This window comes from Adiantum capillus-veneris, chromosome 5 (assembly GCF_014529385.1).
Source record: "Adiantum capillus-veneris isolate H3 chromosome 5, ASM1452938v2, whole genome shotgun sequence".
NCBI lineage: Eukaryota > Viridiplantae > Streptophyta > Polypodiopsida > Polypodiales > Pteridaceae > Adiantum > Adiantum capillus-veneris.
In genome coordinates, this window is record NC_140935.1 from 115,074,033 (window position 1) to 115,218,211 (window position 144,179).

Below are 144,179 nucleotides of genomic sequence, written 5' to 3' on the forward strand. Positions count from 1 at the left end.
CGCATATATCTTGTTGGCATCCTGAACTCTGAAATCACCCTTTTAACTTGTCTCTCTTCGTTTTTTAGCAATACCCATGGAGCTCTTGGAAGTTTTTTTTGGCCAGCTGCATTAGTGAAAGGCCACAGCTCTGGCATCTTTCCAACTGACTGCAAATCATCTCGTGAAGCTCGATTGTCTTTCATTCCCATGATTGTCTTCCAGAGAAGCTCTCCCACATTCTTGAATATATGCATTGGATCCAGCAAATGGGTAATTAGTAGATCACCCCAATACGGCAACGAATGGAGAATGGACAAACGTTTCATTCCTAGAACAGGTTGCCCCTCATGTTGCTCCCATCGGCGACGCCACTCTTGTACATGCATAGGACGACATTCGATGCGACCAAGCTGACCTTCGCGCAAGTGATGGCCATCTGGAAGATAACGGTGGTGGCCTTGATAAATTGTCTTTCGAAGAGAGGCAGAATAGCGCACATCCAAAGATTGCCCGCAAATTGGACATGCATTGTATCCCGAAGTTGTTAGGCCTGCATATATTAAAGCATGAATCAGGCCAAGGCAAAGTGCTTGCGAATAGTGAGAATTTTGTAAATCAAGAACCATTACCAGAAGCTTCTCCGTATCCTGGCCAATCATGCATAGTCCACATAAGAAGTCCATGGATCCTTGCATGTTGTTGTCCTACTAGTTTAACCGCATCTGTTATGTCGATCCCATGCCATAACTCCTGGAGCTCGTCAACTAGTGGAGCTAGATAAACATCCATGTTTTTTGCCTTGAACTTACCAGGTACAATCAAGCTTAATATCAAATGACCCTTCTTTATAGCAAGCCACGACGGGAGGTTGTAATTGATGAGGCACATAGGCCAAGTGCTCCATGACGAGATTCTCAAGCCAAATGGATTGACTCCATCCATTGCCATGCCCAAACGCAAATTGCGTGGTTCACTCTTAAAATGTGGCCAGGTATCTTCAATGTGCCTCCAGGCCTTTGAATCAACAGGCACCGTAAATGTTGCGTTAGTGGATCTATTCGTAGAATGCCACCGCATCAACTTTGCAATGGAACCACAATGAAACATGCTTTTTATCCTAGGAATAATAGGGAAATGCCGCAACACTTTAGCTGGCACTGTCTCGCCAACTGCATCTTGTTTGTAGCGCATTGCTCCGTACTTAGGACACGACAGACAATCTGTGAATTCATTGCGAAAAAGAATGCAATCATTTGGACATGCATGAATCTTGTTGTAGTCCAAGCCAACTGAGGTCAATAGTTGCTTTGCGTCTCGCCTGGAGGGGGGCATTTCATTGCCAGCCAGGAGAAGTTGCTCCCGCAACAACCTGTTTAAGCCACATTAAATTAAAAAGCTCTCCAAGCACGTCACCGTTGCAATCGAAAAATCTCTTTTGTAAATTACGTACCTAAACAAAGCAGTGACGCTTGCATCTGACCACACGTACACTGACTGAAGATTCAAAAACACCAGACAAGTATGAAGCGTCGATATTTTGGTGCCTTCATAAATTGGTTGATGTGCCAACTTCCTCAACATGTCTTCAGGAGATAGGCGCACGGCTTCTGGTGCTGCTTCGTTAGCATTCTCCTCGCTTGTCTGGAAGAAGGCATCCAACATCTCCTCCATGCCGTCGTCTTTTTTCTGTAAGTCCTTTTCTGCTTCCATCCTTGCCTCTATATTGGTCGGACCTTCATGCATAATCCTTTTTCTCTCTCTCTCAGATGTATGTGTTATGTCGCGAAAATCAATGCCCGTTTCGTAAGAGTCGTATCGTAGATTCTGTACGGTTTCTTTAGCAAACTCTCCGTACTTTCGTACATGCTCATTACATATCCTACGCTTGCGCAGGATTTGATACTTGCAGAGCGTGCACGAGCATGCAATCTTTTCCTCCATGTTAGTTGATGATGTTGCCATCTACAATGATTATGAATGTTGTTTTAATATATATACTCCTCACAATGTAAACTACCTCGCATTCTCTAGTCTTGCCCAATCTCCGTACACCTCGGTCCAGAGGTGTACGGAGATCAGGACCACCTAGTCAAAATCTCATCTTTATTGGTCAAATCCTATATGGGTAGACACATATGTGCACTCCCAGGTGTACATGGCAATGCATGTACGTAGCAGGCAAAACCCCTTTGCCTCTTTTAGTTCCATAGTTTCTTCAACATCCAACGGCTATCCGTTTGACCTACGGCTTGCCATACGCGCTCTTGACATTGCTTAAAGACTACCTAATGGACTACGGATGGTTTCGGTACGCATAGAAGCCATTTCCGAAGTCCGTTTGCATTTTTTCGTAGAAAAACGCAACCGGATTTGACCTACGGCTTGTGTATTTGGCGTTTCTTCTATCTGTTTGACCTACGGCTTGCCATACGTACTTTTGACATTGCCTAAAGACTACCTAATCGTCTACGGATGGTTTCAGTAGGCATAGAAGCCAATTCCGAAGTCCGTTTGCGTTTTTTCGTAGAAAAACGCAACCGGATTTAACCTACTGCTTGTGTATTTGGTGTTTCTTCTATCCGTTTGACCTACGGCTTGCCATACGCGCTCTTGACATTGCTTTAAGACTACCTAATGGACTACGAATGGTTTCGATAGGCGTAGAATCAATTTCCGAAGTCCGTCTGCGTTTTTCCGTACAAAAACGCAATCGGATTTGACCTACGGCTTGTGTATTTGGCGTTTCTTCTATCCGTTTGACATACGGCTTGCCATATGCGCTCTTGACATTGCTTAAAGACTGCCTAATCGTCTACGAATGGTTTCAGTAGACATAGAAGCCCTTTCCAAAGTCCGTTTGCGTTTTTTCGTAGAAAAACGCAACCGGATTTGACCTACGGCTTGTGTATTTGGCGTTTCTTCTATCCGTTTGACCTATGGATTGCCATACGCACTCTTGACATCGCTTTAAAACTACCTAATGGATTACGGATGGTTTCGGTAGGCGTAGAATCAGTTTCCGAAGTCCGACTGCGTTTTTCCGTAGAAAAACGCAATAGGATTTGACCTACGTCTTGTGTATTTGGCGTTTCTTCCATCCGTTTGATCTACGGCTTGCCATACGCGCTCTTGACATTGCTTTAAGACTACCTAATGGACTACGGATGGTTTCAGTAGGCATAGAAGCCATTTTCGAAATCCCTTTGCGTTTTTCCGTAGAAAAACACAACCGGATTTGACCTACGACTTGTGTATTTGGTGTTAATTCAAACCCATTGACCTACGGCTTGCCATACACGCTCTTGAAATTGCTTTAAGACTACCTAATGGACTACGGATGGTTTCTGTAGGCGTAGAATCAGTTTTCGAAGTCCGTCTGCGTTTTTCCGTACAAAAACGCAATCGGACTTGACCTACGGCTTGTGTATTTGGCGTTTCTTCTATCCGTTTGACCTACGGCTTGTCATACACGCTCTTGACATTGCTTTAAGACTCCCTAATGGAGTACGGATGGTTTCAGTAAGCATAGAAGCCATTTCCGAAATCCCTTTGCGTTTTTTCGTAGAAAAACGCAACCGGATTTGACCTACGACTTGTGTATTTGGCGTTGTGAGCGGGAGGAAAACACACACAGCGCCTCTATAACGACCCGACACACACTCTTGGAATGATACACACACACGCTATGGGGCACCACTCGGCTTACACAACACACCTGGCCGAGACAGGGAACACACCTCTGGAGTGAGAGGAGAGAGACTATCCACTTGCCCACTCCACACAGAGACACACACACACACACAAAAACTTAGCTCAAAAGAGGAGAACTTATGATGTTTAGATACAAATGATCTTGGGCCAACACCAATGGGGCAAACAGCTCACACAATATGGGTAAAAGATACCAGATAAAAGATACCAGATACAATCACAAATTGGAGAAGAAGCTTCACTCACCGGAGAAGATTACACAGAAAAATAGCAGAAAAAGAGTGAGGAATTTGACAAAATGGACAGCGCCATCGCGTCCGGAACGGCCCAAAACCCCAGTCTACAATGTCAAAGTGCTCAAATCCGACATAAGATGAGCAGTTTACGGCCAAAACAGGCTCCAAAAACCCAAAAAACACACCTGCGGCTGTTCCTCCTGTCTTCTCCACGTTTTCTCTGGTCTTCTCTCAGTTTTTTCAGTTCCCACACTTAGCTTTATTACTTGGGAACCCTTGGCCTTTTAGATGACCTCAAACGGACCCCAAACAGGCCAAAAACTGACCTCGCAGTGCATAGTTGTCACCTTTTTGCATCATTCGCACACCTGGCACTCAACTTTTTTCCAATAATGCATCTCACCACCACGTGAAGTGGCCCCAAAAAGTGGTCCTAATGATGACCTTTCTGCATAATTATCACAAGGAAACACCCACGTTGTGTTCGTACTTCTCCACATGCAAGTATTGACCCCGTTCGGCCTCCTGACGCCACTAGATGCCATCTGACGCACCTGCTTACCTCATGTCGTTGGCCCGCGGATAGCTTCCTCGAGAAGTTTTACGCGCTAACAACTCCTCCTTATTGTAGAAAAAACACACTGGTACTGGTGATAGTGAAAATCGATGCACTATGTACATGTTGTCCTACCTGTACACATGTGGGCCGCACGTAACCACCTGGCTCTGGAAAATGGGCAATCCTTTATTTGATGCACCATGCATGTGTATGTACATATGCGCAATCCCTTGCTCCAAAAAACTCCTGACATAATTTGCCCATCCCCTAGCCTGCTAGAGCATTCATGCTCAGCAGCAGAAAAAAGAGATATTCATGCCACCTGGATCCCATACAAAAACACTTTGCATTCCTTTGGCATAGACCGGCATGTGCAAATATATCTTCTTTTCCATAGCTGAGAGGTCTCCACCGATCATTTGTGTCATCAATTCGTGCTTCTTTGACGATTCAACCTTGGTCTGCATCAGCCCTTCAATCGCTTCATAAGGCCCTTCACTTTCATCTTCAACCTCATTCGCAAATGCAACTAAACCAATCTCCTGGATTTCTTTGTCCATCAAAAGAAATGCAACATCAGCATCCTCATCACTGCTGGTAGTGCTATCACTGTCCTCATCTGTCACCGTGGAAGAGTCTTCATCACTAGACTCATCCTCATCTTCATAAAGCTCCTCTAATTGTTTCCTTGTGTCCATATTATAAAGCTTCTTGGTACCTGTCTTTCCATAGAGGCTAATCGTACCATGTCGCCAATCTTGAACAGCTCCTACTGCACGTAACCATGGTCTGCCCAGTATAATAGGATATGCTCCCAACCTTGCTAGCATCACATGAAAATCAACCACTGCCTTTGCATCATATGCCTCCACTTCTAAGCTCTTTACAACACCCAAGCATTTTACTTTTTGATGGTTTGCCAATCTGATCCGAAACCCTGACACCCCAGCCACTGTGAGACCCATCTTCTCAACGCATGAGTGTGTTATGACGCATATTTGGGCTCCGCCATCCACATAACCTTGTCCCAAATTTTTCCTTTTATGCCACACATCTACTATTGGACAAATGTTTGGTAGCTCCTCCATTGCCAACACCTTTACTGAACCTCTCTCTGGCTCTTTCTCCATTGGGTTAACCATCCTCTTCCACTGTCGCTTTAGCTTAGGCACCATCTCTATAAGCTGCCCAAAAGTAACATCTGCCTTCCTGCTCGTCAGATCCTCCTTCAAGTCATAGCTTAATTGCCCATCATCTAGTGGAAAATCTGAAACATGAAACTTTCGACGAGCTCTCCTTTTCCTCTTGGCCTTGACATCCTCGCCTTCATGGCTCTTTCCTTTCTTCTTACTAGGACCTGGGGCACTTCTTCCTTCCTTTTCCTCTGTGGTTCTCTTCCCAATAGGCATCACTAATGTATCCTCTAGCTTTGATGCCTTCTCCAAGGTGACTACACTTAGCACTTTTGTCTTCCCTTTTTCCTCCTGGGTCAGTCCACTGGTTCCTTCGTCTCCCTTAATTTCGATGCCATAATCATTTGACCTAGTTAGCACCTGTCTTGGCAATGGATACATGTCTCCCCCCATCCTTGGTGGCTTATCACATTGCGGGCTGATGTGACCCAACTCTCCACAATTAAAACATGTGGGCGTCTGCCTCCAAAACCTACCATTGCTTTGTCCAACACCATTCCTAGGCCTTTCTTCACCTCCTGGCTGATTTGCAAACCGCCCTCGACCTCGATTATTTCCCACTTGACCTAGCATGTTTAGGCTGAGATTCTTCATCAAATCAACCACTTGCCTCATGTCTTGCCTTAGGCCATCATCTTGCACTGCTGTAGTGACCACTGCTGGCATAACCTGAGTAGTAATAGGAACCACTGGTTCGTGATGAACCCCTGACATGCGACCTTGTAAAGACTCTATAGGCTGAAATTCAGACCTCATTAGCAAAGAATCCACCCCTAACTGGCTCATTTTCCTCAGCTTCCACTCTTTGTTCCTTGCTACCTCTAGTGCATCCTCATATGTCCTAACCTTCTTTAGCTCCACTCTCCAACGTATATTCTCCCAAAGACCAGCTAAGAACCTGTCCTTCTTCATCATGTCAGGCGGGGGTACCTGTGGTGCTAAAGCCTTGCACATTCGCTCCCATGCCAATGAAAACTTACGTATGTACGCATCTACTGGCTCACCTTCCTTTTGCACCAAAGCCTGTACTTCTTGCCACACCTTGTCAGGATCTTCTATCTTCACAAACTCCACTTCCAATCCATGCCTTAGATTGTCCCAACTCAATCTTATAGGTGGATCAGCCACACGCAACTCCTCTTCAAATGCTTTAGACCAAACTCATGCATCACTCTTCAAACAAATTTGGAGAAGGCGTAACATTTGCGTAGGGTCATGAATCTGGTTGCTAATGCAGGCAACCTCCATCTTTTCCAAAAATTCTTCCACATCTTCATCACTTCTTCCATGAAACTCGGGATAAGAGAAAGCCATGGCTACCCAAATTATGATGCTTTGAGAACCCCTTCGAACACACGTGCAAGAACCCAAAACTTTTCACTACCCGATCCCCAGAAACTTCAATGGAGCTCAACTTTAGATAAGGACAAACACATGCACATCAAATGAGTTTTCATAGTTGATCATCGGAATTTTAACAGGCAAAGGACATTCCAGTATCTCTCTCAATCTTCTTGGCCCAAACATAAAGACTATGCGCTGCTGGAAAAAGATCTTTCTGGACACATGAACATTAATCTGAATTCTTTGAGTTAAATGAAAAGGAGTGAACTGAGGGCCATTTTGATCATCCATTAAAGCCAACCATGAAGCTCCCAAGAAGGCACACCTGACTCAACCTCTGATTTTGCCAAAATTTCAGCAGCATAACAGCATAAATGGCTCACAATACCAAAAAACCAACCATCATAACTTGGGAAAATTTCGACAGAGTTTCCCCAGAAGTAGAGCAGTAGGAACCCAAAATATAGACTGTCTATGTATGCATAAACTGTCAACAATAGAACCCGAGCATCAAGTAGGACTCACTAGTACATAGCCTATGGCGAGGTCACAAAAAGGGTGCTCCAGCTACCTGTATCACCGAAAGGATCTCCACATTTGAGAATCCCCCAGCTCAATAAAAACCTCACGCTATCGACCCTCACACGAAGGCTAATGCAAATCGCATATAGTCAAGTCTCAGAAATGACTATCTTCCAGACCAAGTCTCAGAAATGGCTGGGACTGCCAAATACAACCAAGTATGGCTCCACAAATGCGTACAATGGCAGTTTCCACAAGTAACGTACAATCCAACAAAAAATGCGCTCAGACAGGCGCCAAGTGATGCATACCCACAACAACTGCAAGTGACACCCACTTGCCAATGTATCACTGAACTCCAGCTACATGTACCTGTGTGAATCACCTGTACCTCTACCTGTCCCTGTCCCTGTAACGTGTAACCTGTAACCTGTAATCTGCAACCTGCAACCTGTAATCCCGAAGCTCGAAGCAGAAGGTACTCGAAGAAGATCCTCCGTGGGGGCGCCAAAAGAATGTGAGCGGGAGGAAAACACACACAGCGCCTCTATAACGACCCGACACACACTCTTGGAATGATACACACACACGCTATGGGGCACCACTCGGCTTACACAACACACCTGGCCGAGACAGGGAACACACCTCTGGAGTGAGAGGAGAGAGACTATCCACTTGCCCACTCCACACAGAGACACACACACACACACACAAAAACTCAGCTCAAAAGAGGAGAACTTCTGATGTTTAGATACAAATGAGCTTGGGCCAACACCAATGGGGCAAACAGCTCACACAATATGGGTAAAAGATACCAGATACAATCACAAATTGGAGAAGAAGCTTCACTCACCGGAGAAGATTACACAGAAAAACAACAGAAAAAGAGTGAGGAATTTGGCAAAATGGACAGCGCCATCGCGTCCGGAACGGCCCAAAACCCCAGTCTACAATGTCAAAGTGCTCAAATCCGACATCGGATGAGCAGTTTACGGCCAAAACAGGCTCCAAAAACCCAAAAAACACACCTGCGGCTGTTCCTCCTCTCTTTTCCACGTTTTTTCTGGTCTTCTCTCAGTTTTTTTAGTTCCCACACTTAGCTTTATTACTTGGGAACCCTTGGCCTTTTAGATGACCTCAAACGGACCCCGAACAGGCCAAAAACTGACCTCGCAGTGCATAGTTGTCACCTTTTTGCATCATTCGCACACCTGGCACTCAGCTTTTTTCCAATAATGCATCTCGCCACCACGTGAAGTGGCCCCAAAAAGTGGTCCTAATGATGACCTTTCTGCATAATTATCACAAGGAAACACCCACGTTATGTTCGTACTTCTCCACATGCAAGTATAGACCCCGTTCGGCCTCCTGACGCCACTAGATGCCATCTGACGCACCTGCTTACCTCATGTCATTGGCCCGCGGATAGCTTCCTCGAGAAGTTTTACGCGCTAACAACTCCTCCTTATTGTAGAAAAAACACACTGGTACTGGTGATAGTGAAAATCGATGCACTATGTACATGCTGTCCTACCTGTACACATGTGGGCCTCACGTAACCACCTGGCCCTGGAAAATGGGCAATCCTTTATTTTATGCACCATGCATGTGTATGTACATATGCGCAATCCCTTGCTCCAAAAAACTCCTGACAGCGTTAATTCAAACCCATTGACCTACGGCTTGCCATACACGCTCTTGACATTGCTTTAAGACTACTAAATAAACTACGGATGGTTTCGATACGCATAGAAGCCATTTCCGAAGTCCGTTTGCGTTTTTTCGTAGAAAAACGCAACCGGATTTGACCTACGGCTTGTGTATTGGACGTTTCTTCTATCCGTTTGACCTACGGCTTGCCAGACGCGCTCTTGACATTGCTTTAAGACTACTAAATGAACTACGGATGGTTTTGGTAGGCATAGAAGCCATTTCCGAAGTCCGTTTGCGTTTTTTCGTAGAAAAACGCAACCGGATTTGACCTACGGCTTGTGTATTTGGCGTTTCTTCTACCCGTTTGACCTACGGCTTGCCATAAGCGCTCTTGACATTGCTTTAAGACTACTTAATGAACTACGGATGGTTTCGGTAGGCATAGAAGCCATTTCCGAAGTCCGTTTGTGTTTTTTCGTAGAAAAACGCAACCGGATTTGACATACGGCTTGTGTATTTGACGTTTCTTCTGTCCGTTTAACCTACGAGGCTTGCCATACACAGTCTTGAGATTGCCTTAAGACTACTTAATGGACTACGGATGGTTTCAGTAGGCGTAGAATCAGTTTCCGAAGTCCGTCCGCGTTTTTCTGTAGAAAAACGCAATCGGATTTGACTTACGGCTTGTGTATTTGGCGTTTCTTCTATCCGTTTGACCTACGGCTTGCCATACGCGCTCTTGACATTGTCTAAAGACTACCTAATGGACTACGGATGGTTTCGATAGGCATAGAATCAGTTTCCGAAGACCGTTTGCGTTTTTCCGTAGAAAAACGCAACCGGATTTGACCTACGGCTTGTGTATTTGACGTTTCTTCTGTCCGTTTGACCTACGGCTTGCCATACACGCTCTTGACATTGCCTTAAGACTACCTAATGGACTACGGATGGTTTCGGTAGGCATAGAAGCCATTTCCGAAGTCTGTTTGCGTTTTTCCATAGAAAAACGCAACCGGATTTGACCTACGACGTAGAAACCGTTTATGAAGTCCATTTGCGTTTTTCCGTAGAAAAACCCAACCGGACTTCAAAAATAGCTTTTATTTTGGGCGTTTCTTCTATCTGTTTGACCTACGGCTTGTTATATGCCCCCGCCCAACCTTTTTTGAGGAGGAAGCTTGTCTCTAAGAGCAACGAGGGTGCTGTTGTTGCTCCCTAGAGGACTTTCATGTGTAAAGGTGAGAGTTGAGCTTCGAATGTATTTTGAGCTGGTCAAATGAAGTCATAGGTTGCATCAGATGATCCAGGTCACTTTGCCTCGACATGCACAACGCCCGGTCAGACTACTGACCATGGAGGAGATTGATGAGATCCGCCAACGACAGCTGGATCTCCTATGATCTACCTATCCCAGCTAGTTGTTTTAGCCGTTTAGTCCACACCCAGCAGTTTAGGATTCCATAATATTTTATTTTGTCATCTTTTTACTCTGACGTTGTATCAGATCCACCACATTGTAACTTTCTTGTCTCATAGGTCACTTTGGCCTTTCGAAGACGTTAATATAACATTTCATTTCATTTCTCTCTTTAATTTTAATTTCCTACGCACATACATTAATTCTCTCTCTCTCTCTCTCTCTCTCTCTCTCTCTCTCTCCTACACATACACACACACCGCTCTCTCTCTCTCTCTCTCTCTCTCTCTCTCTCTCTCTCTTTACATCGTGTGTGTGTGTGTAGGAAAGAGAGAGAGAGAGAGAGAGAGAGGGGTTGGGTGGGGGGGAGAGTGACATAATACATGCGCAGCACGTTTCGGCCATGATTTGAGCAAGCGAAAATGGCCCCTGCGTGCGCGGGTTTCTCTTTTTTCCCCCAAATTTTTTAGCGTCGCAATGAGCGTCCAAATAAAGCCTTTCCACGCGTATAGCGACGCTCATTGCGACACATAAATCGATGCCTATATCGACGTGCTCTAATTCCATCGATATATGCGTGTAAAGGCATGGCCGTCGATATATGATGCGTCGATATCTTCATGTTATGTTGTAGTGACGGAGGGAGATTGCACCTAGTGCTGGTGTCTTTCTTCTCTCCTCTCCTCTCTTCTCTCTCGCCGTGCCAGGCATAGCACTCCGCTCTAGGAGGTGCACCTCTGCATGTTCTCTTTCTCTATCTCACTCGCTGTCTATCTCTATTCATGTACATCACTGATTATGTGCTATGCAAGGCGTCAGGTATGATGATTTGTTCATTTATGAGCAGTAGTATGTTGTTTTGAGTATTTTGCAGGGCAGCCATGCATCCATCTGTTGCAGATCAAGACATTGTAAAGATCGCATTTCGCACTATGTTTGGTCTTTATGAATACATTGTCATGCATTTTGGTTTGACCAATGCACCAGCCACATTCAACCGCTTGATGGAGAAGCTATTTAGGCCTCACCGAACCTTTATTGGAGTGTTCTTTGATGATATTATCATCTACTCTAATTCGCTAGACGAACACAAGCAACATCTCCAGGTAATATTTCAAGTCTTACGAGAGAATAAACTTTATGTTAATCGAAAGAAAAGTGAGTTTCTCTTACAAGAGATTCAGTATTTAGGTCAAATTATCCCTCAAGATGGCATCCAAATGGATCCATCAAAGGTAGAGGTAATAAAAGGATGGCCTAATCCAAGGAATCTTCATGAACTAAGAAGCTTTATAGGTATGTGTGCATACTAAAGATGCTTCATAGAAAATTTCTCACTAATAGCAGGACCATTACATGACCTAACAAAGAAAAACGTTAGGTATACATGGTCTACCAAGGAGAACAAAGCTTTCGAAAAGCTTAAAGAAAAGCTTATCTCTGGACCTGTGCTTACACTGCCGGATCTCTCAAAGCCATTTGAGGTCCAATGTAACGCTTGTTGTGATTGCCTTGGAGCTATTTTGCTCCAAGAAGGGCACGCCATAGCCTTATAAGTTGAAGGCTCGACCCTGTTGAGCAAGCTCTAGGCATATATGAAAAGGAACTCCTCGCAGTTCTACATGCCTTAGACTTGTGGAAGCACTATTTATTTGGGACTTCTTTCATTCTACGGATGGATCACCAAAGTCTTAAGTACTTCATGACGCAGACCAAGCTCTTCGACAAACAAATGAGGTGGGCAAATTTCCTTTTGCAATTTCATTTTCATATTGCTTCACATTGTTGGCAAGCATAATCAAGTAGTCGATGCACTCTCAAGACAGCGAGAGTGAATGCGGTTTCCATAGCAACTTACAATGATCTATTTTCTATGATAGATGAGTAGGCTATTGATCCCGATTTTAGAGATGTGATTTCAACCCTTGCACTAGGGAAGAAAGAGGAACCATTTACTTTACAAGATGGTTATCTTCTCTATGGCAATAGACTATGAGTCACTAACTCACTACGTGAGAAAGTAATGTATGAATCTCATGCTCCTCCTTATGCGGGGCATAGAGGGATTCAGTCTACCCTAAAAGGGATTGAAACATATTTCTATTGGCCTACCATGAAAGCAAGCATACAAGAGTATGTTTCTAAATGTGTAATATGCCAAAAGACGAACTTTGATAGAGGGAAGCAGCCTGGATTGCTTCAACCTTTGCCAATCCCTAATTCACCATGGGAGAGCATATCCATGGATTTTATCTTTGGATTGCCCAAGTCTATCCATGGGAATACGGGAATATGGACGATAGTAGACAGGTTCAGCAAACAAGCTCACTTTATACCTGTCAAAAAGACTATCAAAGCCCATCAAATGGCAACCCTCTTCATATCACAAATCTTCAAGTACCATGGCTTTCTAATGTCCATAGTGTCAAATACAGATCCTAGAATGACCAGTAATTTCTGGAAGGTCTCTTTGAGAATTTAGGGACAAAGCTAAATTTCTCTTTGGCCTATCACCCGCAAACGGATGGCCAAAGTGAAATATCTAACCTAACAATCCTTGATCTACTAAAAGCCTACGTAAAGGAAGTAGATCAAAGGTCCCAATGGGAGAAGTACTTACCCTTAGTGGAGTATGCCTACAATAACACTGTACATACTTCCATGGGAAAAGCACCTTTCAAGGTAATTGAGGAAAAATCCAAAAGTCCCTTGCTACTTAAAGTACACGAGAAGATCTTCGCTGCAGATGAGTATAGCCGAGACCTACAAGAATCTTTCCAAAAGATTAAGGATGCTATCTCTATCTCACAACAAAGGCAAAAGGCTGCTGCTGATAAGCACAGAAGAGCCCAAGCCTTTAAAGAGAATGATGGGGTCTTGCTTAAATTTCCCAAGGCTCGATTAACGCACACAACGGGCAAGAATCCTACAAGACACCAAAAGTATTATGCTAAGTTAGCAAAAAGGTACTATGGTCCCTTCCAGATTCTTTGAGCAATCAATGAGATGGCCTATCAACTCAAGTTGCCCAGCCATTGGCTCATACACAATGCTTTCCATGTTAGCCTACTAAAGCCTTACAAAGGAGAGCCACCTCAAGAACCAACTATTGAAGACCCATCGGAGATCAAGGACCAAGAAGAGGTGTTGTAGCCCGAGTCCATTCTCCGACATGAAGACAAGGTATTAAGAGGCGGAAAGACTATCCGACAGTATCTTATTAAGTTTAAGAATTATCCTTTTGAAGATGCTATATGGATGCAAGGCATAAAATTATAGGATAACCTAAATCTTGTCAATGCTTACAATGCTTCCCTAGAGTAAGCAAATGTACAAATGTTTAAAATGAACAAAGTTTTTGTCTTTTAAGACTCTCTTTTTCTTTATTGTGCACAAAGTTAAGTAGTATGCATGCTTAGAATCAAGTTTGTGGACAGACGTCTTCCAAACACCAAGTAGAGCTTGTCACTCTACTATGGAAGATTGATAGGACTAATGCGCACACATGCTTGCGGCAGCCTTAGGCTATCAAGTGCCAAATGGATTAGTCATCCATTCTGGAACAATGTCGTAGGGTAAGATAGGGATCCTCTAGCCACTAGAAAAAGGACTCGTGAATAGGATTTATCTTCTCTACCCCATAGTCGAGGATGACTATGATTTCAAGAGAGAGGTAATGTCATAATAACTAATATCTAATTCCCTAAATTATTTTCTCATGTTAAACTGATCATTTAATATGGGGTAGTACCAGGGGAGAAAAAGCTACATTATTGGTAAGGCTAGGAGATTGGTCACAATAGGGATCCAAAGGAGAGAAAATAGGGATTCAAAGGGGGGCCATCTGCAAAAGAGCAATGTGCAACGATGGGCTCCAAAGACCTTAGGGTTCAGCCCATTAAGACTTCAAAAATGCTAAGGTTCCAAAATTCAAAGGTAAGTCCAAATGGTCAAGCTTAGTGGAATTGGATACTTATGTGATGACCAAAAAGTCTTCAAGTGGTCCTAGATAGGAGGGGGCGAGTCCTAAAGGTAGGGGAAGAGAGAGAAAAGGTGAGAGAATACACACACACACTCCAAAGCTTCCCTTTACACAAAGGGCATAATGGACACATGTTAGCTCCCTAGCCCAATTGCCCACAAGGTGAACTCAAATCCTATTGGATGGCCATAGAGGTGGACCAATGAAAATTAGGCTATAGTAAATCCAGTTTAATTAATTAAAAAACACTTAATAAAAGAGCCAATAAGAATTATGCTCTCTAGAACACTATTGGCTAGTCCCCCAAGGGGTCCAATGAGCAATCAACAGCCCAATGGCTTGCCTGATTCCTATTGGCCAGAAGACAAAGTGATCCAATGAGAGTTTAATTGCATTATTTAATTACCTAAAGCTCTCACCAAAGGGGAAAGGTGGACACATGTTACAAGGCTATCACTTATGCTTCTCAATTATGATTGGCTAAGCTTTGCAGGGTCCAATGGGGTGCCAACATGAGTAATTTACAAGAGGGGTCGACCAAGAGAGAGAGGGGGCTGATTTTGGCAAGGCATTGTCACACACACACACACACACACACACGATCTCATGTGTGAAGCAAGAAGACTCTCTCTCTCTCTCTCTCTCTCTCTCTCTCTCTCTCTCTCTCTCTCTCTCTCTCTCTCTCTCTCTCTCTCCTTCTCAAGCAAGTTTAATAAAAAGCTCATCATCTACTCCAAGCTTGTGAGAAGGGAGGCCTAGACCAACAACTCTTGGATTTGTGATGCAAAGCCAATTAAGAGCCAAGTTGTAGTGCATGCTCGTCTCCTCTACCATGCTAATTACTAAGCTATGCTAAGTTTTGATGACTGATTATGTGAGGAGCTATACTTCTTTCTCGTAAGACTACTCAACTGTTGTCAATAGTTTAATTTATCAACTGTTGTCAATAGTGTAATTTCTCTCTCTTTTGAAGTATTGTTCATGCCTGTCGAACTAGGTGTTATGCTTTTGTTGCTCTCTCATCCAAGCACTCTTGCTATGCTCATTAGGAATCTATTCTAATGAAATGCTCACTATGTCTATGCTATTTTCCGCTACACACAAGTTACTAGGCCATTAGATTTTACATGCCTTATCCACTGATCAAGTACGAGGTGATCAAAGTGAAGGAAATATTGATCAAGGATCAGAGTGCAGATGCATCAAACCACATCCCTTGTGGAGAAAGACATTGTTAAAGAGGCATCCTAGATACACGATTATGTACACTCAAGCTCCAAAGGAGATTCACAAGGATCCTATTTTTGCATGATGCCTAGAGTCAGGAGCTGGGGTAGCCATCAAACAACTACTGAAGAAACACCCTACTTGTCTAAATTACCCAAGGCTTGCCCTACCCAAAGGTCAAACAAACAAAGATTACATGATAAAGACGCTCACACAAGCCATGGAGATCTTCAAGCATATCCTTGATCTTGCATGTATCATGATGATCAAGATAGCCAAAACGATCCTCACATGCGATGCACCTAGATGGATTTTTTGGAAGGGAATCAAGGGCGATACTACAGTCTCTCTGATCAACAGAGTGATAAAGTACTTTATGAATTTTTTTCCAGAGTCATGTTTTTGCCCTCATCTATATGTAGACCTTTGAAGAGGTTTTCTACATCGGCTTCTTCACCTTCAGATGAAATATTTTTGGTCCCATGGTAGAGAACTTGCGAGCGCGCTTTATCGCATACATTGTTATGGAGCTCATCCACCTATAGATATGCAGTTTTTTAATGAAGCCAACAAGAAGTTGCGCAACACTTACTATGAAGCCCTTGAGGCTCTAAAGAAGCGACAAAAAGCTAGAATCCTGACCACTGTCCCATTCCTTATAGCTGTGTTGCAGACGACCCACAATAGGAGGGGGGGGATGTTAGCAGCTTAGCTAACACAAGAAGAGTTGGAGACCCAATGAGTATGGATTATTTTATTTTTTCATACACACTTATAGCCATGAGCTGTTGTAATTTATGTTACCATATACATGTGGTAGTGATGTGTGTGAACACACTAGGACCGTCGGGGCATTTTTTCCCTCTTTAGGAGGTTTTTTCCCTCGAGCATTGTATATACGCCCATCGCTCTAGGGCTATCTATCTTTCCATTGCACACTAAGTAACACACTCTCTATTTGTGCCTTGAGCTTCCTTCGTCTTCTCCAAGCTGTGTGCGTTTCTCTGCAACCCTAATTCCAACAATTTATTGATTCTTGAAGCAAGTAATTTATTGAAAATTGTAATTATGAGACTATTCCAGTGGGGCTATAAGCTTCCAAATTGTAACTCTTGATCCCTTAATTCCTTTATTTTTACCATAAACCTTATGGAAAGGTATAAAAGTCAAGCTCACTTTGGATAATGAAGCTACGTGCATTTACAGAGAACACTGTGTATTCTCTCTCTTCTGCCTGAAGGTCGTATCTCTCTCACGGATGGTCTATTTGAAGTGTTGATTCTTGCATTGCATTCTTAGGTGAAAGGTCTATGCGACATTGTAAGTTTCTCGCAACGAATCTTTGAGTTTGTTTTCACTAACCTCTCCCTAAATTTACTCATAAATCACGTTTTCTGTATCAAATTTGCATTTTATGCACAGAAGGGGTAATAGGGCATCATCGCTAAGCTAGTAGGTGCATTCATGATAAAAAAACAGTTAGGTCAAATCTGCCCTGCAGCTATTAATAGCAATTTTGTCAAGTGGTCAAAACGGGGATTTGATTGTATGGGAATGTGCTGTTAGGTGTTGCATTCCCGTCCTATAAGTTTCATCTCGTTTGGACTTCGTTTGCTTAGTGAAATGATAAGATTTCCTTGTGGTGTCGTGACTAGTTTTCGCTGCTTGACATGCAATTGAGTGTTGTTTTGGATAAGTAGGGATTGAATGTGTTTTCCAAGAGTCTGACAACCTCTTGTAGCCTCCATGCACTAGTCGAATTGACTCCATCCCATGGTATGCCATTTATGTCTATGGTTCTCACTATCATTACAATAAGATAGTAGGCTTGGTAAACAGAGGGCCCAACAAAGAGGCGACTTCCATGTAGGCTATCTCCAAGGATAGGTTCCCACTATCTACACACACACACAAAGAGAGAGAGAGAGAGAGAGAGAGAGAGAGAGAGAGAGAGAGAGAGAGAGAGAGAGAGAGAGGGAGGGAGACTGAATTAAAGATCGACTAAAGGGAGTCAATTTAATAAGAAACAACAATCACCCTTTATGTCTAGCTGCCATGTACATATAACCTTGCTACGTAGTTTCTCTTATCATGCCCCCATGTGTCATGGATAGATCCACGTTACTTAATAGTATGATGGTCATGCGAACGGGTACCATTGCAAGAGCATTCGTCCATTGCAAATATTGCCTTGCTACCCTATCATAGTTGCAATAGCCCTTGATGTTAAATAAACAGATACCTTGCTTAGCTATACGTCGATGCTCCTAAGGTTATCTACACCACACTACACACACATTCACTCTCATGTGAACGCTCAAAGTGTTGAACCTAGGGCAATGATGGACCATATCAAATTGCCACAACTAGAAAAAGGACTAGTGAATAGGATTTATCTTCTCTACCCCATAGTCGAGGATGACTATGATTTCAAGAGAGAGGTAATGTCATAATAACTAATATCTAATTCTCCTAAATTATTTTCTCATGTTTAACTGATCATTTAATATGGGGAAGTACCAGGGGAGAAAAAGCTAGATTATTGGTAAGGCTAGCAGATTTGTCACAGTAGGGATCCAAAAGAGAGAAAATAGGGATTCAAAGGGGGGCCATCTGCAAAAGAGCAATGTGCAACAATGGGCTCCAAAGACCTTAGGGTTCAGCCCATTAAGACTTCAAAAATGCTAAGGTTCCAAAATTCAAAGGTAAGTCCAAATGGTCAAGCTTAGTGGAATTGGATACTTATGTGATGACCAAAAAGTCTTCAAGTGGTCCTAGATAGGAGGCGGCGATCCATAAAGGTAGGGGAAGAGAGAGAAAAGGTGAGAGAACACACACACACACACTCCAAAGCTTCCCTTTACACAAAGGGCATAATGGACACATGTTAGCTCCCTAGCCCAATTGCCCACAAGGTGAACTCAAATCGTATTGGATGGCCATAGATGTGGACCAATGAGAATTAAGCTAGAGTAAATCCAGTTTAATTAATTTTAAAACACTTAATAAAAGAGCCAATAAGAATTATGCTCTCTAGAAGACTATTGGCCAGTCCCCCAAGGGGTCCAATGAGCATTCAGCAGCCCAATGGCTTGCCATATTCCTATTGGCCAGAAGACAAAGGGGTCCAATGAGCATTCAGCAGGCCAATGGCTTGCCATATTCCTATTGGCCAGAAGACAAAGGGGTCCAATGAGAGTTTAATTGCATTATTTAACTACCTAAATCTCTCACAAAAGGGGAAAGGTGGACACATGTTACAAGGCTATCACTTATGCTTCTCAATATGATTGGCTAAGCTTTGCAGGGTCCAATGGGGTGCCAACATGAGTAATTTACAAGAGGGGTCGACCAAGAGAGAGAGGGGGCTGATTTTGGCAAGGCATTGTCACACACACACACACACACTCACACAATCTCATGTGTGAAGCAAGAAGACTCTCTCTCTCTCTCTCTCTCTCTCTCTCTCTCTCTCTCTCTCTCTCTCTCTCTCTCTCTCTCTCTCTCTCTCTCCTTCTCAAGCAAGTTTAATAAAAAGCTCATCATCTACTCCAAGCTTGTGAGAAGGGAGGCCTACACCAACAACTCTTGTCTTTGTGATGCAAAGCCAATAAAGAGCCAAGCTTCAATAAATGCTCATCTCCTCTACCATGCTAATTACTAAGCTATGCTAAGTTTTTATGAGTGATTATGTGAGGAGCTATACTTCCTTCTCGTAAGACTACTCCTTCTTCCTCTCAATCTACTCTCATACCCCGCTAGCTCTCACCATCTTCAAAGGTGTGTGAGGTCTTGGGTCTGAGACCATGAGGGAATTCATGTTGTGTTCTATAAGTGTGTGCATGGTGCTTGAAGCTTCCATCTTCATTGCACCAACAAGTTATTGAAGGAACACAAAGTATTGTATTGTAAAATGTCTTCTTTGATGGTGGGGGAAACCTATAATATAAAGCCTTTTGGAGGGGGGTCCGGTTCCATGTAAATACTGTCCTCAACTGTTGTCAATATTTTAATCTCTCTCTCTCTTTTGAAGTATTGTTCATGCCTATCGAACTAGGTGTTATGCTTTTTGTTGCTCTCTCCATCCAAGCAGTCTTGCTATGCTCATTAGGAATCTATTCTAATGAAATGCTCACTATGTCTATGCTATTTTCCGCTACACACAAGTTACTAGGCCATTAAATGTTACATGCCTTATCCACTGATCAAGTACGAGGTGATCAAAGTGAAGGAAATATTGATCAAGGATCAGAGTGTAGATGCATCAAACCACATCCCTTGTGGAGAAAGACATTGTTAAAGAGGCATCCTAGATACACGATTATGTACACTCAAGCTCCACAGGAGATCCGCAAGGATCCTATTTTTTGCCAGATGCCTAGAGTCAGGAGCTGGGTTAGCAATCAAACAACTACTTAAGAAACACACTACTTGTCTAAATTACCCAAGGCTCGCCCTACCCAAAGGTCAAACAAACAAACATTACATGATAAAGACGCTCACACAAGCCATGGAGATCTTCAAGCATATCCTTGATCTTGCATGTATCATGATGATCAAGATAGCCAAAACGATCCTCACATGCGATGCACCTAGATGGATTTTTTGGAAGGGAGTCAAGGGCTATACTACAGTCTCTCTGATCAACCGAGTGACAAAGTACTTTATGAATTTTTTTCCAGAGTCATGTTTTTGCCCTCATACTATATGTAGACCTTTGAAGAGGTTTTCTACATCGGCTTCTTCACCTTCAGATCAAATATTTTTGGTCCCATGGTAGAGAACCTGCGAGAGCGCGCTTTATCGCATACATTGTTATGGAGCTCATCCACCTATAGATATGCAGTTTTTGATAGAAGCCGACAAGAAGTTGCGCAACACTTGCTATGAAGCCCTTGAAGATCTAAAGAAGCGACAAAAAGCTAGAAGCCCGACCACTTTCCGTTCCTTATAGATGTGTTGCGGACGACCCACAATAGGAGGGGGGGGAATGTTAGCAGCTTAGCTAACACAAGAAGAGTTGGAGACCCAATGAGTATGTATTATTTTATTTTTTCATACACACTTATAGCCATGAGCTGTTGTAATTTATGTTACCATATACATGTGGTAGTGATGTGTGTGAACACACTAGGACCGCAGGGGCATTTTTTCCCTCTTTAGGAGGTTTTTTCCCCCGAGCATTGTATATACGCCCATCGCTCTAGGGCTATCTATCTTTCCATTGCACACTAAGTAACACACTCTCTATTGTGTGCCTTGAGCTTCCTTCGTCTTCTCCAAGCTGTGTGCGTTTCTCTGCAACCCTAATTCCAACAATTTATTGATTCTTGAAGCAAGTACTTGATTGAAAATGTAATTATGAGACTATTCCAGTGGGGCTATAAGCTTCCAAATTGTAACTCTTGATCCCTTAATTCTTTATTTTTGACCATAAACCTTATGAAAAGGTATAAAAGCCAATTTCAAGTTCACTTCGGATAATGAAGCTACGTGCATTTACACAGAACACTGTGTATTCTTTCTCTTCTGCCTGAAGCTCGTATCTCCCTCACGGATGGTCTGTTTGAAGTGTTGATTCTTGCGTTGCATTCTTAGGTGAAAGGTCTATGGGACATTGTAAGTTTCTCACAACCAATCTCTGAGTTTGTTTTCACTAACCTCTCCCTAAATTTACTCATAAATCACATTTTCTGTATCAAATTTGCATTTTATGCACAGGAGGGGTAATAGGGCATCATCGCTAAGCTAGTAGATGCATTCATGATAAAAAACAGTTAGTTCAAATCTGCCCTACAGTTATTAATCACAATTTTGGCAAGTGGTCAAAAGGGGGAATGTGCTGTAAGGTGTTGCATAAGTTTCATCTTGTTTGGACTTCGTTTGCTTAGTGATATGATAAGATTTCCTTGTGGTGTCGTAACTAGTCTTCGCTGCTTGACATGCAATTGAGTGTTGTTTTGGATAAGTAGGGATTGAATGTGTTTTCCAAGAGTCTGACAACCTCTTGTAGCCTCCATGAACTAGTCGAATTGACTCCGTCCCATGGTATGCCATTTATGTCTATGGTTCTCACTATCATTACAATAAGATAGTAGGCTTGGTAAACAGAGGGCCCAACAAAGAGGCGACTTCCATGTAGGCTATCTCCAAGGATAGGTTCCCACTATCTACACACACACACACAAAGAGAGAGAGAGAGTGAGAGAGAGAGAGAGAGAGAGAGGGAGACTGAATTAAAGATCGACTAAAGGGAGTCAATTTTATAAGCAACAACAATCACCCTTTATGTCTAGCTGCCATGTACATATAACCTTGCTACGTAGTTTCTCTTATCATGCCCCCATGTGTCATGGATAGATCCACGTTACTTAATAGTATGATGGTCATGCGAACGGGTACCATTGCAAGAGCATTCGTCGCAAATATTGCCTTGCTACCCTATCATAGTTGCAATAGCCCTTGATGTTAAATAAACAGATACCTTGCTTAGCTATACGTCGATGCTCCTAAGGTTATCTACACCACACTACACACACATTCACTCTCATGTGAAGGCTCAAAGTGTTGAAGCTAGGGCAATGATGGACCATATCAAATTGCCACAACTAGAAAAAGGACTAGTGAATAGTATTTATCTTCTCTACCCCATAGTCGAGGATGACTATGATTTCAAGAGAGAGGTAATGTCATAATAACTAATATCTAATTCTCCTAAATTATTTTCTCATGTTTAACTGATCATTTAATATGGGGAAGTACCAGGGGAGAAAAAGCTAGATTATTGGTAAGGCTAGCAGATTGGTCACAATAGGGATCCAAAGGAGAGAAAATAGGGATTCAAAGGGGGGCCATCTACAAAAGAGCAATGTGCACCGATGGGCTCCAAAGACCTTAGGGTTCAGCCCATTAAGACTTCAAAAATGCTAAGGTTCCAAAATTCAAAGGTAAGTCCAAATGGTCAAGCTTAGTGGAATTGGATACTTATGTGATGGCCAAAAAGTCTTCAAGTGGTCCTAGATAGGAGGGGGCGAGCCCTAAAGGTAGGGGAAGAGAGAGAAAAGGTGAGAGAACACACACACACACACACACACACTCCAAAGCTTCCCTTTACAAAAAGGGCATAATGGACACATGTTAGCTCCCTAGCCCAATTGCCCACAAGGTGCACTCAAATCTTATTGGATGGCCATAGGGGTGGACCAATGAGAATTAGGCTAGAGTAAATCTAGTTTAATTAATTTAAAAACACTTAATAAAAGAGCCAATAAGAATTATGCTCTCTAGAAGACTATTGGCCAGTCCCCCAAGGGGTCCAATGAGCATTCAACAGCCCAATGGCTTGCCATATTCCTATTGGCCAGAAGACAAAGGGGTCCAATGAGAGTTTAATTGGATTCTTTAACTACCTAAATCTCTCACAAAAGGGGAAAGGTGGACACATGTTACAAGTCTATCACTTATGCTTCTCAATATGATTGGCTAAGCTTTGCAGGGTCCAATGGGGTGCCAACATGAGTAATTTACAAGAGGGGTCGACCAAGAGAGAGAGGGGGCTGATTTTGGCAAGGCATTGTCACACACACACACACACACACACACACACACACACTCACACAATCTCATGTGTGAAGCAAGAAGACTCTCTCTCTCTCTCTCTCTCTCTCTCTCTCTCTCTCTCTCTCTCTCTCTCTCTCTCTCTCTCTCTCTCACGCAAGTTTAATAAAAAGCTCATCATCTACTCCAAGCTTGTGAGAAGGGAGGCCTACACCAACAACTCTTGTCTTTGTGATGCAAAGCCAATAAAGAGCCAAGCTTCAATGCATGCTCATCTCCTCTACCATGCTAATTACTAAGCTATGCTAAGTTTTTATGAGTGATTATGTGATGAGCTATACTTCTTTCTCATAAGACTACTCCTTCTTCCTCTCAATCTACTCTCATACCCCGCTAGCTCTCACCATCTTCAAAGGTGTGTGAGGTCTTAGGTCTGAGACCATGAGGGAATTGATGTTGTGTTTTATAAGTGTGTGCATGGTGCTTGAAGCTTCCATCTTCATTGCACCAACAAGTTATTGAAGGAACACAAAGTATTGTATTGTAAAATGTCTCCTTTGATGGTGGGGGAAACCTATAATATAAAGCCTTTTGGAATGGGGTCCGATTCCATGTAAATCCTGTCCTCAACTGTTGTCAATATTTTAATCTCTCTCTCTTTTGAAGTATTGTTCATGCCTATCGAACTAGGTGTTATGCTTTTTGTTGCTCTCTCCATCCAAGCAGTCTTGCTATGCTCATTAGGAATCTATTCTAATGAAATGCTCACTATGTCTATGCTATTTTCCGCTACACACAAGTTACTAGGCCATTAAATGTTACATGCCTTATCCACTGATCAAGTACGAGGTGATCAAAGTGAAGGAAATATTGATCAAGGATCAGAGTGTAGATGCGTCAAACCACATCCCTTGTGGAGAAAGACATTGTTAAAGAGGCATCCTAGATACACGATTATGTACACTCAAGCTCCACAGGAGATCCGCAAGGATCCTATTTTTTGCCCGATGCCTAGAGTCAGGAGCTGGGGTAGCCATCAAACGTCTAGATACCGAGGATACGTTGAGAGGGATTTTTTTAGCATAAATTATTTTTTTCAACAAATATATTTTGTGTAAATAACCATTACAATTCCAAAAATGTTTCTCTAGTAGTGACGATCCCAAAAGAGACTCGCTCGTTTATTTTGTTGCTCGAAAATACTCGCTCGCCGTCTCGTATAACCCATAGTCATCTATGATGTTGAAAGGCATAGTGGATTCAAAGCTCATGAAAGATAACCATAGAATAGTTCCCTTTTCATCAAATCTAACAAGAGAGGGAACACCCTTAAGCAGAGTGTGCAACCTATCATGTCTGCAAAATGCACTATTGTCAAAGGTACCTGTGGTAGCTCTTTGCCTGTCAAAGCCACCATATAGTGTAAATTTACTGACGTCCCTTTAGTGTCAAAATAGTACAAATTTGCTCTACCTCCTCATCTCCACATACAAAACACTCGAGATTCATTTGTTACATGATCAACTTGTTAAATGTATTCCTTGATCATGAGACCCTATTTAGCCTCTTTAAATAGCATAGTGCTAGCCCATATGGAGGTATCAACAATGTGTACATCATCACCAAAGGCATTGCATATTCACTAAACCAAGTTGGCCCTTAACAAGTTTATACTTTTGAATTGGCCAAGCTAGCAATATAGAGGCGATATGCCAACCCATTTAAAAGAGTACCATTTTCAATTTAGAGTTGATGTGTAGAAGAAAATGACTTGCAATGCAATCCATGATGACCAATGTAAATATTTATCATAGACTGAGCTTCCACTCTAACAAACCTGACACATAAACCTCTTTTTATTCCTTGTTCTTTGCCTTCACACTGTTCAGTCAAAAGCTCTCCTTTAGATCTCTTGAGCCCCCATGTAGTTGTTCCTCTCTTTTCTTGAAAATTTTAGCAACAATGAAAGGTAATAGATGGCACAAAGCTTAATGCTTGGAAAGTAGCAACACATATTGTTGGCTTCGTGAAATATTCCAACACTTTCAATACAACTTCGATTGATTAAATCAAAATAAATTCAATAAAAGGATTGATTGAATAAAAACACAAGACACCATACTTGGTACCAATCATCCCCCTCGACCTCTTTATTCATCTCATGGAGCATGAATTACAATAGTATAAATATATGAAAGATAAGAGAGCAAGAGATACACAATCAAGAGAGTGTATGCCATGATTAAGAGATAAAATTAGCATAAAAGAGGACAAAAGTGTATCTTTTGTAGCTTTGCTCTGATGGAGATTCTGATGACTTCGTTGAATTTGAAAGGGGGGTAAAACACCATGTCACTTACTCAAGATGCTCTTGGAGCGCTTGTCTCCCTCATGGAGAGTCAAGTAGCTGATTCCTGCTGAAAAAGTGCGGCGCATGCGAAGACACGATTTCGGGATTTTTTTCCTCTCTTCATGCATGCACTCACAAATAGACATGGTTGCTTTTCAATTAAACTCTAAGAATAGTAGGTAAAGGAGAGTTCTATTTACATTGCTTCCTTTGAATGGTTTTTAAGAATAACACATAAGCAAAATTGATAAAATGTACAAAAGTAGTAATAATAATAACACATACTCATGATGTCTCACACATTTTTGTAAGAGTCGAAAAGAAGAGATTTATGGGAGTGGTAGAGCCTCTAACAAGAGAGTGAATTGATATTAAACCTAATAAATAAAAACACAAAAATCAGTATCCTGAACTGTTAAATGCATCTCCGCCCTCTCTTTGGCTTGCTTCTTCTATCATCATCTACTACATTAGAATTCTTAATTACATTGAGAGAGACATGTCCTCCCAATATATCTCAATCAACAACAAATTGCTGATAATTCATTGATTGTGTCTCTTTATCTTTGAGAGAAATACCAATCAAATTATGAAGAAGAAAAATCATTATATAAAATTAATCAATTATAAGTATAAATATAACTAACTAAATAAATAAATAGATAAATATATATAGAGAGAGATATGATTTTAAAATTAAGAAAGAACACAATGCAATTCAAATTGTCAACGCTTTCTCTTCGTTATATAGCTCGTCCTGTTTTTCACTTAGTGCTAATGATGTGCAAACTTGAGGCACTAACAATAGATGTGTCAAACGAATGTAAAAAACTAGAATGGATGCCTCTCTCTCTCTCTCTCTCTCTCTCTTTCTCTCTCTCTCTCTCTCTCTCTCTCTCTCTCACACACACACACACACACATCTTGTGATGTGTAATGCATTCGTTGTAGACATCAACTTCTTCTTTTCCACATCGAAAACCATGCGAGTTGAAGAACACAATGCAATTCAGATTGTCTATGCTTTCTCTTCGTTCTATAGCTCGTCCTTTGTATTTTACTTCATATATTTTTTTTCACTTAGTGCTAATGATGTACAAGCTTGAGGCACTAACAATAGATGTGTCAATTGGATGTAAAAAAATAGAATGGATGCTCTCTCTCTCTCTCTCTCTCTCTCTCTCTCTCTCTCTCTCTCTCTCTCTCTCTCTCTCTCGTGATGTGTAATGCATTCATTGTAGACATCAAATTCTTCTTTTCCACATACGAAACCTTGCGAGTGTTGGCGATGGTACTCACTCTCGAAGGCGAATGCAAACATGCATGTCAATGATGCTGCAAGCAATGCAATCAAGTTTACCAAGTGCAAGAGGCATGAGCTTCTACTCGTTATGGAGTAGTTTATGGTAAGAAACGATGCTGTCCACATACTCATGCATCCATATTCTTCTGGATATTGAGTGCATAATTAAGCTCTACCTTAACTCTACTCTAACCATGTAATATCCATGAATGGCTCATGAATTTATTCACCATAATCCCTATCAAGTGGTATATGAGTGTGTATAGATTATCATTTTTAATCTAATTAGGTTCTAGGCATAATCATTGTTCCCCTATGCTAGATCACATTGACATTGACACTCTCTTTAGCCATCGTGATTGCAATTTCAATTTCCCATGCATTTCATTTAGGTGTTGACACTAATCACTTCTTCGATTTGTTCTTTGATTAGTCAATTATTGATAGAATATGTACCATTTCGGTGCCACTACCCATGCTATATGATTAAGAAGAGGGATTTACGATTGGTGTTCAATTTCACACATTTATGAAGAGTGATCAACGCCTCTTTAGGCCCATAAATATACTAATTTTAGTTCAAATTTTGTATACAATTTAGCTTGACTATTCATGCATCAAGTTGTGTCTACAAAGCATTCTGTTTTATAGACCTAGAGAGAGTAAATAGGTGTCACAAAATGCATAACACATAAGGTGACATGTTTTAAGCATTCCACCTCTTAGGTTGACTAGGTTTTCCACACATTACATATCACGTGAGTTATCTTCACATGGCTTACACATAGGCACATGTCATGGAGATGGAGTTCACATGAGATGCAACAAAGCCCGCATTCTCCCCTTGGGGGTTTTGTTGCATTTTGTGTGAATGCCTTCTCCATGTCATGTGCCTATGTGTAAGCCATGTGACTATAACCGTGTGATATGTGCTATGTGGAATATGATGTAGAAAGCTCAATCAATCTAAACGGTGGAATGCTTAGAATGTGCCCCCATGTATTATGCATTTTGTGACAACTCTCTCTAGCTCCATGTGCCTTCAACACTCTTGACAATACGTGAACTACAAAACAACGAGCTCACAATATCCCCATTGAGCCAGTTGTGTTAGATTCATGATCCCCCCATCAAAATATGAGAGATATGAGACCACCTCGTGTATTTGGATGAGCATGAGTAGACAAGACTCGAGAGGCATGACACCTTTAATATTCCCCATTCTATTCACTAGGTATGTAGTCTGTCCTCAAGACGGGAAGAGAAAATGAAGGAGAAAATATAAGCTCACTCTCTCTCCCTATCCACGGAGAGAGAGAGAGAGAGAGAGAGGGAGGGAGGGAGGGAGAGAGAATCAACATGTTTGGATTAGGAACAAATAAATTTTGCTACAAAGAGAGCCTCGTTTATAGAAGAGTAAAAATGAAGAAAAGAAGGAATACCAATCAAACAAGAGATCATGACACTCATCTTATGTTACCTACAATTCCATAAGCCTAGAAGTTATCATTAAGGTTTAAAGTGAAACTTGTGATAGACATGGGTTTGCACCCGTAGCACTCAAGGTCCAATGTATCACACACTCCGCTTAGGAGCATTACCCACCATATATTCTCACTCTCATCCTCTTTTAATGCTCAAAAGCCTACCCATGAAATTTTTAGAGGTATATTGATTGTATTTGAAGGCTTTTTCACACTAATTCTTTTCTAGATTTTGTAGGTTTCCTCACCTTCAAAGCTAAAATCTAGATGTAAATCTACAACGATTTAAATCCATAGTTTGAGCATGAGTGGACAAGACTCAAGAGGCACAACACCTTTAATATTCCCCATTCTATTAATCTCTCCCATCTATACTATATATTAAGCGGACTGTGATTCCGATGGACACGTGCCATCTTTTGAGCCTCTGGCCAGTCCAGTCCGAAGGTAGACGAATAGACAAGGAGTATAAGAGGTAGCGGAACAGGTAGACCAACTCACCCCGCCATTTCTGCACTGAGAGAGAGAGAGAGAGAGAGAGAGAGAGAGAGAGAGAGAGAGATGTTTCCATAGCTGTTGTCCCATGTGACGCAAAGAGAGAGAGAGCTCTGTGTGTGTATTCGCGTTGGACTCAGCCTGCTGTGTTTAATTGGTGGCTGCTTTATTAGTGATGGATTTTGTATGCAAAGCACATGCGCTGATCCTCCGAGAGAGAGACAGAGAGAGGCAAAACCATGTTACCCAATGAATACTAGAGCGCTAAAAGAGTCCGATGGGGGAGAGAGAGAGAGAGAGAGAGAGAGAGAGAGAGAGAGAGAGAGAGAGAGAGAGAGAGAGAGAGAGAGAGAGAGAGAGCATGTGAGACTCATAATAGAGAGCGCCTCTTTGGTGGGAAGATCCTCATCATCAATTCAATGGTAGAATTTCGGGCAAATTATACACTTGAGGTAATAAGTGAACCACATTGATAAATCATTTTTCCAAACATTCAAAATTCCCCCTTTTTGAGTGAGAGAGAGAGATACAGAGGGAGAGAGACCTGTCACCTTAGGTCCAATTAGTGTTCGGGAAAAATCATTTCTCCAAACATTCAAAATACCCTTTCTTGAGTTTTCCAAGAGGGTTTTTACACCAATTTCTTCTGGTTTGGGGCGGAATTTCTCCTTTTCCCCTTGCCTTTAACCGGCATTTTTGAAATTGAAAATGGCGCAATATTAATTTGAGACGCATTTTTCCTAAACATTGAGTCCAATCAAAGCATAAGCTCCAACTTTGCGGTCAAGATTTTAGTGCAGTTCCTCTCTCTCTCTCTCTCTCTCTCTCTCTCTCTCTCTCTCTCCACAACCGGCTACCACCACAGTATTTTCGAGACCCAAGTGCTCACACACAGACACAGATAGAGAGAGAGATGTGGCCATGTGTTATGCTGGCCCTATCCTTTTCACCTTCATCACCTTGGACTCTCTCTCTCTCTCTCTCTCTCTCTCTCTTCATTGATGTTGAGGTCCACATAAAGCCTCTTGGCTATGGCAGCACGAAGGGGTTTCTCCCCCTGCTCAACACCATATCCACTATATCCTTCATGAGTAGACAAGGCTTTGGCTTTGGCTTCCATGGATGAGGATATGGGCAAAGGGATGGGCTCTGTGGTATCGCCAATACCCAAGCTAATGACTTTTGGAGTTTCACACTTTTTTCTCTATTTTGGGCCGGAATTTCTCCTTTTCCCCTTGCCTTCAGCCAGCTATGTTCCCTACAACCCCGACGACCTAGGTGAATACTGCGTAGAGAGAGAGAGAGAGAGAGAGAGAGAGAGAGAGAGAGAGAGAGAGAGAGAGAGAGAGAGAGAGAGAGAGAGAGAGAGAGAGAGAGAGAGAGACGGTCATCTATACTATATATGAAAGAGGAATTCATGCGGCCACATGGTTGAAAATGGTTTCATCTGGCCATACTTGCCTGAGTGAGGTGATACCAATAGAACCGGCGAGTGTGCTCTGAGTCGGCCCGACCAAACAACGAGCGCGACACACACACGCGCACAAAGTTTACGCAACTGAACGCGACGTGACACGTCGTCTTGCTCTGCAATGTTAATTGAAGAGAATACATAGGTGCACGAGTGATTTAACACTGGCATCTGGATACTTCTGCAATATATGCGCATTATGTCGCCTTGCAATTTTAGGGAAGAGATAGCCAGCCTGCAACTTAGCCATATTAGAGTTTCTAGCTACCTTTGTAGTCATTGCAACTTTCTCCATCGGCTCAGCAAGACACGATATTTTGAGGATGGTGCCCTTGCTTCTGTCTTCGATGCGTCCTTACTTTCTTCTGCCTTAGATTAGGAACATAAATACAAGGGTATTTTGGTAACTTTTGAAATTTGGGAGATATTTTGGGAATTTCCACATATTAGAGGGGTATTTTGGTGTTTGGTAATTTTACCAAAACAAAATCAATCAGACGTTTGCTTTGGGGTAGTTTCAGAGAGAATTTTTTTCAAGATAGATGATTTTTTTGCAATTTAACTCTATTTTCTAGAATTTTCCAAGCAGACTTTCTCCTTCTCCCCGTCCCTTCAACCGGCTGTTTTGATTGTTCAATTCGATTGGTCAAAGCTTAGTTGACGCACTTTTCTTGAACACTGATGCACACACACAGAGAGAGAGAGAGAGAGAGAGAGAGAGAGAGAGAGAGAGAGAGAGAGAGAGAGAGAGAGAGAGAGAGAGAGAGAGAGAGAGAGAGAGAGAGAGAGAGAGAGTTTAAGCACCTACTCCCTGTGTTTGAGAAAAATCATTTTTCCACACATACAAAATTCATTTCCTTGATTTTGTCAAGAGGAAGTTTTAGAAAATTATGCTTTTTTTCTGGAGTTTCACACTTTTTTCTCTATTTTGGACCGAAATTTCTCCTTTTCCCCTTGCCTTCAGCCAGCTATGTTCCCTGCAGCCTCGACGACCTAGGTGAATAGAGAGAGAGAGAGAGAGAGAGAGAGAGAGAGAGAGAGAGAGAGAGAGAGAGAGATGGTCATCTATACTATATATGAAAGAGGAATTCAGGCGGCCACGTGGTTGAAAATGGTTTTGTCTGGCCATACTTGCCTGAGTGAGGTGATACCAATAGAATCGGCGAGTGTGCTCTGAGTCGGACCAAACAATGAGTGTGACACACACATGCGCACAAAGTTTGCGCAATTAAACGCGACGTGACACGTCTTCTTGCTCTACAATGTTAATTGAAGAGAGTACATAGGCGCACGAGTGATTTAACACTGGCATCTGGATACTTCTGCAATATATGCGCATTGTGTCGCCTTGCAATTTTAGGGAAGAGATAACCAGCCTGCAACTTAGCCATATTAGAGTTTCCAGATACCTTTGTAGTCACTGCAACTTTCTCCATCGGCTCAGCAAGACACGATATTTTGAATATGGTGCCCTTGCTTCTGCCTTCGATGCGTCCTTGCTTACTTCTACCTTAGATTAGGAAAATAAATACAAGGGTATTTTGGTAACTTTTGAAATTTGGGGGATATTTTGGGAATTTCCACAAATTAGAGGGGTATTTTGGTTTGGTAATTTTACCAAAAAAAAATCAATCAGACGTTTGCTTTGGGGGAGAATTTTTTTCAAGATAGATGATTTTTTTGCAATTTAACTCTATTTTCTTGAATTTTCCAAGCGGACTTTCTCCTTCTCCCCGTCCCTTCAATCGGCTGTTTTGATTGTTCAATTCGATTGGTCAAAGCTTAGTTGACGCACTTTTCTCGAACACTAATGCACACACACACACACACACACACACACACACACACACACACACACACAGAGAGAGAGAGAGAGAGAGAGAGAGAGAGAGAGAGAGAGAGTTTAAGCATCTACTCCCTGTGTTTGAGAAAAATCATTTTTCCACATATACAAAATTCATTTCCTTGATTTTGTCAAGAGGAAGTTTTAGAAAATTATGCTTTTTTTCTGGAGTTTCACACTTTTTTCTCTATTTTGGGCCGGAATTTCTCCTTTTCCCCTTGCCTTCAGCCAGCTGTGTTCCCTACAACCCCGACGACCTAGGTGAATAGTGCGCAGCGTCTTGCTCTGCAATGTTATTTGAAGAGAGTACATAGGCGCACGAGTGATTTAAAAAAGAGAGAGAGAGAGAGAGAGAGAGAGAGAGAGAGAGAGAGAGAGAACCACCTATGAGAACTGGATACAAGACTTTGTGTGTGTGTGTGTGTGTGTGACAACACCCATCCAAAGAGAGAGCCGCTCAAAGTTCTGGCATGTGTGTCATTAATTTAATTTGTGTCATAATAAGAGCGAGCGAGACCCGCCCAAGCTAGTAATCCTCTAAAGATCAATGCAGTTCTTCCTTAAGTCGGTCTCTTTGCAAATTTAAAATCGATTGGGTCCCTTTACACACTTTTACATGTAAATTACTGTGCATATAACTTGAACTTTTCTGTCCATTCTAGTTGTAACTTGTGGCTTGTGTGCACTCTGTTCATGTGTTCAAGATGGCAATGGCGATGGCGAAGTCGGTGGCAGCTGTGAAGTCTTCTGTGTATTCCGTGCAATTGTGCCTTCTTGATGGCATATCTGACGAGGATAAGCTACGCGCAGCGGGCAAGGTTCTCACACATAGCGAGTACACTGACGTTGTAACGGAGAGAAGCATCGTTGACATGTGTGGTTACCCTCTATGCGCAAACTCCCTCCCCTCAAACTTCCCTCACAAAGGCCGCTACCGTATTGCTCTGCGTGAGCACAAGGTCTATGACTTACAGGAAACTAGACTCTTTTGCTCTTCAGATTGCTTGGTTGCTAGCAAAACCTTTGCTGCTTCACTTCCGCTCGAGCGTGATCATTCCACTAAGACCCTGGAACTTGCGGCTGCCTTCCATAATCTTGGTGTTCGAGATGCCGATCAACAGAATCAGGCTAGTTCTTTGGCAGCAGAGAAGGTTCGTCCGCTGATACAAGAACTTGATGATCAGTGTCATCAAGATACACCTATCCCCGTTTCTCTGTCTGTGCCTGTTGAAACTGAAGCTTCACAGCAACCTCAACAGGCCAATGCAGGAACTTTCCTTTTTATTCATGAACAGAACGAGATGAAAGTTACTGATGTTAATGCTTCCGGACCTTCCAATGCGATAGAGGGGTATGTTCCACAGAAAGAGTTTCGGTCCCACCGCACGCCTGCCACTGATCAGGACAAGAAGAAATTGACCAACTTGTTTACTGCACAAAATTCAAAAGCCCGATTTGGGAGCAGTGTAAACAAGACAGAAAAGAATGAAAAGACAGCATCTGCCAGCAGAGTTAAGGATTCTGTTAGGAGAGCTTCTTTTAAGAAGGAACCTGAGTTTAGATCTTGCATACTGTTTGACTATGGTGAGCCAGCCACGATATATGATACAAATAAGAGCGAACCTGCAAGTAGTTGCGGTGAACCTTTAAAGGGGCCTACTCCATACAATGCCATTGATGAAGAAATATCAATACAGAATACAGTACGGCAGCGTTCAAAGAGGCATAACCGAGTGTCATGGGCCGACCATAAAAACCTGAGCTTGGTTGAGGAATTGTCTCCTTCTAATGCTGCCAATGGTAGAGGAATCTTGGTAGATTCTTGCAATTTGAAACTTGATGAAGCAAGCAATCAGGCTCTCATGGCAGATAATTCAACATCAGAAAAAGGACCTGTTGCTATCAAAGAAGGAAGCGGCTTGCTGCAAAGGCAGGGAGGTTTTTGTGTCCGAAAGGAACAATTAGACGAATCTAGTCAAGTTTCTATTGCTGGTAGAAGAGAAGTATCACTGCAAACACAGGAAAGTTCTTGTTTCAGTAAGGGCATTCAAGAATCGAAAATTTATGAAGAAAAAGGTGATCCTACTGTTGTGCCTGATATGGTGACATCAACGAGCATAGCTGGTCCTGTTGGTGAAAGCGCTGCGTCACCAGAAAGGCAGGAACATGGTGGTGGCAGTGAGGAAACTGTAAACATCCAAAGCACTGACTTTAAAAATGAAACTTTGGATTGTGCAAAGGCTTTAGTTGCTGCTTTAACCGAGGCTGCAGAGGCAGTTGAGCACGGTGAACTGGATTCTAGCGAAGCAGGTTAGGTTATGGAACTAGCAACTATTTTTTTACGAGTTTCCGTGGGCTTATTCAATTATTTCTTCAAAGTGTCTTTGCTTTTGATCACTTGCAGCGGCAAGGGCTGGAATCAGTATATTGCCAAACCATGAATTGCCATCAAATCATGGCTTAAAGGAAATGAACAATTCAAGCACGGAACTGGAGAATGATGTTGAAAATCTCAATCCAAGAGATTGCTGGTACTCTAGTCCTCCGAAGGACTTTAAGCCAGAGGTATGTGTATGGGCTGGATGGATCAAATGCATGCCATTTTTATACAAGTTGTCAAGTTTTACAGTCTCACATTTTTGTTCATTTACAGTTATCCATGTTTGGGATGCTGTGGATGGCATTGGACAGCTGGATTTCTGCTGCCTCTATTGCCCATGTGTATGGGAGGGATTCAAATGAAGAGGAAAATTTTGCTTCCATGAATGGAAAGGAGTACCTAAGACAGGTAAGAATTCCAAATGGAGTCTCTGCTGAGATTGAAAGAACCTTAGCTGGATGCATCTCAAGGACCCTGCCAGGACTTGTTGAGACTTTTCGATTTCCGGTTCCTGTTTCAACCTTGGAGGTGTCTATGGTACATATTTTGTCTCTTCTACATACTATCATTGACATGTATGCAGGAGTTTGCACTGTATTGTGGAAGGTTTTGTTATTGTGTTACTGAGTACAAGCTGGCGGTGGACAAAGTGCTTTTACCGGTGCTCCCCGTGGTGATAGTTTAGGCTTGGCTGATCCCTTATTTGTGCTGGTATTATTAACTCTTAGTTAGTTTGCTGGTTTTGTGGAGAATGCTAACAGTAAAGCTCTGATAGGTCCTTAAGAAAATTTCTGCGCATACATGCGCATACGCGTTTGTCACAAACGGAAGCTCACTCAAATAATCAATAGACTTAAATAAATAGAATCTGATAGAGAGAATAGGGAGAACAGAGAATAAGAGGATCGACATAGTATTGGGGACCGGTAGATGGGCTGGTGACCCCCCGTATAGAGTATCTTTATTTATGGGGAGAATCTTATACAAGCATAAGAACCGGAGAAATCCTCCGTTCTAGATCTCAGACTCGATGGTACTTCCTTTTTTTTTTCAGGAACTCGAGAGATGGAGCTCTCTACTCAGTGATCCTTTGGCTTGATCTCAAAGCACAACCGTCCTACGTCTCCGGAATCCCTCGAGCATAGACGGAAGCCTCTTTGCTCAGATCTCGAAGGTAGAATACTGCAAAACACAAACACAATAGCAAAGTGTGCAAAAGCCTTGTACAAAACATCACTTGTTGCTTCCGGCATGGAAAGCAACCTCCAAGTGCAAACTGGTCGCGAGAACTCTTTGAACTGTTGCGGCAGAATCTCTACGTGCTCTCATAGCAGGGGCACCTTGCAAACTAATGCAGATCTGGGGCACCAGCAGGTGCCTATTAGGTGGCCGGCAGGAACAGGGGGACTGATTTGGGCACCTAGCTTTCTGGTTGCGAGAATAGTGGTTGACCTGCTTTTTGCAGGTAAACAGAGAGGGGGGATGATTTCTTATGCAGAAATAGCAGGAGAGGGGGGCGCAAGCAACCTATGATGACAAGGAAGGTCGACACCCAATCAATCCATACACTTCGGAGTCTTTGCACAGTTTTCCGTCAGTTTTAAACACAGTGGCGGCCCACTTATTATTTGGGTGGCTGGACACTTTTAAAAATGCTATGAACTTGTTAAACTCATTAAATACTCATAAGCTGAAATTTATGCTTACGCATACACATCCTAGGCGTCTCTAGATGCAGTCTCATGCACAGAAGCAATGTCGACATTGTTAGGTGCAGCGGAATGAATGTTTGTGCTTTGCTCAAGATGAGTGCTCCGAACTGTGCTCAAGGTTCCTTTTTTTCTTATGGAAGGTAGAGCCTTCCGTTCTTAATGAGAGAATGCTATGATCACAAACAAGTGGATGGACACTGTGCGTGCAAGTGATTGAGACTGAGAGATAGAGAGAGAAGATAATACGACACCAGAAACGTTGTAAAACCCTCCTCCGAAGGCTCCCCTCTCGTCGGTGAGAGTGGTCTACGTATGATTGCACAATCTGGTACAAATGGTATGCATGGATTGATGCAAGTCTAGGCTATGTCAGCGATGACGATGGTGACAACGAGACCGACACTAGGGCTGAAATCTGCAATCTTTTTACTGCTGTCCAAAAACTCTATGGGCTGAAATCTGCGACTAGTCCAAAAACACTGATTTGGGGGACTGTTTTTTGTGGGTCTTTGAAGTTGAAAATCTGCAGGTTTAGGGCTGAAAACTGAGGTTGCTTAAGGCTGAAAAGTGAGGTCTTTACCGGCTGAATCTGCTACTTCTTTATGGCTGGATGTGCTGGTCTTTCTTTGCTTGGGATCGCCAAGGCTGGGATCTGCAAGCGCTGGTCATTCAAAAACGCTAGGGCTGATGTTCTCAAAAACGCTAGGCTAGGATTTATAAAAAACGCTAGCTGCTTGGGTTTGTTGGCGATGAAGTTGATACAAAAACGCTAGACACTAGCACTTGCTGGCGATGACAAGGCTGATGCAAAAATGCCAGGCTGGGATCAAAACGCTAGAGATGTTTGATGAAGAAAACGCTAGCATTGGGGGTCTTGCTTGGAGGGTAACCGCCAAGGTCTTTGTCTTGCTGAGAAGTTGCTTGTTGAGCTTGGCTCCTGTTGCCTCTTCTGCCAAATAGTGCTAGCTTTGGTTTGCTTATATATTTTCTTACCCAAATTGCCCTACCTACTTTTGTTGGAAAGTCACTTAAATTAATAAGTGAAAAATGCCAAAAATAGGTAAAATAGGCTAAATGCACTGGAAAATTCCCCTGATGGAATCTGATGGATTCTAATGGGAATACCGATGATCATGCTGTGTGCAACCAGAGGATATGCATCTACACTAAGTGACTGGGCATGCACGGTCTACGAATAGACTCACAAAAGTGCCAAATTTAGACTGACTGGATTGAACTGAACCCTGATCATGCTGTAGCTTGTCCACGGACACATAGGGTTGGATGTGTCACGTGACATCCCCTCCTTTTCAAAGTGAGGTACTGGTACCGAAGTGTATGGCGTCGAGGGAGATCGCCAACAACATCCGGAATCTTGGAAGGGATTCTTCGTCGGCCCGCTCTGATGTGTGGGTCGTGCGGTACTTGAACTTCATAAAGGTCTGCAACGCTTGCTTCTCTGGCTGCGCCAAAAGCAACAGTCTTCTGTGGCTCCTTCGATGCTTCAACTTCGTCAAGAGTCATGCTTCTTTCTTCTTCAAGAATCTCCATGGCTGAAAATTCCTGAAACCATTTTCAACACAAAAACATGAACATACCTATTCCATGTAAAGTGAGTGGAAAAAATCTTGTCTTCTTAAAAGACTCTGTATGCAATGTAGATGAACATAGAGACGGTGTGACAAACCGTTCACCAAACATATGCAAACAATGAGATCGAATCTTTCTCGTTTGATCTAAAGCAATCAACTGTGGCAATTCACAACGGAAATGCCCATGCTTGGTGCTCATACTTTCATGTGCTCTTTCGGGTATTGTGTCATGCCACGCAAGAGACATGGAATGTGACTTCCTTGAATGCATACTTTTCAGCTTTTCATGAGAAATCCGCATACATCCGTGCTCATTCATGAGTGAAACGTGCTCAACGTACAATATGTCATGCCTAGGAAAAGGGATCACATCATAGTTACCCGGAACGCGGAACGGGAACGGCAACAGGATCCCCGCGGAACGGGGGAACGGCTAGGGGTCCGGAACGGGAACGTCGCGGAACGGGAGGTATAAAAAACACCCAAATAGTGCAATTTTTAGCTCCTTGTGTTTAAATACAAGGAGTATTAGAGTGCTTTGACTCTAATACTCACAAAAAACTCGTTTTGAAGACCATTCAACCTTGCTATGACTAGATGATGAGAGAGAGAGAGAGAGAGAGAGAGAGAGAGAGAGAGAGAGAGATGGAGAGGGAGAGATTTGAGAGAGTGGGAGGGAGAGGAAGAGAGCTTGAAGGCTTGAAGCCTTGAGCCTTGAGAGAGTGAGTCTTGAGAGGGAGAGATCTTGAGAGTGAGAGGGAGAGAGCTTGAGCCTTGAGGATTAGCTTGTGAAGAGAAAGGGGGAGGGGGGTGCATTTTATGAGTCCTTGAGGCCTTGCACACTTTCAAAAGAAGCCCAAACATTTACTTCAATTTTTTCAATTTTTGCCAAATTTGTTTGTAGCCGTTGGCCGTTCCAGGGGCATTCCGGAACGGTCCGGGGGCGTTTCGGAACGTTCTGGAACGGCCGTTCCGGTTTGCATTGGCCACCCGGAACGTCAGACATTCCGGGACGTTCCGGAACGTTCGGGAAGGGAACTGCCAACTGGAACGCCGGAACGGGGGCGTTCCCCGGTAACTATGGATCACATAAAGACGCTGACTAAAATACAGGAAACGATCATGAATGAAACACTTGAACAATGCGTGCATATCAATCATGCGAACATATAATACTTCCTGTGAGGGTTCTTTGGACCTAGGCTTGAGAGCCAAGATCGGTTCTTCCTGAGGGGATTCTTTCTGAGGAGGTTCTTTGGACCTCGACTCGAGAGCCAAGATCGATCCTTCGTGATTGATCGAATCTGCAACGAGGTTAGCTTCGCTAGAAAGAGCATCAACTAACACATCATCCTTGTGAACAATCACATCTTCTTCATGCAACTCATCATGCTTGTGAGAAATCACATCTTGATCATGCAAATCATCATGCTCATCATTAATATCCAAATCATCATGCATATCATTGTCATTCAAATCATCATGCTCATCCTTTTCAATCAATTCATCATGCTTCTCATAATCATGCAAATCCTGTGTATCATGCTGTGGAGAAGAAGAGACTGAGAGAGTCTCCTTTTCCCGAATCTCTTGCATTTGTGCCTGAACCTGAGAAAAGAGTCACAACATCTCTTGCATTCTTGCTTTGGTCTCGCGATCAAATTTGGCTTGACTTTCTTTTTCTTCCAAGTCGTACTGACGCTCTATGGTTGCCACTTCTTCTTCGTAGTCACGATCTATGGCTGCCATTTCTTCTTCGTAGGCCTTTCTGTCTGCTTCTCTTTCTTCGCGTTCTAACTTTCTTTCCATAGGCAATTGCTTCAACTCCTCCATAGGAATTAGTGAATCTTTGTCGTAGATGTGGAAGGGTCAAAAAAACCTCGTGGTGGGGAAAATTCTTCTTCGTCTCTCTCATGCTCATCACCTCCAAGCGAAGTATCCATTCTGCTTTGAGTGATGGCCATTCTGAAGTCATGGGTTCTTGTGGGTTCTTGGGGTCTTGGGGTCTTGGGTTCTTAAGTTCACGAGGAATTTGGGTTCTTAGGGGTCTTGGGTTCTTGGATGCTTGAGGGTCTTGAGGTTTTCTTTCGCTTGCAAACTGTGTTTGAGAAGGATCTTCTCTTCACCCGAGTTCTACTCCTTTCCGCGGGCGCACCCCTTGGCAGCCTTTGTCACAAAGTGATGACGTGGCTACGGGCAGCTGAACCCTAATTTCAGGCTGAAACCCTAAAATCCCTGCAAACCCTAAAAACTGCCAGAAACCCTAAATTGCAGCAAATCCTAATTCCTGGTTGAAACCCTAATTTCAGCAAAACCCTAAAACTGCCGTCGGGTGTCACGTGGCAGCAGCAGTACGGTTGAAGAAAAGCAGCTTTTTGGGCTACGCATTTGAGAAAGAGAGAGGATGCTTTTGCTTTCAGTGAGACTCTCACAGAGACAGAGAGAGAGAGAGAGAGAGAGAGAGAGAGAGAGAGAGAGAGAGAGAGAGAGAGAGAGAGAGAGAGAGAGAGAGAGAAAGAGCAGATGCTTTTGCTTTCAGAGCTTTTGATTTTGAAGCTTTTGGGGGCTCTGCTTTTGGGGGCTCTGCTTTTGGGCATCCCTTGTAACCTTTAAATTAGTGGTGAGAGCCTCACTTCTCAGAGCATCCGGACGCAGAGTCTGAGAGTGAAACCCTAGCCACTCTCTTGTACTTTGATCTGATTAATATAAAAAGAGATACCGAAAGGGACGCCAGTCTTTGGGGCCAATATCTCTAGGCACGGAACTCCGCCGGGCCAGTGCAAATCTATTGTGATCTGTGAATTGTTTTGAAGTGGTTATTTGGTGCTGTTACGGTTGATTCTTGACTTGGAGTGTTCAAATCTGTTACAGTGGTATCAGAGCATGGCCGATTTCTCTTCTACGGGAAATCAGATCCCCAATTTTTTTCTGCGGCACCTATGGCTTCAGGTAAGGATCAGTCGACTCCCTCTACATCTAGAGATGCGGGCAAGGATCGCAACGAAGATTCCGGCACGGAGTATGGCCCGCCTAGGCCTACTCAGGCGGAGCAGCGAGAGATGGAGCGTCGTCAATTGATTGGCGATGCAACAAAGATGATTCTCAATGTTGCCAAGGACCCAAAGATGGGAAAATATATGAGCCAGACCTCTTTGGAAGAGGTGCAGACGGAGTGGCAGAGAACCACAACACCACTCCCGAAACCCGCTCTAAAGAAATCTTCTGCCTCCAAGAAATATACGGAGAAGTAACTGGAGAACGTGGTTGATGCACGGATAGCTCAGCTTTTCGACGTGCAAAAGAAAGACAAAAAGCATGGCAAAAAGTAGAAGAAAGGCGTTGACTTCCCAGGATATTTGGGTCGTCAGTCGACTTTTGACAAGGCAAAGAAACGGAAGAAGCGGTTTCGATTTGAAGGAGTACCCAATTCTTCTTCTTCTTCTTCTTCTTCTTCATCTGACAGTTCTCCTAGCTCTTCAGATTCGAGCGAAGACGATAGAAAAGGTAAAAAGCGAAGCAAGAAACAAAGCTTCGGAAAGGGCAAGAAAAAAGGCAAAGAAGGCTATTTCTTCTTGGTTGACGCAAGAATATGAACGAGATATACGAGCTGCTTGGAACCATCCTCGGATGACCAAGAAAGATACAATCAATGCTTACTGTGAAAGATTTTGGAGCTCTTTTCTACCCGCCTCTTTATTCAAGAAGATCTCGTTCAGAGAACAGATTGAGCGGTTTACCTTGGGTCTACTTACAGAGATCCGAGATCACTGCTTGGAACAGAAGTCAACTTCTATTCAGGAGTTGATGAGTCATGCGAAGCGGGGCTTTGCCATTCACTCTGGCAGTCTGACCTACCCCACAGATGAGGACATGACATAACGAGATGAATAGACTTCTGGGAATGAAAGTAGAAAGAAAAAGAGCAACCCAAAGAAAAAGGATGCACGACCCAAGCTTACTCCTGAGTAAGGCACAAAAAGGACATAATGATAAAGACGATGACAGGCTTGAGAGTTCGAGAGCAGTTGAGGAACGTGGCAGAAAAGCCAGATAGAAAAGTAGAATTGATACCACATGACGTGGGATCTGCACCGAATCTAATGAATGAAAGTACAAACTTTGCCGCTTTTGGGGCAAAGTGAAGGAACAAGAAGCTCTTTTGAAGGAGCCAAGGCCAACTTCTTTTCACTTGGAATTGGCGGCTCGATTTGGAATTACGCCCGACAGACTGACGCCACAAGCGGAGGTAGTTCGACTGGCACCCGGACGGGATGTTGCCATTACATCGAGCATTGGCAAACTTCGTTTGCAATGACAGGGGTATTCAGGGCATGCGAGTGACGTTCTACTCAGGATCCCTTGGTACCACAAGAACTACGCCGTGGTTGACTACCGGGCCGAGAAAGCGACTTTGATAAATGAAGGGCTTAGAGATTGTACTTGATGAACTTCAGTTTCTTACTCATTCTTTTGGGAGAGAACTGAACAATGGATAAAGGTTGAATATGTTTTGACCTGATCAAAAGAACGCGAAGATTTTTCTCCACACTCATGCCGATTGCTTTTCAGAGGGCCTTAAGATCAAACCATTGATCTGATACCTGGAAGCACGCCACCGAACTGGCCACCTTACCGTATGAGCCGAGTACAGAATGAAAAGATTATGAACCCAGTGAAAGACATCTTGGAAAAGAGTCTTTTCCAGCATAGTATTTCACCGTATTGCTCTCCAGTGTTGTTGGTTTTGAAGAAAGACGGATCTTGGAGAATGTGCATCGATTATAGAGCTCTCAACAAAATCACCATCAAGAACAGATTTTCGATGCCTAGGATCGATGATATACTCGACAGGATACACGGATCCTCGTGCTTTAGCAGGATTGACTTGAAGAGTGGATATCATCAGATCAGGATAGCGTCGGGAGACGTCTACAAGCCAGCTTTTTGGATGACTTTTGGGTTATTTGAGTTTTTGGTGATGCCTTTTGGCTTAACCAATGCTCCCGCGACATTTAACCGGATGATGGACAAGATTTTTCGAGAGTATAGGCTATTTGTTGGCACTTTCTTTGACGACATCATTGTTTTCTCCAAGAATGAGGCTGAACACTCATCTGCTTCAGGTCTTTCAAGCATTACGAGATCACAAGTTAGTGATTAATGCAAAGAAAAGTGAATTTTTCCTAACAGAGATACACTTTTTGGGACACATTATCTCAGCAGCGGGAGTGCAAATGGACCCGGCCAAGATAGAGACTATCCGTGATTGGCCCGACTTGAGGAATGTCCATGAAGTTAGAAGCTTCTTGGGACTGTGTTCGTACTACAGGCGGTTCATTCGAAAGTTTGCTGAGGTTGCTTCCCCTTTGCATATCTTGATACAGAAAGGAGTCCCTTTCTCGTGGGGATCCACAGAGGTGACTGCCTTTTAGACATTGAAAGAGAAATTGACTACAGGACCAGATTTGACTTTGCCGGACTTGCAGAAGTCATTTGAAGTATTTTGTGATGCCTATGGTCGTAGTCTGGGTGTGGTCTTGATGCAAGAAGGCCATGTCATTGCTTACGAGAGCCGATTGTTCTCTAGGCCGGAGATGACAACACAGATTTATGAGAAAGAGCTTTTGGTGGTTATCCATGCTCTTACTCAGTGGCGGCATTACCTACTCGGAGCGGATTTTACTGTCTTTACAGACCATCAGAGTTTGTGCTACTTCTTGCCACAGAAGCAGCTTTTGGAAAAGCAGATGCGGTGGGCGAACATCGTCACAGTTTCACTTCCAGATTGTCCATGTGCAGGGACAGAAGAATGCGGTGGCAGATGCTTTGTCTCGGAAGCCGTTGGTTCTGGCTATTTCCGCAATACATCATAGGAGCTTCGAGGATATGGTCGATCAGTATGCCACAGATACAGATTTTGCAGATATTTTCACACGGATACAGGATGGGGAGACAGTAGCTGGATACTCCCTTCGGGAAGGCTACTTGATGAGAAAGACTATGTTGTGTGTTACACAGCCGTTGCCGGAAAAGGTTATGACTGAATGCCACTGTCCACCTTTTACGTGTCACTGCGGCATTGCTACCACCATGAAGGGGTAGAGAGATACTTCTTTTGGTCGAGACTCAAAAAGGATGTGGAAGAGTTTGTGCGCAATATGCCAGAAGGTCAAGTTTGACAGGCATAAGGTACATGAACTGTTAAAGCCTTTACCCATACCCACCCGCCTCTGGGAAAATATTGAAATGGATTTCATTTTTGATCTCCCCAGAAAACAAAATGATCACAATGATTTTTCGATTACATGGCACGTCTGAGACGATTGTCTCCGACAGAGACCCCAGATTTATGAGTTTGTTTTGGAAGGCAATTTGGGAGAACATTGGCACGCGGTTGCAGTTCTCGTCATCGTTCCACTTGCAGACTGATGGGCAATCTGAGATTGCCAATTCAGTGATTTTAGATTTAGTGAAGTCTTGTATCTCGGATCAGAAGACTCAATGGGAAAGATATTTACCTTTGGTGGAATTTGCCTACAATAACACGATACACTCTTCGACGGGGAAGGCGCCATTTGAGATTGTTGAAGGTGCTGCGAAGGTTCCACCCTTCCTGAGCACGAAAGATAAGATCTTTGAAGCGGATGAATATACGCGAGATCTGGATACGGCTTTTGCCAAGGTTCGCAAGACTTTGCAGAAGTCTCAAGAACGACAGGAAAAGGCAGCGGATCGCCATCGTCGCGACATGAAATTGAAGGAGGATGATTGGGTGCTCTTACGCTTTGAGAAGGCACGCCTACGAAAGAAAAAGGGAAAGGAGAGGCTTTTTCCAAAGCTTAGTATGCGATACTATAGCCCTTTCCAGATTATTGAAAAGATAAATGATGTCTCCTTCCGATTGAAACTGCCAGATACTTGGAGGATTCACAATGCATTTCATGTGAGTCTCTTGAAACCTTTTAAGGTGATGTGCGTGATGATGGGGAGCCTGATTAGCAACCCGTAGTGGCAGAAAACGAGGAGACCCTTGTTCCTGAACAAATTTTGGCACATACGGATACGAAGAAAGGTAAAGTCCGAAGGCGGTTCTTGGTTAAGTTCAAGAACTTTCCTGCATTTGATGCGAAGTGGATGGAGGAGGAGGACCTAGCAGATACTCCTCGGATTGTGAAACTTCACCTCGATGTTTTGGTTTAGCATAGTCTACTCCAAATGGAACCCAGAAATTGAGCTTGGCCGAAGATCTGGTGCAGTGGGATGCACAAGAGGGGAGTTACTCCGCTCCTTTGTCAACAGATGCCTTGATTTTGATACTAAAGTCACTGATGTCTCTTTGAGCTTCAGGGATACTGAGAGCTGACAGTATTCTGCCGGATGACTTTATGAAATAGAATGATACTGATTTGTTCTTGACTTCTTTTGAGTGCAGGAACTGATAGACGAAATGACTGTAGCATTTTGGTCTACTTGATCTCGAATAGACATGGTTGCAATAGGGGTTAGTCAATCGGACATCGATGAGGTCCCCATTGGACCTAGATGTGATTGATAGCTACATTGCCGATAAATCATGGTCTAAGATCCGAATGAATGTCGAATGTCATGTGATGTGTGGTGATGTCCTGTGTTGTGACTGTCGATTTGGTACATGTGCTAGATGTGTGTTCCTAGTACGTAGGTACTAACAGTCAGTGTCTGCTAAGACGGTTTATGGCTTTTGTCGGTTTTGCAGGCGTAATTGCGGTCGTTTACAATGCTTTCAAGAGGGAGGTATGGCACAAAGTGATGACGTGGCTACGGGCAGCTGAACCCTAATTTCAAGCTGAAACCCTAAAATCCTTGCAAACCCTAAAAACTGCCAGAAACCCTAAATTGCAGCAAACCCTAATTCCTGGCTGAAACCCTAATTTCAGCAAAACCCTAAAACTTCCATCGGGTGCCACGTGGCAGCAGCAGTACGGAATTCCGTGATTTGCGGCAGAATTTGCGTTGAAGAAAAGCAGCTTTTTGGGCTACGCAATTGAGAAGAGAGAGGATGCTTTTGCTTTCAGTGAGACTCTCAGAGAGAGAGAGAGAGAGAGAGAGAGAGAGAGAGAGAGAGAGAGAGAGAGAGAGAGAGAGAGAGAGCAGATGCTTTTGCTTTCAGAGCTTTTGATTTGAAGCTTTTGGGGGCTCTGCTTTTGGGCATCCCTTGTAACCTTTAAATTAGTGGTGAGGGCCTCACTTCTCAGAGCATCTGGACGCAGAGTCTGAGAGTGAAACCCTAGCCACTCTCTTGTACTTTGATCTGATTAATATAAAAAGAAATACCGAAAGGGTGCCAGTCTTTGGGGCCAATATCTCTAAGCACGGAACTCTACCGGGCCAGTGCAAATCTATTGTGATATGTGAATTGTTTTGAAGTGGTTATTTGGTGTTGTCACGGTTGATTCTTGACTTGGAGTGTCCAAGTCTGTTACAGCCTTGCGCTCACACCAAGGTTGCTTTTTCCCACCTCACGTCGATTGGCCGGCCGCTAAGTGCACGGTCTGCTCTCAATGAATGAAAAGAGACACAAGGGGAGGCTGGACAAGCCCTTCTTTCCTGGGATTCCTGTCACTCTTCAAAAACACGATTAGGAATCGACACGCCCAAGCGAACTTGGGTTCGTCCGACCTCAATAAGCAAATTTTTTTTTTAATTGTGATTCTTGTGGTTCTTTCCTTGAGTGATACAGAACACTGCCAAAGCTCTGATACCAATGTTAGGTGCAGCGGAATGAATGCTTGCGCTTTGCTCAAGATGAGTGCTTCGAACTGTGCTCAAGGTTTCTTTTGTTCTTATGGAAGGTAGAGCCTTCTGTTCTTAATAAGAGAATGATATGATCACAAACAAGTGAATGGACACTGTGCGTGCAAGTGTATGAGACTGAGAGATAGAGAGAGAAGATAATACGACACCAGAGACGTTGTAAAACCCTCCTTCGAAGGCCCCACTCTCATCAGCGAGAGTGGTCTACTAATGATTGCACAATCTGGTATAAATGGTATGCATGGATTGATGCAAGTCTAGGCTATGTCGGCGATGACGACGGTGACGACAAGACCGACACTAGGGCTGAAATCTGCAATCTTTCTACTGCTGTCCAAAAACGCTAAAATATGCGACTAGTCCAAAAACGCTGATTTGGGGGACTGTTTTTTGTGGGTCTTTGACGTTGAAAATCTGCAGGTTTAGGGCTGAAAACTGAGGTTGCTTAAGGCTGAAAAGTGAGGTCTTTACCGGCTGAATCTGCTACTTCTTTATGGTTGGATCTGCTGGTCTTTCTTTGCTTGGGATCGCCCAAGGCTGGGATCTGGAAGGGTTGGGATCTGCAAGCGCTGGTCATTCAAAAACGCTAGGGTTGATGTTCTCAAAAACGCTAGGCTAGGGTTTATAAAAAACGCTAGCTGCTTGGGTTTGCTGGCGATGAAGTTGATGCAAAAACGCTAGACACTGGCACTTGCTGGCGATGACAAGGCTGATGCAAAAATGCCAGGCTGGGATCAAAACGCTAGAGATGTCTCATGAAGAAAATGCCAGCATTGGGGGTCTTGCTTGGAGGGTAACCGCCAAGGTCTTTGGCTTGCTGAGAAGTTGCCTGCTGAGCTTGGCTCCTGTTGCCTCTTCTACCAAATAGTGCTAGCTTTGGTTTGCTTATATATTTTCTTATCCAAATTGCCCTACCTACTTTTGTTGGAAAGTCACTTAAATTAATAAGTGAAAAATGCCAAAAATAGGTAAAATAGGCTAAATGCACTGGAAAATTCCCTTGATGGAATCTGATGGATTCTGATGGGAATACTGATGATCATGCTGTGTGCAACCAGAGGATATGCATCTACACTAAGTGACTGGGCATGCACGGTCTACGAATAGACTCACAAAAGTGCCAAATCTAGACTGACTGGACTGAACTGAACCTTGATCATGCTGTAGCTTGTCCACGGACACATAGGGTTGGATGTGTCACGTGACAGACATAGGCTCCCTTACAAGAAGCATGTGCTTTTCTGAAAAGTACTCAGAAAGCAACTCGCTTTTTTAGAAAGCAGTTGCATTTCTTCAAAGCAACCTAGAACCCATCTTCATTCAAGTGCTTGCATCTGCAAAGCAACTTAGAACCCATCTTCATTCAAGTGCTTGCATCTTATGTATAACTCATCTTCAGTCCAAATTTTCTACTCTGACCATGGAATATTTTGCTATTGATACTCTTATCACCGATCATGTGATGCATCGAGAATTTCCATTTGTTAGTCTCTTATCTATTGAACTTATGGAACAACTCCTTAGTGATGCTCTCTGTGTCACAAACTACTGACGTGTCAATGAAACTGGCCTGATTTCGGCAGCATAACTGTACTAGGACCCTTCACAGTCAGTATTCCCACGCATTGACTGACTTTCCCGACGCATACGGGCACTTTGCAAAACTTGGCGAGAATCTGCAACACGCTGAATTCTCTGTTTTCAGCCCTGAAAATGCGCCAGATCTTCTGTACAGCGGTCCCCTTGCGTCCCCGAACCTCCTAGGGGTATTAGGGTCCGTTTAGGGCCAAAACCCTAAACCTGTAAAAATACACAGCAGGCTGTAATTCCCTGTTTTGGGCTCCGTTTCGCGTGCCGGTAGCATCCGTAGCAAGTCCTCGAGCTCCCGCACCTGTAGGGCTACTTGCCCTTTGAATCGGACGAGATTTCTGGCGTGAAACCTCTCCGAATTCACGTGTACTTGCGGGGGGATTAGCCGCTAGCTAATCCAGTACCTGTGCAAGAGGCTCTTGCCTCGGCAATCGCGCATGAACCCACACAACGGTACATTGGTCAAATGAAGAGCCCACTAGAGGGGCATAACATACTGCCAAAGGGGAGAGAGAGGGCAGTGCGTAGCGTGCAGGGCATCACTCCTGGCACCGCACTGTGCATAAGAGGGAAAGCAAGAACTCCATAGCTCTTAACCTGTGACAAATCTGAAAATGAGGCTCTCCCCCTCCTAAATTCAGCGCCACTTCTTGTTGCATGAGGCAAGTGCACCAGAATGTGCCACTTGGCACATTTATAAGCATTTTCCCGTTTCGGGGTTGCCGTCTAAAAATATCCCAACCGGTTGCCCAGTTGACTTCACGGCAGAGTAAGAAAATGTTCCCCTTGTCATTCCGGAGGTAATGACGCCAACACATTTTCAGGTCCCAAAATAGCAGTTCCCTAAATTTCAGGAGATGCTGCCATTGTATCTTTCTAGGTCATCCGACCCTCTTTGTACACTGCGGCCACATCCAGAACTGAAATGTAGCCTCTGTAGCAAAGGATTCCACTTTGGCTAGTCAATGACCCCACTTGGCTAACCATAGTCCTTGTCCAACCTTAGTGCTCTCTTGCCCTCAGGCCTGGACTCCCTCTGGACAGTTCCACACTAGCTATGCAATGCAGGGCAGTTAGATTTCCCGAGGGGTGTTTCCAAGAAGTGAAAGTAAATAGATAATAAGAAAGAAATCAACAAAAAGGATAGATAGTAGTCACACGCTGGTGACATACCCCCCTCTTGAAATCTCAAACGTCCTCGTTTGCATCTATGTCGTACAAGCTCCTAGTCAACATTGATGTATTCAACACCTGTCGACACATGTACGACACATACATGCTCATTGTCAACCTTGGTGTATTCAACACTTCGTCGACTCATGTATTGCTTGCGTGTGAACCCTGTCCCAATGACATAGTGGTAGCTTCGCACTGTGCCATTGCTTTGAGTCACTAACTTTCCAATGACAAAATGGTAGGTGCACATTTTGCCACTGTCTTATAGTACACGTTGGATCCCGTAACACTTTCGAGCATACCCAAACCGACAGTTTAAGAATGCAGTTACACATGTACTCTTCAATAGAAGCAATTACTGTATCCTTGACAAACTGACAAGAAATACTCACTTCTATAGCACTAACCAAACTTTTGGACATTCCATAAGAGCAATTGCCAAACTGACAATCTGTACAGCTCTAACATTCATGTAACAGGTATTTGATTTGAGCTCACTTTAAATACCATGTACATCATATGTTTCAGAAGCCATTGTCACACTGACAATCCATGTAGCTTTGAAACTCAAGGGGTCAAGGTAGGTTGCAAATCGAAGGCTTCCAGGTAAAGTGATAACACAGTTGGTGACTCTGCAAGTTCACCTTCTTCCATCCACTTAGCATCCATTGGTGGATAGTTTCTGAACTTTACCAAGTAACGCCTAGCAACCTTGCCTTTCACTTTCCTTTCTTTGTGTGCCAAAATCTGTTCACGGACCAAGATCTCGTCAAGTTCCTCGATTTCCGGCTGATCTTCAGCTGGGATATCTTCTGGCACATCACCCACATAGGGTCTGAGAAGACTCACATGAAACGCATTGTGAATCTTCCAACTGTCAGGCAATTTCAGCCTATATGCAACATCATTGATTATGTCGCACACTTGAAAAGGCCCATAGTAACGCATGCTGAGCTTTGGAAACAGTCTTTCCTTGCCCTTCATCTTCTTTAACCTTGCCTTTTCAAAGCGTAAAAGCACCCAATCACCAAGTGAATATACCACTTCACGACGGTGACGATCAGCTACTTTCTTTTGTTTTGCCTGAGTCCTTTCTAAGGCCACTTTGACCTTCTTGTACATTTCATCCATGTCCTGAACATACTTATCTGCTTCAAATATCTTGTCCTTTGTATGCAGTATGGGAGGAACTTTCTTGCCACCTTCAACTATCTCAAAGGGTGCCTTGCCAGTTGATGAATGCACTGTATTATTGTATGCATACTCCACCAATGGCAAATACTGCTCCCACTTTCCTTTATGCTTTGACACATAGCACTTCAGCAGATCTAGGACAATAGAATTTGCCTCTTCTGACTGCCCATCTGTTTGAGGATGAAATGACGAAGAGAATTTGAGCGTGGTGCCCATATTCTCAAACAAGCCTCTCCAGAACAAACTTGTCATGCGTGGATCACGGTCGCTAACAATCGACTGTGGCATGCCATGATACTTGAAAATATTGCTCATAAACAAGCGTGCCATCTGATCTGGCTTTATCTTCTTCCTGACAGGAATAAAATGAGCCTGTTTGCTGAATCTGCAAATAATGGTCCAAATACCATCGTTTCCTGTCTGCGTTCTCGGAAGATCAAAGATAAAATCCATAGCAATACTTTCCCATGGTTTATCTGGAATAGGTAGTGGTTGCAATAACCCTGGTGCCTTTTGCCTGTCAAACTTGACCTTTTGGCATATTAGGCATTCTCGCACAAAGGCATCCACATCTCTTCTCAATGTAGGCCAGTAGAAGAATGTCTCAACCGCTTTAACTGTAGCATCAATACCACGATGCCCTGCATACGGTGGGACATGACTCTCTTCCATAACTTTGCGTCGCAATGGCTTTGTGACACACAATCTGCCATGCATCATCATGAATCCGTCTTTAAGAAGATAGTGTTCATGACGTTGTCCATCCATTAGTTGCTCGAAGACCCTTGCAAAATCTTCATCATTTGCATACTGTTCTCTCATATCATCAAGTTCATGATGATAAGGAATCGACACAGCTGAAATTTGTGGCTTCCATGACAAGGCATTAGCCACAACGTTCTTCTTGCCTTCCACATGCACAATCTGAAAATGGAATATGGACAAGATATTTGCCCATCGCATATGCTTCTCAGATAACTTTGTCTGTGTCAAGAAGTATCGCAAGGTCTGATGGTCCGTTTGGACAACAAAGTCTGCACCTAGCAGGTAGTGTTTCCAACTTAAGAGCGCATGAATCACAGCCAGTAACTCTTTCTCATAGACGTGCATGGTCATCTCTGGCCCTTGCAAAATTCTGCTCTCATAGGCTACTACCCTGCCATCTTGCATTAGCATTGCACCAATGCTACTACCGCAGGCGTCACACTGGACCACAAATGACTTCCTAAGATCTGGCAACACAATGACTGAATCTGAAGTCATCTTTTCCTTTAAGAGATTAAAAGCTGAAATCTCTTTCTGTGTCCATCTAAAGGTGACTGCCTTCTTTTGAAGAGCATGTAAAGGTGAAGCAATCTCAACGAAATTTTGGATAAACCTTGTGTAATAGGAGCATAGTCCCAAAAAGCTTCGGACATCATGCACCGTCTTCAAATTTGGCCATGACTTGATCGCTTCAACTTTTGCAGGATCCATTCTGACACCATCCTTTGAGACAATGTGTCCCAGAAAGTGAATCTCTTCCAGAAAAAACTCACTTTTCTTTGCATTGATGAGCAACCTATGACTGCGTAGCTCTTTGAACACAATGGCCAAGTGATGCCTATGCTCCTCTTCATTCTTTGAGTAGACTATCATGTCATCAAAGAATGTACCAACAAACTGTTGGTGTGGACGGAAAATTCTGTCCATCATCCTATTGAACGTAGCAGGAGCATTTGTGAGACCAAAGGGCATCACTAAAAATTCGTAAAGGCCAAACGTCGTTCTAAAAGCAGTCTTGTGCACATCCTCTGATCTAATGCGGATCTGATGGTACCCACTCTTTAGATCTATCCTGCTAAACATAGCTGCTCCTAATTTGTCCATAATATCATCAATTCTAGGTATAGGGAACCTATTCTTGATGGTATTCTTGTTCAGTGCACGGTAGTCGATGCACATACGCCATGAGCCATCCTTTTTCTGCACCAACAACACTGGAGAACAGAATGGAGATGAATTGGGCTGAATCAGCCCCTTTTCTAACAACTCCTGTACTTGGCCCATTATCTCTTTCTGCTGGGCCGCACTAACCCTGTACGGATGCTTATTTGGTGGGCTACTGCCTGGCACCAAATCTATCACATGGTCCTCGGGTCTCTCTGGCGGTAATTGAGACGGTAATGAATCGAAAAAACAGTCACTGTACTGTTGTAAAAACATTGACCTTTCTTTATCTAGCACAGATAAATTTGATTCATCACAATCTGACACTTCACGTGCAAAAACCAAGTACGCAGAAAGATGCTTTTTCATTACAGAAGTAATAGCAGAAGCTGATATAGTAGGAATAGACTCCCCTTTAAGCTTTACATCCAGAATGTGAGTCTTTCCCCTGCTCTGTACAGTGATCTTTTTGTTGTAGGCATCCATGATTCCCTGTACACGAAACAACCAAGAAATACCTAGCAACACATCACATCCGTCCAGTGGCATGATGTAAAATTCTTCAGCATCTACATAGGACTGGATATGTAGACGCAACTTTCCAATGATGGGTGTCACAGCCTCTTTATGGCCAGGACATGCCAAACCTGCCTCTGCTGTATACCCCATCTCTTCAGGTCTGATTCCCAACTTTGAAGCCAATTCTGGGGAAATAAAGTTTACTTTGGCACCTGGATCAAAGAAGATAAGCACTGTTTGATCCCTGACCTTTCCCCATGCTCTGCAAAGCTCACTTGCATCTGAATTTGGCTTGTCGCCCACCATATCTGGCACTAGACCGGCCATGGGCTTCTTTCCTTTTCTGTCCTCGTCTTCAGAATCAGCTGGCCTTTTCTTTGTAGGACAGTTGTAAGCAATGTGGCCATGCTGCTCACATATAAAGCATTTGTTTTCTGTCCTCAGGACCTTCTTTTGCTCTTCTGACTTGCGAGGAAAACGTCTTTTCCATTTCTTTGCTGGTCCCTTTTCTGATTCAGCCGTAGCTTTATCTTTCCCTGCGTTGGCTGACTCCTGAGTCCCTTTAGGAGCCTCATTGGGAACGTGCTTCTTGGCTGAATTTTTCTTGCTTGATCCTGCCTTGACGCCAGTGTTAAATTCACAATCTTCTCCCTTGAGCAAACCATTCCCAGTGTTTGCTACCTCTATGAGCTGCGTCAAAGTAGTGACTTTTGTCTTCGTGCAGTATTTTCTCAATCCTTTGGGTAGGCCACAACAGTATTTTTCAATCTGTTCTGTCAATGGCACAAACCTATAGGAAGTTACTAGAAGTAGAGCTTTCCAAAACTTCCGATTGTAATCATCCAGATTTCTACAAGTGGCAGCATTAAGCTGGTGCCATTCTGTCATGACATCTGCTTCAAAGTCATCAGATAACCATGCTGCTGCAAAAATCTGCTTGAAGTAAATCCATGTGGACGGAGCTTGCCCTTGAAGCAATAAAGTTGTCCACCATTGTCCCGCATTCCCTGTCAAGAAAGTGGCTGCCTTGCGGACCTTTGAAGCCTCTGTAAAGTTTCCCCCTGCATAGGCCTTGTCAAACTGCTGGAGGAATGAAAGAGCCTTCTTCCTGTCATCAAACCCTGTAAAGGTTGTGAAAGACACACCTTTGCCACCTTCTTTGTACGGAGTTGGCCTCTCCAGCGGCGTCAAATTGTCATATGGAAGCGACTGAAACATGGGAACACTGTTAGGGTTCATCTGTGTTCCTTGGCCGCTATTAACTTGACCTGGAAATGCCATATTTGGCTGCTGATTTGTAATTCCAGCCATACCAAAATTTGCTTGTGGCATCCCAAATTGGCCCTGAGTGCTCTGAAACCCTGGTAGCATGCCCGTGACACCATACATGGGGTTAGGCATCATCGTTTGAGCACCCCCAAACACTGTTCCTGGCGTGTAAAACTGATTTCCAGGTGCATGACCAGCCATGCTCTGGAATACCGATCCACCTCCAAAATAGCCAGGGTGTACTGAAGGTGGTGGGAAAACCTGTTGCATAGCCTGTAGGTTGCTTCCCTGCCCATTAGAACCAGCTATAGGCTGCTGAAAGGTGGCGGGCTGAACTGGTACAGCTTGAAAAACTGGCATCTCAGCCACCTGTTCTTGCACCTTAGGCACAGGTTGTGGAGACTGCATGTTCTCCGTCAAGTGTACAGGTGTTTCCATTGACTGTGCGGTATGAATCACCTGTGCTCGAGCCTTAACAGGCTTTTGAATATGATCCAGTGACCCAACTTGCTGAGACGGAACAGGAGGTTGCAGAAAGGCTAAAAACCTGGGGTTTTGCATTACTTGTGTGAACATAGCCACAGCAGTAGCCAACTGGGTCCTGAATATATCGTCATCTATCTGTGGTGGTCTTGAGGACTCACCCACTTCATGTGTCTGTTGACCCTGTGAAGAGGAAACCTCTTCAGTCACATCATCTGGTCTGTCAGCCATAATTGCAATTCCCTGTGTCTGGTCTATGATCCCCTGTGTCTTCAAGCCCAAAACTGACCAAGGCTCACTTCTATGGGAAAAAGTGATTTAATCCCGTCGATGGAACCATGAAACCAGCCTGATTTCGGCAGCATAACTGTACTAGGACCCTTCACAGTCAGTATTCCCACGCATTGACTCACTTTCCCGATGCATACGGGCACTTTGCAAAACCTGGCGAGAATCTGCAGCACGCTGAATTCTCTGTTTTCAGCCCTGAAAATGCGCCAGATCACCTGTACAACGGTCCCCTTGCGTCCCCGAACCTCCTGGGGGTATTAGGGTCCGTTTAGGGCCAAAACCCTAAACCTGCAAAAATACACAGCAGGCTGTAATTCCCTGTTTTGGGCTCCGTTTCGCGTGCCGGTCGCATCCGTAGCAAGTCCTCGAGCTCCCGCACCTGTAGGGCTACTTGCCCTTTGAATTGGACGAGATTTCTGGCGTGAAACCTCTCCGAATTCACCTGTACTTGCGGGGGGATTAGCCGCTAGCTAATCCAGTACCTGTGCAAGAGGCTCTTGCGTCGGCAATCGCGCATGAACCCACACAACTGTACATTGGTCAAATGAAGAGCCCACTAGAGGGGCATAACATACTGCCAAAGGGGAGAGAGAGGGCAGTGCGTAGCGTGCAGGGCATCACTCCTGGCACCACACTGTGCATAAGAGGGAAAGCAAGCACTCCATAGCTCTTAACCTGTGACAAATCTGAAAATGAGGCTCTCCCCCTCCTAAATTCATCGCCACTTGTTGTTGCATGAGGCAAGTGCACCAGAATGTGCCACTTGGCACATTTATAAGCATTTTCCCGTTTCGGGGTTGCCGTCTAAAAATATCCCAACCGGTTGCCCAGTTGACTTCACGGCAGAGTAAGAAAATGTTCCCCTTGTCATTCCGGAGGTAATGACGTCAACACATTTTCAGGTCCCAAAATAGCAGTTCCCTAAATTTTAGGAGATGCTGCCATTGTATCTTTCTAGGTCATCCGACCCTCTTTGTACACTGCGGTCACATCCAGAACTGAACTGTAGCCTCTGTAGCAAAGGATTCCACTTTGGCTAGTCAATGACCCCACTTGGCTAACCATAGTCCTTGTCCAACCTTAGTGCTCTCTTGCCCTCAGGCCTGGACTCCCTCTGGACAGTTCCACACTAGCTATGCAATGCAGGGCAGTTAGATTTCCCGAGGGGTGTTTCCAAGAAGTGAAAGTAAATAGATAATAAGAAAGAAATCAACAAAAAGGATAGATAGTAGTCACACGCTGGTGACAGTCAAGCCACTAAAGACCTGAGCCGACTTGCATATCTTGGTCGAGGGGCTTAAACCCTAAGAAGAAGAAGCAGAAGGAGTCTTACCAGCTTACAAAGTCCAACTTGCAAAGTCTTGTCGGGTGGCCTATTTTAAAAGACCAGTTTCCACCAACTTATAGGACCCCGTCAGATGGGGCCAAGGCACTAGGAGTAAAAGCAGACACTAGGAGTAAAATCAGGACCCACGCTCAAAAAGACCTTGCGTAAAAGATGATGACGTGGTAGCTGTACGGACGCCCGCGAATCGTACTGTAGGCTGTTGACGTTATAGGTGTACGGAATTTTACGGAATTTTGCGTTGAACATTGATGACGTGGTAGCTATACGGATTTCCGTGAAACGCACTGCCAACTCTTGGGGTTAGTTTTTTTTGGACGAGATGCTTTGAGAACTTGAAGCTTTTCATGCAACAGCTTTTAGAGGCCAAGGGCTTTTAAAAATGACCCATGGGCTCTCACTTTGGCAGTCTATCAGCGGGAGATGCAGAGCAGAGCCATGGGAGTTGTACCTTGTTGGTGCAGTATAAAGAAATACCGAAAGGGGCGCCAAGGTTTGGGGCCAGTGCTCTCTTGGGGTGGAATTCCGCCACTCCGCGTCTCGTGTGTCGTGTATCTCTTTCAGTTCAATGTTATTTGAAGTGCTTAACGTTGTTTAGTCTGCTCTTTTCTGTGGGCACCTGGTGGCTATTCCCTTTTAGTGGTATCGGAGCTTCAGGCGTGTGCTTTTACTGGTCCTACCAAAGAGCAGACAGAGCAAGATGGCGCTTCCAAGTTTTACAGAAATTCTTATAAAAGAATCTTTGTGTCCTTGCCCAGACTTATTAGCCACTTCCACCCTTAGTCCATCGCGCATCTGTCAAAGGTGGCAGCAGAAGATGCAATGAAGACAAGAACTGGCTCGTGATTCGGTGGGCACCTCTACTTTGCCAAACACATGAACAAGGCACACTTGTGGAGGAGAGATCATTGAGGTGGAATGAGACACGATATTCGAGAATGAGAGAGAGAGAGAGAGAGAGAGAGAGAGAGAGAGAGAGAGAGAGAGAGAGAGAGAGAGAGAGAGAGAGAGAGAGAGAGAGAGAGAGAGATCTTGGAAAGGCTCTCCATGTTGATAACAATCTGCTCATACAAGTGACCAAGGGTGGTTTGGCATAGAAATGACATGCCAACTGGATAGACTCGAGGTTTACAACTGCGACTGCTACTAACACTGCCAACTGCTCCTGCACATGAGACCACCGACACAGTCTCCACATGGTCATCATCTCCAGGCTCCAACATGCTCATTAGAGCATAGATTTGGTGTATCTCTCCTCCTGGCTAGATCTAGATGTGGATTTGGATCTCGGATAAGATCCTTGCCACTGCATGATCACAAGGCTTGTGAGAGGTGTCACAAAGTGATGACCTGGCATGACCTAAAGGACAGATTCGAGACAGAGTGGTCAGGGCCCTATGGAAAGATGCAGAGAAGTGCTACCAACTTGCAAAGCCTAGCCGAGAGACTTGAAAATATAGACCAAGGATTTTAAAGCTGTTCCAACTTATCCGCTCCTGTCTGACAAGGCCTAAAGGGACACTAGAAGATTAAAATGAAGTGGGAATCCCCAAATCGCGTGGAGATGCTGACGTGGCAGTGCTATACAGACGTTCCGCAAATCGCGCTAGTTGCTGAGGTGGCACTTGTACGAAGTTTCACGATTTTTTGGTGGCTATTGGAGCGCTAGCTTTTGGGACCCAGATGCTTTTAGATTTGAAGCTTTTCATGTACACCGCTTTTAGAAGGCCCAGGGCCTATAAATAAAGTGCCAGGGCCTCAGTCTCAGGCAGATATGCTTGGGAGCATTGCTGAGACGAGGACCCTGTACTTTGTGAAGCATTAATAATAAAGAAACACCGAAAGGGGCGTCAGTCTTTGGGGCCAATCGCTCTGGGCACGGAACTACGCCGTGCCGTGTCGTCTCTCTCTCAATTTTGTTCAGTTCATTCAGTTTGCTCATGTGTGTTGTGGTAGATTCTCGACTTGGAGTGTCCAAGTCTGTTACAGTGGTATCAGAGCTTAATCGATTCTTCTTCTACTAACAACACGCATGGATTGAGTCGACAAATCCTGCCATGAGGAAACTGTGGTACCCAACTTGAGTACGAAAGGATGGAGATGCAGCAACAACAACAGGTTGACGCTTGTGCCCAACAGATGCTTCGGTACTCCAAGGATTCATAATATGCGTAACTTTTGGCCAAGCACCTGCTTGACGAGATGCATTCCAGATGGCGTTCTGCCATTAGATCACCTCTGAAGTTAGCATTTAAGAAGCCGATCACACCTAGGACTCTTGCTCATAAGGTGTATTCAGAGGATGAGTCTGAAGCAACAGTGGATGACGAGTCAACAAACTCATTAAGTCCAAGAAGTTGCTTGGAAAGCAGAGTCGAACAGTAGACTATCCAAGCTACTTGGGTCGGAAATCCTCTTTTAAAAATGCCAAGAAGGCAAAGAAACGAGTTGGATTTGAGGATGTTTCCAATTCGTCCTTATCTTCTTTTGATAGCTCTGACAGTTCTTCAACCTCCGAGAGCAATGACGAGAGAAGAAAAGGCAAGAAGAGGAGAAAGATCCAGAGACTCATCAGAGGCAAGAAGAAGGCAAAGAAGAGTCAATCCCATAGAAGATCTCGAAAGCATTTTGACGGGTTCAGACGAGGATTCCTCTTCCTTGGACAATTCAGAGTCTATTGAGCCGATGTTCACAAAGAGGAAGCACTTCTACAGAGCCAACCAGTATGATTTACTCGATGTCACGTGCGCACTTCACTTGCGCCACGTGGACATGCTTCTGCCATGGTTTAGCATCAGTCATAACCTAGCTTACGACTGAGCCTGGCACTTTGTGAGCCTCTAGCAAGACGTGCATGCCCAGGCCGGTCACAATTGCATACCCTCTCTTGCACAATCAATTAGCATGAGCATTTTTCAGAGCATCGAACCCTTTTTACCAAAGTACACTTTTTCCAGTTATTTATTAATAAGTGACGCTTGTTGGAAAGGTAAATAGGGCAAATTGCCAAAGAATCTATAAAAGAAACCCATTGGGCACTCACTAGAAGCAAAAGACAGAAGGGAACTGAATTGCACAAGTTCGCCGTGCAGCATATCAGCTCCAACAGTGTTTTCTCAGCAGTTTGGCCAGCGTTTCTGGATCCCTCCTCAGCGTTTTCCAGCCAGCAGTCTAGCGTTTTGCAGATCAGCCCAAGCCCATGACGGTTTGCAGATCCAAGTCAAAGCATTAGTGTTTTGTAGGTTTCAGCCCAGATCTGCCAGTGTTAGTACTTTCATGAAGCCCATAGCCTCGTTAGATCCGACCTGATCCGGTAGCGGATTCTCGCCGCAAGTCTCCGCGTGTTGCAGATCTGCCGCATTCAGTTTTCAGCCCCAAATCAGCCTAGCGTTTTGCAGATTCAGCGAGATCTGCCAACGTTTTTGCATTCTCAGCCTTGCCCGCGTCGGTGGTTGGAGATCAACCCCGTAGTGGCGTAGTGGTTGCAGATCAACAACAGTAGTTAGATCTAGCGTTTTCAATTTTCAGCCTTGACGCCATCGTCGTCGTCGACATCATCCGCCATCGCAGATCCCTATCTCGACGACGATATCTTCATCATCGTCATCGCAGATCCCTATCTTGACGACGACACCTTCGTCGCCATCGTCGCAGATCCCGGACTTGACGACGACACCATCGTCGTCATCGTCATAGTCTCCATCGTTGTTGTTGACACAGTCGTCATCAAGTACCACAGCATCAGTACCCCTTAGCATCAACATCTCAGCATTTAGTCATTGTGGTAGCATTTGTGCAAGAATAAAGAAAGTACTTGCTTTGGCAACAGAGCAAGGGGGCCCTTGAGGGTTGGGACCCGACATCCCTGTGTCGTCTCTTTTCTCTATCTCGTCTCTCGTTTTCTTTTAGTTCAGTTCAGTTCTTTTAAGAGAAGTAAAGTGTCCCTTGTGTTTGTGTGCAAAGTACTAGATCCGAGCAAATCCTTATTCTCTTGCGTTGCACTTGACATTGGTATCAGAGCTCTGTGTGTGCTTCGGTTTCGCGAACTCAAGGGAAGAACCTAAAGAACAACCCCAGAAGAACCAAGAACCATCAAGAACCAGATGACTTTGTAAGGAAGAAACGCTAATGGGCGTTGGGACAACACTGCTGGTGGTAATAACTCGTAGGAGAGAAAGATTGGAAAGGAGTGCCGCCATGTACAAGGGATCTTTGGATCAGAACAATTGGCCTACCCAAAGCAACAACCAAGAACAAGAACCTTCTTTAAGGGGATCGCAAACTCTATTTGTGAAAGAAAGACATCGAGATTAATGCTCTACGACTAGGGCATTTCCTATGTGGGAGGACACAAGAGTTTTTGTCACAAGACGGGCACCACGTGTCAATAGATAAGAACAGACTGAACAGACTTTTAGCACTTCAATAACAACTGAACTGAGAGAGAAAGGCGACACGCGACACGCAGTGGCGGAATTCCACCCCAGAGAGTATTGGCCCCAAACCTTGGTGCCCCTTTCGGTATTTCTTTATATTGCATCAACTCAATACAAGCCGATACTCCAGACTGTGCACCTTCTCCAGGAAGCATGCCAGAGAATGAGCCCTTAGCACATATTTAAAGGCCCTTGCCCTATGAAAAGCAGCTTACATGAAAAGCCTTCAAACTCAAAAGCTTCTGGTTCAAAAGCAATGCCAAAAAGCTACCAGCGTAAATCAAGGAATTCCGTACAACTGCCACGTCAACAGTCAGCGCAAAACTCGGAAATCCGTTCAGCCTGCCACGTCAGCATTGTCAGCGTAATTTTCAAAAATCTACCACGTCATTAGTTTCACGCTGTGTGTGTGTGAGGTCCAGCTTTATTCTAATCCTTTGTCACTTGGGGCCCCATCGGACGGGGTCCCCATAAGTTGGTAGGACTTCTTATTCCGTTACTTGTTCTTCCTAGGGTTTAGGCCCCTCGGTCGGCATTTGCAAGTTGGCTCCATTCTTCCCTTTGACACGTCAGCAGTTTGTGACAGGTTTAATACTCTCTAGACTAACAGCGCAGGATTATGCGCAAGGAGAGGTACTATAGCAAACTTGACACTCCAAATCAAGATTCTACCGCGACACAGCAAAGATTCACTTCAAAACAGTTCACAGTTCACAGTTGATTCGACACGGCCCGCCGGAGTTCCGTGCCTAGAGATATTGGCCCCAAAGACTAGCGCCCCTTTGGTATTTCTTTTTATATTAATCTGTAACTCAAAAGTTTGCGCAAGGAGAGGTACTGTAGCAAACTTGACACTCCAAATCAAGATTCTACCGCGACACAGCAAAGATTCACTTCAAAACAGTTCATAGTTCACAGTTGATTCGACACGGCGCGGCGGAGTTCCGTGCCTAGAGATATTGGCCCCAAAGACTGGCGCCCCTTTGGTATTTCTTTTTATATTGATCTGTAACTCAAAGTACAAGGGAGTGGGAGGGTTCTCACTCTCAGACTTTGCGTCCAGATGCTTTGAGTTGTGAGAGCCCTGCCCATCTATTTATTGATTACAAGGGATGCCAAAAGCAAAGCCCCAAAAGCTACCTTTTAAAAGTTTCTTAAAAAATAAAGCAAGACTTCCAAAAGCTTCTCAGCCAAATTGCGTAGGACTTCATTTTTTTTGGTACAATACTCAACGCAAAAAGCGGAGTTCTGTACACTCAGCCATGTCAGCAGTGCTGCCGCAATTCACGTCGCAAATCCCGGGTTCTGTCGTACAGGTCCACGTCAGCATGCCTGCGGGTTTTCCGGGAGCTGGCCAGGGTATGTGTGTGTATCTGTTGCCACCCTTGTCCATGGCCAATGACACGTCACCAGTTTGTGACATACCCCCCTCTTAAAGTATTGTAATCGCCCTCGATTACACCTGCAAAACAGACAGAAGCCATAAATTGTCTTAGCAGACACGTACTGACACATTAGGAACACACATCTAGCACATGTACCAATCGATAGTCACACCACAGGACATCATATGACATCTGTCACAAACGGGAGTGCATAACAATATAAAATATACTGAGATAAATAGAATTTATCTCTTAGTATTGAAGCCAAAGGATATAGAGAGAAATAGATAGAGAGAGAGAGAGAGTGAGAAGATCGACACAGTACTGGGGACCAGAAGATGGGTTGGTCCCCCCCCTTAAAGAGAATTCTTTATTAGGGAGAATCTTTTTTACAAGCACAAGAACCGGAGAAAACCCCTCCGTTCTAAATCTCTGACTCGATGGTCGTTCCTTCCCGTAAGGGAAATCCGAGAGACGAGCTCTCAATCCTTTTTCCGTTTGTACTCGGAGTTGAGACTCCGCAGACAATTTCCGAATTCCGTTTATGAAATTCCCAAGCGTAGGCCGAAGCCTTCTCGCTTCTCCTTCGCGATGAAGTTCCTGCAAACACACACGCAAACACACGACAACAATTCGTATGGCGAATCCACAATAGATACCTGTTGCTCTTGCACGGGAAAAGCGACTTCCGTGCTTCGTAGTCTTGCAATCTCTCGCGTCTTCTAGCGGCAGAGTGTTCTCTTGCTGACGTTGGTAACCTCCTTTCAGTGAGGGCATGTGGTGCTTTTATAGCTCCTTGGCCACGGCACGAATAGCTGCTCGCGTAGAAATCGCGGCCGTTTTTTTTTTTTTTTTTTCTAATTCTACCCGAAATAGGGAGAGAGAATTCGTTGGCTGATTTTGTTGCTTTATTTTCTAAGTGGCTGCCCACTTATTAAGTGGACGGCCGTCATATTTTAAAATTGGTCTGAACCTGCCCAAAAACTCAATAAAACCTTATAAGTTTAAAACAATGCTTTTCACAACACTTCCCAGGCGTCCCTCGATGCAACCAGATGCACGAATGCAATGCAAACATAGATTCCTCGCGGGAAAGCATCTGTTCTTCCCGGAAAACTCGTTAAAATATTCCGCTTTTTAAGAAAAGCTTCTCAGAACCCATCTTTATTCTTGTGCTTGCGTCTTTACGCGTATTCCTCTTTCCAGTTCGGATTTGCTCTCGACTATGGATATCCCCTTTCCGATGCACTCGTCACCCACCTTGTGACGCATCAGGAATACCCATCACCTAGTCCTTTCCAACCGAACTTACGGTACAATCCCCTTCACGATGCTCTATGTCACCCATCCTATGACGCATCAAAGATGTCCGTTCCCGGATGGTCGGATACTTCTTACTGATGCTCCTTGTCACCCATCCGTTGTGACGCATCATAAGTACCCGTTCCTGGTGGCCTTACAGACATTCCCTTTCATAGTGCTCCTATCATTACTTTGAATGACGCACTAGTGATACTCTGTACTCGGATGTCTCCAGTGAGAAAACCCTCTCTTTTAAAATTCCAATAATTCATTTAGAATTATTTTCTTGGTGTTCCAAGCGAGAAAACCCTCTCACTTATAAATCCAATAATTCATTCAGAATTATTTTTCTGTCAAATAAAGCCAATTTAGCAACATCCCTCTCACTTATAAACAGTTGTCCTCAACTGTAGAGGTTGAACTGGACTGCCGGGGACAAACCGGAAAATTTCCAATCTTGCTCAATGGTGAGTTGAGCTGGTCCTTTCTCAAAAGAGAACTTAAAAATTAAATTAAATAGAAATTCAAAAAATTCAATAATTCAATACTTACCTTATCGGTTCATGTCTTTCCTCTAATACCTCGAGGATATCCTTTACCTTTCATTAAAGCTACGAGCCATGTAAGAACTCGTCATTCGCGTCTTTCCAACAGATCGGAAGTTTCCTCATCCGAGAATCTGTTAACTCAATTCCACCTTCTCAATTCCGAGAAGAATAATCCTCCTAGAAATCAATCTAGGTCTATGTCCTTGCGCTATTTGTCCTGAGGATATTAAACCTCTTCTGTCCTCCCGCATAGGGCATGTCAAGAACATTAAGCTTATGTGAATCTTCTTGTGGCAGACAAAGTGTGCCATCTTACCAAAGTAAGTTCTTATTCCGGAGCCTTTGCTTTGGGTAGGCCAATTGTTCTGATCCAAAGTTTCCTTATCCGAGACTCTGTTAACTTGATTCCATCTTCTCAAATTCGAGAAGAATAATCTTCCTAGAAATCAATCTAGGTATCTGTCCTTGCGCATAATCATGCGCTGTTAGTTCAGAGGGTATTAAACCTCTTGTGTCCTCCCACATAGGGAATGCCCAAGTCATAGAGCATTAAGTTCGATGTCTTTCTTTCACAAACAAAGTTTGCAATCACCTAAAAGAAGGTTCTTGTTCCGGGCCGTCGCTCAATGTAGGCGGACGGTTTCAATCCGAAGATTCCTTGTGCACGGCGGCACTTCCTTCCACCAGCAGTAGTGTTTTCCCGATGCCCATTAGAGTCTGTTCCTTTCAGAATCATCACAAATGATTCACCTTGCGAGCATCAATGACGTCTTGCAAAATCTCAGGCAGATAGGATTCTAGCCATAGCATTTTCTGAACGTACGTTCAAACCCGGTTCACAATAGAGTGAACCCTCTTTGATTCTCAGGGATGTTCTCCCACATGTAATTCTTACCATTTTGAAATGGTTGGCGAACTATATTCTTACGAACATAACAGTTCGAATTTATTCCAACAATGTGTAAATGCTACTTGACCTGCTCATGGAGAAACATATATTGCAACCAAGAGTTGCTACTGTAATGGTAAAAGCACATAGCTTACTCAATGATCAACGACCATAAGAAAACCTCTTCTCCGTAGAGAAACTCAAATTCCTTCGACCGAACACATCTCAAATAGAGATTCTCGTGTCAGAATATCCTTGCGTGCAAAAAGGCGCTCAAGAGAGTATAGCAAACTCCTGTCCAGTTCCTTAGCGTAGGTCTACATCTTCGTGTGTTATCCATGTACTCAAAAGTGTACATAATTCTTAAGCTGTGTTAAAGTTTCGGTGAACCTGGAAAATTACCTTCCCTTCGTAAGATCCTTAGAGCGAAGACGCTCAACTTGATGATCACTTGGCTCGATCTTAGAGCAAAACCCGCTCATCAAATAATCTAGGATTTTAATCCTTGGATTCCTCAAGCACAGGCCGTAGTCGTCGCTTGTTCCTTCCCTCGTAAAGGGAGTGTTCATTCATTTGTGCGAAAAGCACTACCATGTCTTCCCTGACCGGGTAGGGGGTGCTGGTTCATAAGCTTAGTGAAAGCTTTTCTTGGTTGAAAGCTCGGAATGGTTCCTTCCTTTCTGCCGTCCTACCCGCAATAGTAGGTAATTTGTTGGTGAACTACCGGATACGAGATCAATAGTTGACCGTCTGGATGGTTGAGCAAACCAATCCATCGCATAAAGCAATGTTTCTACTCAATTCTACTCTCATAAACACTTGAAGTGAATGTCCTGGTTAGACACGTGCATATCTCGTGCATAAAAGAAATACGTAGTTGATGAGTTCCTCAAAGAGTTAACTTTGATCAAAGACCTGCCCTCTCACTTAAAGTTTGAGGGTCTTCTATTCAAAAACTCAGGAGTTAGATTGAATTCCTTTACTCCAAACTTTTTCCGGATAGCAATGTATCCTTCGAGGAGAGGTAACAAAAATTCGTTGTTTTTGTGTGCAATGGTTCTTGTCGCACTGCGGGGATTGTATTCTATGTACAATAAGGTGTACACTTTCAGCTTTTATTACTGACTCCACCATCTGCTGCAAAGTATCTTGCAGATGGGTTTACAAAATTCGGGCAAAAGTCCTTTGTTGAATTTGTTCATCTTTCCTTCCCTCAGAGAGGGTCGAGAGTGGAGCTACCTTGGCAAGAGTGAACCACTACTTGCTTTGACTCACTCGTGTTCCTATTGGGCAAACCGATCCCAATCTTCTTGGATGCCTTTCTCAAAGCGTAGAGAAAAAAAATTTGTCGGAAAATTCAGCCTTGAATTGAATCCAAGTCTTGTTGTAAGTTTCTTACAGAGCCTTGGTATACCACCAAGTACTTGCAATCCCCTTGAGGTGTTTGGTCACATGCCTCACCTTCGACGCTTCTCAGAAATTGCCGTTTGCAAAGGCAACTTCATACTGTCGAATGATAGCGGTAGCTTTCGGAACATCCTCCCTTCCGTCAAAAGTATCAAACTTGACCGGAGGGATCTGAGGTCTAAAGACCTTCTTCATATCCTTCCCGAAATGACGGGATTTCTTGGCTATGGTTATGGTTTGATGTTCATGGATATTTTCTGGATTCTGAAGGATCTTGAGCATTCCACTCCTTGGATTCTCTAGGTTCTTGAGCATCATGCTCTTGTCGCCTTCTCAGAGAATCCCAAGTCTTGTGTCGACTTCTTGTAGAGAGAGCAAAAAAAAAAATCCCAACTCTGCGAGCTTTTCCTGCAGGACTTAGGTTTCCGCCTGCTTACTTCTCTCTTGACTTGTCATGGCTTCTTCCCGTATCTTCCCAGAGTCGTCCTCCTTTACAGAGAAAGAGAGGAGACCATGCTCTGATACCACTGTCACAAACGGGAGCGCATAACAATATAAAATATACTTAGATAAATAGAATTTATCTCTTAATATTGAAGCCAAAGGATAGAGAGAGAGAGAGAGAGAGAGAGAGAGAGAGAGAGAGAGAGAGAGAGAGAGAGAGAGAGTGAGAAGATCGACACAGTACTGGGGATCAGAAGATGGGCTAGTCCCCCTCCCTTAAAGAAAAAAAAAAAAAAAAAAAACGGCCGCGATCTCTACGCGAGCAGCTATTCATGCCGTGGTCAAGGAGCTATAAAAGCACCACATGCCCTCACTGAAAAGAGGTTACCAAAGCCAGCAAGAGAAGACTCTGCCGTCAGAAGACGCGAGACTAAGAAGCATGGAAGTCGCTTTTCCCGCGCAAGAGTGACAGGTATCTACTGTGGATTCGCCATACGAATTGCTGTCGCGTGTTTGCGTGTGTGTTTGCAGGTACTTCATCGCGAAGGAGAAGCGAGAAGGCTTCGGCCTACACTTGGGAATTCTGGAAACGGAATTCGGAAATTGTCTGCGGAGTCTCAACTCCGAGTACAGACGGAAAAAGGATTCAGAGCTTGTCTCTCGGATATCCCTTATGGGAAGGAACGACCATCGAGTCAGAGATTTAGAACGGAGGGGTTTTCTCCGGTTCTTGTCCTTGTAAAAAGATTCTCCCTAATAAAGGATTCTCTTTAGGGGGGGGGGGGGGGGGGGGGCAACCCATCTTCTGGTCCCCAGTACTGTGTCGATCTTCTCACTCTCTATCTCTCTCTCTATTTATGTCTCTCTATATCCTCTGGCTTCAGTATTAAGTGATACATTCTATTTATCCGAATGTATTTTATATTGCTATGCGCTCCCGTTTGTGACAGTGGTATCAGAGCATGGTCTCCTCTCTTTTTCTGTAAAGGAGGACGACTCTGGGAAGATACGGGAAGAAGCCACGACAAGCCAAGAGAGAAGTAAGCAGGCGGAACCCTAAGTGTTGCCAAATTGGCTTTATCTGACAGAAAAATAATTCTAAATGAATTATTGGATTTATAAGTGAGAGGGTTTTCTCGCTTGGAACACCAAGGAAAAATAATTCTAACTGAATTATTGGAATTTTAAGTGAGAGGGTTTTTCTCATTGGAGATATCCGAGTACAGAATATTCCTAGTGCGTCATTCAGAGTAATGACGGGAGCACTGTGAAAGGGAATATATGTAAGGCTACGAGGAACGGGTACTTCTGATGAGTCACATCGGATGGGTGACAGGGAGCATCGGGAAGAAGTATCCGACCATCCGGGAACAGGCATCTCTGATGCGTCATAGGATGGGTGACATAGAGCATCGTGAAGGAGATTGTACCGTAAGTTCGGTAGGAAAGGACTAGGTGATGGGTATTCCTGATGCGTCACAAGGTGGGTGACGGGTGCATCGGAAAGGGAATATCCATAGTCGGGAGGAAATTCCGAACTGTGTTAGAATTGTGCACAAGGAAAAAGCAAGCACTTGAATGAAGATGGGTTCAGAGGAAACTTTGAGGAAAAACAGATGCTTTGTGAGAAAGCGGGATTGCTTTTCGGGAAAGCAGATGCTTTCCCGCGAGGAAGTCTATGTCTGCATTGCAACTGTGCGTGTGATTGCATCCAGGGACGCCTGGGAAGTGCTGTGAAAGCATTGTTTTTAACTTATAAGGTTTTATTGAGTTTTTGGGCAGGTTCAGACTATTTTTAAAATACGCCGGCCGCCCACTTAATAAGTGGGCAGCGATCTGATAAATAAGGCAACAGATCAGCCAGTGTTTTCTCTCTCTCTCTCTCTCTTTTTCTGGCAGAACATTAAAAAAAAAATAAAAAGGAAAAAAAAAGAAAAAAAAGAAAAGAAAAGAAAAAAACGGCCGCGATCTTTACGCGAGCAGCTATTCGTGCCCGTGGCTAGGAGCTATAAAAGCATCACATGCCCTCACTCAGAGGGGAGGACCAATCTTTGCAAGGAGGAGATGCTCCTGCAGATTTCAGCCGTAAAGAAGACGTTGCCGGTGATGCCCATGGCTGCCTTAATTGTACCAGATGTCGCCAAGACCCAGTGCGCGAGTTCCCTCGCGAAGAAGTGCCTACGAAGCGTGTTTCCATCGCGACAAGTTGCTGTTTTTCTCTGTTTTCAGCCCATAAACGTCGTAGACGGGGCTGATTTACGAGAAGGAACCCGAGAACACACCTCTTTTGTGTGTAGGATTGGAAGAGAGGATTTTTCTATGGAGAGATCTCTTCCGGGAAATTGCTTTTCGAGAACGGAGTTGCGTTTCGAGCGTCGAGACTTTGAAGGTAACGATTTTCATGTTATGAACTCAGAGTATTTGTTTGCAGGTGTACTTCCTCTTAGTGAGAGAGTAGGAGCAGAGGAAGGTATGAGCCTTTGTAGGAGAAAAGCGCTCTGAGGAACTAGAGCCAGATCAGCCCAAGGGTTTCGTACCCGAGTTTGGGAAGTAGATCCACGGATCAGAGAGAGGGAGTCTCTCAAGTTGTGATCCGGAAGTTGGGATTCCCAAGTAAGGACTCGTGTCCGGGAAAGCAGAGTTGTTCTGCGGGAAGAGGTTCTGGAAAGAGAATTGGAAAAGAGTTGCAGGGATGCCACGCCCTGAGTCTGGAAGGTGAGATCCAGAGGGGAGAACCTTGATTCTCGAGGAATTGGAATAAGGAACGGAAGTTCCTTGGAATAGGGTTTAGCCCTAGGAATCGGAAGCTGAGGCTTCCAGGAACCATCAAGTCTTATTCTAGAACGAACGTGGTAATACGTTCTGTTCAAGTGCTTGTATAGACTTCTCCTCAGTAATAAAGATACTATTACGGGGGGGGGGGGACCAGCCCATCTTCTGGTTCCCAGTACTGTGTCAATCTTCTCACTCTCTATCTCTCTCTCTATTTATTTCTCTCTATATCCTCTGGCTTCAGTATTTTATGTTGTTATGCGCTCCCGTTTGTGACAGTGGTATCAGAGCATGGTCTCCTCTCTTTCTCTGTAAAGGAGGACGACTCTGGGAAGATACGGGAAGAAGCCATGACAAGCCAAGAGAGAAGTAAGCAGGCGGAACCTAAGTCCTGCAAGGAAAAGCTCGCAGAGTTGGAAATTTTTTTTCTCTCTGCAAGAAGTCGACACAAGGCTTGGGATTCTCTGAGAAGGCGACAAGAGCATGATGCTCAAGAAGCTAGAGAATCCAAGGAGCGGAATGCTCGAGATTCTTCAGAATCCAGAAAATATCCATGAACGTCAATCCAGAACTATAGCCATGAAATCCCGTCATTCTGGGAAGGATATGAAGAAGGTCTCTAGACCTAGGAACACTTCTAGTCAAGTTTGATACTTTTTGACGGAAGGGAAGATGCCCCAAAAGCTACCGCTTTGATTCGACAGGTTTGAAGTTGCCTTTGCAAACGGAAATTTCTGAAAAAAAGCGTCGAAGATGAGGCATGCGATTAAACAGCTCAAGGGGATTGCAAGTACTTGGTGGTATACCAAAGCTCTACAAGGAACTTACAACAAGACTTGGATTCAATTGAAGGCTGAATTTTCGGACAAAATTTTTTCCTCTACACTTTGAGGAAGGCATCTAAGAAGATTGGGATCGGTTTGCCCAATCGAAATACGAGCTAGTGCAAGCAAGTAGTGGTTCACTCCTGCCAAGGTAGCTCCACTCTTGACCCTCTCTAAGGAAGGAAAGATGAAGAAATTCAACGAAGGACTTTTGCCCGAATTTTGTAGACGCATCTGCAAGATGCTTTGCAGCAGATGGTGGAGTCAGCGATAAAAGCTGAAAGTGTACACCTTAGTGTACATAGACTTTAATCCCCACAGTGGGACGGGAACCATTGAACACAGAAACAATGAATTTTTGTTACCTCTCCTCGAAGGATACGTTGCTATCCGGAGAAAGTTTGGAGTAAGGGAATTCAATCTAACTCCTAAGTTTTTGAATAGAAGACCCTCAAACTTAAAGTGAGAGGGCAGGTCTTTAATCAAAGTTAAATCGTTGAGACACTCATCAACTGTGTATTGCTTTTATGCACGAGATATGCACGTGTCTAACCAGGACAATCACTCTCGAGTGTTTATGAGAGTAAGGTTGAGTCAGAACATTGTTTTATACGATGAACTGCTTTGCTTAACTATCCGGAAGGTCCATGATTGATCTGGTATCCGGTAGTTCTCCAACAAATTACCTGCTATTGCGGGTAGGAAATTATGAAGGAACCATTCTGAGCTTTCCAAGCAAAGAAAAGCTTTCATTAAGCTTGAATACTCTTTAAGCCCACACTCCCTACGCGGTAAGGGAAGACATGGTAGTGCTTTTCGCACAAGTGAAGGAGTACTCTCTTTACGAGGGAAGGAACAAGTGACGACTATGGCCTGTGCTCGAGGAATCCAAGGATTGAAATCCTAGTTTATTTGATGAGCGGGTTTTGCTCTAAGATTGAGCCAAGGGATCATCAGGTTAAGCGTCTTCGCTCTAAGGATCTTACGAAGGGAAGGTAAATTCCCAGGCTCACTGAAACTTATGTACACCTTTGGGTACATGGATAACACACGAAGATGTAGACTTATGCCAAGGAACTGGATGAGAGTTTGTTATACTCTCTGAGCACCTTTTTGTGCGCAAGGATACTCCGACACGAGAATCTCTATTTGAGATGTGTTCGGTAGAAGGAATTTGAGTTTCTCTACGGAGAAGAGGTTTTTTGATGGTCGTTGATCATTGAGTACGCTATGTGCTTTTACCATTACAGAGCAACTTTTGGTTGCGGTATATGTTTCTCCATGAGCGGGTCAAGTAGCATTTACACGCTGCTGGAATAAATTCGAACTATTCTGTTCGTAAGAATATAATTCGCCAACCGTTTCAAAATGGTAAGAATTACATATGGGAGAACATCCCTGAGAATCAAAGAGGGTTCGCTCTATTGTGAACTAGGTTTGAACGTACGTTCAGAAAATGCTATGGCTAGAATCCTATCTGCCTGAGATTTTGCAAGGCGTCATTGATGCTTGCAAGGAGGAAAAGATTGGAAGGAAGTGCGCCGTGCACAAGGAATCTTCGGATTGGAACCGTCCGCCTACGTTGAGCGACGACCCGAAACAAGAACCTTCTTTAAGGTGATCACACACTTTGTTTGTGAAGGAAGACATCAAGATTAATACTCTTATGATTTGGGCATTCCCTATGTGGGAGGACACAAGAGGTTTAATATCCTCAGGACTAATAGCGCAAGGTTATGCGCAAGGACATAGACCTAACTTTATTTTTAGGAGGATGATTCTTCTCGGGATTGAGAAGGTGGAATTGAGTTAACAGATTCTCGGAAAGACGCGAATGACGAGTTCTTACATGGCTCGTAAGTTTAATGAATGGTGAAGGATATCCTCGAGATACTAGAGGAAGGACATGAACCGGTAAGGTAAGTATTGAATTATTGAATTTTTAAGTTCTCTTTTGAGAAAGGACTAGCTCAACTCACCATTGAGCAAGATTTGGAATTTTTCCGATTTCTCCTTGGTAGTTTAGTTGGACCTCTACAGTTGAGGACAACTGTTTATAAGTGAGAGGGGTGTTGCCAAATTGGCTTTATCTGACAGAAAAATAATTCTAAATGAATTATTGGATTTATAAGTGAGAGGGTTTTCTCGCTTGGAACACCAAGGAAAAATAATTCTAAATGAATTATTGGAATTTTAAGTGAGAGGGCTTTTCTCACTGGAGACATCCGAGTACAGAGTATTCCTAGTGCGTCATTCAGAGTAATGACGGGAGCACTGTGAAAGGGAATATCTGTAAGGCCACCAGGAGCGGGTACTTCTGATGCGTCACATCGGATGGGTGACAGGGAACATCAGGAAGAAGTATCCGACCATCCGGGAACGGACATCTCTGATGCGTCATAGGATGGGTGACATAGAGCATCGTGAAGGAGATTGTACCGTAAGTTCGGTAGGAAAGGACTAGGTGATGGGTATTCCTGATGCGTCACAAGGTGGGTGACGGGTGCATCGGAAAGGGAATATCCATAGTCGGGAGTAAATTCCGAACTGTGTTAGAATTGTGCACAAGGAAAAAGCAAGCACTTGAATGAAGATGGGTTCAGAGGAAACTTTGAGGAAAAACAGATGCTTTCTGAGAAAGCGGGATTGCTTTTCGGGAAAGCAGATGCTTTTCCGCGAGGAAGTCTATGTCTGCATTGCAATTGTGCGTGTGATTGCATCCAGGGACGCCTGGGAAGTGCTGTGAAAGCATTGTTTTTAACTTATAAGGTTTTATTGAGTTTTTGGGCAGGTTCAGACTATTTTTAAAATACGCCGGCCGCCCACTTAATAAGTGGGCAGCCATCTGATAAATAAGGCAACAGATCAGCCAACGTTTTTTCTCTCTCTTTTTCTTGTAGAACATTTAAAAAAAAAGAAAAAGAAAAAAAAGAAAAGAAAAGAAAAGAAAAGAAAAGAAAAAAACGGCTGCGATCTTTACGCGAGCAGCTATTCGTGCCCGTGGCTAGGAGCTATAAAAGCATCACATGCCCTCACTCAGAGGGGAGGACCAATCTTTGCAAGGAGGAGATGCAGATTTCAGCCGTAAAGAAGACGTTGCCGGTGATGCCCATGGCTGCCCCAATTGTACCAGATGTCGCCAAGACCCAGTGCGCGAGTTCCCTCGCGAAGAAGTGCCTACGAAGCATGTTTCCATCGCGACAAGTTGCTGTTTTTCTCTGTTTTCAGCCCATAAACGTCGTAGACGGGGCTGGTTTACGAGAAGGAACCCGAGAACACACCTCTTTTGTGTGTAGGATTGGAAGAGAGGATTTTTCTATGGAGAGATCTCTTCCGGGGAATTGCTTTTCGAGAACAGAGTTGCGTTTCGAGCGTCGAGACTTTGAAGGTAACGATTTTCATGTTATGAACTCTGAGTATTTGTTTGCAAGTGTACTTCCTCTTAGTGAGAGAGTAGGAGCAGAGGAAGGTATGAGCCTCTGCAGGAGAAAAGCGCTCTGAGGAACTAGAGCCAGATCAGCCCAAGGGTTTCGTACCCGAGTTTGGGAAGTAGATCCACGGATCAGAGAGAGGTAGTCTCTCAAATTGTGATCCGGAAGTTGGGATTCCCAAGTAAGGACTCGTGTCCGGGAAAGTAGAGTTGCTCTGCGGGAAGAGGACTCTGGAAAGAGAATTGGAAAAGAGTTGCAGGGATGCCACGCCCTGAGTCTGGAAGGTGAGATCCAGAGGGGAGAACCTTGATTCTCGAGGAATTGGAATAAGGAACGGAAGTTCCTTGGAATAGGGTTTAGCCCTAGGAATCGGAAGCTGAGGCTTCCAGGAACCATCAAGTCTTATTCTAGAACGAACGTGGTAATACGTTCTGTTCAAGTGCTTGTATAGACTTCTCCTCAGTAATAAAGATACTATTACGGGGGGGGACCAGCCCATCTTCTGGTCCCCAATACTGTGTCGATCTTCTCACTCTCTCTCTCTCTCTCTCTCTCTCTCTATTTATTTCTCTCTATATCCTCTGGCTTCAGTAATAAGTGATAAATCCTATTTATACGAATGTATTTTATATTGTTATGCGCTCCCGTTTGTGACACTACACCCTGCAGGAAAAGCTTGCAGAGTTTGGAAAATTTGTATTTATTTTTTCTCTGCAAGAAGTCGACACAAGACTTGGGATTCTCTGAGAAGGCGACAAGAGCATGATGCTCAAGAACCTAGAGAATCCAAGGAGCGGAATTCTCGAGATCCTTCAGAATCCAGAAAATATCCATGAACATCAATCCATAACCATAGCCAAGAAATCCCGTCATTCCGAGAAGGATACGAAGAAGGTCTTTAGACCTCAGAACACTCCGGTCGAGTTTGATACGTTTAACGGATGGGAAGATGTCTTGAAAGCTACTGCTTTCATTTGACAGTTTGAAGTTGCCTTTGGAAACGGCAATTTCTGAAAAAGCGTCGCAGGTGACGCATGTGGCCAAACACATAAAGGGGATTGCAAGTACTTGGTGGTATACCAAAGCTCTGCAAGGAACTTACAACAAGACTTGGATTCAATTCAAGGCTGCATTTTTCAACAAATTTTTTTCCTCTATGCTTTGAGGAAGGCATCCAAGAAGATTGGGATCGGTTTGCCTAATAGGAACACGAGTGAGTCAAAGCAAGTAGTGGTTCACTCTTGCCAAGGTAACTCCACTCTCGACCCTCTCTGAGGGAGGAAAGATGAAGAAATTTAACGAAGGACTTTTGCCCGAATTTCGTAAACGCATCTGCAAGATACTTTGCAGCAGATGGTGGAGTCAGCAATAAAAGCTGAAAGTGTACACCTTAATGTACATAGAATCCAATCCCCGTAGTGGGACGGTAAAGTTTGGAGTAAGGGATCAATCTAACTCCTGAGTTCTGGAATAAAAGACCCTCGAACTTTAAGTGAGAGAGCAGGTTTTCGATCAAAGTTACATCTTTGCGGAAATCATAAAGTGCATCGTGCTTATTTGCTCTTTTGCACGAGGTATGGTTATGTCTAACTGGGACTACTCACTCTCGAGTGTTTATGAGAGCAAGATCAAATTGAAACATTGTTTTCTGAAATGAATTGGTTTGCTTAACTAGCCGGAAGGTCAACTATTGATCTGGTATCTGATAATTCTCGAACAGATTACCTGCTACTGCGGGTAGGAAATTATGAAGGAACCATTCTGAGTTTTCAAGGAAAGAAAAGCTTTTATGAAGCTTGAGTACTCTTTAAGCCCACACCCCCTACCCGGTAAGGGAAGATATGGTAGTGCTTTTCGCACAAGTGAATGAACACTCTCTTTACGAGGGAAGGAACAAGCGACGACTACGGCCTGTGCTTGAGGAATCCAAGGATTAAAATCCTAGATTATTTGATGAGCGGGTTTTGCTCTAAGATCGAGCCAAGTGATCATCAAGTTGAGTGTCTTCGCTCTAAGGATCTTACAAAGGGAAGGTAATTTCCCAGGTTCACCGAAACTTTAACACAGCTTAAGAATTATGTACACTTTTGAGTACATGGATAACACACGAAGATGCAGACCTATGCCAAGGAACTGGACGAGAGATTGTTATACTCTTTCGAGCGCCTTTTTTTGCGCAAGGATATTCCGACACAAGAATCTTTATTTGAGATGTGTTCGGTAGAAGGAATTTGAGTTTCTCTACGGAGAAGAGGTTTTCTTATGGTCGTTGATCATTGAGTACACTATGTGCTTTTACCATTACAGTTGCAACTTTTGGTTGCGGTATATGTTTCTCCATGCCAAGTAGCATTTACACGATGCTGGAATAAATTCGAACTACTATGTTCGTAAGAATATAGTTCGCCAACCGTTTCAAAATGGTAAGAATCAAAGAGGGTTCGCTCTATCGTGAACCGGGTTTGAACGTACGTTCAGAAAATGCTATGGATTTTGCAAGTCGTCATTGATGCTTGCAAGGATTGCCTCTGCAAGGAAGAGATGCTAAAGGGCGTTAGGAAAACACTGTTGGTGGTAATAACTCGCAGGAGGGAAAAAAAAAATGGAAGGAAGTGCTGCTGTGCACAAAGAATCTTCGGATTGGAACCCTCCGCCTACGTTGAGCGACGGCCCGGAACACAGAACCTTCTTTAAGGTGATCGCAAACTTTGTTCGTGAAAGAAAGACATCGAGCTTAATGCTCTATGATTTGGGCATTCCCTATGTGGGAGGACATAAGAGGTTTAATATCCTCAGGACTAATAGCGCAAGGTTATGTGCAAGGACAAAGACCTAGATTGATTTCTAGGAGAATTATTCTTCTCGGGATTGAGAAGGTGGAATTGAGTTAACAGATTCTGGGATAAGGAAAACTTCCGATCTGTTGGAAAGATGTGAATGATGAGTTCTTACATGGCTCGTAAGTTTAATGAAAGGTGAAGGATATCCTCGAGGTACTAAAGGACAGACATGAAACGGTAAGTATGGAATTATTGAATTATTGTTTAATTTAATTTTTAAGTTCTCTTTTGAGAAAGGACCAGCTCAACTCACCATTGAGCAAGATTTGAAATTTTCCGATTTCTCCCCAGCAGTTCAGTTCGACCTCTATAGTTGAGGACAACTTTAATTCTCGGATAAGGAAAACTTCTGATCTGTTGGAAAGACGTGAATGATGAGTTCTTACATGGCTCGTAAGTTTAATGAAAGGTGAAGGATATCCTCGAGGTACTAGAGGACAGACATGAAACGGTAAGGTAAGTATGGAATTATTGAATTATTTGTTTAATTTAATTTTTAAGTTCTCTTTTGAGAAAGGACCAGCTCAACTCACCATTGAGCAAGATTTGGAATTTTCCGGTTTCTCCCCGGCAGTTCAGTTCGACCTCTACAGTTGAGGACAACTGTTTATAAGTGAGAGGGATGTTGCTAAATTGGATTTATTTGAAAGAAAAATAATTTTGAATGAATTATTGGATTTATAAGTGAGAGGGTTTTCTCGCTTGGAACACTAAGGAAAAATAATTCTAAATGAATTATTGGCATTTTAAGTGAGAGGGCTTTTCTCACTGGAGACATCCGAGTACAGAGTATTCCTAGTGCATCATTTAAAATAATGATGGGAACACTGAGAATGGGAATATCTGTAAGGCCACCAGAACGGGTACTTCTGATGCGTCACATCGGATGGGTGACAGGGAGCATCGGAAAGAAGTATCCGACCATCCGGGAACGGACATCTCTGATGCGTCATAGGATGGGTGACATAGAGCATTGTGAAGGAGATTGTATCGTAAATTCGGTAGGAAAGGACTAGGTGATGGGTATTCCTGATGTGTCACAAGGTGGGTGACGGGTGCATCGGAAAGGGAATATCCATAGTCGGGAGGAAATTCCGAACTGTGTTAGAATTGTGCACAAGGAAAAAGCAAGCACTTGAATGAAGATGGGTTCAGAGGAAACTTTGAGGAAAAACAGATGCTTTTTGAGAAAGCGGGATTGCCTTTCGGGAAAGCAGATGCTTTCTCGCGAGGAAGTCTATGTCTGCATTGCAACTGTGCATGTGATTGCATCTAGGGACGCCTGGGAAGTGCTGTGAAAGCATTGTTTTTAACTTATAAGGTTTTATTGAGTTTTTGGACAGATTCAGACCATTTTTAAAGGTGACCGACCGTCCACTTGAGAAGTGGGCAGCCATATGATAAATAAGGCAACAGATCAGCCAACGTTCTCTCTCTCTTTTTCTGGCAGAGCAGCGAAAAAAAAAACGATTTTTTTTTTTGAAAAAAAAAAAAAAAAACGGCCGCGATCTTCACGCGAGAAGCTATTTATGCCGTGGTCAAGGAGCTATAAAAGCACCACATGCCCTCTCTGAAAAGAGGTTACCAAAGCCAGCAAGAGAAGACTCTGCCGTCAGAAGACGCGAGACTAAGAACCATGGAAGTCGCTTTTCCCACGCAAGAGCGACAGGTATCTACTGTGGATTCGCCATACGAATTGTTGTCGCATGTTTGCGTGTGTGTTTGCAGGTACTTCATCGCGAAGGAGAAGCGAGAAGGCTTCGGCCTACGCTTGGGAATTCCGGAAACGGAATTCGGAAATTGTCTGTGGAGTCTCAACTCCGAGTACAGACGGAAAAAGGATTGAGAGCTTGTCTCTCGGATTTCCCTTACGGGAAGGAATGACCATCGAGTCAGAGATTTAGAACGGAGGGGTTTTCTCCGGTTCTTGTGCTTGTAAAAAGATTCTCCCTAATAAAGGATTCTCTTTAAGGGGGGGGACCAGCCCATCTTCTGGTCCCAGTACTGTGTCGATCTTCTCACTCTCTATCTCTCTCTCTATATCCTCTGGCTTCAGTATTAAGTGATAAATTCTATTTATCCGAATGTATTTTATATTGCTATGCGCTCCCGTTTGTGACAGCATCACATTTAACAATCATTCCAATCTCAAACCATGATTAATCGGCAACGTATTTAGCAATCGCATCTAGATCCATTCGAGACCTCTCAGATGTCCGATTGACTAATCCTTATTGCAATCATGTCTATAGAGATTTATCAGACCGAAATGCTGTAGCCATTTCGTCTATCAGTTCCTGCACTTAAACAAGTCAAGTACAAATCAGTATCATATTATCGGGAATTCCAGTTCATAAAGTCATTACAGCAGAATACTGTCAGCCACAGTATCCCTGAAACTCAAAAGAGACATTAGTGACTTTAGTATCAAAAATCGGGGCAGTCTGTTGACAAAGGAGGGGAGCGACTCCCCTCTTGTGCATACCCGTTGCACCAAATTCCGCCCAAGTTGAGTTCGGGGCTCAATTTGGAATAGACTATGCTAAACCAAATGCTTCAAGGTAAAGGTTCACAATTTGAGGAGTATCTGCCAGGTCCTCCTCCTCCATCCACTTCGTATCCAATGCGGGATAGTTCTTGAATTTAACCAAGAACCACCTTATCATTTTACCTTTTACCTTTCTATCTTTATGTGCCAATATCTGTTCTGGAACGAGTATCTCCTTGTTTTCCTCCACTTTGGGTTGCTCATCTGGCTCCCCATCATCGGGCACATCGCCTTTAAAAGGCTTCAGGAGACTCACATGAAAAGCATTGTGAATCTTCCAAGTATCGGGCAGCTTTAGTCTAAAGGAGACATCATTTATCTTTTCAAAAATCTGGAAAGGTCCATAGTATCTCATGCTAAGCTTTCGCTCCTTTCCCTTTTTCTTTCTCAGGCGTGCCTTCTCAAAACGTATAGCACCCAATCGTTCTCCTTTTTTTTCAAATCGCGACGATGTCGATCTGCTGCCTTTTTGTGTCTTTCTTGAGATTTTTGCAAAGCCTCCCGGACCTTGGTAAAAGCCGTGTCCAAGTCTCGTGTGTACTCGTCGCCTTCAAAAATCTTATCTTTCGTGCTTAGGAAGGGTGGAACCTTCGTAGCACCTTCAATAATCTCAAATGGCGCCTTCCCCGTTGAAGAGTGAATCGTGTTATTGTAGGCAAATTCCACCAAAGGCAAATACTTTTCCCATTGAGTCTTCTGATCTGAAATGTAAGTCTTCAATATATCCAGTACGACTGAATTTGCAATCTTCGATTGCTACGGGTGGAAAGATGATGAGAACTAGCCTTCCAAAACAAACTCGTAAATCGGGGATCTCTGTTAGAGACAATTGTCTCAGGCATGCCATGTAATCTGAAAATCTGTGAAATGAACAGTCTCGCTAAATGATCCGGCTTGACTGTTTTCTTTACTGGAACGAAGTGAGCTTGCTTGCTAAATCTGTCGATGATAGTCCAAATGCCATCATGTCCACTCTGTGTCTTCGGGAAATCAAAAATGAAATCCATTGCAATACTTTCCCAGGGGTGAGTGGGTATGGGTAAAGGCTGTAACAATCTCTGTGCTTTATGCCTGTCAAACTTGACCTTCTGGCATACCAAGCAACTGCGTGCAAAATCGTCTACGTCCTTCTTGAGTCTCGGCCAAAAGAAGTATCTCTCCACACCTTTCAAGGTTACCTAGCAATGCCGCGGTGACCTGTAAATGGTGGATAGTGGCATTCGATTAAAACCTTTTTCCTCAACGGCTATGTAACGCACAACATTGTTTTCTTCATCAAGTAGCCATCCCGAATGGAATATCCCGCTACTACCTCCCCATTCTGTATTCGACCGAATATATCTGCAGAATCTGGATGTGTGGCATACTGATCGACCATATCCTCGAAGCTTCTATAGTGTATCGCGAAAATAGCCAGAACCAAGAGGAAGTACACTTGCAAACAAATACTTAGAGATCATAACATGAAAATCGTTACCTTCAAAGTCTCTACGCTCGAAACGCAACTCGGATCTTGAAAAGCAATCCCTCGGAAGAGATCTCTACATAAAAAATCCTTTGTTCCAATCCTACACACAAGAGAGGTGTGTTCTCGGGTTCCTTCTCGTAAATCAGCCCCATCTACGACGTTTATGGGCTGAAAACAGAGAAAACCAGCAGCTTGTCGCGATGGAAACACGCTCCGTAGGCACTTCCTCGCGAGGGAACTTGCGCACTGGGTCTTGGCGACATTTGGTACACTTGGGGCAATAATGGGCATCACCGGCAACGTCTTCTTTGCGGCTAGAATCTGTAGCAGCATCTCCTCCTTGCGAAAATTGGTCTTCCCTCTGGGGGAGGGCGTGTGATGCTTTTATAGCTCCCTGGCAACGGCAAAGATAGCAGAGCACTGGCTGCTCGCATGGAGATCGTGGCCTTTTTTATTTTTGGCTCTTTTGTTAGAAAAGAGAGAAAAATCGTCGTTTGGTTTTTACTGCTATATTTAATCATAGGCTGCCCACTTATTAAGTGGGTGGTCGGTCACCTTTAAAAATTTCTGAATCTGCCCCAAAACTCAAAACCTTATAAGTTAAAAACAAAACTTTCACAACACTTCCTAGGCGTCCTTGGATGCAATCACATGCACAGTTGCAATGCAGACAGACTTCGTCCGGGAAAGCATCTGCTTTTCCAAAAAGCAACCTGCTTTCTCAAAAAGCATCCGTTTTTTCCTCAAAGTTCCTTTGAACCCATCTTCATTCAAGTGCTTGCTTTTCCTTGTGCACAATTCTAACACAGTTCGGAATTTCCTCCTGATTATGGATATTCCCTTTCCGATGCACCCGTCACCCACCTTGTGACGCATCAGGAATACCCATCACCTAGTCTTTTCCTACCGAACTTATGGTACAATCTCCTTCGCGATGCTCTATGTCACCCATCCTATGACGCATCAGAGATGTCCGTTCTCGAATGATCGGATACTTCTTCTTGATGCTCCTTGTCACCCATCCAATGTGACGCATCAGAAATACCCGTTCCTGGTGGCCTTACAGACATTCCCTTTCACAATGTTGCCGTCATCACTCTGAATGACGCACTAGAAATATATGTACTCGAATTTCTCCAGTGAGAAAAACCTTCTCACTTCAAATTCCAATAACCCATTCAGAATTATTTTTCTTCGTGTTCCAAGTGAGAAAACCCTCACTTATAAATCCAATAATTCATTTAGAATTATTTTTCTGTCAGATAAAGCCAATTTAGCAACATCCCTCTCACTAATAAACAATTGCCCTCAACTGTAGAGGTCCAACTGAATTGCCGGGAAAAAATCGGAAAAATTCAAAATCTTGCTCACTGATGAGTTGAGCTGGTCCTTTCTCAAAAGAGAACTTCAAAATTAAATTAAACAGAAATTCAAAAATTCAATAATTCAATACTTACCTTACCGGTTCATGTCCTTCCTCTAGTACCTCGAGGATATCCTTCACCAATCATCAAATTTACGAGCCATGTAAGAACTCGTCATTCGCGTCTTTCCAAGAGATTGGAAGTTTCCTCATCCGAGAATCTATTAACTCACTTTCGCCTTCTCAACCTCGAGAAGAATAATCCTCCTAGAAATCACTCTGGGTAGGGCTCTCACAACTCAGAGCATCTGGACGCATGGTCTGAGAGTGAGAACCCTCCCACTCCCTTATACTTTTGAGTTACAGATGAATACAAAAAGAAATACCGAAAGGAGCGCCAGTCTTTGGGGCCAATATCTCTAGGCACGGAACTTCGCCGGGCCTTGTCAAATCAACTTTGAACTGTTTTGAAGTGAATCTTTACTGTGTTGCGGTAGAATCTTGACTTGGAGTGTCCAAGTTTGTTATAGTGGTATCAGAGCGCGGCCGATTTCTCTTCTACCGGGAAATCCAATCCTTTTCTCGTGACAACTATGGATTCAAGCAGAGATCAACCGACTTCCTCTGCATCTGGGGATGCAGGAAGAGATCATGAAGAAGATTCTCATGAGGAGTACGGCCCGCCTCGGCCTACTCAGGCGGAGATTGAAGAGATGGAGTGTCGGCAATTGGTTGACGATGCGACAAAGATGATGATCAATCTTGCGAAGGATCCCAAATTTGCAAAATTTTTGACCCAGACATCCTTCGACGAAGTGCACTCTCAGTGACGGAAGGCCACAGAATCACCCCTCAAACCGGCACTCAAGAAATCTCCTACTCGGAGGATGTTTACAGAGCAAGAATTGAAAGAGGTGGTTGATTCACGGATTACTTAGCTTTTTGACGCAACCAACAAAGCCAAAAAGCACGACAAAAAGCAGAAGGGAACCGACTTCCTGGGTTATTTGGTTCGTCAATCTACTTTTGCCTCGACACGAAAACAGAAGAAGCACGTGCAATTTGAAGGAGTATCCAGTTCTTCTTCTTCTTCTTCTGACAGTTCTTCTAGCTCTTCTGACTCGAGCGAAGGAGACAGGAAAGGGAAAAAGCGAAGCAAAAAGCAAAGCTTCGGAAAGGGCAAGAAAAAGGCAAAGAAGCCTAAGTTTCGCCCAGTTTCTGACTGTTCTACAGAGGACTCGTCTTCGGATAGTTCGGACTCCGATGATCACAGATTTTATGCAAAGAAGAATAATTTCTAGAAAGCTAGCCAGTATGACTTTCTGGAGGATAAAAGCAAGAAAGTTCAAGAATTTAAAGGTGGACAGTCAATTAAATTTGACACTTTTTTTGGATTCCGAGATGCTTCGAGGGCTTTGGCCTTCATACAGCAGCTTGATATAGCTTTCTCTAGAGGGCATTACTCAGAGCACTCCAAGATTCTGAGGGCTACCTCTTACTTCAAGGGAAATGCTCGAACATGGTGGTCCACTCTTCTATTGAACAAGAAAGCACCAGTTAAATGGCTGAAATTTAAAAGCCTTTTTTTTTCTTCTTGGTTGACTCAGGAGTACGAACGTGACATACAAACCGCTTGGAATCATCTCCGGATGACCAAGAAAGATAGTACGAACACGACATACGAACTGCTTGGAATCATCTCCGGATGACCAAGAAAGATACCTTGGATGCATATTGTGAGAGATTTTGGAGCTCTTTTCTACCCACTTCTTCATTTAAGATCTCGTTTAAAGAACTGATTGAGTGGTTTAGCTGCGGACTTTCTACGGAGATACGAGATCACTGCTTAGAACAAAAGTCAGATTCTATTCAAAAGTTGATGAGTCATGCGAAACGGGGTTTTGCCATTCATTCAGGCAGTTTGACTTACCCCACAGATGAGATCACGACACAGAAAACCGAACAGACTTCTAAAAATGAAAGTAGAAAGAAGAAGAGCCCCCAAGATCAGAAAGATAAGGATGCACGACCCCGGCTCACTCTTCGGGAGAGAGCCAACTACGTCAAAGAGGGGAAGTGTTTTACATGCGGGGAACCTGGGCACATCTCCGCGAAGTGCCCTAAAAACGCACAGAAAGAACAAGATGAAGAAAGGCCAGAGAGTTCGAAAGCAGCTGAGGAACGTGGACGAAAAGGCAAGATGAAAGCAGGACTGGCTCCGGATTGCATGGGTACTAACCCAAGCACGATTGATGAAAGTACAGAACTTTACCGAGCTTGGGGCAAAGTGAAAGATCAAGAAGCCTTGATTTTTTTTGATGGAGGAGCCAAGGCCAACCCTATTCCAAGGAACTTCCGTTCCTTTCCAAATCCTCAAGAACCAAGGTTCTCGCCTCTGGATCTCACCTTCCAAACTCAGGGCATGGTATCCCTGCAACTCTTTTCCAACTCTGTTTCCAGAGTCCCCTTCCCGACAACTCTGCTTTCTCGAACACAAAGTCCTTACTTGGGAATCCCCACTCTCGGATCGAGAGATTACCTCTCTCCAATCCGTGAATCTGCTTCTTAAACTTGGGTACAAGACCCTTGGGCTGATCTGGCTCTAGTTCCTCAGAGTGCTTTCTCCTGTAGAGGCTCATGCCTTCCTCTGCTCCTACTCCCTCACTAAGATCTCCTAGCCTTGTATGCAGATATGGAAGGAGTTGGAGACAGGATCCCTAACCTCTTCTGAATTCGCATTCGCATGAAGCGTGCATCCATTTCCCTCATCATTGAACCTTTTGGAAAGGACTCCGGAACCAAACCTTAGTTCATTAGCATCGGTAATGTTTTCGCCACAGTCAGTGTTCGGGGAACCGCTCTTGCTACAGTAGGCAGAGTTAGCGGTATAGAGCCCAGGCTGATATTTGGCAATCGTAGTAAGGTTGGATAGTGACCCTTACACGGTGTTTGCATCGCCAACAATACCTACAACACCCGCAGTACCATTAGTCCTTGGTTTCAGAGGAATCTGCATTGGTTTGTGCATCCACAACATTGGAAGCATTTATCAGTCAGCATCAAAAGTACAGATAGAAGTTTGGCAGCTGTGCCTCACTTTTAACAGGGGGGATGTCACGTGCGCACTTCACTTGCGCCACGTGGACACGCTTCTGCCATGGTTTAGCATCAGTCATAGCGTAGCTTAGGACTGGTGAGCCTCTAGCAGGACGTGCATGCTGAGGCCGGTCACAGTTGCATACCCTCTCTTGCACAATCAATTAGCATGAGCATTTTTCAGAGCATTGAACCCTTTTTGGCAAAGTACACGTTTTTCACTTATTTATAAATAAGTGACTTTTGTTGGAAAAGTAGGTAGGGAAAATTGCCAAAGAATCTATAAAAGAAACCCATTGGGCACTCAATAGAAGCAGAAGACAGAAGGGAACTGAAGTGCACAAGTTAGCCGTGCAGCAGATCAGCTCCAGCAGTGTTTTCTCAGCAGTTTGGCCAGCGTTTGTGGATCCATCCTCAACGTTTTTCAGCCAGCAGTCTAGCATTTTTCAGATCAGCCCAAGCCCATGGCGGTTTGCAGATCCAAGTCAGAGCATTAGCGTTTTGCAGGCTTCAGCTCAGATCTGCCAGCGTTAGTACTTTCAGCCAATAGCCTCGTCAGATCCGACCTGATCCGGTAGCAAATCCTCGCCGCAAGTCCCCCCGTGTTGCAGATCTGCCGCATTCAGTTTTCAGCCCCAAATCAGCCTAGCGTTTTGCAGATTCAGCCAGATCTGCCAGCGTTTTTGCATTCCCAGCCTTGCCCGCGTCGATGGTTGCAGATCAGCCCCGTAGTGGCGTAGTGGTTGCAGATCAACAGCAGTTAGATCTAGCGTTTTCAGTTTTCAGCCTTGACGCCGTCGTCGTCGACAACATCTCATCGTCAACATCACCATCGTCATCGCAGATCGCTATCCTGACGATGACATCTTCGTCAATATCATTGCAGATCCCTATCTTGACGACGACACCTTCGTCGCCATTGCCGTAGATCCCGGACTTGACGACGCCACCATCGTCATAGTCTCCATCGTCGTCGTCAACGCACTCGTCATCAAGTACCACATCATCAATACCCCTTAGCATCATCATCTCAGCATCTAGTCATTGTAGTAGCATTTGTGCAAGAATAAAGAAAGTACTTGCTCTGGCAACAGAGCAAGGGGGCCCTTGAGGGTTGGGACCCGACATCCTTGTGTCGTCTCTTTTCTCTATCTTGTCTCTCTTGCTTTTAGTTCAATTCAATTCATTCAAGAGAAGTAAAGTGTCCCTTGTGTTTGTGTGCGGAGTACTAGATCCGAGCAAATCCTTATTCTCTTCCGTTGCACCTGACACTTGAGGATAGGAAGAAAACGAAAGATTTTAAGGAGGGCGGGCAAGCAATAAAGTTTGATACTTTTTTTGGCTTTAATGATACTCATAAGGCCCTCGCTTTTATTCAACAGTTTGACGTTGCGTATTCTTGAGGACGCTATTCAGAGCATTCTGAAGTCCGGAGGGCGGCATCCTACCTCTAGGGGGTTGCACAGATTTTGGTGGTCTATCCTGCTTTTACGGAGGGAGGTACCAACAAAGTGGCTTCAATTCAAAAGAGTATTTACTTCCTCATGGCTCATTCAAGAATACGGACGTGATGTAATTACAGCTTGGAATCATCTGAGGATGACCAAGGAAGACGCACTACATACTTCCTGTTAGAGATTTTGGGACACTTTGTTACCGGCCTCTTCTTTCAAGAAAATTACGTTCAAGCAGAAGATAGAGCGATTTTGCTGTGGTCTACCTAAAGAGATACGAGATTATGTACCATGAGTCACCACCCCCTCTGGAGTGCGCAACCGCCGAATGATGGCTGGAATGAATGGATCTCCCAATTAGTGTACGCGTGTAGATGATCAAGCTGATGTCGAAGATACCGTGTATTGTAGTAGTCACTTAGAGACTGCACGGACCACCATCGGATGGTGTCCTGGTAGGAGGTAACCTCATCCTCTGAAAAAAACTCAAATTATGTGGCTGCTGTCCACCCAAAAATGCAATTGCGAGGTGATGGAAACACTGCTGTCCAGCGATTTTCAGTGTCCTCGTACGCTCCCGGCAGGGTCCGGAGTGGTGCAGGGGGTCGGGGGAGGGTGGCGAATCAATGTCACAACCCCAGGTGGGCTGAAAACAGAGAGAACAGCAGATGTATATGGCTGAAATCCGAAGGGTAGAGAGAGGATTTTGTGGTGGCAACGCACCGGATGCGAAGCCATGTGGGGTAGGCAAGATCGATAGAGGGTGTATTATTTGTATGAGTTTTCACGCGAGAAAACTCTCGTGTTTCGCAATTTGTCGTGATGGAACTGTGAGTACATGTGGGGGATTAGCAATGAGCTAATCCTGTTCCTGTTCAGAAGGCCCGTGCCTTGGCAAACGCACACAAAATCCACAAGATTGTATAGTGTCATTTGAGAAGCTAGTTAGTGGGGCATTACCATGTGTAAGGGGGAGAGAGACGCACAAGAGCGGAGTTGTCACGCTACACGAGTCATGGGAGAACGTAAGCTTTCCATTATAAGCTTCAAACTTGAAAATTGTCACGATTGTGACTAAGATACATTATACGCATATTTTTTTGATTTCATGCTTCTTTTAGTGTTAGGCTTCATTATGGTTGAGTCTGCCCTTGATCTTGGGAGTCATGACAGAAACTCAGTACGTTGAACTTTGTGTTGATGTATGCTCATGTGTGTGTGCGTGTGGTGTGTGTTGTGTTGGGTAGCATATGTTAGTACCTAGTTCTACACCCACTATTGGGCACTAGCGACGTTAGCGGGGATGTCGTGGTATTTAGTCAATACTATGCATGATGGAGCTGATGGTTTTATTGTCTGGTGGGTGACTACTGTGGGTCTATATCTTGCACTTTCCTTCAAGGGTGAATCTGAGCTTATCTTGGATTCATCTAGGTATACATTATACGCATATACTCATGGATACAGATAGGCGAAGTGCCATGCCAAGGAGGACTTCTACGCTTGGATGGTCGCGACCCTTCGCCCAAAAGACATGCCTCTTCGCCAAAAGCCACACTCCCTTGACGACTGGTCACACCCCTTCGCTCTACGGATGCGACTCTTCGCCCAATGGTTGTGGGTTATTAAAATCAATCATTCCAGATAGAGATCCAAAGTTCTTTAGAAAATTTTTAGGTTCTTTATTCAAATCTCTTGGCACCAATCTCTTGTTCAGTTCAGCTTACCATCCTCAAACAGATGGTCAAACAGAAAGAGTGAATCAAATTCTGGAAGAGATGCTTCAACATTACATTTAGACTCGCTTAGCATCTTGGGAGGATTACTTGCCCCTTGTGGAGTTTACTTATAATAATTCTCCTCATTCAGTAACTGGAATGACCCCATTTCAAGTAGCATATGGACACACTCCTCTTGTGCCTATGAACTTTGTTCTTCAACACAAAGTAGCGTTAGCAGATCAGTTGGTTCAAGAGATGCAAGATGTGCTTATACAGATTCGAGATAAACTAGTTCATGTTTAACAAAAATACCAGAAGCAGGTCAATAAGCATCGTTGTTATGCAGAATTCAAAGAAGGAGATTTGGTTTTACTGTATGTGGCACCCCATCGCTACAAAACAGTCAAATCAGTCTTTCCAAAGTTACATCCTCGCTTCTATGGACCTTTCAAGATCATCAAGAAAAATTCAGTTGTCAGTTACAAGTTGGAACTTCCACCTTCATGGGGAAAGATACATCACATTTCCTGGCTCAAACAATATATTCAAGGAGACTCGCCTGTTGCAGACTTATCTTCTTATGTACCAGAAATTGAAGATGAACATATTATTTTGGTTCCAAAAAAGATCTCAATGTTCGTCAGAAAGAAACAAGACAAAAGATTACAACTGAGTTTCTTGTTAAGTGGATAGACTTGGATGAGTCAGACTCGACTTGGCAAATGGATGAAGAAATGCAACAATACCCTCACCTCCTTCAAGAATTCTTTGACAAACGACAGATTTTCATTTAACACATGGGTTTTATTTAAAGAGGGAGGGAATGTCACGATTGTGACTAACGATACATTATACGCATACACTCATGGATGCAGATAGGCGAAGTGCCATGCCAAGGAGGACCCCTACGCTTGGATGGTCGCGATCCTTCGCCCAAAAGACATGCCTCTTTGCCAAAAGCTACACTCCTTTGACGATTGGGTCACACCCCTTCGCTCTACGGGTGCGACTCTTCGCCCAATGGTTGCATCTCTTTGCCGAAAGGATGTGTCTTTACGTCTAAAGTCATGTCTCTTCACCATGAGACATGCCTTTTCACTAGTGACTCTTCAATTCCTATAAAAAGAACCCTTTGTACTCTGTTTTCATTCATTCAATCAAACACAGTCTCTTGAGCCTCTTGTCAGAGTTATAATAAACACATATGAGATAATATACAGTCCTTCACAAAAATTCTCTCACACAACGACAAAATCAGCCCCTCAGCTGCCCCCCTGCTTGCAAATGTTGACAATGCAGGCAAGTGACCTTCCTTCAGCCATGTGTCTAGTTTGCCCCATTTGGTCCAATTTTCTAACCCCTCCCAACTTACAAAGTTGCCAATGACTTGCCGTGTGGCCCAATTTCCATTTAGGTGCACACACACTTCCATACTCATCCGAATTCAATGCTAACTGGCCCAACCAGACATGGATTGGTTGACCTAGATTCTCGATGTGAGAAACCCGTTTGGTTGCAGCCTTTTCACACTGGCCTGCAACGTCCACTTGCACCTTTTCAAGGGTTCGGTGGAAAACAGACAAAAATAAAAGAAATAAAAATATGTAATATTTATTCAAAGAAGGCAACAAGAAAAATACCTCTCATGGTGACATATCCATTCTGCTTCGAGTGATGACCATGCACTTAGTACGCTAATATTAGGGTAGTGTGGCTCCGTGATACTGCTGGAATTTGGGCTTAATTAAAGTCACTGGAAAAATCCCCAAACTGACTCTGATTGAATCTGATGGAAATGCTTATGATCATGCGGTGTGCAACCAGAGGATATGCATCTACACTAAGTGACTGGGCATGCACGGTCTATGAATAGACTCACAAAAGTGCCAGATCACTTCTAAATCTAGACTAACGGAACTGACTGAACCCTGTTATACTGTAGCTTGTCCACGGACACATAGGGTTGGATGTGTCACGTGACATTCCCTCCTTTTCAAAGTGAGGTACTGGTATTGAACTCTATGGCGTCGAGGGAGATCGCCAATAGCATCCGGAATCCTGGAAGGGACTCTTCGCCGGCCCACTTCGATGTGTGGGTTGTGCTGTACTTGAACTTCATGAAGGTCTACAACGTTTGCTTCTTTGGGCCGCGCCGAAAGCGACGGGCACTTTGAAACAATAACAAGTAATTTTTAAGTTGCTTTTGGGGCCAATTGCCTATAAAAGAGAGACCAAGGTATCACTAGTTCCCAGATCTTGATTGTATCAAATTGTGAGTGTAAGCATTCTGCACAACTGCAACTGTGATAATGAAATAGAGAATACCGCCAGGGGCCCCTTGTTGAGGGGTCAATGCTTCTTAGAGTGGAACTCTGTCACCACCTTAACTCTGAATAGGTTTTTTGCGTGCCTTGTATATGCAAATATGTTTGTTTGAAGAATTTGACTCTGTCGAACAAGGTTGGTTTTTATATAAATTTCATAGTAAGTTTTCTTTTTACATTATTGAGTATTTCTATAACGAATGTTAACATGTGTGTTTTTGCAAATATTTTGTAAGGGACACGTATATTCTCTTCTTAAGCCTTGGCATTGAGTGAGTTGAATTTTTGACGAGAATGAACAGTATTCAATGAAGGTTTTTGTTTGTTCAGGTATTAGTTTATTCTGTGCGTCTTTTATGAGCAGCTGGCATGTGCTTCTTGTTTCATCTTGTGTTTTACTGATCATATCAGCTCGTATTCTAACTTCAAATCTTGTGAATATTATGTCATCTTTCCAACTGTCACTTTTCTTCTTCTGTGTAGACCTTTTGTGGAAAATTAATCTAAGACTTATCTTTGGTTTTCTTGGGCCAGGGACGCTTTATGAGGACTATGAGTTTTATGTCAGCCATACCAGCTTTTAGCTCAAAGCAATGGCAGGTTGTGGTACTAATACTTCTGGAGGCCCTTTCTGTACATCGTTTGCCTGCCCTTCGAACTCGTGTTTTGAATGGGAGGCAATTGCTTCAGAAGGTAAGCAAGCGTCTTCTTCCATCATTTGAGAGACATTGGACAGAAAACATTAAACATTTGTCTGGTCTATTTCAGGTGTTGGCTTCTGCAAACATAACAGAGGCAGAGTATGAGATCTTCCGGGATCTTGTTTTACCCATGGGGATACTCCCTGACTTTGCGGCTCATTGTGGAGGTTGAGGCGAGTTGGTTAGTTTTGAAATGCGTAATGCACTTTTCCCTAATGAGCCACTAGGTCTCTTTTCACAAAAGAAATTGAGATGATGACTAGTGGAATCGTGAGGTCTGAGGTCTAGCTGAACTTGTGTGAGGCTTCACTGATTAAAGGTGGCCGCAGCGTTATCTTCTGCCTCTGAGATCAAGCTTGGTAAAAAGTCACGGGAGAAGGAAATCCTCAAAGGATCTCGTCAGTGCCAATGGAATGTATCAACACATTGGATTGTATAATCATACCAGTGTCAAACTGAGAACCCAGCATTGAGTTATGGGCGCACAGGGGAGAATATTTTCTAACAAGTTTTGTCTTCTGAGTGTTCTTTTTCTTGAGCAGTGCATGCTCATGCACATGGCTACAAGATTTGCAAGCATTTTCGGGAAATTGTATCTAAAACGGAGTGAGTAGCTTGACATCAAAAGACAACAGTACTAGAGCAACATTGGTCGTGTGGTTGCGATGTGACACATGCAAAGTGGACCAAGGTTTTGAGCACCTTGACGTGCTGTGCCGTTTTGCTGCTCTAGTCTCGTGTTTGTTATGAGTATTTTGAAGTATTAGTAACTGCCTGCAAATGCAGGTGGATCGATCACATGAAAAGGCTCCTTTCAAAGTTTTCATTTTAGCACTGAAGATGAGGCATAGTCCAAGATGACAGAGTTGCATGGTCAGGTGTTCCTGTATTTAAGAGAGACCACTCCTTTGCAGAGACCAAGAGTGATTGTTCTTTTCAAACTACTTGTCAAGAAGAAGAGCTAATGCCGCACAAATAGTGCCTTGCAGTCGAGTATGTAGAAGTAGTAGTCTTTCACAGCATCACGCAAGAAACCTCTTCGTGTATGTTCATACTTGCACAAACCTTGTAGACAAGAAGACATGCTCAACTATGGACAAGCTTCTCACTCTTTTTGCTGTTGGGTGGTACTTTCTTTTCATCTTAGATTCAACAATGTTATTTTATCTGGTGCGATGTTAATAAGGACCTTTGCATTCAGATGGGTACTATCTATTGAAATCTTAGTATGATAGATCTACAATTTCTATATAGTATATTTTTCATGATTATTATCCATCTTGGGAAGTATTGGACCATACACATGCAGAATGTGTTTCATGTGGACACTATGCATGCTGAACATTGATTTCGATGTCAGGATACTTGATAAATGTACTATTTGTAATATGTTAAGGGAGAGAACAGTAGATGGTTTCCTTTTTATGACAATTCTCCTAGCTTCTTGTCTATTTTCAATGGAAAATTACCAAAATACCCCTCTAATTTCAAAAATGCCCAAATATTTGGCCAAAATTTCCCAAAATGACCTTCAATTTTTCCAATATTCCCAAAATACCCCTAATTAACCTCACAACCATCTCTAAAAACAAATTCTTTTGCAACTCTTCATAGAAAGATTGGTTCTCCTCAATAGAAGATGATAGAGCTAGGATTTTAGATGGTATTGAGTCCAATTTGTTCTTCACTTTTAAACACAGATGCCTCTATTTGTGAGCTCATTCGTGAATAATTTTGTATGAGACACTAAAAGATAGATCTCCATTGCCAATAAATATTAGAATGTGCATAAAATTGGGGTAAATCCATCCCAAAATGATGCAAGGGTATATTGGGAATTTTTTAAAATTTGAGGGGTATTTTGGGAATTTTCACAAATGATAGGGGTATTTTGGTAATTTTCCCATTTTTTAATGAAATGAGCCTTGCTTAAATTTAGGTTTTGGATAGCAATATTTTTTATTATTTTTGTCACATAAAAAACATTAAGATCTTGATTTCAACTTCAAACTAGCACGTATAATGCATAATGTACACACTTGCGAAGGCCTAGTTAAGAAATTAATATTGGGTGCATTAGCAATAGGTGTTTCTTGTAGACTCAATGAAATAGCAACTACAATCCGATGTTGATGGCATTCGAATTATTGTGAATGGTACTTAGCGAAGCTCCTTTTGGGTCGTTATTTAAAGAAAATAAGAGTATACAACATAGAATATGGCTAAGCTACCGACTACTTGAAGGACATGATTATTAACAAGATTGTATTACTGAAGAAAGACATTGCACGAACGGGGTACAAAAGAAAAGATAAAAGCTTGTCTTCATTAGATAGGATCTCTAGCTTGTGGTTTTGTCATCTATTTAGAATCCTCAATGCTTGGACATCAACTTTACGTTAAGGTGACCAATCTTCATGCTTGAGCATACATTGATAGTGCAAGATATCTTCAGAGTCGTCATCAAATTTGGGTGGATTGCATCAATGGGCTTGAAGGAGCCTTTAAAAGGTTTTATATAGATTGTTATGAAAGGCATTATGTAATCACAAATTGGGTACATACTTTTTGATGGCTTGTGAGTTCAATTGCATTTTATGGCTTGCAATTTTCTTTTGTGTATGTAAGAAGCATCTAACCGTCTGTCTTGAATTGAAGGTGATGGCTGAGAAGCTTGATTGGCATAGGACAATAATTCAGCTTCTCCTCATCAAGCAAATACTAGAGTGTACAGAAATACTAAATATGGAACCGAAAAATTGCACAATGCCAAGCTCACCACATCTCGTCTCATGGTTCAGGCCATCCGACCTTTGTAGAGGCTAGCGCCAGCTCAAGAATCTCCTCCTCTTCGCTGCCATGTTGCGTGCGCCATTTTCTTGAGCTTTTCCTTTGTTTTCACGAGAGAGATTGTCCACCTTTAGCGACAAAAAATGAAAAGCAAGTGCAATCAATATCCATATCGGAATGGTTTTAGTGAAATTTGATACGTACTTTTGCAAGTCTTTCTTCACCACATCTTCCTATTGGACTTGTATACACACAAAGCTCTAATCATTGAGATTTAGTTAGAGAGAGAGAGAGAGAGAGAGAGGGAGAGAGGACACCTTAAAGAAAAGAAAACACTAAAGGGAAAATGAAGGAGAAGAGAAACACAAATAGACCAATGGGAAGTCGATCACCTCTTTATATGGACACAAAAAGTCTTTTGACTTTCCACTTTGGGATGTCTTTTGACTTTCCACCTTCATGTGTCTTTTCATTTCCAAAGAATTTTTATTTTTCTGAGATTGAGGAGACCTAATGACTTTTATGTGAATATATATCTACTATTAACTATCTAGTTATTAGCCATATTGCATATTTAACACTCTTTAGGCTTTTTTAAGTTTGGGCGTCCAAACTTACTCAAAAGGGTGTCCAAGCCCTTTGAATCCATGTTCCCAACCCCACGAGTTACCCATACTTAAAATGTCAAAATTTCTTTGAACCTTTGTACTAAGCAATGTTCCGGAAAAACCTTTATACATGAATCTCTTTAAGCCAATCCTCGAGTGGAAATTTAACATTATTTTCTCGCAAAATCCAAGTGAAAATTTTTCCTATCCTCGTAACTAACTGAGCTGAGACATCCTTTCCTCTGAACATTGTCCAAAAATTTCTCTTTCTCGGTGTAGACTCAAAATAACATGACATCTGTCCTCTTTGAACATGCAAATCCTCCAGCATGTGCCACTCTATATCCCTTCTTGGTTTAGCACTATCTCTCAATCTTCTTCTTCATCAATCTCTTTATTACTGCCAATTTCGGAATCACACTTCTTGAACAACTTAATATGCTTCCCTACTATCGACGTTCAAAATTGCTCCATCTAGCTCAGATGGGTTGTAGGTACCATTTTTTGTAGGGAGGTATAATGGTTTTCAAGGAGTCATAGACCAATACCTAGTCACCATTTTCTATTTTCTTTGGTCTTAGTTTTTGCTTCTTGTCAAAACCCTCGTTGTTCTTTAACCTTGCTTTCCTTAGCTTGTCTTTGGAAACCTTGAATCCTCAATGCACGTATACCTTCTTTACTTAAGTTTGTTCCCCAAGGTAGACTACTCCATGGCAATACTGCTTCTATAACCGATTTCTTCATATACATAAACTCTAATGGCATATATCCTATCACTAAAATGTATGTGGTCTGATATGCCCATAAAGCATAAGGTAATAGCCTAGGCCAATTACCAATATGTTCGTCACATGATTTTAACAAAGCTTTAACGATGGGTGGATGTCCTTTTTCACTTGTTATATTCATTAGGACTTGTTTGGGGTCTTCATGGGCCCTTTTATTTGGACGTTTAGTGTAATGGTTAAAGTGCTAATCAAGCTTTGACTAAGCTAATGGGCTAGGCTTGGAAATGCATATTTCTTTTTATACAAAAAAGAAAATAGACCAAAAAGATATAATCATTACATCCACTCACCTTGGGAAAGAATATAGTCTTAACTACCTGGAGGTGGCCTTTTGGTTGCTAGTACTGTCCCACATTCCCCCTTGTGGATCCTACTATATCTCTCACCTACTAGATTTGAAAAAATTTTCACTCCCCCCCCCTCCCGCACCCCCTTTTGGAGGTGTTCCAGATCTCTCTCTGTGTCTCTCTTTCTCCACACTCTCTCTAAAACGAGTTTAGTGGGTTATACATGAGTAATGGATTGTATTTCTCTATGGAATCCATAGCTTGCAGATCTAGATCTCCTCTAGCTCCCTCACCCTCTCCACCCTCTCTCTCATGCAAGAGCTCACCATAGTCCTTTTCCCTCTACTATCTAGTGGTGCATATCTACACATCCTCGAAAGCTAAAGCTCCAACTCAATCTCCATCTCCACCTCCAACTACAAATCCATCTGCATTCTAAATCTCCATAGCCAAGCACCGAAAGCTAATGCTCCATCTCCATCCCCATCTCCGACTATATTACAATCTCCATCTCTATCTCCATCTTCATCACAATCTCCATCTCCATCTCTCTATCTCCAACTCTATCACAGTCTTCGTATCCATCTCCATTTTCATATCTTGATACAATGGCTTTGCAAGACATCACCAACAAACCCTCAAAGTTTTGCTTGCACGTGGACTTGGATGAGGCGTATGCAACTATGCAAAGTCGACAGACTAGTGCACCTCCACCTTTTGCAACATCACACAGGCTATACACTTCTTGGGTGATGGCTTCAATGGATTTTTAGGGTATTGTGAGAGGCTCCATTCTCTCTTTTTGCAAGAACACACAAAGAGAAATCAAGTTCAACACAACTTAGATATGCTTCACACATCAAGCTTGAAGGAAAAGGACCAACTCATGGAATCTTTTGTGGGAGAAAAGGAAAAATGATGGTGCGAATCAAGGACTTAACAAAGCAGGTTGTAGAGCAGTAGAAGGCAAAGCTTGATGAGGGTGTGGAAAGCATTGATCGAGCTGTGGTTATGTTTGCCTTTGGTATTCAACTCAAAACCTTTGACTGTGTGTTGATCACTTCACTCACCTGCCCATCGGATACAACGCAAGAAGACATAAGCGCAAGGCTATGGGGATCCTTTACAAATTTGGAGGCATTCACAAGAGATGTCTGCAACAAACAAGGTAACTGTAGCATTTGAAGTAACCGACTTTTGTTGCTACTATTTGTTAATTGAGTCCATTTTCTTTGCAAAGCAAGGAATGTGCAAAAGGTTGCAATGATACAGGGAATTTAGTGCAGGCCTCTGTCCTTCAACACATTGTTCATGAGAAGGATGTCATCAACATGATATCTAATCTTGTAAATGTCATGCTGCGCCAAAGCGTTCAAAAACTTTTGTTAAAGGACCTCCAAGACAGTATATGGCCTATTGATATGCTTATGGTTTGTGACTCAACAGGTGTCAGTGACACATGACATCTATGTAGGAAGGTAATGACATAGTCCATACTTCCAACATCGTACAATATGGTTATGGCAAGAAAATTGGCAAACAATGATGTTGCCACATTTCTAGGTGGCTACAAGTGGGTTGATGATGGCATGCTAATGTCTCCATCAAATTTTCTTTTCTACAACAGGTTTAACAATGTCTACATTGAGGTAGAAGCAATACATCAAGCTATGATTCAATATTATGATCTCAGGATAGAGGAGACCAATGGAAAGGCTATTTTTGTGCTCAAAGTATATGAATGTCAAGTTGTGAAAGGCCGAATATTGGAGAGTACAAGTCTCACTCTCATGAGCAGGGCATTGATGGGAAAGGGCCCTGGCTAAATCATACAAGCAACGGCACGAGGAAATTCCATGTGATGCAAGGATACTCCCCGCTCAAATAGAAATCAACACTACTGCATGCCACATGTAGAGAGCAACCTTCACCACTCCCACCAATCCAAAAGAAGCGTAGGTGGAGGCCTGGCACTTGTGCTCTCCATGAGATACATAAATATCAAAAGAGCACAAAGCCAATAATTCTCAAGGCATCATTTACAAGGCTAAAAGAAATTATGTTTCAATACTCTGGAAGCGTCAACACCCCCACGAACAGAGTGCAATTAACTCCCTTAGGAGAACTACAACAAGGCGTGGAAGACATTTTGGTTTCTCTTTTTCAAGATTTTGTGCTGGCCATGGCACATGCCAATGTAGGGTTACCATTAATTAAACCCAAAGATATGGCATTAGCAGCGCGTCTATGTGGGGATGATTGCCTCCATCCCCACTAGTTAGGAAAGCCTTTGTAACACTTGTTGACTTCAAAGTATCTCATAAGATGTAACTTTTTACAAATCAATGAGAAAAGCGCGTCTTGTGGTTTGATTATGTGTTGATTTAATTTTTTAAGTAAATTTTAATGGTGTTGGTGCAATGAAGATAACATTTTTATCATTGTATACATGCATTGTAGTCTTGTAATAATCATGATGATCGAGATAATGTGTCCGAATCATATCCAAGGTCAAAAGACCGAGGATCAAAATACGTTGCTAATGCCAAACAAGCATTAAAAGGCCTCGGTAAAATAGGCCAAAGCCGCCCCATCATGGAGCACAAGGCCCTTGGAGCGGCGGGCTTCTGGCCGGCTTGCACCCCGAGTATCGCCCAATGGGCTCCCCCGGGCCCCCACCTACTCCTAGGGGCACTTTTTGGCAGCCTATTAATTCTTGTTTGGCATTAACAATGTATTTTGATCCTCAACCTTTTGACCTTGGATATAATTCATATGCATTATCTTGATCATCATGAATATTACAAGACTACACTGCATGTATACACCAGCCTTGTAAATGGTGCCTTGGGAATTATTGACCGTGTGCTCTTTTGATATTTCCATATCTCACAGAGAGCACAAGTGTCAGATGAAACATGCCAAAGTCGCCCCATGGAGCACAAGGCCCTTGGAGCGGGCTTCTAGCCAGCTTGCATCCCGGATATCACCCAATGGGCTCCCTCGGGCCTCCACTTGCACCTAGGGGCACTTTTTGGAGGCCTTGATGTGCACCAATTGGAACTTAAGTGCTAGTGATGCCTCTTGTTGAGCACACAACATCTCCTCCTTGGGCTTGGCTTCTTTTAGTTAGATGATTGGACTAGGCAACCTCCACAACCTCTACCAATCCAAAGAAGCATAGGTGGAGGTTGGCACTTGTGCTCTCTGTGAGATATGCAAATATCAAAAGAGCACACAATCAATAAATCCCAAGGCACCATTTACAAGGCTAGTGTATACATGTGATGCAATCTTGTAATAATTATGATGATCGAGATAATGCATCCGAATCATATCCAAGGTCAAAAGGCCGAGGATCAAAGTACATTGCTAATGCCAAAAAAGAATTAATAGGCCGCCAAAAAGTGCCCCATAGGAGTAGCAAGGGAGCCAACTGGCTATACTCGGGGTGCAGAAGCCCGCTCCGGTGGCCTTGTGCTCCATGGGGCGACTTTGGCCTGTTTAACCCAGTCAAAAAAGCCAAAGTCGCCCCATGGAGCACAAGGCCCTCGTAGCGGCCCCGACTTGCACCCTAGGAATCACCCAATGGGCTCCCTCGGGCCCCCACCTGCTCCTAAGGGCACTTTTTGGCAGCCTTGATGTGCACCAATTGGAACTCAAGTGCTAGTGATGCCTCTCATTGACCACAAAACATCGCCTCCTTGTGCTCGGCTTCTTTGAGTTAGATGCTTGGACTGACGGACGATCCCTTCTACTGTACGCCTGAGAAGAAGCCTAGGATCCATGGAAAAAAGAAAGGAAGGATCCATGGCAAAAGGAAAGAAAGGCAACAGGACAAACACACTTTGATCACGCTAACCAGACAAAATGAACACGAAACCTAATCACAATATTTACACTGTCTTGTCGAAGCTGAAGAAATATACACACACGCTCTCATACACACAGACACAGACACAGACACACACACACACACACACACACACACACACACACACACTCTAAAACACGAGTCGTTTCTCAAGATTCACCACTTTATTTAGTTTGAAAGTAACTTGGTTTTTTACAAAAAAACCCCCCTGGCTCTTCACCTTTACATGTCTAGTAGACCATCCATGACATGATCGCACAAATAGCTGTCACAATAGTAACAAGTGTTTGGACGTTCGGACAATGGTAGGATTTGAGTTGATAAGATTGCACCATACTCCAAGGTTCGTGGAGTGATATTAAAATACCCTCTGAGTGGTTGGCCATAACTGCGATACAAGAAAATCTTTCGCGATGGTAGAAACTGTGCTAGCAGATATAATCGTTCTGAAAAACCTCGCTTCATTGAGTATTCTACATAATAATATCGTGGCCCTATGCCCATTGCTTCAGTTACCATCGCCAGACGGATGTTATTCCGAAAATGCTCTCTACCCCAAAGGGTCACCCTGGTCACTCGGTTCTGATATGTCCACCACTTCGTCTGGGTCACCGAAGTGCCTAATTGCGGAAATAAAAGACGTTCATAACGGAGGAGTGTGGCTCGCTTAGTAGACTCACTTGACTGCTGAAGATGTGCAATAGATATTGCTAGAACCTGATCCCCATTAGGAGCCATAACAGATTAATATGTAGATTGCACCTGATGACAATTGGTAGATGTCTGTTTTTTATCTCTCAATCAGTTACTCTCGACTGGGGCTAGGCACTGGTTTGTAAAAAAGTTGCTCGTCTTATATATAGGCTTTTTGGTGACTGTGCCCAATTGGTTATATATTTAACAATAAAAAAAACACTTTACTTCGTATACCTCATCTATTTTTACTTTAGCTTCTGTCTCTTAATCTGTCCGAGTAGACGAAACCCTTTTTTTCATATGGGATAAGGTGGTATGGTTTACTGGCAGTTTATATCTACCCGGGTTCGAGAGCACTAGCTCGTTTGAAGACCGTAAATCGGCTCTGACGACTATAAGCGTACATACTCATGCTATATACTGCCTCTTGCATTTTGACACTTAAATGATTAGGTAGTTTATGGTGATATTTTGTTGGGATGGTGGGACTGCCGTGTACATAATGGGATTACCTACCTGCTATAATTCTCACCTGTAAGTTATATCGTATTCTCTGTGAACCCGGTTGTGTGTAGCATGCGCTTGCGTTCTAGCGCTTGTAAGGTAGACCTGTGCTTGATGAACTGAGAGGTTTTATGCGCTCTCCACTGGCTTCACAGTCCCTGATCTGGTGCTGAGTGTGATCCCGGAGAGAAGGGTCTTGATGGCCGGCCTCGAGGGGCGAAGCGTGCAGGCTTCCTGACCTTCTGAAGCATGTCAAATTGCTCGCCTATAAATGGATCGTAAGGTGAGCACCTATGCTCACTTAGCACTGTGATTTGTGACCTCTGTGCTGCATGCCATTCTGCGTTGCTGTGTGACTTCATCATGTCGAAAAAAAGTGATAAAGATATCATGGAGGCTCCTGCATCGAATTTACAGGTTATATTTCTGTTGATTTCTAAAAAATAAAAAAAGGGGGATACTGTTAATCTAATTCTGCCAGTTTGCGTAACGAGAAATAATGCTTCAAGATTGAGTTATCAGGTTACATTAGTCTGACTCGTTCAATTGGATCTGGTGCTTGAGGAATTGTTTGAACTGGTTATTGAATGGCATTGTGGAAATCATGGACAGGGCATTTTGCTTCCAGATGATTGTGACTCGAGATGTTAACTTTAAGGGCAGCCGTGTGGGATTTCATATGTTGTGTGTATTGAAGTTAAGCTATCATTAAATGATTGTAGATTTGAAGCACTTAAAAACTTGTAAATATCTGCTGACATGGCTTGTGGCCGGGGCTGGTGCTTACTAGATGTAATTTGTTGGCCTAAATGGAAACTTTTTACAGTAGTGTTCTATCTCACCAACGGTAAGAAACCCTAAAGAATGGTTATTTCTAAAGTGACGTACTCCTTCTCGCTTGATTCTCGACTTGGAATTATTAGCTTTCACCTACAAGGATATGGTTGTTTTTTTCTCTCTCCAGCTTACTATACAGACTGAAGGTAAGTATTATTTTAAAATTCTAGGGTGCCCTGTTCCGGTACAGATTTGTCTGATATAGCATATTATGGTTTAGGTCTACCTCTGGTCTATCGGCAGATATGGGCTTCGTAGACTAATGTTGAGGATTTCCGTTTTACAAACAAGTTTGTGGATACAATTCCAGGTTCTGTTAATCAGGAAAATTTTATTTTTTTTTTGGGTTTTCTGATGAGTCTAACTCTGCTGGGAATGCCAACTCTCTTATTGATAGATCTTACTGATAGATCTATATAGATGTTTTGTGGTTTGGTAGGCATTCTATCTAGTAATGAAAGAGTAGTTCTGACTGGCTGAGGTTGCTTATTTTTCTGAAGAAGGTAAGTATGGATCTGATACTGCAAGGATTTGAATCAAGCTGATGTTTTTTATAAAAAATTATTATATAAAGTAGGTTTTGCTCAAAACTGTGAGCTGAGATTGTCGGATTCATTGATAATGGTGTAAAACAAAAAGTACGGTTTACGATGGGTACGTTTACTGACCTCAGGCTGAATTTTAGCCTTAGTTGCGAATAGTCTAGAGAGTCTCTGACTGAAGTGAAAATTTTGCTCCGAGTTGTTGCCTAAATTTGGTTGATGCTCGGAAAGTTGAAAATGACTTCACATACCCTATTTTTGGTGAAAATTGGTTCTATCTCGTTTGTGTTTACCATAATGCTTCACATGATGGGTAACGTATCGAAGGGTCCTCTTGGCGATTCACTGATTCAGATTGTCAGTGGTTTTCTTCTAGCTTTGACTGTTTTTTTACCCGGAGTTATACAAATATTCATTTCAGCTTATGACTCGCTTCGTATATGCTCTCCCATAATTATTTGAACTTTTCTTAGCCTACTAGTATGCAATATATACTACAGGAAGTTTATAGATGGTCTTGGCTTAATACGTTTACTTCAATTATATTTCGGGAATTGTTTGGACTTGCTCCTTTGACTGAGCTGTCAAAAATACTGTGGTTTGACAGCTGGTTTTATTACGAACTTAGACAAAAGTGTGTCTGTCATTGCCTAATGACTGATGCAGTTTTTGATAGTAGTTGGGTATATAACTGAAAAAAGGCTTAGAGTTGTAAATTAGATAATGAGTTATCTCTGTTTTTTTAAAAGAAATATATATATATGGAAAGTTTTTTGGATTAAATACTGGTCCGAAAGTCTGAATTTTTTTTTAGACTTCTCCTTTCAAATAAGATGTTGTCCGTTACAGTAAATTGGCCTTTGATGGCATTTAGTTTGTAGTTCTCTCTTGTCTAAGTAAGAAAGTAGTTCATGTCGGGCGGTGATAATATGTTTTTTTTAAAAAAAAACCGGCAAGGGTGTTCCAATTAAAAAGTTTTAAACCCAGAAAATAAAAACAGCTACACTATGGTGTTTTTACTTTCCTTATTGGATTGGCAATAATCCAAGGATCTTTTTTTCATTAAAAACAAGACACTGGCTAAGAACTGTATGTTTTTTTGAAAGTGACATGGATAACAAATGGGATGCCCAGCATCACCTGCGTACAGTCACGTGCTAACGAACTGTTTTCTTGTGGCTATGGGTGCAGGTGAGGGCTACCTTCTTTGATTAAAGCATTTAGTTCTAAGTTATTGATGACTGTGGATGTTCGCTTAACTTGAAGCTACATTTCTCCGAAGTTGGGACGACTGCATCCCATGATTTACATTGATATCTTTACTTCCTTGTACAAAATTTATTTTCAACTGCAAATAGATTTTTGTACTATTCCATTGTATTGTCCTAGGATTAGTGGTCTGTGAACTATAATGTTCGTTTGCGTATATATAGGATTTATTTATTTAGAACTGCTACACACACACACACACACACACACACACACACACACACACACACACACACACACGATCACAGAATCTCTCACTGTCGCTCTCTATACAGGTGCTCAGGTCTCTATAGAGGATGCTATACGGGCTGGTGTATGACTTGCAAAGGCTGGCGCAAGACTTCTTACGGCTTGTAGTAGCTAACACAATACAACATGGGAACTGTACGCTTGTAGAGTAGGGTTTGCGGGCGTCTGAGAGTAGACGGGTTAGGGTTTTGCTGTGCGCGTGAGCTACCACCACACACACACACACACACCTTTTTTTGTAAATCATGATTTAATTTGCAAGTGGGAAACCTCAAAGCGAGAAAAACCCACAGTAAAGAAGTACAAAAGACGGAGCATTGTGATGATTCGAAAGCTAGAAACAATATAAGAAAATCCTGTAGGCTTCAAGAGAGATATTTCCCACATTATAAGCATAATGTAGGGCTTGTTCAAGTGAAAACTTGAAGTAAGGGAAAGGATCGATTTCTAATGCATGAAACATCTGAGAGTTACATTGGTGCCATATGGTCCACATAACCCAAAATGTGACCCAACTGAAGATCTCAAATGGAGGCCGTAGCGGTTGAAGAACTCCAAAAATCCAAAACTATGTGTGAAAGATTCTGGATGGGAAACGAAGGCGCAGAGCAGAGGACACTAGTCTAATTAAAGTCCAAGAGCAGTGGCAATCCCAAAGAAAATGCGTAACAGACTCGTTAACCCCATGACATCGGACACAACGAGCGGAGGCAATGAGTTGCACATGCAAGAAAGTACCAACCGGTAGAGCACCCACTGTGCATCGCCACAAGAAAATTCATGCCTTGAGTGGTAAGCGATTCTTCCAAATGAGAGTGTTCATTGCCACCACAATTGAGATTTGAGAGTGACCACAATTGATTTCCATGAGCCACAATCCATGAATCAGACATCAACAAAGCCTAAACAGACCTAGAGGATATGCAGTCCATCCTAATATGGACGAGATGCCAATCACAAAGCCAAGAGTCCCCAAGTAGTGGAGGCACTGGAGAAACATCGGCAAGTAACTGATGAATTTGCACAAATACTAATAATGCGATGTCAACTCATAACGAAGAGCAAAAACCGGAAAAGAAAGAACCTGTCCCGCATTATCCACCACGTTGATAGACCGCTTTTGGCGTATACAAATTAGCGTTATATGCATGGTCATATGTACAAAAATATGTAAATACATGCATTTGGGAGCTTTGCAAAGTGGTTTCAAGTTCGAAAAAAGGTGCAACGTGTGTACATTGTAAATATGCGTGCTTGCGTGTCGGCAGTCGAGCATATGTACATACCTGGATAGGGTATCGGGGCCTTGGATATGGTTCTAGGTGTCTTATTTTGGCTCTAGATAATGTTTTTGAGCTTTCTAGAATGTAAATAATGCAAGTGACAAGTGTGGGTACTCTCATCCCGCTCGAGAAGTTTGACACATGCGGTAACTGTCTATTTGCGGCGCCTGATCTGCGATGATACGTGCATCGCCCTAGAAGTGGTCAAAAATGGAATATGGGGATGTGGAAATTTCCTTTGGGTATCAAGGATCAAGCGTGCCAAATTTGGTGAATTTTGGAGTCCGTTTGGGGTTTTTCCAGCGAAAAACGCTCGCAGGGGCTCAAAACTGGCCAAAACTGGGTCAAAAAATGGTAAAAAAAGGTGTGAAATGGCTTCAAATTGCCACATCACTCATGGTGGCATGAGTGTTCCAGCTGAGGGAGGATTTTTAAAGAGCAATATCAACACTTTCACCCCTCTGTGTGTGGGAGGAAGCAGGGTTCCTACAGGTGGTCTAGTGTAGTCCCGTTGCGTTCGCGTCCTGTTTTCGAGTGTGTAGAGGAGTGAATGAGAGCTTTCTCTCTTCAATTTTTCACTTGGGAGAGTTCATGGAAGTTCTGAGGTTTCCATGGATGTGTATGTACAAGGAATTGGGGAAGAAGGTGCACCTTTCTGCAAGACTATGTGACCCTGTATCGGTGCCATTAGGGTTGGCGCTACTCCAAAGAGTCCAACAGAGTGGAGTTTGGTGAAGCTTTTGCAATGGTTTGAGAGTGGAATTTTGTGGCTGGAGTTTTTGGGTTTTTGATGGTTTTTCTTGTATATTTTGGTCATCATCAAGTGTGATTTCAAGTGTTGATCACCTCGACTCACCTTGTAGTGTCTGCGGGCAGAGGCAAGGGCTTGTAGGTCGAGGAGTTTGGAGTTTGAATTGAGCTTGTGGGTAGAGTTTTCAGGGAACTTTTGAGTGGTAGTGAGTGAGGTGAGGAATTTAAGTAAATTCCTTGTGTTGTGTTGAGTTTTCTGGGTGTGTGAGTGTGCACACGACATCTTTTGCTCCATCATCCTTTGACGATCCTGTTGGGGAGTGGAAATTTGCCGGTTGTGCACCCAGGTGAAGCGGTTTTGCTGTGAAGTTCGAGCTTCATTGAAGAAAAGTGGTGGTTTGGTTGAGGTACAAGACTTCAAATTTTGTGGAATTACTGACGCAAGGGAGAAGGGACTTCAAAGGGATGGCGTATAGTCGGCCAGTGTTTACAGGGAAGGAGGATGTGAAGGACTGGATTGCGGACTTCGAATGGCATACGTTTGGTATGAACATCGTGAATGATGAAGCAAAGCTTCATGTATTTCCACTTGCGCTCAAAGAAGAAGCTTGCGAGTGGTTTGAAGGTTTAGCGGAAGACAAAAAGCAAACATGGGAGCAGGTGAAGTTGGAAATTTTTGACAGGTTTGGGAAGAAACTAACCGTAACAGAAGCGACGACAAAATTGAGAGGTTTGCAGCAAGATGTTCATGCTAACTTTAAAGAGTTTTTGCAACACTTCAAAGGACTTTGGGTTCAATTAGAGGCGGCATCCCAAGTACCTCCAGGGGATTTCTTTAAAGTGCGTCAGTTTATGGATTGTCTCCATCCAAGTGTAAGGGAGAAGGTCGATCAAGAGGAGCCTGCTACATTTGAAAGAGCTGTGGAAATTGCCGAGGCCAAGAGCAAGAAGATCAAGAGAAGGTGGGAGCAAGGCATGACACACGCTGAGCCAGTTGTGGTGCAACCAATGGTCCCTGTGACAATGGATGATAGAGTGGAGCGAGTGGTTCAAGGTCGAGATCCTGTTACGGCCCGGGTTCTACATGATCTTGCCGGTCAGTTGCAAAAATTAAGAATTAACATAATGAATAGAAACCAAAGAGAAGAGTGTCCAGCTGGGAGAGGTAGGGGACGAAGGCTACAAGGAAGATGCTACAATTGTGATGAAGAGGGTCACTACGCCCCTGATTGTCCTAAACCACCAAGAGAGAGAGGAGGGATATACCCCCTATATGGACATGGTCAAGGAAGAATAGAAGAGAATCATCAAGAACGGGCACTAGAAGCACCGCCGCCGCAACAAAAACTGCAACCGTTGCCTGCAAATGGAGAAGGTAGGGCTATTAACATCATTTTCATCATTACCCTTGAGCATCAAGATGTGGATGTTTTGGCCAATAAGAGAGCTAGGCATGATAGGGAGAAAGAGACAGAAGAAGAGAGGGAAACAAGAGCAAGAAAAGGAAAGGCTAAGGTAGAAGATAAACCAGAAAGTAGTAAGAGGAGGCGAAGAAGGGAAATTGGTCCAAAGGACTACCTCCTTGGCCAAGGTGTTGAAGTCTATGATATTGTCGATGACATACGAAATCAAAAGGCAAATATATCTTTTGGTCAATTGGTGGCTTTGGATGCCAAATTGAGGATGCAGTGGACCAAGTGTGTGAGTACGCGGCTTCCTTCCAAGAAGGAAAAGCATCAAAGCATGGTGTCATCTTTGAGGGTTGGTCACCCAGTGGATATGGTGCCAATAGTTGAAGCTATGCTGGGAAAGAAGACGGAAGTGCAAGCATATGTGGATGGTGGTTCCCAGGTGTGTGTCATGACCGAGGCTATCATGAAAGAAGCAGGTGTCAAGATGTCAGTGGATGCTTTGATCCGTATGAGAATGGCCAACCACAAAAAGGCAAGGTGTCTTGGAATAGCTGAAGATGTGAAGATAAAAGTCTTGGGGATTGAGTGCTTGGTTGATTGCGACGTGATGCAAGCGGGTGAGAATGCGTATCCAATCATTTTAGGGAGGCCATGGCTTATAACCCTTGGTGCTAAGCAGGATTGGGGCACGGGCTTGATCACCATCCCCGACAAAGAGAAAGGAAGGAACATTGTCTACAACATGAAGACACACGAGAGCCGTACACAGCCCCTAGTGGAGATGCAAGATACGGATTCGACAGAAACCACATCATACGATAGTGATGCTTCGTCTACATCATCAGAAGAAAGTGGAGAGGAAGGCTTGATGCAATTATGTACTGATCTTTTTGGGATAAGTGTTGAAAAGGAAGCATCGATGCATGATGTGAAGGTCAAGGAGGAGAAGGATAGTCCAAAAGCAATTGTAGAGCCTGCCAAAGTGAATGTAAGGAGCATGCTAGGAGAGGACTTGACAGAAAAAGAAAAAAAGGAGTATGAAGACATGTTCAAGGAGTTTCCAAAGCTATTCGCCACTAAATATACAGAGTTGCAAGGAGCTAAAGGAATCGAGCATAGAATCAATCTAAAAGAAGGTGCCAAGCCAAAGGTTCAAAAGCTTAGGAGATTGGGGGTCATTCATGAGAAGGCACTTCATGAAGAGGTGACGAAGCTTTTGGAAGCAGATTTCATCTTTCAAGTGGAGGAGTCTGAATGGGTCTCTCCTATTGTTATTGTGCCCAAGAAGAACGGAAGATTTAGGATATGTGTTGATTTCAAACCTTTGAATGCTGCCACAAAAAGAAATCATTATCCACTACCCTTCCTAGATGAAATCCTTAATCAGGTTGTAGGTCATGAACGTTACTGAATCCTGGATGGATTTTCTGGCTACTTTCAGATCTTGATAGCGATTGAAGATCGATTGAAGACGACCTTCATTACTCCTTGGGGTTGTTTTGCCTACAAAAAAATGCCTTTTGGGCTGGTTAATGCATATGCTACCTTCCAAGGATGGATGAATAGAGTTTTTGGTCCCTACTTGGGTAAGTTCATTCGTGTTTTCATGGATGACATTGGGTGTTATAGCTCAAGGGTCACACATTTGGAGAAGCTGAGGTTGAGTTTTGAAAGGCTTCAACAAGAGGATGGGCAACTCAACCCAAAGAAGTGTAAGTTTGCTCATGCCAGAGTCCATTTGCTAGGACATGTGGTTTCCCAAAATGGAATAGAAGCTGAACCAGAGAAAGTTAAGGCTTTATTGCTTATGGATACGCCCAGCAACACAAAGGGTTTGGCATCATTTGTGCATAAGCTCAGGTACTTGTCACGTTTTTTCTGGATGCTATGTCAGTATGTGTATCCTCTCCAGAAATTGAGTCAAAGAGTTCAAGGGTTTGAATGGAATGAAGACATCCAACAGGCTTTTGATGGCATCAAGGAGGTATTGTGTGCTTTACCAACAGTGAGTCCTCCTGACTTGCAGTCGATTTTCTATGTATCTATTAGTGTGGGGTCAGTAGATTTTGGGTCGGTTCTCTTACAAAAGCAAGGAAGGAACTTCAAGCCAGTTTATTTTGACAGCAAGATGAAGAATGTAAGCGAGTTCTCCTACACGGAAATGGAACAGTGGGTATTCGCCTTGGTTCTTGCTTGTCGAAGGTTTAAAACCTATTTGTTGCCCCAAAAGTTCTATGTGCTCACCACATCGAATCTTTTGCCGGATGTAGTACAACATTTGAAGCCTAGCAAGCGCATCTTAAAGTGGACTTTGGAGCTTCAAGAGTATGAGTTTGAGTTTAAAGTGGATCATTTTGTTGAATCTCACTTGGCAGACATAGTGGTACATAAGGGGGAGGGGGGGGGGGGGGGGAGATTCCATCTTACCCAAGGGTTGACAAGGATGATCATGAAGAGGAAGTAGATATTACAGATGCGTATACAATGATGTTTGATGGTGCATATAGGAAAGTTCTTCAAAAGGCAAGTGGTGGGGTAGTCATTAAGAACCCAAAAGGCGATGTAATCTTTTCTAGAGGTTACGATCTTGATGAAGCTGAAAGTAACAATGAGGCCGAGTACCTCACGCTTTTCCTTGGGTTGAAGCAGTGTGTTGAGTTTGGACTGAAGAGGGTCCTTGCAAAAGGGGATGCATTGCTAGTCATGAATCAATTGCTTGGTTTGTGGAATGTTAAGAAAGACAATTTGAAGAAGTGGTTCTATGGCATCAAGAAGCTTTTGCATGAGTTTGAGAAGATACAATTTAAGCATGTTCCTCGTGAGAAGAATAAAGAAGCTGATGAGTTGGCTAGGGACAAGTTGGATACCATGGTAGCTCCTTTAAAGGTCAAGGAAGCCTTGTATGCAGGAAGGGAATCATTGCAAGATGTAGAAGTATTTCTTGGTAAAGGAAAATGTCCAAAGGGCATGTCAAAGGTTCGGCATAAGAGAATGGTTGCAAAAGCAAGAAACTACACATTGGTAGGTGAGGATCTCATGCTTTATGGCAAGGATAGCATTTTGAGAAAAGTACGTACAAAGAAGAGATAGGCTTGATTTTGGAGCACTGCCGTGAAGAAACAGGCCATCAAGGCAAGGATCAGGTTGTCTTTCTTGTTTTGAGAGCAGGTTACTATTGGCCCTCTATGATGAGAGATGCTTATTTTTGGTGCAAGTCATACCATGAATGCCAAGTGTTTGCAAATCGGAAGCTTTTGGCTGAGCCTCAGAAAGCTATAATGTCTTTTGATGCATTTGCAAAATGGGGAGTAGATGCTGTAGGTCCAATCCCAAGGACCAACAATGGTAAAAGGTATATCCTTGTGGCTGTGGACTATCTGACAAAATGGGTGGAGGCAAGAGCAGTAAAAGATGTAATAGCAGGAAGAGTGTCCTCTTTTTTATACGAACAAGTGTGTTGTAGGTTTGGAGCTCCTATGATTATTATTTCTGATCGTGGACTAGGATTTAGGGGAAAACTTGTTGCTGCTCTCATGGAGAAATTGAAAATTCAGCATAGGCATTATTCTCCTTACTACCCACAATGCAATGGGTTGGTTGAGAACTGCAATGGTCAAATTGTGAAGATGCTATCAAAGTATGCTAGAGAGCATCCTGAAGAGTGGGACTTGGACTTGGAAAAGTGTTTTATAGAACTGCGTATAGACTCTCAACACAGTTTACACCATATGAACTTGTTTATGGAAAGGAAGCTCTTATGCCCATACAAGTGCAGTTGGATGCCTTGAAGTTGTTGTGCAAAATGCAAGGTGAGCATAATGACAAGCTGCAAGAAAGAATTCTTTCTCTAGAGTTGCTGCGAATGAATAGAGAGAAAGCCAATGATTATTATCTTCAACAAGCAGAGACAAGGATGGAGAAAATGAATAAGAGGCTGCTAGAGAGAGAGATCAAAGAAGGAGATTTGGTGATGAAGTATGATTCTCGCTTGGATTTTACTTTTCAGAAGAAATTGAGGGACAAATGGTTGGGTCCATACAGAGTGAATCATGTATTTTCTAATGGCACCTATGAGTTGGAAAAATTGTTTGGTGAACGTTTGCGCTACAGAATAAAGGGTTATAGACTAAAGAAATATTTTGCAAGGGATGTGGTTCCAGATGCAAATAGTCTCTTGGTTTAGCATAAATGCTCTACCTAGAGGGTGGGCAATGATGATAGACCGCTTTTGTGCGTATACAAAGTAGCGTTTCTATGCATGGTCATATGTACAAAAAGATGTAAATACATGCATTTGGAAGCTTTGCAAAGTGGTTTCAAGTTCGAGAAAAGGTGCAACGTGTGCACATTGTAAATATGCGTGCTTGCGTGTCGGCAGTCGAGCATATGTACATGCCTGGATAGGGTATCGGGGCCTTGAATATGGTTCTAGGTGGCTTATTTTGGCTCTAGATAATGTTTTTGAGCTTTCTAGAATGTAAATAATTCAAGTGACAAGTGTGGGTACTCTCATCCCGCTCGAGAAGTTTGACACATGCGGTAACTGTCTATTTGCGGCACCTGATCTGCGATGATACGTGCATCACCCTAGAAGTGGTCAAAAATGGAATATGGGGATGTGGAAATGTGCTTAGGGTATCGAGGATCAAGTGTGAAAAATTTGGTGAATTTTGGAGTCCGTTTTGGGTTTTTCCTGCGAAAAACGCCTGCCGGGGCTCAAAACTGGGCAAAAAATGGTAAAAAAAGGTGTGAAATGGCTTAAAATTTCCACATCACTCACGATGGCATGAGTGTTCCAGCTGAGGGAGGATTTTTAAAGAGCAATATCAACACTTTCACCCCTCTGTGTGTGGGAGGAAGCAGGGTTCCTACAGGTGGTCTAGTGCAGTCCCGTTGCGTTCGCGTCCTGTTTTCGAGTGTGTAGAGGAGTGAATGAGAGCTTTCTCTCTTCACTTTTGCACTTGGGAGAGTCTATGGAAGTTCTGAGGTTTCCATGGATGTGTGTGTACAAGGAATTGAGGGAAGAAGGTGCGGCTTTCTGCAAGACTATGTGACCCTGTATCGGTGCCATTAGGGTTGGCGCTACTCCAAAGAGTCCAACAGAGTCCAACAGAGTGGAGTTTGGTGAAGCTTTTGCAATGGTTTGAGAGTGGCCTTTTGTGGCTGGAGTTTTTGGGTTTTTGATGGTTTTTCTTGTATATTTTGGTCACCATCAAGCGTGATTTCAAGTGTTGATCACCTCGACTCACCTTGTAGTGTCTGCGGCAGGCAAGGGCTTGTAGGTCGAGGCGTTTGGAGTTTGAATTGAGCTTGTGGGTAGAGTTTTCAGGGAACTTTTGAGTGGTAGTGAGTGAGGTGAGGAATTTAAGTAAATTCCTTGTGTTGTGTTGAGTTGTCTGGGTGTGTGAGTGTGCACACGACATCTTTCTCTCCATCAACGTGATCAACCTGACATATCCCTCTTTGTGAAAGAAAGTAAGCTTGTTGAGTAGAGCCCTGAGCCAAAGTAAGAGAGAATGCTTTGCTCACATAAGCCATCATTATGCGTTGGACAATTCTGAGTCACACATGCAATGGCCAGGTCGGTAATTTCCAATAAGCTAGCCCCACGAATCCAAAGAAGCATAGGTGGAGGCCTGCCACTTGTGCTCTCTATGAGATACAAAAATATTAAAAGAGCACACAGTCAATAATTCCCAAGGCACCATTTACAAGGCTAGTGTATACATGTGGTGTAGTCTTCTAATAATCATGATGATATAGATAATTGCATCCGAATGATATCCAAGGTCAAAAGTCCGAGGATCAAAATACGTTGCTAATTCCAAACAAGAATTAATAAACCGCCAAAAAGAGCCCCTAGGAGCAGGTGGGGGCCCGAGGGAGCCCATTGGGTAATATCTGGGTCAAACATGCGAAAGTCACCCCATGAAGCACAAGGCCCCCGAAGCGAGCTTCTGACCAGCTTGCACCCCAAAATGGGCTCCCTCCGGCCCCAACCTGCTCCTAGGGGCACTTTTTGGCGGCCTTGATGTGCCCTAATTGGAACTTAAGTGCTAGTGATGCCTCTTGTTGAGCAGACAACGTCTCCTCCTTGGGCTCGGCTTCTTTTAGTTAGATGCTTGGACTAGGCATCCTCCACCATCCCCACCAATCCAAAGAAGCATAGGTGGAGGCTGGCACTCAAAGCATCCTAAAACTATTCCCAAGCTATGTAGTAGTCCAAATTCAAGTGTAAAAGTGATCAACCACTTTTGATCTCTGTAAGATACAGAATAATCAAAAGAGCACACATTCAATAATTCTTAAGGCACCATTTACAAGGCTAGTGTCTACATGCGATGTAGTCTTGTAATAATCATGATGATCGAGATAATGCGTTCGAATCAAATCCAAGGTCAAAAGGTCGAGGGTCAAAATGCGTTGCTAATGCCAAGAGAGAATGAATAGGCCGCCAAAAAGTGCCCCTAGGGCCATGTGGGAGCTCGAGGGAGCCCATTGTGTGATACTCGAGGTGCGAGCCAATCAAAAGCCCTCTTCGGGGGGCTTGTGTTCCACAGGGTGACTTTGGCATGTTTGATTGGGTCAAACAGGCCAAAGTCGCTTTGTGGAGCATAAGCCCCTCGGAGCGATTTTCACCCCAGGTATCGCTTAATGGGCTCCCTTGAGCCCCCACCTGCCCCTAGGGGCACTTTTTGGTGGCCTATTAATTCTCTCTTGGCATTAGCAATGCATTTTGATCCTCACCCTTTTGACCTTGGATTTGATTCGGATGCATTATCTTGATCATCATGATTATTACAAGACTACACCGCATGTATACTCTAGCATTGTAAATGGTGCCTTGGGAATTATTGACTGTATGCTCTTTTGATATTTTTGTATCTCATAGAGAGCACAAGTGCCATGCCTTTTTACAGATCATGGTTGGTTACCAATGCGGGATGCAATCTCTTTGGCATCCGTGATACCTTGCCCAAGAGTTAGGCCACAATATCCTAGTAAAGATCCAATGCTCTTGTCGCCACAGCTAAAGAATGTAGCTTCCCTATTTATAAGTATACAATTGTGTGCATTTTGGGCTATGGGATTTTTTGTGAGAATGGAACTAAGTTTCTTGCACTTGAATAGTTTAGCATGTCCATTATTCGCGTAGTCATTGTGGATGATCCAAACCATGTTAGCATTGAATCTTGGGAGGTAATTCCACAATGAACGTCTTTTTCTTCAGATTTTTTGTGTGAGCTACCTTTCCTTTGTGCAAATAAGTCCATTTCTTTTGCGGTCCACAAAAAGATCAATTGTGATGAGGGGCAAACACAAAAATTTGAATAACCAGCATGAATGGAATGTTGGCACATTACCTCGGTTGCATGGACGAGGGCTTGATTAGTAGTAGTCATTCTTACTGGCCGAGTGTAAGGGGAAATTGAATGTGCTTGGGGATGGATAGAGCAAGTAAGCGTGGAGAAGATGCGATAAGCTCAAAAACAAGAAAGTGACTTTAAAATGGGCCTTGCAAGTCACTTATAATGGAGACAATTTAAAAAAGGACACTTTTATAAAACCTAAAATTTCAGAGGTAATTAAACGTTCTCTTTAGCGGATAACTTGGGGCTATGTTGCATAGTGTTGCAATCCAAACACCACAAATTTAAACACCCGCAACTCCACCACCCACCACAACTCTAACGTCACTTAACACTTCTAAAATTGAAAATTAGACATTCCCAAATCACAAAATTAAACAAAAATGTATCGTATTAATATGAGAGTATTACATTGCAATGGAAATTGTTTGCTTGATATGGATAAGGGGATACTCTTAGAAGGAAAGGCCCTCTCTTGTCTCTTACGCAAAGGGTTGCCAACAATTACAAACAAGTAGTCCATCTTGAGCTCAAACCTAAGTGCCAAGTACTCCCTGCGATTTGCGATATTCCAATCAGCATTGATGACCACATCCACACTTCCTTTTGCTTGCACACATGTACTTCAACCTGCTCCATATCGCTGATGTTCGAATTGAGTGCTCCCATTCACCTCGCAACTGCTTCCATCATTGGTAAGGGAATATAATGGAGATTTTTTGCTTCACAATGTGGTATTGCATGATCATTTTCTCTGTCACAACCATGCACTTTAAGGTATCCCCATTGTGCTGAAAAATCTTTGAGTCCCAAGCAGATGGAAGGAAGGCATTCATTGCTGTTCCACCCTTATCCACATGGTAGGTTTCCAATGAACATTGTCTATTTTGAACAAAAAAACAAAAAGATGAAGAGGCATAAAAGATGTTAGTGTTTCTTGATGTGACCCATATGTGCACTTCATTGCATTGAAGATTTTGTTTTCAATCTGCCTCCTAGTTAATGAAATAGAGGTATTGTCGGGCATTGGCAAATCACCGTCCATGATAGTTGGTGGACTAAGTATTTTCAAGGCCATGTAGCAATTCCCTGTCGTTGGGACTACACACTCTACATCAAAGAAGAAGATGGACCGTTTTGCAAGCTCCAATGCAGTGCATCTGGAATATAACAATGAGCTGAAATCAAAGTGGTGAGCCTAAAAAATTCTAGAGAGCACCTCTAGAGGCTCCCATTCCATAAATGTTGACTTAAAAATATCTACACAATCCAAACACCATGCCCATAAAGTTTCATCATTAGAGACTTCATGGGAAAGGATAACGTTTTCTAGAAGCAACACTAGAAATACTTACAATTAGCAAGAAAGTGCTTGCGATTGGTGCCCTTGATTCATAGTTGAGAAGCTTTGTAGATGTGTTGTTTATTCACTTGCTTGCTTCCATCGGCCGCTTGCTTCATCTTCAATATACGACCCTTCCAATGATGGGACTTCAATCCAATGAATCACCAAGAGACTGTTAAGTATAAAGCCTAATTTACCCCTTGTAATTATTTGTATTCAAAACGTATATTTGTAAGGCCCCCGTTATGAGGAGAAGCCATAGTGCGTGAAGAAAAATTACTCATCGAAAAACCAAAAATTCACGCCCCAAGAATATTCCTTTTGCTAGAATATTATTTTCGGACGGCAATCGAAAAGTGGTCAAAAAATGGCCGATCGGTTGGCCGGTTGGCTGGTGGCCGGTAGTCAAAAGTCAATGGCTGGTGGCCAAATTCAATGGCCGGTGGCCGATTTCAAGGCGAACTTGTCTTCTCAAGGGTGGCCACACATGGGCGCATTAAAGACTCCAACTTGGACTTGTCTACACAAGAGCGGCTACACATGGCTGCCTCTCATGAGAGAGGGTAGCCCTTTTTGGCCTATAAAATGAGGCCTCTTCTACACGCAAAAATGGATTGTGTAGCATTGTGAAGTTGATGCGCCAAGGTGTGTGTGAGGTGGTGAGAGTGGAGCAAGGCGGGAGCTCTATTAAGGGTATAATCCCTTTGTAACCTACTTCTTGCCTATACTCGGAATCCATCTAGTCCCAGAAGTAGCTTTTTGTCTTGAAAGAGTTACCTTCACTTCCTCAAGTCTAGATAAGATGACATCACAGTCAGTGACATTGTTGGCAAAAAAATTCTTCACCCCCTCTGCTCTAATGACTCCTTTTTTCCAACCACTTCACACCCCTTTATTGGCAGACAATCATCAATAAAAGGCATAACAATATGAGGAATGAAATCCCGTAACACTTTGTTCATACCATTCATCATGTAAGCAAGTGAATTAGTCGTACCCTAAGGTAAGATACACATCCTTACCAACCCTAATGGAGTCCTCATCATAACAAGATCCTGGATTTTTAATGTTAACTAAAAGTCATAATATACAAAGTATAAACCCTCCATAGAGTAGATAGCCCTTCCTAAAAAACTTGAGCAAACTCATCCACAATTGGTTTTGTCCCCATATTTTGAATTGTGACATTATTCATCGGCTGGCTGTAAAACTCAAAGCTCCATTTTTTTTAAAAAAAAGTTGTAAACTATCAATTTGAATAGATAGTTCTAGGATCCCCATCCAAATCTTTTCATTCAACAACTTAATAAGCTTTGGTAAATGTGCTTTAGGAATTGGGATCGGCTTTAAATTCCATGATAAGTGTGGTACTGTGGAAATCACCATAGAAGTCACAATAGTTGGATCAAGAATTTAATCTCCCTGGGTTGGAAAGAAATTGCTTTCTCATGCTTGGATATCATCTTCCAAAAATAGCTATGTTATGCTTTTCCAATTTTTACCTCGATTAAGATTTCCATTGTAAACTTGTGTCCTATCTTGTTGGAATCCTTGAGTATCAATCCTTTTGATGCATTTCTTATAATCTATAGTCACTTCTTTCTAGAAGAGGTGCAACCACTGGATTCACTTATTTGTAGCTCTCTTGTACTTGGTTTCCACTCTTGCTTCTACTTCATCTCCTATCTCCTCCTGGAAGTGTGAAATCATCTCGTACATATTAAAGGAATGTACGTTTACAATATCATTCCCATATTTTAGGTTGGGTTCCATGATTTTTCCAAGATCTGCAATTGTATCCACAAAAGAGACTTCTTCCAAAACCCTTCATATCACCTCATTTGGTTCAATAACTTTTCAATCCTTGAAACTTCTTAAAAGATATTGATCCCTCAGAGGTTAACCCCAAAAATCTTGAAGAAAATGTCTCTTGATCCACAATTGCAATCTTAGGCTCATCAAAAACCCCTATCTTTACCATAGTCACTGTCGTTGCTCTTACCCAATGTGTCCTTGAATATTACTTCTTAGAATGTAATCTGTATCTTCTCATTTAAGTGAACATGCTTAAGATTGGGTGACATGGTGAAGGTATCCACACCACACTATTGAACTCATCGCCCTTGAACTTGTGTACATATATTTTGATTATTGTCTCAATTTGTTGAATTAGGCGGGCTTTCTCCGATTCTACCTCTACTTTATCTGCCCTTTATTATTTCTTCTTTACAATGTTGATATATTTTGTACAAAATTCAGGCTTTGCTAAACCCAAAAGTTCCCCTCGAGTAAGATCCACCTTGCTATTGAGAATTGTCTCCTCAGAATATCTTACTAATATGCTGTCATCTCCGTATGTGATTTTAACTTGTAAGTGGGCCTTGTAGGTTTTTATTCTCAGTTGAGCATCATCCATAGCTAGAGTTTTCTTTGGTTCTTCATCCATCTTGTTGCTAGTCCTTGTTACCCTTTGATTTTCCAAAAGTATCATCTTCCATTTTCCTCTTTCCTTCCACAACCGCTTCTTGTGTCTCTACTTTTGCAATATAGGCATATATAGAGAGAGAATCAACTAGATCTTTCCACCCCATCATTCCACGTTGGCACAAGTTCTTCTGTGCAACCTTTCCCTTCTTTGGTGTCTTCATCGCAAAGGGCCAAAGATCCTTTTTATATTTACATTCATCATTAGAACTATTGTCATCAAACATTAGGCCATATCTCGATTCTTTTTTGCTAGAATAACTGGCTAGCACCTCCCCCATGATCTTTTCATACCGCCTTTAGAAAAATTGGTTTGAAGAGGTAGCCCTATTTGGATCAATGAATCTTCATATCCTTCCAAAAGATTTTCTCGCATGCCATATGATAATCTCCACAAACCTTTCACTCATGATCATCATCATAACAAAAAACACAATTCCTTTTGGGAACAAGTCCTATTTTCGTCTATTGAGGCTGCACTCTTGGTTTGGTGTAGCCTTTTTAGGTGCCACTATCTTTTCTTCAAGTCTTTTTAGGTTCAGATTCAACTATTGTATCCCATCAATAAGGTCATCAAGAATTGGCTCATTTAATTTTGGAATGATCCTACTTGGAATATAGGTATTCGTCTCTTCTTCTTTTTTCCTTTTTACTATCAGACTAATAGCTTTTGTGATATCTTCCGCGTCTTCAATCAACCCTAATTCAATAGATTTTGTGATATCTTCCCCGTCTTCAACCAGCCCTAATTCTCCTTTTTCTCTTCCAAAACTTTCATTTAATTTTCCAGTAGTAGCCAAGGATCAATAGACTTCTCTTTTCTATTTTTAAAGATTTTTGCCCACTTGTTGACCCCTTACTGCATTGTTGAATCCATTTGTTCTTAGGCTTCAAAGAGAAATTTCTTTTTTGAAGTCTTTAAGAATCTTGCCATGATCCTGCATGGTTGTTGTGAATGTCTGTGATTTGAGTATAAAATTCATTTATAGAAATATAAGAAAAGTTATCAATAGCCTCTTGATCTTCAATTCTATTATCCTCCATTGCTCGCTCATAGAATCCACAAACTTTTGAAATATCTCTTTCAATTTAACTTGTTGGCAGTTATTGTCTATTTTTCTCTCCACATGTGCCCTTCAAGTTCCAAATGTGCAAGCATCACTTGATGTACCTACTCTTGTGACTTTTTCATCTTTTGTAGTCGTTCCAACTTTGCATCGGGTTTGCCAAAGGGTGTTGAGGAGAAATTTGACAAGTAGGATTCATTGCAAAAAATGGGCCTCTATCCCTACTATGCAAGAAGCAACCACAAAACACAAGAAATCTTGATTAGAAAACCTCAAAAAATTACCTTACATTTGTATTTGTATTTCACAGAAAAACTTGTATGCATGAGAGAGATCTTGGCTCTTGAGCCTTTTACACGATGTATGACAATAGGCCAACATGCCTTTGTTATATACCTTCTTAAACCATGCTAATTCTGTCAGTTTTCCTCCCTATTTTGAGCCAAGTTTTTGTTGCAATTACCCTAAATAAGGGGTTTGTAATTATTTTAATAGCCCAAAAAAACCTTTATACATGAATCTCTTTAAGCCAATCCTTGAGTAGAAATTTATTACTATTTTATTGAAAACTCCATGAGAAATTTTTCCTTACCACTTAGTCAGCTATCTTGGATTTCTAATTGGCTTAAACTTAGCTCTGAGAAGTACTTTCCCCTAGACACTGTTTAGAAAGTTTGATTTCTTTGTGTAGACTCAAAATGCCATGACACTGTATACCAATTTAATTGAATACATACTATCAAATCTTTTTAGTTAATTTTTGTATAGTTATATGTTATCTGTATTGTCTCCAAAATTTCTTGGATCTATGTAATTTTCTATGTTATTTGTATTGTCTCCAAAGTTTCCTAGATCTAGCTATGTAATTGTCTATGGTTCTAAATATTTATAAACTTTTTCATGAATCTATGTATCTTTCTACCTTTTTTATCTATCCATCCATCTACCCTCAAGTTACCTGCGTGTTTATCTATCTATATATCCCTTCTACCCACCCACCCACCTATCTATCTATCCATGCATCCATCTATTCATCCAACCATCCATATATATATTTGTATATGTGCCAATTTGTTTATGTATTTTTCTCCCTACTTGTCCACCATCTACCTATCTCCTTATGTATCTCTCTATCTATCATCCATTTATTTATCTACCTATTTAACCACCTATCTAAATATCTATATATGTATCTAGTATCTATTTATCTCTCCCTCTATCTGTGTTTCTCTCTCTCTCTCTCTCTCTCTCTCTATACATTTATCCATCTATTTGTTTAGCATACATGCTACCTACCTACTTATCTATTTATCTATGTTTTTGCTTATCCATTCATCCATCTATCTATACATTTATCCATGATTCTATCTATCCATCCATCCATCCATCCATCTCTCTTCCGTTTTTACCCACCTACATATTACCTACATGTCTATTTATCCATGTTTTTGCTTATTTATCCATCTATCTATCATCTACGTATGTATCTAGTATCTTTGCATCTGTCTATCCCTCCATGCAATTAGATCATTGACCTCTCTCTCTCTCTCTCTCTCTCTCTCTCTCTCTCTGTCTCTCTCTCTCTCTCTCTCTCTCTCTCTCTCTCTCTCTCTCTCTCTCTCTCTCCACCCCTCCTCCCTCCCCTTTTGGGTACTATCATTTCTTACTCAACTTGAACAAAGAGTTTGAACTAAGGGACTACTATTGGGGTCGAATCACAACAATTGAAAGTACACCTATAGCACTATTTCCCTTTGGGTATGTAGTTCCAATAAACATGCAATCAAAGTACTTTCTTTACAAATTTGACTATACATCATTCACGATACTTTGGCACAAATGGTGCACTATATCTGGAGGAGAAGGGATAGATGTATGAAAATAGAGATAGAAATACTCTTCTAGTATAAATAGAAAGATTCATGTAAAGAGATAATTTGCATCATAGAATCATTCATTGATTGCTTTCACACTATGGAAATTGTTGTGGGGTCAACCTTGGCAAAAAGCACTTTCATAGTTATCTTCATGCTACAATGAAATCCAACCCATTGCTGTTTTTATATAGCTACTCTTGATGATAGCAATGCTAATTATTTGCACACCTGCTAGGTGCCAAACTCGAAACATTGGGGAGAGAATGGGGTATAGGAGGGCCTCTTTATTTAGCAGTTTAAGGAAATAGGTTGGTAACTTAACAGGACATAAAAGTGTCCTTTCAGGGTTTTGAAAAAAACCTCCAAAACCATAGTAGATCCACTCATTTTGTAAAATCCTTTCATGAGGTTATAGTTCAAGGCCTACTACACATGGAAAAAATAAGAAACTTGTAAAATTTCTCATCTTTTGGTCACACGAAGCCTCCAAAGTTGATGGACCAGTACATTTTCATCAAAACAGTCATTTCTTATGTTTTGTTGCATAAAAATAAGATTAGGGATTTTTGTAGGACTTGAGATAAATTCCCTAGTTAACTTCAATGGGTTGGTGATCAGAACATATGATTGCTTCTCACTCACTTTTTTTTTTTGCCAAAAGAAATAGGTACAAAAAAGTCAAATTTTTACCAATCTGCAAACCTATCATCAAAGTTTCTATAGCCATGCTCAATACAAATAATATATGCATGCTTTCTTAGTTCCCTGTTTTCCTTTAGGTTCATAAAGATCCATGGAGCATGTCAAAAGAGTAATACATATCTTACCAAGGGGAATCTTGGGGACAAAGATGAAGTGCTAAATACAGCAAACATGAAAAAACTGGGTTCAACATTATGAGTTCTAGAATCCCATAGAAACTATTCAATATCTAGCCAAATTTGATCCTTATGACTAGATATGGTTACTACCTACAAAATGCATATAGTTTTCACAAGAAACTAGAAATATTGAAAAAGCTATACTTGATATACTAGAATGTTTCGTTTTCTTCTATAATTGAAAAAATTAACCATCGTTGTGTACTATGCAAAATAGGGTATTAGGTGCCCCAAAACTCAAGGAATATTAGCTTTATGTTACAATATGCGACATAGAAAATCAAAACTGCATTTGGATATCATGAAAGACACCAAAAAAATCATAGAAGAGCTAAAATTGGCTAAAAGACAGGATTTGACAATTTTTGTAATTTGGTCATAACTTACAACTTTAACATTTATTTAAAGTTGTTGAGGACTACTAAAGATAGTTCTCTAGCATTATAGAGCTCACAAACATGAATTCTAGAGTGGTATAGTTGCAAAAAGTTGAAAAAAGCCAAAAACAGGACCCGTTTTTTCACACAGTTTAGGTTGTGAAATGTTGTGCAAGGACAAGGTTAAAGATGGAATTGATATTCCAAAAAAATGTCAATTTTTTTTCAGCTCATGAGACAACTTTCTAGATAGATAGAGCCTCAAAATCCATTTTGAAACTCTTGATATAATTCAAGGAAAATGGTCACTTAACAAGACATAAAAGTGTCCCAGGACATAAAAGTGTCCCATTACCAACCTAGTGTTAAAATTAATTAAGATCTGACCAAAGGCTAGAATGGTGGGGTAGATAGCTTAGACATGCCAATATAAAAATGCTTTTTCCTCGAAGAGTATATGTAGATGTTACTAGGTCTGGTTGGAGTAATTATCTCCCCAAAAGATATTTTACTAGATTTGCTTGGAGTTACTATCTCCCCAAAAATACTTTTTTAATTTTCAAATATTAAAAGTTTCCTTCTCTTATTCCCTCTTTGTCTTCTCTCTCTTCTTCTTTTCTCCCCCTCCAAAAGATTCCCAAACTCTCATCTCTCTTCTCATCTTTTGAAAAGTGTAGATTTGCTCTCTCTCTCTCTCTAAAATCACCTGACATCTCTCTATTCTCCTATTCTCATGCTAGGGTACCTTTTTGTAAAGTGGCCTACCACACATTATTTTATCTATGTAACATCTCCTTTTAGATTTGCAACCTCCTCCTCCATATCTACAACATATCCTTTTAGATCTGCAAACTCTTTATCCATAGCCATAACATCTCTTTCTAGAATTGCAACTTCTTTCTCCATAGCTACAACATCTCCTTCTAGATTTGCAACTTCTTGCTCCATAGCTCTAGCATATTCTTCTAGATCTATAACCTCTTTCTCCATGTCTCCAACATCTCCTTTATTGATCAAGGCTCCCTAGCCCACTTTCACTCTCTTTAAAGCTTGCATCTCTCTTTTAAATTTTGTAACCTCTTTCTTGATGGGTAGCATCAACGTCCCTAGTATGGCTCCCTATCCATTTTGAGATCTCTTTCCACAGTTGCTGCAACATTTCCTTCCTTACTCCATCTCTCTCTCTCTCTTCTCTCTCTCTCTCTCTCTCTCTCTCTCTCTCTCCACTATGCACTATGCAAGTATTTTCTAGGAGGATTGTGCTTGCTCATAGCAACCAAAGGATTGCAATGAAGTAGATATCTACTTTACACGGTGCTAGTGGAATCAAGGAGTGTATGTAATACTTATCAAGGGTCACACAGTTTCAATGTTGGCAATGGATCCTTGGGTAAGTGCCCATTCCTACAAAGTTTGTGTGGTTAGTGTATTTTTTCCATGAATGACTTATTGGAGACATTTTTGTCATAAGATTAAGAGGATTCTTTATCTACGATCTCTTCTTTTTGCAGATTCTACTTATTGAACAACTTTGGGACTAGTACCTCCAAAAGAGTCATTTTTGTAAGCTTCTAATCGATGGCTTGGAAAATTAGACATTGGGAAATGGTACTAGTACCTCCGAAAGGGTCATTTGTAAGCTTCTAATCAATGGATCGGAAAATTAGACTCATCAATGTAGGCCACAAGTATGGATTGACCTAAATTCAACAATGTTCAAATAATCAATCTTGGAAGAGGCTTAGTGGATGTTGCATACCAATAACCAACCCAACCAAGATGGAAATTCAAGTGTGGAACCAAACCTCAACAACCAAGAATCAATTGAAGGTGTCTATTGAAGTTACAACAAAGAAAGGTGCCACAAATAAAAGTTTCTATTCACACAAAAGGAATACTATTCAACAAATTTATATCTAAAATGGAAGTACTCGTGAAGATGGCCAAGATGCCAGTCATCATTGACACATATGTAGAGCACAATATCATTGTTGGGTCATATTTGAAGGTCCATAGTCTCTCAAACAACATTATCAGAGTCGATCACCTCCCATACCCCCATTGTTTACTTCCATCATTTGTATGAAAATACCATTGACAAGACTTGCTTTTTGCAATATGGTATCTACGTTAGTACCAAGTTTTCACCAACAAATAGAGAACAAATAGAGAACTTGATGATATCCCTTTGGTGGTTGACCCCCTTGGTTGCCCATCCTTGTGATAGAAACCCATTGATTGCATCACTGCCTTTGCAAATCCACATTTTTGGTGTCCTATGAACATCTTGTCATTAAAAAATATAAGCAAATATGTACAAATGAATAAACCATTTTATAGATGCTTTGTGTGAACCATAGGTACACTTCATTACAGCCACATTATTGCACCCATTTTTTCTTGGTGTGACATAAGCATGTCTATACAAGAATATCTCTTGTGAGGCAATCTATCAAGGTAAATACTTTGCATATAACAACTTACCAAGGTCCACATGGATATATTCAAAGCTTTGTGTAAATGATTTCATTGGATTGCACTTTATAAGTTAGATGGAAAAACATATGCAAGAAAGACACACCATATCATGCACACATTTGAAGCAACCTAATAGGTAAATGCATAAATGAGAAAATCTAAATTATTTAAATAGAAGTAGGACACATACAAAACCTAAGTTGAGGCAAGGATGTGTCAAGCTTCAACTAAGAAGATATATACACATGTTGTACCTTTGCTATCCGCCTGCCATCTTGAGTTTGATTCAATCCATGATTCTTCCCTTCTAATGGTGTGCTCGAGAAGCCATATGTCTCCTTGACACCTTGTGTACACCTCTTGAACTTGGTTGCATCCACATAAATCATTATGCTAAGATGTATACAAGGAAAAACAATGGAATTGCTACAAAGCTCTACACACAAGATGGAAACAAAGACTAATCTGGTAAGAAAAGTTATGAGAAAACTAGAAACAGGAATGAAGCTCATTGCTATTACTAACACATATGCTAAAGAAGCATAATAATCTACCAAAAAATTGCAAGGGAGACCATTTTGGATCTAGATGAGGAAGAAGAACCAAAGAAGGTGTTGATGACGATACTCTAGAAGCAACCAGTGCTTTAGATCTATAACTTTATGTAGAGGTGTGAAGGTGAAGTTGAGTGATCAATGGAGAAGGTAGGTTTCAAGACTCTATTGCAATAGATATTTGCAGTGAAAAGTGGGCTTGAAAAAGGAAATATAGGTCATAGCTAAAGGGGAGAGAGGATATAGGTAAAAACCTTGGAGAGAGTAAAGGGGAGAGATGCTAATCATAGATAAAGGGGAAAGAGGATAGAGGTAGAAACCTTGGAGAGAGTAAAGGCGAGAGATGCAGGTCATAGATAAAGGCGAGAGAGGATAGAGGTAGCAACCTTGGAGAGAGTAAAGAGGAGAGAGATAATTTCAACATATTTTTTGAATGACCCCCTTTTAGGGGGAGGGGGGGAGTAAGAAGTCTCTAGAAATAGAAAGAGTGGGTTTCTATCCAAATATATGGAAAAAGACTCAAAATTTTTGTGTTCCATTTTATTAATAAGAAAAGACTCCTCCACCCAGGGATTTCATTAACGTGATCACAAATTGGAAAGCATGTTAATAATAATGATGAGGGATCACTTTCTAAAGCATGTGATCACGTTAAATGAGTTCTACCAAACATCGAGCGAACTTATCCGAGCAAGCTCAAAACCTAGCAAAGTTATCAAGTGAGTTTCTCACATATATAATATACTTCTTTTCTAAAAAGAGATATGTGTGTGTGTGTGTGTGTGTGAGAGAGAGAGAGAGAGAGAGAGAGAGAGAGAGAGAGAGAGAGAGAGAGAGAGAGAGATTTCTCTAAACCCAAACAATAAATGTCAGCACCATTGCTCCCCAATCATGATTATACAAAGCTAGTCGTCCTTATACATGTCACCATTGCTAGCAAAAATATGTTTTTTTGAAAACTTAAATATAGATCAATTGAATAGCTTAGTTCACAAAGATGGAAGATGTGTCTCCTTTCCATTTTGGATCATTGTTTGGAAAAATCTAGCAGATGTTTAGAAGGCCAAAATTTGTTTGCGGCAAATTTCAATCTCTTTTGAGCTTGTGTCTACTCAAGACAAAGTGGTAAGGAAATCTTGCTAGTTGGATGAGGGAAAGGGTTGCATCATATGACATCGCATTTTTTTGCAGATGATAGAGACTTGCCAAACCAAGAGCTACTATGTATGTCCACTAAGAAGAGCGCTAATAAGTGAGAAAAGATGCTTAGATCTCTCTCTCTTTCTCTTGCATGTAAATAGTGTGTGTTTCACTGCAAAAGACCGATTCGTTGTGTTAGCTTTGATCACATGTTATGTTTATGTCAAAGCTATGCTAGTATAGAATTAATAGGTTGTTTCAAACTTTGAACCTAATATTGGAACTTTCATATTTTGAACCTCATATTAATGTTAAAAATGTTCAAAATTTTGATGTGTTCTTTCTTTAGATCAGGGCTCCTTGGGTAGCTACTTCATTTTTGGCGTCTTTCAACCAAAATAGATGAAAGACCAAGATTATATGTTTCAAGTGTCCTAGAGAATGAATTGAATATTATATTGTTGAACAATTTAAATGAAGGCCAATATGATATATTTATTTCTTCCTTTGAAAAGCTTTGAATATTTTCATGCAAAAGCAATAGCTTAAGAGTGTAATGATGAGAGTTACACCAAGATATTTACACTAAAAACAAGGGTACATGAGCACTTCATGGAAACACAATCATAGTAGTACCTATGGGGTTTTGATCCATGTGCTACAATTTTTAGTTGTTGTTCAATTTGCCAAAAAATAATAGTAGGCATCATTTGCTAAAAATTTTGTACATCGATCTCATGGCCTTGTAGAGCAACAGAGGTGTAGTAAATTCTCTTGTTGTTGAATGCTCTCTTGATGTTAACACATTTATGCTTAAGGACTCCTTTTTTTTTAAATCGTATATGACAACTCGCTACATGGATGTGTAATCACATTTTGTAATGGCTTCAACTAGCTTGAGGTACCTCATAAACCCCACCCCCTATGCAAGATGGGACAAGGTGGCCTATCACCTTGCCCTCCTTTTGGCAATACTTTTCCAAGATGTTCTTTTGTTTGCAAAGGTTGCATGTCGTTAGTTTCTTTCTCTTCCGGTTTGAAAAGCCACGTCTTATAATTTGACCAATACCAGTACTTAGAGGCTGTACATATGAACACGACCTACCTTCTTCGGTAAGACTCATATTGCCTTACTTTGTTATGCACTTTTATTTAAGCAGGCCTCGTGATTTTATCACTTGTTTGCAACCCTCCTTCACCACAAGTTGGCCCGCTATTTTATCTAAGCATTGGATTTCTCCTTAACCGGCGGTCCGGTTGAACTGTGAAAAAGGAAGATGCGACCAGGCTCTTATCCTCTGTGTGGGCATATAACCCTATGTAATGCCAGCCGTCATGGCTGGATCAACCATAAATCGTAATGATGAGGATCAGCAATTGTGATCACGCTCAAAAGAGGGACAATCTTTAGGGATCAAGTACAAGCCATTACAAACTCTACTTTACAAACTAGAAAAGCCAGTAATGCAAATTAGAAATGCCAATTTACATCCTTGTTCAGAATATGTCGAGTGCCCCTAAGCTTAATGATCAGTACAGTCATGCTAACGGCCAGCAGTACCTGGGATCTGGCTCGGATGGACGCCCGTTGTCTGTCATCTTTTGTTCCAGCTCTAGCTATGGGGGCACTAATTATTCGGCTCCAGCGTCGGTGGTAGCCGACCAACGGCATGAGCTAGCCCGCGATCAATGCACAAACACCGCATGCAAGTTCTGCAAGAAGTGCAGCAAAGAGTGCCGAAGCAGCATTGGAAAGATCACAAGACACTCTGCAACTTTGAGTTGATGTGCGAATCGTGGGTTCCGGCCCGACTGCGCAAACTGTCCCCTTTTGTCTACGTTGAAGGCGAATATGGAGAAGATCAAGACCTTGACGATGATCATGAGGACGCTGCACCTCCTCTTTGCGAGCAATTGTGGGGGAACATGCCCGCACACGGTGTGCTGGGATCTTCATCAGCACCTACTGATCCTGTGCTGCCTGAACATCTGTGCGTCTCGTCTGCTTTACCGCTAGCGGTGATCTGCGCAATTTGATAGAAACAGTGTGAGAGCTAACTGCAGAGTATAAGGGCAAGGTAGACGTTTTTGTGAACGATGCAAACGCCAAGGTAGCAGCGAGGAACTATATTATGCTTGAGCTGCTGAGGATGTACGGAGAGGAAGCTATTGATGCTGTGATAGCTCTGTGGTATTCGACGGGCATGACGGCGGAACAGTTGAGGGCAGCCAAGGCAGTAGCCAGGGAGGCACAGAGCTGGCAATGGAGCTCATGGAAGTGCCATGGAGGTTTGATCGTGTCGACACGGAGAATTCAGCAGATTCGATAAATGTAGCTGGAGTGAAGCGAATTCTCAAACAATGGGGACCTCTCTTGAAAGCTGCTGCACCATCGACCAGTGCCGCTTCCTTTGCACCTCTCCTCATCACCTTCTTCCGCATCTGGCCTGTGCTTCACATGATGTGAAAAGAAGCCATTACCCCCGCTTCAACGCAACTAAAACTCATGGATGCAGGTATAGCCCCCATGGCGTCCGAAGAAGTGGACATGGCCCGCAATAATATTGCTCTTGCCTTAGGGGTAGGCTCAAGAAGAAGACTAATCGGCTTTACACTGCAAGGAGAGAAGATGAAGGAAAGGCCAAAGGTCTCGGTCTCTCTCTCTCTCTCTCTCTCTCTCTCTCTCTCTCTCTCAATCTCTCTGCCTGCCCCAAGTTGCCGCAGAGGCTTGCCTGTCGAGTCGTGCAAGAGGCTGGAGGCACTGTCCCATCAAGAGTCGAAGGCAAAGATAATTAATGGTGGGTGACTGTTGTGGAAGGTACATGACAGCTGAAGAAGCTTGTGACCAGCTTGACAACGGCAACAAGAATATGAGGAGGTGGTGCGCCTGCGTTGCCCTCTCTCTCTCTCTCTCTCTCTCTCTCTCTTTAACAAGTCAGCCGCAATCACTAATGCAGCCAGTTTTAAATGCTGAAAGTCCATCCCTCCACATAAACCTCAAAAACATCAAAAGCCTTGGTAGCATCATTGAGGCCAAAATACCAGTTACTATCTTGAAGACTTGCTTTCTTCACAGTGCATAACCAGATCATAAATAGCAAAATTTCAATCTTGTACTCAAAAATTCCTCCGCATATCTTCTGAACTATGCCTCCAATACATTTATATTGTCCATACACAGCTATGTCCTAGACAAAAGTATTGGGCCTGCTAGCCTTGTATGTGGTTTTCAACTTCCTCGTTGGAGGGCGAATTTTGCGGAAGATTAGAGGAAACTTGATCTTCGAATCATGAAATTGCTTGGTGTTCTCTCTTTTGCTTGGCAGGTACAATGGCGGTCTTGATAACCTAAATGCAGGGTGATCGCACACGATGCCGAGAGGCCATTTATGATTTCATCATACATCTGCTCAACAGCTCCATTCAAAGTAGTATCTCTGTATTCCTTATAAATATTGTGATAACCTGTTCTACTCTGGTAGCGAGCCCAAATGCCATAGTTCTTGATCGTAGTTGGTTTCTTCTCAAATATCTCATTTATGGCAAGAACCTGGCCATGATCAGACTTCTTCACCTTCTTCAATTTCCTCAGGAAATACCAGAACTTGGACTCAGCGCGGACCTCGTTCGTGGCCCGGAGCTTCATACGGAAAATCTTGGGCTGCTCATTTGTTGTGGTGGGCAGAGCTCTTCCCACCACATGATACTGATGGACCCGAATCTTAGCCATCTTCCGCTGCAACCAGAGACGAGCTGCGTCACTCAGAACCAAGAAGTCTCTCACACACACTCTCTCTCTCTCTCTCAAAACAAAAACTCAACTCTCTCAAAGAGCGCGCGGGGGAGAGAGAGAGAGAGAGAGAGAGAGAGAGAGAGAGAGTGAGACTTCTTGGTTCGAGAGTAGGGAGGCCGCCATGACGACCACGTTGAAGAAGAATAGGAAGAAGAGAGGTCACGTTAGTGTAGGCCACGGAAGAATTGGCAAGCACAGAAAGCATCCTGGAGGTCGCGGTAATGCAAGAGGTATGCACCACCATCGCATTCTTTTCGACAAATATCACCCCGATGACTAATGAAATAAAATTCATTAGCTTAGAATATTCCAAAGGATCTTTTGCAACTCCTTGCAATTCCCCATTGCCTTCCTCTACACCTCGCCGATGCCCTTGCACATAGCCTGCCCTCTCACGACTTGTCACCAATAAGCAATGGCTCTCTCACCCTTCCCCAGAGAATTCACCATAAGCTTATTGTAGAGAATGGAGGGAGGGCTCTTGTTGCGAGCAACAACCCAAGGGCCTCTCACTTGGATCACCCTACCTGGCTCTTCAGTGCAGGTTGAGAGAGAGAGAGAGAGAGAGAGAGAGAGAGAGAAGGCTTGCAGGCTGCCCTTTTGCAGAGTGGTCATGAGAGGCAGAGAGAGACTCCAAGTTGTTTGAGAGAGAGAGACGGCATGGTGCCCACATGTCAAGGAGAGGGAGAAACATATCCTTTCGCTTTTTGGAAAGCCGGGTATCCTCCCGAGATTCCAGCCGTAAGCGATTTTTCCAAAATTGTTAGCACATACTCCGGGAAGGTCCAATACAATGAACAAGTTCCACTATCCCATTGTGAATGTGGATCGTCTCTTCTCGCTTCTGCCCAACTTTGTGAAAGTCTGCTCCCGAAGGAAAGGGCCCTTCCTGGATGTCACACAGTTTGAGTACCTCAAGGTGCAGGGTAAAGGCGATGCTCCCCCCACTCCTTTGGTCGTTAAAGCTTTCAGAGAAGAAGATCAAAGAGGCTGGTGGTGCCATCCTTCTCACTCAAATCTTCCCTTTTATTGACCTAGGCGGATGACGAGGCAACTTTTTCGCTTCTCAATTTAGTTGTGTAGGATTTTTGTATGAGGACTTGCAGAGATGAGTTTTGATGTCCTAACGACGATTGAATGTAGCCGACTTTCCCTTTTAAAAAAATAAAAAAAATAAATCTCCATGGCGAAGAGGAAGCAGAAGCAATTGGGGCATACGCAATCATGACCGTAAGCGCCGCAATGGTGGATGTAACAAGCACGGAAGAGGCCACACCAACCCAATCAGGTGCTCCAGTTATGGGCGATGTGTGCCGAAGGACAAGGTTGTCAAGCAGTTTCTTGTAAGGAACATTGTTGAGCAAGCTTCTGTGCGAGGTGTGCAGGATGCTTGCATTTATGATGGGTACACACTTCCCAAGTTTTACGCCAAAATGTAGTACTGTGTTTCATGCGCCATTGACTCTCACGTTGTCCATGTGAGATCTCGCATAGTAAGAAGAGCTCGGGAGCCACCACATAGGTTTAGACGCAAGGAGGATATGGAGAACCAGAATCAACGTACCAATGTTCCTGCTGTTAGGAAGTAGCGAGGTGTCTAATTAGTACATAAGCCAGGAGAGGAATAAGACTAATGAATTTTGACTTCTATCATAGAACTCTTAGAAGACATATGCTACGAGCATTGCCACTGTGGTTGAAGCCATCAATTGGATGGACATTGAGTGACTTTTGAGTCTTTTGGGCGGGCTTGTATCTAATGTCTTTCTGAAGTTTTTTCCACAAAAAAAGAGAGAGAGAGTCCGACTTGCTTCTGAGACTCTAAGAGTGCGTGACAGAGAGAAGCCTTGCGAGTGAACAAGACACGACACTCAAAATTCACTAAACTCGGCCGTTGAGAGTGAGTGAGTCGTGACTTATAGAGGTGATGTTGAGTCTGAGAGAGAGAGAGAGAGAGAGAGAGAGAGAGAGAGAGAGAGAGAGAGAGAGAGAGCGTAATTGGTTAGATTGGTTGAGAGCATGCACACCCCTTTCATGCAGAGCTCGTTGCCCAGTGGCGGAGTCAGGCCCACTTTTGTGGAACTCTAGAAGAAGGTGGAGGTAGGGATTGCTGAACAAGGGCATCGACGCATCAAAGTCATTTTTGACGCACAACCAGAAAGGTTGGTTTTTGAGAAAAGATTCCTTGGCTGTGATCGTGAAACTGTGGAAGACAAAACACATTCTCTCTCTCTCTCTCTCACACACACACACACACACACACACACACACACACACACACACACACACACACACACACACACACACCCAAACTCTTCATCTTTGTTCTCGCCGAAAGATGGGGTTGAGGTGGCATTGCATAAGAGGTGATTGCCAAGAATATGTTGCATGCAAGTGGTGATTATCGTTCATGTCCGACAGTACCTTATGATCTTCATCACCTCTCCCGCCCTTGGCCACAAAGTCCTCATGATTGGGGCCTCCTCTTTTGTAACTCACCATGAAAACTCTAAAAGAGTCCGTAGTCCATGAAAACTATTCTTTTCAAGTATGTGATGTGAAGGATATTTTCCGTTTCCTCTTCATTTCTCAAGTGTCATGATTATACGTTGAAAGATCTTTTTTGCGAGCTAGACAAAATGGAGTCACTCATCCAAAAGAATTTCTCTCCAATTTCAACAATAAGGTACAACCTAGCACCAAAGATTGCAAATACACATTACCCAATACGATATACCAAATCTATTTCTTCTATAACTTCCTTACACGCACTTGCCATAATATTATGTATTGAGAAACCCTCCTTCCCCCTCCAAAACATTGCACGCCCGCACACACACACTTTTACTTGTCCAAGCATCTACCATGGCTTGAATATTGATGACCACAAGCCGTGATTGAGAGGAGGGAGCATAACCTTGGATAATCAAGCACTTTCTATCTCTTTTGTGACACAACATTATAAAATAAATAATGCATTCAATTTGCATCCATTAACTCTAATGGGAGAGCAGGTGAAGATAAAGGCTACTGAATTTGCTAGTGGTGAACAAATATTCCTTCTCAATCATGGCCAATGTCAATTCTAGAAGGTTCGCATTGCTATTGAAAGCACACAAGGCATTGGAATGAAGGACACACTAGTAATTGTCTGATGGTCTCGATCTCCAGAGTAGTTGGCATACTACATGCAATGCCTTCACAAAGCAGCCTACACATGGCACTCAAGCAAGCAAAGGATATCATTCAAGTTCAAGAGCTACCTATGCATTATGATGGACATGTGGCATTTGAGTTACCATCTTTTGATCTATTTGTGCAGGAACTTATGACAATTGCAACATGTCAATTTACCATGAAGAATAAGTTTGCATAAATAGAGTTTTGGAATATGCTTAGCAAGATGGTTCAGAAGCAAGGATATGATTGTGTATGAATGTGTGTGTGAACACATTAAAGGAAGAGTTTGGATCTTTTTTTTTGAGGCTATTTTAATGTGTGTGAACACATTAAAGGAAGTGTATGGCTCTTTTGTTTGAGACTATTTGAGATGCAGCATGGTTACTTTGCTACATTATAGTCTATAGAGTAATTATTGAGATCTTGATCTAATCTTTTCCATTGCTTCTCCTTGCTCGGTTTCTTGTCCGCTCGGAAGTACTCGCTCGGGGATTGGGATTCCTCACGTTAAATATTCACGTGACTTTTCTATTAACCTGCAAAAATCATCCAGATCGGTGAGCTTGCCAGATTTTATTTCAAACCCTGGTGGAATTTTGAGAAAATATATAATTGCCCCGTGGGTCCACGAGGATTTGAAAAAAGCCCGACACGGTGTCTTTTTATGAAACATATTCAGCCTTTTGACTAGGCAGATCCCTAGGGAGTGTATCCTTGTGCCGAGTACAATTAATTCTCCTTGTTAAGTGACCAAAGGTTATATACGGGGCTAGATGTGATCCTTAATATGGTAACCACATCTTAAAAGATGAAAAACCTTGGCCTAAGACAAAGGTATAATGCGGAAAAAACTGGGTCTCTTTAAGATTGTGCTCATTGCAACATAGTTAATGGTCTGTAAAGGGACTGAAGTTGGTTTAGAAAATGAGCATATACTAAAATTGAGTCGTTAGTCAAGGGTTGGATGTCCTCTACTAGTGTATTGGGCATATAAAGGTTCTTGAAGTTTTGGATTTCACACCATCATAGGCTTTTTTTGATGTATGTTGTTTGTCACTACATAATATGAGAGTTACAATCCTTTATTGGGTGAAAGCAATTATTATATATTTAATCAAATGTATGACAAATGACAATCCGATTGGGTCGATTTAGTCCTTAAGTGTGTAATTGCATTGAATATTTGATACTAGATGTTGTATATTTTTGCTATACTACTTGTATGAATATTATTAGTTTGGTTGATTCATGATGCTGCCTTGCCTTATCACTATTGATGCATCAAACTATATTCTTAGATATTTCATAGAGAGTTTTTATTCAAATTTATATAAATGCACAATATATATTATCTTTTGCAAAATTTAGACATGCTGTAAAATTTTTATTCAAAGTTTTATTTTATGCATAATGTCGTATAGAAAGTTCATTATGTACTATGAAAGATTGTTGCATGAGATTGAAATCATACATATTGTTGTTTGCGTATTGCAAATAATGAACATTGTTACCATGCTTGAGTTGATTATTCTTTGTTGCCCTACGTTTATTTAAATTTATATATATATATATATATAAAATGACATTTTCTCAAACACTAATGTCAATATATTTTGATATTGTGATTGTTGCATGTGAAAACAATCAAGAAAATAATAATAAAAATTACCACCACTAGATTAAGACAATGTGAATTTTACATGAGTTAATTATTGTTTACAAATCATTTATTGATTTTTTAATGAAATTATTATTTTTAATATATATTGAAAAGTAGAAAATTATTTTTGCGAGTGAATATATAGTCCTTATGCCTTCAACCTATAATTGCAATCAATAAAAGAGAATGCCAGCACAAGTAGTACGTAGTCAGGAAAGAAAGAAAAAATCCCCTTGCAAATAGTGGGGGTTTGCAAACAACATATGCAGTTGATATGTAGAGTGGAAATTTAATCTATACATGATGACAAAATTAAGTGGGGCTGCACGTATTAGGGATAAATTTTTGAGTGGCCCCAAAGAGAGCTATTGCACACGCACACATTCTCAAGCACCCACATCTGCAAAGCATTTGAGAGAAGAGTTTGAGAATAAGGGTGTCAAGAAACACCAGGTAGAGAGGATTGTTATAAATGCGTACCCAGTGCAGATAGACTTGAACTTTAATCATGTAAATCCTATGGTAACTCCAATGAGCACTACAAAACAACATGCTCAAGGAGAGACAATGCCTAGCAATTTTTCTGAGCATGATAGGGAGGTTAGGCTTGGATAGATGTGACAAAGATCTTTGCACCAAAGCTTTCAAATGTAGACCTTAGAAGAGACACAAGTTATGCTTGCAAAAGCAATTTTCTTCATTTGAAGTTCATTAGTCATGGTTGAGATCCATCATTACAAACATGCATGGAAGAAAATCGATGAATACGGTCTAGGATTTTCATCCCCTTCATATCACACAATACAAAATGATATCTTAGAAAAATGCTAGTTGAATTCAAAGAGTGTGTCTCCATAATCATTCTTAGCAGTATATTGCTCTTAGGATGCATAATTGTTAATGATGGTTGGTCTAATGTTCAAAGAAGACTATTGATCAATGTTATCTTGGTGTATTCAAGAAGAGAGACATTCATAAAAGCTATTTGATAGGTCTATTACTATTAAAAGTGGTTCTTATATTGTTGGTGTGTTGAACACTGTATCTAAAAAAATAGTGCTGAACAAGTAGTCATGGACAATGCAAATAATTTATAAAATTGCAAGTAATATAATAAAAAGATTCTTTCCACACATCTATGTCAATGGTTACAATACACACAGTTTAAACTTGGTGCTAAAAAGATTGGTACACTAGTAAAAAAATCACATGGTTTGTCAAGATAATTGACATCGTGCATAGATTTGTAAAGTTTATCTTGAAATGAAAAAGAGTACTTGATATATATAGGATGAGCATGTCAGTTATGTTGAAATTGCCTACTGACACCCAATTTTGTATGCACTATTATACATTGGAGTCTTTGATACATAATTACTGCACTGTAATTGACACTTTTTGTTGTACGCAATTTGATGATTGGAAGCTTCATTAGTCTGAACTAGTGAGAGAGAAGGTTACAAGTTTGTGAGGATCCATAAATAGGCCTGCTTGGTGGAGGAGTGTAATGGATACATACCATGTAATGATGCCTGTTATGTTTGCGATTTGTAACCTTGATAAAAAAGCACCAAATTGAGGGAAGTTACAAATGGCTTGGTGGACAATCCAACAAAGTTTAGAAAATCCTGAGAAGTTAAAAGGGTCTAAAATGGAAAAGGAGTGGTGAATACCATTCTCTACTAGACAACGGAAAGTCTTGTTCAAGTACTTTCATGCCAAGTGAAAAAGTGCTCATAGTCCATCGCATAGTGTGTCTTACATGCTTGATCCGAGTATTGGAATTTAGAACTGATGCCAAATGCAGAGGTGGTCAAGGATTTTTATAAGGTCATCAATACATTCTATTCCAATGCTCAAGATTGTATTAACTACATTGAAGACTTGAGTGCATTAAGACTTAAAAAAGGACCTTTTGAAAATGATTTTGTTCAATTGATGGCAAATGACCAATCTGCATGGAAGTGGTGGATGATGAATGGTGGGGAGAATTGCTGAGTTTTTCGTCCACTTGCACAATGAAAGTTCTGGTGCAATGTGTAGAAAATTCAAGTTCTGAGATAAATTGGAGTATGTAGTAGTGCGCTCATAGCACAATTTGCAATAGATTACGAATAGACAAAGCTGAAAGATAAGTTTACAAATTCTGTAGTGAAAAGATATTACATCATATGAAAAGCATTGGCTACAAGGAAGAAATGCCTAGTTGGGTGTACATCTGTCAAGCAGAAAAGATGAAGGTGAGTTCAATGTTGGCATAGCACAATGTACAATAGATGAGATCAAAGAGAAACTCACAATAGATGTAGATAATTCAACAGAGCAGAACAGATAATGGAAAGAGACAGAGCAAAACAATGACTATACAGACTCAACATAAGATGTCACCAATTTACGAGACGTGAAATTGAAACTAAAGTTTATACTTTTTATAAGCCATGAATATCTGTGTGTGTGTGTGTGTGTGTGTGGAATGATTTTAGGTTTGCAACGGGTTTTCCAGTGCTTCTTTATGGAGTGGAAGTGAGGGGTGGTAGCATCGGGAAGTCTACTTGGAAAGAGTTTGAGAATGTCCAAAAGAGTTTTCTCACCAACTTTCTCCAAGTCAAGACACAAACACCCTACATGCTCTTACTTCTTGAGTCCGGATCGATTCCCATTGAGGTCTTGGGCATGCAAAGGGTTATGGAGTACATGCTTAAGACACAACGTAGCCCTTTGTATCGACTTCCAAGAATCGCATATGAAGCAAGTCAAAAGGTCCAAAAGACATGCAAGAGCAAAATACTAAGTTCGGGGTGGATGCTTGACATCAAGAAATGGTTTGGAAGATGGGATGCGTGTCACTTGGTCAAGGATGCGTCGATCGACTCTCAAGTTAATGAGGCCTTCTTACAACACCAATGTATCACGGCTTGGGAGAAATCCGAAGGTTCTCGCTTTAGCCATTACACCACACACCTTGCCCCAAACTACAAATATCTCTTCTTCTCCGAGCGCAGTAACCAAACCCATCCCTACATCCTTGAGCCCATCCCATTGAGTGTGATCCACACCATTGCCTCCTTTCGTCTTAGCTCCCATTCTCTACGTTGCGAGACGGGACATTGGGGCACTGGCGAGGAGTCGCATCGACTTTGCACCTTATGCCCTCGTCAAGTGCGAGAGAGTGAGTACCACACGCTACTTGAGTGCTCAGCTTTTGACCACATTAGGTCCTCTTTTCCCCATATATTCAGCCACGAGCTCTCCCTACATACCTTCCTCTCCCAACCACGATGTGGACTCTCTATTGTGACGCTCATTTCAGCCATTTTTGAGTATCGAGAGTCGCTTATGACCTCCACTCACACCATGTGACATGTTCATTTGGTCCCATAGGTCATATTTGACCTCCAAGGATGATAATAGAAGTATCTATCTATCTATCTATCTCTCCATCTCTCCAACCATGTGTGGTACGTAAATCCCAATGACAAAAGTAATTGGAAACGTACGATCTATTTAATGATTGCAACTTATCATTAGAAAATGTACATGTGTAAAGTGTTAATTTGGTATCCGATCATGCATGGTGCCAATAGTCCAATAATTTATTGCAGTTGGAGAGAGAGAGAGAGAGAGAGAGAGAGAGAGAGAGAGAGAGAGAGAGAGAGAGAGAGAGAGAGAGAGAGAGAGAGGGAGAGAGGGAGAGAATACCTTGCTCTTGTCATTGGCAAACGTCCATCTAGATCTCTCAGAGAGCTAGAGAGTCCCCTAAACCTCTCAAAGAGCTAGACAATCCCCCAGATCTCTCATAGAGCTCAATAATCAATCAAATTTCACCAAGAAAGTATACGGCCACACCAAGCGCAAGAAAAGGTATTATTTTTTGTTTAATTATTTTGTTATTTTCTCTCCCAATGGCGGATAAAGATGTGTCTACATTGGATGTACGGCATCTACGCATGCTGTAGAAAGAAACCAAAAGAAAGTTTGGTGCTATATTTTTTTCCTCTTACAGTGCACATATATGCACTTGATTTTGATGAATGCATCTATGAACATCATAGGAGAATGCATTACAGTTCTTACTACAGTGATGGAGTTAGAGTGATGGAGAAGCTACAAAATAAACACTTGAATATGCTAGTAAGCATATAGTAATGTACTAGGAGCATGCTTGCTAGCATTAAATCATGTAGAGACAGTAGTAACTACTTAATATTTGTGATCAAAATAATTATTTCATTCTTGTCTAATACAGCTTGTGGAGTCCAAACACACATCAAGATAGGCCAAACGTTAGAACACCAGTCAGTTGACCATTTCTCTTCATGTTCCCAATGGATTAACTCACACAATTTTCTCATATACTTAGCATTTGGGTCTGAGATGCTTGACTCTTGTCCTAGTCCAATATTGCACCATTAGGATATCCAAACCCCAAGGAGTAGTCCATTCCATTTTTCAAACCAAGTGTCTTGGTGAAGTAGTCTTGGGCATTCTCAGGCTTGTCTTCAAGGTAGGTTGAGGTGGTAAATGTTGCTTCAGTTTGATGGACTATGCCCTCCTTTCCATCACACTCCCCTTCTCTCTTATCATATTTCCCTACACTCTTACGATTGCCTTTTCTTTTGTTTTCAGGAGCCATTATTATTGTTGCCCCTGGCATCCAATGATAGTAGTGCACATTTTTGTGGTTGACATAGAGGATAGGAGAGCACCCTCTAGTACATTGGAAGGAGGAGAACATTTGGGAGACATAACCTCTTGAAAGTGAGTGCCCCTTTTGGTCATTTCCACTTTTGTAGATAGTTCCACCTTTCTGATATTAAAACTCAGATAGCTCGATCACTAGCAACTTTGGAGCGGGTGTCCCTTTGGCACATCCATACTTTTTTTACTTGTTGGTTCACTGCATTAAAGCAAGAAAGAGTGTCCCTCTTGTCACATCCATTTTTCTTTATACTTGTGTACTTGGATGCGTGTAGATGTCTAATAGTGGATATATGTTAGTTAGTATATCTTGAAGAGTCACAATAAAACATCATCATATAGCTACAATCATTTACAAACCGAACATATTTTTTTTTAATCTGGGACGTCAAACATAAAAGGGCATGCTATTATAGATCATTTCATAGGTTTTAGGGTTCTCTTTGTGCCAATGTAAGGGGCGGTCTGACTCTTGAAGGACTCATCTAGATTGGTCAAATGACACATGTTACATGTATATACATATGTGTTTTCATTGTGTTTATTTAGACACAGATTGAATGCAATATGTAACTTCTTTAGCCCAAAATTCTCAAATGGTCCTTGTTTTGATTGCCATGATTAAGAGCTAGCAGAAGGAAGAGATGCAGAATAGATCTAGAGTGTTTGTTTGGGCACCAACACACGTAGAATAGTATACCCTTGCAATTGTTACAAGTTTCAATAAAGAGAAATGTTGACTTCACCGAGCCTTTAGAATTTCTTGGTATTATAGTAGAGGACCTTGCCATGAGCTCAGCTGTGGATGCTAAAGAAGTAGAGTCAGAGCCTTCTACATGTCAAGAGGACACTGCACCCCTTAAGGTTCACTGTGCTCAACTCACAAAAGAGGGAGGTGGATTTTCAACTATTTCGTTTGGGACACCTACAAAGAGCAGCACAAAAGAGTCGAGGAAAAAGGAGGCACTTATTCTAGAAGACCCAAAAATCATCAATAAAAGGATTTTTGACTTTGTAATATCTTCAAAAGATGCTAATAACTTCCTTAAGGTATCATGCATCTTTAATGCCACCTTCATTCTTGACAATCTTCTAGCTCAACACACCAATCTCTTAAAGCCTGAAAGAGAGAGGTTTGAGTTGGAGGTGCAGAAGGGTAGGGTCATCCTTGATGACATTGTGGTGGTCCACTTAATGATTGTGATACCAAAGGATGCTCGTACAAAAAATACTATCAGTTGTCATTGTCATACAAGCCATTATGGTTCCGCATGCACAAAAAAGAATGCAAGCTTGTCCATTGACTTTCTTCTATATCTAAATTGCCTATTTACTAATTTTATGAAGAACCCCAAGGATATTATGGAGGAACAAGATCTACCACCATATGAACAAGAAGATGAGGAGAAAGACTACAATGAAATGGATGAGATCAAGGAGGCTATTAAACTTGAGGCAAAAGTAAAGGAGGTTGAACAAAGCAAAAGTTTGAGAAAACATCAAAAATCAACATACCATTGGATGTGTCTAAATTCAATGAGAAACAAACTGAGTTGATGCTTCCTGGTGTGCTAGAATTTAGGATTGGTGACATTACATACATTTTCTCCATGATATTCATAGTATTTTTTACCTGAAGGAAGACTTTGCACTAGGCACCATCTCAAAATTCTATGAGGAGAGGAGTGGCTTTGTTTTGAAGAAAATAGTGATCACGAGACAATAGAAACCTGTAGTAACCTATTGGAGTACCTCAAACTGGTCTCCAATAGCTAGCCGGTTGAGAGTACACACATGCAATGGTCTCCAATAGCTAGCTGGTTGAGACCGAAGCTTCACCACCTATCAGTTGCTTGCACACATGTTGCAACACTATCATGTCAGTTGGCCATTCATTCAAACATCAACCTGTTCTGTCACACATCCTTGTGTCATAGCCAATGAGGTGTTTTCCCTCCACATGAACGGCTCACATTGGGGGTGACCATTTAGGTGTGCCGTGTGACATTGTGATGGTGTCCATCCACTGCCGATAAGTCTTGGGGTGGCTAGGTGCAGGGGCGTGGCAAGCCTTTGGTGGGATCTCAATGGAGCAGCCACCCTTGCTATGCATGTGTGTAGGCTGTGTGTGTGTGTGTGTGTGTGTGTGTGTGTGTGTGTGTGTGAGAGAGAGAGAGAGAGAGAGAGAGAGAGAGAGAGAGAGAGAGAGAGAGAGAGAGAGAGAGAGAGAGAGAGAGAGAGAGAATAATTTAAGTCTCTGTTATCATTGCACTCGTCTCCCCAAGAAGAAGCTCCCCCAAAAGTGCCAACACCTGATAGCCTTGCCCTGCCTAAATCTTCACCCCGTTGGACTATGGCGGACTTGTAGTCTATCTCATCAATCGAACTCCCAGTGGCTTTGTTGTGCTGAATTGTCTCAGCCAAATAATATGAGACCAAGCTACCCTACCCGCACTTTGCGTTGCAAAGGGGGCGACAATTCTCTCTACCAAAAGGGGGGGCGGGGGGTGGTCACCCACCCATGATGTGGTAGTAGCAATTGTTTTTTCTTTTTCTCAAGAGATTCTCACCAACATGGACACTAACAGTGGTTGTGCGGTAGCTTATCCTATAAGCGTACCAACAATGTGCTTGTACCACGCTCTTGTAGAGAGAGGTAACATAAGTCACATCGTGATCCACCTACCTTGTATGTGGTCATGACTGTACCAATGTGACTTATGTATGGCACTTTGCTTGTGAATAAACATAATTAAAAAATGTTTGTAGAAATCAATAACTTTTCTTGTCCTTGACAAAGTAGCTACTTTTATAGGGGAAGCATATACAATAATGGGGTGTCGTACGTCCATCGTACTAGTATGCCAAACATACATATCAAAAAGTAATAAGCCCATGGGCTTCAATTCAATGATAGTCTCAACCATCTGAGTCCTTGGTATGCATGCCTTGCACGATTGCACTGTCATGGATACATCACAGTGCATGATTGCATAAATTGTGAGCTTATATCCACGTAGTGCCAAAGATGTGTGCATTATCATTGATCTAAAGTCAATCGATAATACCTTGGCACATAAGAGAAGCCTTGGTTTGCATGAAGTCTGGCAAAGCACTTTGCTTTGCATAGTTGAGAAATATTTTTCAAATAAAAGGTTAAATTATAAAAGAAACAAGCATAGCTTGAAATTTATTAACCTTGCCGCCCACTTTTGGCCAGGTTTCTGTAATTCATAAGTAAGAAATTCACTTGAACCTGGCTCATAGCCATATGTACCATTCGAATGAGTTAGCGTATGTATCATATACGCTCTCTTGTGACATAAAAAACCTCAGACATCTTGGAAAATTTTCCCAAGTTCGTATGCTAATAGCATATTCCAAAATTTGGAAACCACGAGGCCAAATTCCAAAAGGGAAGCCTTGCTTCACATAAGTACTCATGGAGTTTTGGTGCCCATAGCTAACAAATACTCTTGCCAATTTACAATGTCATAGCAAAATAAAGTCAACCTTGTGGAGCATTCACAAATAATTGACCTTGTTGAATTATACAACATATTGAGAAATAGAAAAGTACTTGCAAAGTATGTACCTTGTACCTGCTTGGCTTGATTATGATTGTCCTTGACCATATAGATTTGTCTTGATCAGCGAAACCTCTGGAAAACTTTTCCTAGGAACCATGTCCTAGCAAAAATGAAAATCCAAGATGCGACATAGAGAAACCCCGGACGACTTGTAAAGCTGGAACAAGTGGTTGGCCATTCCTAGAAACTTGCACCAGTTATCAAGTCTAGCAATAGGCCATGTCAATCTCCTTGAGATTCT

At 42.4% G+C, this 144,179-nt stretch overlaps 2 protein-coding genes and 1 pseudogene across 2 annotated transcripts; 2 read left to right on the forward strand and 1 right to left on the reverse strand.

The window, feature by feature from the left end:
• The first annotated feature begins 32,989 nt into the window (after window positions 1-32,989).
• On the forward strand, window positions 32,990-92,755 carry LOC147457949 (RNA polymerase II subunit B1 CTD phosphatase RPAP2-like protein). The gene is made up of 5 exons (XM_086512714.1): window positions 32,990-34,639; window positions 34,734-34,894; window positions 34,983-35,246; window positions 91,389-91,547; window positions 91,623-92,755. The coding sequence occupies exons 1-5, from the start codon at window positions 33,034-33,036 to the stop codon at window positions 91,725-91,727; spliced, it is 2,295 nt and encodes a 764-aa protein (XP_086368840.1). The 5' UTR covers window positions 32,990-33,033; the 3' UTR covers window positions 91,728-92,755.
• A 27,865-nt stretch (window positions 92,756-120,620) lies between these two features.
• LOC147457950 (uncharacterized) lies at window positions 120,621-121,399 on the forward strand (the record flags this gene model as incomplete). The annotated part of the gene is given in 2 exon segments (XM_086513380.1): window positions 120,621-121,195; window positions 121,246-121,399. Coding segments are annotated over 2 exon segments (729 nt in total), but the record flags the coding sequence as incomplete, so codon positions are not given.
• An 8,767-nt stretch (window positions 121,400-130,166) lies between these two features.
• Window positions 130,167-130,750, reverse strand: LOC147457951 (large ribosomal subunit protein eL20y pseudogene; annotated as a pseudogene).
• Between the last annotated feature and the right edge of the window lie 13,429 nt (window positions 130,751-144,179).

What these genes read in the sequence shown, in the direction of transcription:
- LOC147457949 (XM_086512714.1), top strand. Translation starts at nt 33,034, where the DNA reads ATGGCAATGGCGATGGCGAAGTCGGTGGCAGCTGTGAAGTCTTCTGTG. An exon ending in ACTGGATTCTAGCGAAGCAG is followed by an intron (nt 34,640 to 34,733) that starts GTTAGGTTATGG and finishes GATCACTTGCAG; the next exon opens with CGGCAAGGGCTGGAATCAGT. An exon ending in GGAGGCAATTGCTTCAGAAG is followed by an intron (nt 91,548 to 91,622) that starts GTAAGCAAGCGT and finishes GGTCTATTTCAG; the next exon opens with GTGTTGGCTTCTGCAAACAT.